At 45.2% G+C, this 123,450-nt stretch overlaps 1 protein-coding gene and 1 pseudogene across 2 annotated transcripts; one reads left to right on the top strand and one right to left on the bottom strand.

The window, feature by feature from the left end:
• Nucleotides 1-4,097: 4,097 nt before the first annotated feature.
• Nucleotides 4,098-62,530, bottom strand: LOC310789151 (protein NLRC3-like; the record flags this gene model as incomplete). The annotated part of the gene is made up of 9 exons (XM_083650740.1): nt 62,424-62,530; nt 58,236-58,334; nt 53,242-53,340; nt 32,472-32,757; nt 26,954-27,165; nt 25,365-26,866; nt 25,094-25,267; nt 13,513-13,686; nt 4,098-4,395 (listed from the first exon to the last, which is right to left on the bottom strand). The coding sequence occupies exons 2-9, from the start codon at nt 58,308-58,310 to the stop codon at nt 4,098-4,100; spliced, it is 2,820 nt and encodes a 939-aa protein (XP_083506866.1). The 5' UTR covers nt 58,311-58,334; nt 62,424-62,530.
• A 13,246-nt stretch (nt 62,531-75,776) lies between these two features.
• LOC310789149 (protein Niban 2 pseudogene) lies at nt 75,777-77,064 on the top strand (annotated as a pseudogene). The gene has a single exon. The product of its transcript is annotated as a protein Niban 2 pseudogene (transcript).
• Nucleotides 77,065-123,450: the final 46,386 nt, after the last annotated feature.

The raw sequence follows: 123,450 nt of genomic DNA, 5'->3' as shown, positions 1-123,450 counted from the left end.
GGAAGGGAGGGAGGGGCAGGGCGCTCGCGCCGCGGGCCGGGCTAGGCTTGGCAAAGTTGGCATCACCATGGTAACAAGTCCTTACTGACGTCACTAGAACTATGGTTCTCGCACAAAATCGGCATAAATCCATGTCATCTCGTCTACGAGAGTTCATGGGCGGGAGGGGGGGTTCATGGGGGTAACATTAAAACACTTTCACATATTTATTTGAAGCTTAGCCCATGTTTAATATGACCATCCAAGATTGTAACAACATATATATGATACAAAATTAAGAAATGCATAATATGGCCCCTTTAAACTCGGTAGTGTGCTTAGGGGGACCTGACGGAGTTCAGTGCCACATTTCGTGCAATTCTGTATAGTGCCACCTACTGGCAAACACAAAAAGCGGTTTATATCGAGAACCGTTTGTCCGATCGACTTCAAACTTGGGGAGTGCACTTAGGGTGGCCTGATGGAGTGCAATGCCGAATTGCGTGCAATTCTGTATAGCGCCACCTACTGGCAAAACACAAAAAGCAGTTTATATCGAGAATCCTTTGTCCAATCGACTTCAAACTTGGGGAGTGCACTTAGAGGGACCTGATTGATTGCAGTGCTGAATTGCGTGCAATTCAGCATAGCGCCACCTAGTGGCAAACACAAAAAGTGGTTTATCTCGAAAACCATTCGTCGGATTGACTTTAAACTCGGTAGTGTGCTTAGGGGGACCTGACGGAGTTCAGTGCCACATTTAGTGCAATTCTGTATAGTGCCACCTACTGGCAAACACAAAAAGCGGTTTATATCGAGAACCGTTTGTCCGATCGACTTCAAACTTGGGGAGTGCACTTAGGGTGGCCTGATGGAGTGCAGCGCCAAATTTTGTGTAATTTCACACACACACACACACACACACTGTGCAGTTGCCGGCAGGACGTAGCACATGGGAGGATCACGTATCCCCACCAGCGAGTCCTCGCCAAAGATCAAAGTTCAGATTTACACTCAAGGAGCTATGGGAGAATCTGCACTGCTTACTGGGGGGAGTGGGTTTCCTGCTCGCGGTGTAAGGCTTTGGTGCCAAGTGGACAGCCAGCGTCTCATCCATCGGAGGAGGGTTAGCTAGCCCTGCAGCCTCCACATCCTCTGAGTCATGGAAATGGGTAAAAGGCAGCTACAGTGGAGTCTTAGGGACCGCGCAGGACCGTATGGGCTCATACACAAAGTCTTAGGGACTGCGCAGGACCGTATGGGCTCATACACAAAGTCTTAGGGACCGCGCAGGACCGTATGGGCTCATACACAAAGTCTTAGGGACCGTGCAGGACCGTATGGGCTCATACACAAAGTCTTAGGGACCGCGCAGGACCGTATTTGCTCATACACAAAGTCTTAGGGACTGTGCAGGACCATATGGGCTCATACACAAAGTCTTAGGGACCGTGCAGGACCGTATGGGCTCATACGCAAAGTCTTAGGGACCGTGCAGGACTGTATGGGCTCATACACAAAGTCTTAGGGACCGTGCAGGACCATATGGGCTCATACACAAAGTCTTAGGGACCATGCAGGACCGTATGGGCTCATACACAAAGTCTTAGGGACCGCGCAGGACCGTATGGGCTCATACACAAAGTGTTAGGGACTGTGCAGGACCGTATGGGCTCATACACAAAGTCTTAGGGACCGCGCAGGACCGTATGGGCTCATACACAAAGTCTTAGGGACCATGCAGGACCATATGGGCTCATTTAAAAAGTCTTAGGGACCGTGCAGGACTGTATGGGCTCATACACAAAGTCTTAGGGACCGCGCAGGACCGTATGGGCTCATACAAAAAGTCTTAGGGACCGCGCAGGACCATATGGGCTCATACACAAAGTATTAGGGACCGCGCAGGACCGTATGGGCTCATACACAAAGTCTTAGGGACCGCGCAGGACCGTATGGGCTCATACACAAAGTCTTAGGGACCACGCAGGACCGTATGGGCTCCTACACAAAGTCTTAGGGACCGCGCAGGACCGTATGGGCTCATACACAAAGTCTTAGGGACCGTGCAGGACCGTATGGGCTCATACACAAATTCTTAGGGACCGTGCAGGACCGTATGGGCTCATACACAAAGTCTTAGGGACCGCGCAGGACCGTATGGGCTCATACACAAAGTCTTAGGGACCGTGCAGGACCGTATGGGCTCATACACAAAGTCTTAGGGACCGTGCAGGACCGTTTGGGCTCATACACAAAGTCTTAGGGACCGTGCAGGACCATATGGGCTCATACACAAAGTCTTAGGGACCGTGCAGGACCGTATGGGCTCATACAAAAAGTCTTAGGGACCGTGCAGGACCGTATGGGCTCATACACAAAGTCTTAGGGACCGTACAGGACCATATGGGCTCATACACAAAGTCTTAGGGACCGTGCAGGACCGTATGGGCTCATACACAAAGTCTTAGGGACCGTGCAGGACCGTATGGGCTCATATACAAAGTCTTAGGGACCGTGCAGGACTGTATGGGCTCATACACAAAGTCTTAGGGACCGTGCAGGACCGTATGGGCTCATACGCAAAGTCTTAGGGACCGTGCAGGACTGTATGGGCTCATACACAAATTCTTAGGGACCGTGCAGGACCGTATGGGCTCATACACAAAGTCTTAGGGACCGTGCAGGACCGTATGGGCTCATACACAAAATCTTAGGGACCGTGCAGGACCGTATGGGCTCATACACAAAGTCTTAGGGACCATGCAGGACTGTATGGGCTCATACACAAAGTCTTAGGGACCGTGCAGGACCGTATGGGCTCATACACAAAGTCTTAGGGACCATGCAGGACTGTATGGGCTCATACACAAAGTCTTAGGGACAGTGCAGGACTGTATGGGCTCATACACAAAGTCTTAGCGACCGTGCAGGACCGTACCGTATGGGCTCATACACAAAGTCTTAGGGACCGTGCAGGACTGTATGGGCTCATACACAAAGTCTTAGGGACCCTGCAGGACTGTATGGGCTCATACACAAAGTCTTAGGGACCGTGCAGGACCGTATGGGCTCATACACAAAGTCTTAGGGACCGTGCAGGACTGTATGGGCTCATAGACAAAGTCTTAGGGACCGTGCAGGACTGTATGGGCTCATACACAAAGTCGGGGGAAGACAGGTGATTTGTCTCAACGCTGCAGGAGAAAATAATTTCCTGCCAGCCGGATGTGCTGTTGGAGAGGAGGTGGAGCCTGTTGGTGAGGAGGTGGAGCCTGTTGGAGAGGAGGTGGGGCCGGACACAACACTTTTAGGCACTCTTGCCGCGCGGCGGCACAGGTCAATCATGGCTGGGGTGGTACTGTCGGTCTCGGTCGGAAAATCTCCATCACAGAGGACCTGGGAAGGCTCATTTTCATCTCCTCTGCCTCTGACAGGCTGCCCAGAGCAGCCAGTAAAAGCTCGTCTTCAGACAGTAGCTATAGGCTACATTGTCGATGGAGACGGGGAAGACGACTGAGTCCTGCTCCATAGCCAGAGAGGATATTATCCATTTGACTACCCCATGGCTGTCCCTCACTGAAGTCTCTGCTTTCGGGCTCAAGCTCCATGGAGGACACAATGGCTTCAGACAGCATAGGGTCTCTGAGCGTGGCTGAACTTCCCAGCACCTTTGACAGGAAAGCCACACATCTTTCCAGTGTTGTCGTCCAGAGGCGGAGTACACACAGGTCTCGGGATTAGCAAGTGGAGCTTTAGCATGCAGCATGCTGAGACCCCAGGCAGGCGTCATGGGTATCTGTCTCGGAGAGGTACACTTATTATTCAGTTTCACAGATATGCTGGAGGGGGTTTTATATTTATTTTTCAGGAGCCATGCCGCTGCAAGTTAGCCTGCTAAACCATGTTAGCTTGCTAAACAGGTGCACCTTAACTGGGCTATACAGAGTAAGCAGCTATTTAGCGAACTAAACATGCATTGTGTAGAGAGCATTGCTAACGATGCTTGAGCAGGGTAGCTCACCTCCAATCAGACTGAAGCAGTTACATCAAGGATATATATATGAAAAATGAATATCAAGTTATATCAAGGATCCTATGAGAGGTTATTTGTCAGGTTATGCTGTTGGAGTATGGGGCAGTGCAGAGGCTGAAGACTGGCGTCCTGGGACCAGGGAGGTGCTGAGCACATTGGAAGAGGAAGAGCGGCTCTCCTGCTCAATATTCTTCCAGGAGGCAATGGCCAGCTGGCCAGCTGCTCCACCATGCTGCAAGCTGTCCTGGTCCTCGAGAGGCACCCCAGCATGGAACTCTTGAAAGTGCTCCCAGTCTTTGACCCAACCAAGGTGGCTGGTGGCAGGAACAATATCAGTGAGGTCATCCCAGTTCTCAGCCAGGAGGAATGGCAGTGCTACACTACATTCACATGGACAAATCAGATGCAGATTAAGTCAGTGCTGCTGAGTGGTGGGCTGCGATGAAGGAGAGGATGCCAACTTTGCAATTTTCTTACACCTCCCTGCTACCTCAGTGGATGTTGAGAGGCTGTTCTCCATTATACCAAGCTTCTCACTCACAGGAGCCTGACAGAAAATAATGTCAAGATGCCGTTCATTACCAAATTCACCAGCACCCAGTAGCACTGAGATCCACCCATCGCCCCCCAACACACACACACACGCACGCACGCACGCACGCACGCACGCACGCACACACACACACACACACACACACACACACACACACACACACACACACACACACACACACACACACACACACAGTTTTCCTGTTATTATTTATGTTTGTACATGAATATTAGATAATTTATGTATGCAACTTTATTGTATTTATACTTTAAAGAGAGTTTATTAAATAATATTGATTGAATAATATTCTCACAATATTCCCATGTTGATTTAACATATTTTAAGTGGCCAGAATTGCTCAAACACATTTTTTATGCTATAATATGGTTGTTGTACACCTAAATCAGCAAAAAAAAATCAATCCGCAGAATTCCGCAGATTTAAAGAAAAAATAAGAAATAAGAAAAAATTTCCCTACTAGTGCAATTTGAGAAGAGGCTAATACGAATAATCCCTAACCCAATTTTTTTGATTTTGTTTTAGTTTTTTTTCCGGTTTGCACGTGATCAAACCGGTTTGGGCTCGTACACCGAACCGAACCGGTAAAACCGGAAATCGACCCATGCCTATCACCCAGAGCACTATATCACCCTTAACCTGAGCAGAGCTCAGAGCTCAGTTTGTGCACAGCTGAGATGTGGTATCCTGATTGTAGACTTCAGTACCTGTTTACTGAAAAAGTGTTCCAGGTAGCTCAGTTTGTGTTAAATGCCTACCAACAGCGTAGGATGGTATTTTATGTTTGAGGTGTTAAAATTGTGTTACCGTCTGACGTGTTTAGAGATATATCATATTCTGTTCTTTATTTTTTATGGCTCCTGTATGCTATTAATGTAGTGAATTGTAAGACCACTAGGGTTTAATATTTTTCCCGAAAATGAGGCATACTGGGAAACAGGAAATTAAGCCGTCTTTTCCGGGAATCCCGGGAAATTGATAGTTTTTTTTTATGCATCAAGGAGAAATATACCTATTCGTTCCCAACCTGACCTAATGTATTATTTGGTGGCAACCATTTTTCTTAGAGAGTTGTGGAAACTACCGTGGAAGGAATGCAGCCGTAAACGCATCGATCAGCCCGTTTTAACATTCTTTTACGCACACATCAACATGCTGCCTGGCACCATGTCCTTTTGAATTTGTGCTCTGGCTCTCGTCTTCCAGTCGTGCCCAGCCATAATCCCCTTTTCCGTTTATCAGTTCATTTCCACCCCCCATTGCCCAACCTGGGGCAACGAACCGAGGACGCGGGCTGGGCTGTAATGATTGCAGTTTTCACTGCTGGCAAAGTTTGCATGGTGCTGGAGCAGGCCATCGTGCGTGACGTAGGCTACTGTATTAACGGTCATGGCACAATCCCCTCAAGCAGGTCAGAAGTGTAGGCTATATCGTAGGAAAAGGAAAGAAACATTGTGCGCTTTGTGTTTATTAAGGCTATAGGTGCAATAAGGTTTCAGTGTGTTCCACCAGTACTGAAACCAGTGCACAAATGTGCTATAGCCAAAATACGCCGAAATAAAATCTGAAATTAATTCCACTCTCCAAAGGATATGAATTTTCAAATTACTGGCTGTAGCATTGTTGGAGAAGCTAGTATTTAATCTTAAAATCTGCCTTGCGATACCTCGTTACTTGGCGCTATATAAATATACAATTGATTGTTGGTTGATTGATTCACTTTGATGTCTCCGAAATTCCCATAGCCTACATCTTGATCATTTAATGACTTACAATGCTTATAGTAGCCTAAATATATTACATGTTCTTTTAAAATGGCTATATATTTTAAGAAAGTAAACTGTAGGCATATTTCTAAATATATTCCTATTCCAATATGTTCTGCATGTAAAAATACATCAACATTCTTTCCCGGTTTCCCGTCATTAATTTCCCGGGAAACGGGAAATGGGTTGGATGGCATTTCCCGGGAATCCCGTTTCCTGGGATTAAACCCTATGGGCACCTTTGCTGCATGACACCGTGGAAAATAAAACTCACTAACTAACTAACACAGACAGTGAATAGTGAATGGAGGAGATGGCTTCCCCTGCAGTTTTCTACGCAGTATTTGTGAAACAAAATCACTGAAGTGAAAGTTCTGTCACAAAACTATATTGTTAATGCCTTGCATTGCCACAATGTCTCCCCCTCTCTCCCTCAGTCTCTCTCTCCCTCTCTCTCTCCCTCAGTCTCTCCCCCCTCTCTCTCTCCCTCAGTCTCTCTCCCCCCTCTCTCCCTCAGTCTCTCTCCCCCTCTCTCTCTCCCTCAGTCTCTCTCCCCCTCTCTCTCCCTCTCCTCTCTCTCCCCCTCTCTCCCTCTCCTCTCTCTCCCTCAGTCTCTCTCCCTCAGTCTCTCCCCCTCTCTCTCTCCCCCTCTCTCTCCCTCTCCTCTCTCTCCCTCTCTCTCTCTCCCTCAGTCTCTCCCCCCTCTCTCTCCCTCTCCTCTATCTCCCTCAGTCTCTCCCCCCTCTCTCTCCCTCTCCTCTATCTCCCTCAGTCTCTCTCTCCCTCTCTTTCTCTCCCTCAGTCTCTCCCCCTCTCCTCTCCTCCTCTCCCTCTCCCCTCTCTCTCCCTCTCGCTCAGTCTCTCTTGTGAGTTTGTGTGTGTGAGTGAATCTATGACATCAATAATGATGTCGTCAGTGGATTTATGACATCACTGATGATGTCATCAGTGGGATTTATAGGACAGACAGAGAAACAAACAGAGCCTTAGCTTCCATTATATACTGATGATGATGATGATGATGAACCATATTGTGATATTTATGGAGAACAATCCTTATTATCCTTATTGATTTCAACCTTATCGTCCAGCTCTATTTTTGGTGTCGCCCTTCCTGGACAAAAATGCACCAGCCGCCACTGGGGCAATGCATGCAGTACAGCATAGAACACCTGTTCTATGTTTGTCAGTCCTGCATGTGTCTGACAAGATGGCATGAGCGTGGGTCTGACAAGATGACATGAGCGTGGGTCTGACAAGATGACATGAACATGGGTCTGACAAGATGACATGAGCGTGTGTCTGACAAGATGACATGAACATGGGTCTGACAAGATGACATGAGCGTTGGTCTGACAAGATGACATGAGCATGGGTCTGACAAGATGACATGAGCATGGGTCTGACAAGATGACATGAGCGTGTGTCTGACAAGATGACATGAGCATGGGTCTGACAAGATGACATGAGCGTGTGTCTGACAAGATGACATGAGCGTGTGTCTGACAAGATGACATGAGCGTGGGTCTGACAAGATGACATGAGCGTGGGTCTGACAAGATGACATGAGCATGTGTCTGACAAGATGACATGAGCGTGGGTCTGACAAGATGACATGAACATGGGTCTGACAAGATGACATGAGCATGGGTCTGACAAGATGACATGAGCATGGGTCTGACAAGATGACATGATCGTGCGTCTGACAAGATGACATGAGCGTGGGTCTGACAAGATGACATGAGCGTGGGTCTGACAAGATGACATGAGCATGAGCGTGGGTCTGACAAGATGACATGAGCGTGGGTCTGACAAGATGACATGAGCGTGCATCTGACAAGATGACATGAGCGTGGTGAGTCTGACAAGATGACATGAGCGTGTGTGTCTGACAAGATGACATGAGCATGTGTCTGACAAGATGACATGAACGTGTGTCTGACAAGATGACATGAGCATGGGTCTGACAAGATGACATGAGCGTGTGTCTGACAAGATGACATGAGCATGGGTCTGACAAGATGACATGAGCGTGTGTCTGACAAGATGACATGAGCATGGGTCTGACAAGATGACATGAGCGTGGGTCTGACAAGATGACATGAGCGTGGGTCTGACAAGATGACATGAGCGTGTGTCTGACAAGATGACATGAGCGTGGGTCTGACAAGATGACATGAGCGTGGGTCTGACAAGATGACATGAGCGTGGGTCTGACAAGATGACATGAGTGTGGGTCTGACAAGATGACATGAGCGTGTGTGTCTGACAAGATGACATGAGCATGTGTCTGACAAGATGACGTGAGCATGTGTCTGACAAGATGACATGAGCATGGGTCTGACAAGATGACATGAGCGTGTGTCTGACAAGATGACATGAGCATGGGTCTGACAAGATGACATGAGCATGGGTCTGACAAGATGACATGAGCGTGGGTCTGACAAGATGACATGAACATGGGTCTGACAAGATGACATGAGCGTGCGTCTGACAAGATGACATGAGCGTGGGTCTGACAAGATGACATGAGCGTGGGTCTTACAAGATGACATGAGCATGAGCGTGGGTCTGACAAGATGACATGAGCGTGGGTCTGACAAGATGACATGAGCGTGCATCTGACAAGATGACATGAGCGTGGTGAGTCTGACAAGATGACATGAGCGTGTGTGTCTGACAAGATGACATGAGCATGTGTCTGACAAGATGACATGAGCATGGGTCTGACAAGATGACATGAGCGTGTGTCTGACAAGATGACATGAGCGTGTGTCTGACAAGATGACATGAGCATGTGTCTGACAAGATGACATGAACGTGTGTCTGACAAGATGACATGAGCATGGGTCTGACAAGATGACATGAGCGTGTGTCTGACAAGATGACATGAACGTGTGTCTGACAAGATGACATGAGCATGGGTCTGACAAGATGACATGAGCATGTGTCTGACAAGATGACATGAGCGTGGGTCTGACAAGATGACATGAGCATGGGTCTGACAAGATGACATGAGCGTGTGTCTGACAAGATGACATGAGCATGGGTCTGACAAGATGACATGAGTGTGGGTCTGACAAGATGACATGAGCGTGTGTGTCTGACAAGATGACATGAGCATGTGTCTAGTAAGATGACATGAGCGTGGGTCTGACAAGATGACATGAACGTGGGTCTGACAAGATGACATGAGCATGTGTCTAGTAAGATGACATGAGCGTGGGTCTGACAAGATGATATGAGCGTGTGTCTGACAAGATGACATGAGCATGTGTCTGACAAGATGACATGAGCGTGGGTCTGACAAGATGATATGAGCGTGGGTCTGACAAGATGACATGAGTGTGGGTCTGACAAGATGACATGAACATGGGTCTGACAATATGACATGAACATGTGTCTAGTAAGATGACATGAGCGTGGGTCTGACAAGCTGACATGAACGTGGGTCTGACAAGATGACATGAGCGTGGGCCTGACAAGATGACATGAGCGTGGGTCTGACAAGATGACATGAGCATGTGTCTGACAAGATGACATGAGCGTGGGTCTGTTCAGACAGCCACATGGAGCTGGTGGACACTTGGCTCTATAGGAGCTAGGCTTCACTGTCTACTCAGTAGGTCTTGAATGAATATGTCACATGCTGCTGTGTAGAGGGACTTTCCATCTCAATTGTTAACTCATTGAGTGCCAGCCACTTTTGGAGAACGGATGCTCCCAGTGCCAGAGTTTTCAGAGCGTTTTCAGTGATTTCTCGAGGCCCACAGAATATTGTGTGATATTACTATGTAAACACCGAACACGCACAAGAACGAGCTGGCTCTATTGTATCATCAGCAAAAAAAAGTTTATTGATACCATTTTCCGTTCTTTAGTTATGAGCCGGAGAAGATAGGTTGTTTTCAGCGTTTTCAGGCTTTTCAAATTATTAGCTGAGATAATCCGCCTTTTGTGAAATGCAGCATTTCAAGCACATTCACTGAGTCTGAAGATAATATTTTCTGATGTAGTGACGTAGTTGTTGTGTGATGCCCTGCGTGCACCACCCCCCTCCCCCCCTCCCCCCGTAAACTCCTCCCCACACTGCACACAGCCTCACGCAACCATTATATTTTCGGAGTGCTGCGTTTGTGTGCTGCTGTCGGCTCTCAGCGCCACAGCAGGGAAGAGCCAACCCGGATTGCTGAATGGTTTGGCGTCAGGGGCTGCTTTCCTGGCTGCTAATCGGGTGGAGAAACTATACAGACAGACAGACAGACAGACAGGGACAGAGGGGCTCAGTTGTGAGCGCGGATTGACTCCTGTTCGGAGCCAATGTCAGCTCCCGCGACAGAGCAAATGGCTCTGGGAGCATGCATCGGTTTGTCTTTGATCCACGGCTTTTAGGCTGTTTCTCGGACCTGTCTCTAATCTGGACTGCACCGAGCAAGCACTGTCGCCACCTAATGAGTCCGTAAAATAGGTTATACACCTTCAATACCTACAATAATTGGACAGGAGATGCAGGGGGCTTTGATCGATGCCCCACCGTCAAAAAACGCATTGGACGTCTTTCGACGTCCATGGCACTCTACGTCACTATTTAATTGGACGTCCTTCGACGTCCATGGCACTCAATGAGTTAAATGTGTGTTTTGTTTTATGAATCAACCTAAATACACACTTACATCTCCTCCCATCTGGTTTCAACCTCTGGACTCCACCATGGTCCACTCTGTGGGAATAAACAAAGTCAGAGCAGCAGATTAGCTTTGATGATGAAACATGAACATTATGCTTTCATCTTTAAGTCCATAAGTGTCCTTAGCGTATAAGATTGATAATCAATAGCTGTCCTACAAATATTATCTATCAATGTATCTTCTGATTTCTTTAGTCGGCTAAAACTTGACTAAATAAAAACAGGATGATGTCGACTAAATATGATAAAAACTAATAAGGACATTTGACACAGGACTCAGACTAAGACTAAATTAAAGTTGCCCCAGCTCTATTGGGTTAGACTCCCCTCCGACTCCCCCAGTGTTAAAAAACAACAACTTATGTTGTGAAACACAACAGCCAGCCCCCTGACTCCCCCACTGTAAGAAAGGGGGGGAAACTTTGTAACAAAATGTATTTGTTTTAAAACACAAAATAGACCAATTGGTGTAAAAATAAGCAACTTTCTGAGCAGCCAATAAGGCTCTATGTCCATATAGCTTCTTTATCTGGCAGTTAAACGCTGGAAGTACGCTGGGGAGCGGTGATCTCAGCGCACAATATGCAAGGAAGCAGTCTGAAAGTAACGTTAGCTTGTGCGGTAGCTAGCTTGATAGCTGACAGCTAACATTAGCTAACAACACACATATGGTGATTTAGTGCATCACTCCTTTCTGTCTCTGTTGTGATAGTTTCTTCTTATGACTAGTTGCCAGAAAAGGATCACCCCACACCAGCGTCTTTCTGAAAAGTTCAGATATTTTCAGCGGAAACGCTGGGAGCCGGCGCACAAAACCCCCGCAGTGCTCTGAGAATAGACACTGGTTGCAGCACACTCTCTTTAGATGGCCGTAGGCGCCCACATACGCTCTCTCCTCATTGGAAACAACTGAAAAAAGATGCTGGAGTTGAGGAAAATAAGCTATATGGACACACCGCCTATAGTTTCCTTGGAAAAGAGTTGGCTACACTGCAGCCCAGCTATATACCAACTAGGTTTTACCTAGATATTTGAACTAGATTAAGTTTTATGAACTGTGTGAACCCCACCACCCCCCTCCACTTACATACCCCCCCTCCCACACACACACACACACACACACACACACACACACCCACACCCGCCCCCAAAAACTGGGTTAGTGTATTACACTATTGTAACCCTACCCTATGTCAAAATTCCATGAAACCTATGGCTGATACATACATCATGTCATGTTACATCTTACACTGTTTAACATTGACTGAAATATAAGGTAAAACATCTATATTACTTCTATATTTTGTCAGTTTTTTTCAATCAGAGGAAATTAAAACAGAGCAAACGACATGTTGTAAGCTTAATTTTGATGCATGGGTTACAGATGTTTGAAAGAAATCTAGCTGCCACACCAGGCTTTCAGAATAATTGATTTGGGTACATCTACTCTCATCCTTCTACAGTATGTAATGTTGCCTCTCCATACCTGAGAGAGTCCAGTCTGCAGTGTGGATCCTCCAGCCTAGCAGAGAGCAGCTTCACTGAGGCTCCTGGATGATTGTAACTCAGGTCCAGCTCTCGTAGATGGGAGGGGTTGGAGCTCAGAGCTGAGGCCAGAGAAGCACAGCCTTCCTCTGAGAGCAGACAGAGTGACAGTCTGCACACACACACACACACACACACACACACACACACACACACACACACACACACACACACACGCACACACACACACATGCCCACACACACACACACACACACGCATGCACACACACACGCACGCACGCACGCACGCACGCATGCACACACACACACACACACACACACACACACACACACACACACACACACACACACACAAGCAAAACGGTAAATCCCTCAAAGTTGACTGGCTGATCCACATTGTGGTTTCATTTGGTCCAGTTTGAGTTGGTTCTCCACTCATTTTGTGACAGAATATCAGAAGTCATTTCTGGTATTTTATGTGTCACACTGAGGCACCAAGGAGAGGAAAGAATGAAATGTCCTCATGGAAAGTAATTCACATAGACTAGGTAGTCTTGGTAAATATTGGATTCACAATTGGTTTTAAAATGACATGAACAGAGATAATACTCCACATATGTGTTAATGTGAGCTGTACATCATCCTGCTTACTACACAGCTACTAACTTAATAAATCAAAATGTAACTAGGAGAGGCACTCCCATTGTTAATTTGATTATTAAAGCAACAGCATTTACTGGACTTCTTTCTGCAGATTGATATGACCCACGGCCTCCGGACTCTGTGATCAGAACTGTCTGTTATACATAGCAATGGTCTGATACACAGAAATAACAGACTGTAGAATGCAGTGATCGACCAATCAGAATCAAGCATTCAACAAAGCCGTGTGATAATTGCTGATAGTAATATGTATGTAAAGCAGGATTTAAATGGTCGTCTGTTGAACACGAAGAGGAATACTCACCTGAGAGTCTCCAGTCTACAGTGTGCACTCTCCAGTCCAGCAGAGATCAGCTTCACACCTGCATCTTTCAGGATGTTGTCACTCAGATCCAGCTCTCTCAGATGGGAGGGGTTGGACTTCAGAGCTGAGGCCAGAGCTTCACAGCTTCTCTCTGACAGCTGACAGCCACTCAGCCTGAAGAAGAATTAATGAGAGAGATATACAAGTTTGAAAATGTATATATATGAGTGTGTATATATATACTGTATATATTAGGGCAGAGAGAGAGAGACAGTGAGAGAGAGAGAGAGAAAGAGAGGGGGGAGAGAGCAGGCATGCAGCTGGTCTTGGCTGCACACACTGTGGCTCGAGAGATGTGGAGGATAGCACAGTTAACTTCCCAGAGTGCAGCCTGAGAGATGTGTATTCCCAGTAACTAGTAGCAATAATAACAATACCAATGGCCAAATACTTACCCATACTAATGATAATAGTTAATGATATTAGTTACTACCCATGCAACAGTGCATCTTTGCACAAAGCTCTCAAGTGTTGTTAACTGGCACAAGAAAATGTCAGGTTTCAGGTACCTCGGTTTAAGGAATATTATTTAATATTATTTATTTATTTAATATATTGAATCTACCCAGTTTTGTATGAACCTAGCTTGTTTTGATTCAACCTGACAACATAGAGTCAAAAGGGCCTTTCTGTGTGGAGTTTGCATGTTCTCCCCGTGCCCCCTGGGGGTTTCCTGCATATAAGAACCCCACACCAAAAACATGCAATATCCTGGTCGCTGAAGTGGTGCCTCCTCTGGTCGTTATGGGCGCCTGTTCGGAGTGGGGGGGACTCGTTGGAATAGCGTGATCGTCCCACGTGCTATGTCCTACCGGCGAAGCTTCCCCTGTCAGGTGAAAAGAAGCGGCTGGCTACTGCCCATGTCTCAGAGGAAGCATGGAGCTAGTTTCGGCTCTCCCCAGATCGGCAGAGGGTGGAGCAGTAACCAGGATAAATAAATTGGAAAAAATGCACTAATGGGGGATATATAAAACTGACAAGATAGAGAGAACATTCATTCATTTATATTTTATATAACTAGTGCAGTCAGGGCTGGTGACTTAGCATTTTCAGAAGGAGCACGTGTGCCCCTAAGTTGAAAAAACTAGGAGCACAAAAATAATTTTAGGGGCATGATAAAAAATTTATTAAATAATGCGTTTCTCCTTAATAAAGATAGAAAATTAAGATTCATGTCACATTTCTTATCATTTGCATGAGGTAGGACGATCTCACTCAAAAACATCTAAAAATAAGTGTTCCAGGTTACTGGACAGAGCTTTTCTTTTTTGTCTAAATACAATGAATATAAAACAATTAATTCCAGTAGGCTATATCCCACAGCTATCATGCATTTACTTTTCCAAAAGAAAAAAGGTGCAACAGAACAGGGGCTCCAGATGGAAAGTAGCCTATGGCTAAATCTGTTACAAAGCATCTCTTCCCCTATGGGGTTTAATGTTTTTTTGTATATGTCCCTGCCAAATAAACTAATAAAATAAAATAAATAAACATCAAAATGTTATCCATGGACAAGGAGTTTATAGCCTATAGGTCTGGAGAGGAGGGTGAGGTCCGCCCACTTGTCTGCAGCCAGGTTGGGTCTGGAGCCCAGACCTTCGAAGCCATGCCCACTCTACAGTTGTGGATTTGGCTGTTCTTGAGTAGATGAGGAAATGAGTTTGAGTTGACTCAGTTTAAATATCAGAGTTTACACACTGAGTCTGTTTTTTTAATCCGCCATCTGAAAAAAAAAATCATCGCGCACAGAAAATCTTGCACACTGGTCCAATGCGTTTTAATATTATGTTCGTCGTTCTATTCGCAATACGAAACAAATAGTCCTCTCCTGTATCCACGTTACAACGTGACTGACATACTGTAGCAGCAGCAGCTGATCTGCAGCAGGCAGTGGTGATATGGACTGCAGCTGGTAGTACCTTCACTTCGCCAAGCCGGCTGTGTTGCGCTGTGGCCGGGGAGAGAGAGGGGCCGGTGAGGTGAAGCGAGCCGCTCAGAGTGGACTCGTCGAGTGGGACTCGGCAACGTACCCTGCCCCTCCGCGGCTTATTCTCGACTTGCATGTGTGACAAACTGTAAAATTTCCACAATGAGGAGGACATGCTGGCGTGTGTTTCCTTTTGGCTGCTTGGGGTGCGCGCACGTCACGTGAATGCGTGCAGCTGCAGGTAATTGACCCAAAAAAGGGGAAAGCCGACCGGCGCACAGGATCGGCTATGTGGACTCCCTCTCTCTCTAGTTTCGTTTCCGCTGAGATCACGTGCTTTTTTTCACCAGTCACCATTGGTTCAAGTGAACTCGGACACAGGCTCTCAACTTTAATGCCGGTCTGATTTTTAACGCTCTGAAAAAATAAATATATATATTGACGGTCGAATTCTGTACTCGCACACCCCCAAAAGGCATTTTACAATTCGCACTGTTCTATTTTTAGTCGCATATGCGAGTAAAACGGGCGCAGTCACCAGCCCTGAGTGCAGTGCCTGTTCCCCCCCATTCTCCACCCCATGGGCGCTCCCCCCCACACTGCACTCCATCAGGTCCCCCTAAGCGCACAGTTTGAAGTCGATCCACCAAACGCTTCTCGAGATCCGCGAAGGACAGACAGACAGTCCTAGATAAGATAGTGCAGTGCCCGTTCCCCAGTTCAAAGTCGATCGGAAGGACAGAGATACGTGAAAACTGTGATCATAGGCATTGTGACATTATCATCATCATCATCATCATCATCATAAATAAAAGAGAGCATAAATCATAAAATCATAAATTACAGACAGCAGCTGTCTGTAATTTTTGTCCCGGAAGTGATGTCATAGGCATTGTGACATCATCAGTGATGTCATAAGAGCAATATAATTATAAATGATTTAAAAGGGAGCAAGTGGGTCTGTTTGTTTAAATGTTGTCCCACTGATGATGTCACAATGTCTATGACATCATCAGTTGTCATCAGTGACATCATTACTGACCAAAATCATCTTATGACATGATTGATGATGTCATAGACACTGATGATGTCATAGGCAGCAATTGCACACACGCACACACACACACGCACGCACGCACACACACACACACACACACACACACACACACACACACACACAAGCAAAACGGTAAATCCCTCAAAGTTGACTAGCTGATCCACATTGTGGTTTCATTTGGTCCAGTTTGAGTTAGTTCTCCACTCACTTTGTGAGAGAATATCAGAAGTCATTTCTGGTATTTTATGTGTCAACACTGAGGCACCAAGGAGAGGAAAGAATGAAATGTCCTCATAGAAAGTATTTCACATAGACTAGGAAGTCTTGGTAAATATTGGATTCACAATTGGTTTTAAAATGACATGAACAGAGATAATACTCCACATATGTGTTTATGTGAGCTGTACATCATCCAGCTTATTACACGGCTACTTACTTAATAAATCAAAATGCATCTAGGAGAGGCACTCCCATTGTTAAGTTGATTATTAAAGCAACAGCATTTACTGGACTTCTTTTTGCAGATTCATATGACCCACGGCCTCCGGAGTCTGTGATCAGAACTGTCTGTTATACATAGTAATGGTCTGATATACAGAAATAACAGACTGTAGAATGCCGTGATCGACCAATCAGAATCGAGCATTCAACAAAGCCGTGTAATAATTGCTATAGTAACGTGTATGTAAAGCAGGATTTAAATGGTCGTCTGTTGAACACAAAGAGGAATACTGACCTGAGAGTCTTCAGTCTACAGTGTGGACTCCCCAGTCCAGCAGAGATCAGCTTCACACGTGCATCTTTCAGGATGTTGTCACTCAAGTCCAGCTCTCTTAGACTGGAGGACTGGGAGCTGAGCACTGAGGCCAGAGCTTCACAGCTTCTCTCTGACAGCTGACAGCCACTCAGCCTGCATGAGAATTAGTGATGGAGACAAACAACTTTAAAATATTTTCCATTTAGCACTCATAAATGATAAACCGATTTTTGTGTTTGCCAGTATAGGTAGTGCTATGCCAAATAGCATTAAATTAGGCACTGCACTCTGTCAGGTTCCCAGCAGTGCAATCCCCAAGTTTGAAGTCAATCGGAACAACGGTTCTTGAGATAAACTACTTTATGTCTTGCCAGTAGGTGGCGCTATGCCAAATTGCACAAGATTTCAGCACTGCACTCCATCAGGTCCCCCTAAGTGCACTCTTACCAGAATGACTCAATGCAGCTCATTGTCTATTGCTGTCATTCAATTATCATTAACCATTTATTTAGTCATCTGTTGTTTGCCTAACATTATGTAATGATTAGTGGTCATGATTGTGAACGAGCAGCGTCCGAACAACTTTCTCTCTATCTCTCCCAAAATGACCTCCTGGACCCTCTGCAGTCCGGTTTCAAGGCTTCTCACTCCACTGAGACAGCTCTTCTTGCTGTCACAGAGGCCCTTCACACTGCTAAGGCCTCATCCAGCAATGATATTGCTGTCTCAAGCCAGCAATATCATTATAAACTTATACTTGACCTAATTTAATAATATGGCATCAGTCGACCCAGTAGCTTAGATACAAAATCTAATAGCTGGTGAATAAACTTAGTCCTGAACTGCTGAGCGGGCAATCACAAGCCAGCAGTATCAGTATAAACTTAGACTTGACCTAATTTAGTTTTGTTTGTTGTAGGTCATGATTAAGGTCCGCTAAACAGGGCTGAATCATTGACAGTGGTGTTAGGTGGTACTTAGACCTGAATTAGCAGTATAGTATTAGTCATCCTAAAAAATAAAAAAAATCCTAATAAATTTTGTTTTGACCTAATTTTATTGTTGTCTATAGAGTTAGTTCCACCTCTGCGCAGATTCCCCCGCTCTCTTCTCTCTCTCCCCCTCAGGTGTCCTTCATTGGCCTGACGTACACCCCCGCCGCTGCAGCCCTAGGTCCGGCCGTCATCGCCCTAGCCACCTGTCGTCACTCTAGGCCATCTACCCACTACTCCTTCTACTGTCTGACACCCCGGGCTCATCACCATCACCGACCCCTATCCTCATCATCCTGGTCACCTGCCTGCCTAAGGGAAGGGGGGGGCGCCCCCCCAGCCCCCCCCCCCCCCGCCGCCTCATCATCACCTCCAACTCCTATCCTCCCCTCCTCTTAATCATCACCTCCGACTCCTATCCTCCCCTCCCCTCCTCTTAATCCATGTCACCAACGCGGACTCATGGATTCCTCAGATCATCCTCATGGAACTCCCAATCTTGTTACCCCTTTTTTCACCTAGCTAATTAACTAGTATTCTCTAAACCTACGAACACTTAAAGACTACATTTTCTATTTCTTTTTGGACTCTACTTTTTAGATTTTCAACTCCCTTCCCTGATCTTAGGATAATTTAAAAACTACATTTTTATATCCCTTCTGTTGGACTCTTTTTTACATTTTCAATTTTCTGTTCTCTTGTAAATTTTATTTCCATAATAAACCATTCACAGAGTTTCATTATCGGAAACTCTGTGCATGGTTTAGCCCGGCATCTCTCGGCCTGTCTCGGAGGGGAGTCCCCGGATGGGGGTCCATTGCTGTGGCCTGGGTGGGCCCGTCCCCCGCGTGGCCTGCTCTCACGCTCTCGGTCACTATGCTGGTGGCTGGGGGCTGGGGGGGCGGGTCGCGTGGGGGCTGGGTCCGCCCGGGCCGCAGCAATGGGCCCCTATAGCACAACGACCTCACAAGGTTCCTCCTCAGCCAAGTCACTGGGGCAATCCATGTGGCGATCCATGTGTGGATTGCCACCATATGGTGGACAGGTTTTCTTGCGTTCACTGGGGGTGAGGGGGCGCCGCTGTGTCCCGGCCTGGCCTTCCCTCCCACGCCTTATGCGGGCGGGGGCCGGGTCGGGGGGCATCGGTGCTCTTCATCACTGGTCGAGGGCTGCCGGTTGGTTTAGAACAGCTTAGGTAGGCGATAGATTAGCTACAGCCTAAGGCTGACCTGTTATAGTGTTCAGGCTAAAATCAGACTAGAGCAGAGTAGGATAGGCCAGATTAGGCTGTAGATTAGCTAGATACTATGTCCCAGTTAGCTCTGGTTAATGCTTAGAGTAGTCAGTTGTCTGATCTTCTCCCCCCCCCTCTCTCTTTCCCCCTTCCCCCGCTTCTTCCCTTCTTCCCCCCTCCTGTTCTCCTCTCTTTCCATGCTCTTTCCTCCCCCACATCCCACCGCCCCCCCCTCCCTTCTCCTGCTCTCTCCTCCTTCTCCCCCCCTCTGCTCCTTCTCCTCTTCTCCCCTCTCTGTCCTCTCCCCTCTCTCACATTCCCGCTGCTCTCCTTCCCCTGCACCCTCCCACCTCTCCTTCTCTGTTCTCTCCTCCTATCTGCCCTCTCCTCCCTCTCACATTCCCCCTGCTCTCCCTCCCCTGCACCCTCCCACCTCTCCTTCTCTGTTCTCTCCTCCTCCACATTTCCCATTTCTCCCCACCCTCGCCCTAATCTGGGCCCGTATCCTACTCCCTCCCCTCCCCCAACCCTAGACCCTACCTCTACCCTGGCTTCCCCTCTCCTGCTCTCTCCTCTTGCTCCTTCCCCACCTCCTATACCCTCCAACATCTCCCATTCCCTCCCCACCCCATCACTCTCTCACACTCCCCCTGCTCTTCCCCCTTCTCCTGCTCTCTCCTCTGCTCTCTCTTCATTTCTATATTTTCTATATTATCAATTGTTCAAATGTTATCTTTATTCTGTATATTCTTGTTACTGTGTGTTAGCTAGAATCAGCTAGACATACTTTCTGTGAAGCCCTCTGAGACATGCTTGTGAATTAGGGCTATATAAATAAACTTGACTTGACTTGACTTGACTCTGTTCTTGTCCTCCTTGACCTGTCTGCTGCCTTCGATACAGTCAACCACCAAATCCTTCTTTCCACTCTGTCTGACCTAGGCATTTCAGGTTCTGCACTCTCCTGGTTTGCTTCCTACCTCTCGAACCGCTCATACCAGGTCTCATGGAGAGGGTCCCTCTCCAGATCCTGTCCTCTTACCACCGGTGTCCCCCAGGGCTCAGTCCTGGGCCCCTTACTTTTCCTTCTCTATATCAGATCTCTTGCCTATGTGATCTCTTCTCATGGCTTTTCTTATCACTGCTATGCTGACGACACCCAGCTTTTCCTTTCCTTTCCCCCCTCAGACACTCAAATCGAGGCTCGCATCTCTGCATGCCTCAAAGACATTGTCGACTGGATGTCTGCCCACCACCTCAAGCTCAACCTTGGTAAGACAGAGCTACTCTTCCTCCCAGGAAAAGACTGCCCTCTCGCAGATCTCTCCATCTCCATTAACAACACCACTGTACTTCCCTCCCAAACAGCTAAGAACCTTGGGGTGATCCTTGACAACCAGCTGTCTTGCTCAGCCAACATAGCTGCTACAGCACGCTCCTGTAGGTTCTCTCTCTACAACATCCGCAAAATCCGTCCCTTTCTCACAAGAGAAGCGACTCAACTCCTGGTCCAGTCTCTTGTCTCCTCCCGCCTGGACTACTGCAACGTGCTCCTGGCCGGCCTACCTGCCACCGACATCCGACCGCTTCAGCTCATTCAGAACGCTGCAGCCCGTCTCGTATTCAACCAACCCAAATTCTCTCACGTCACTCCCCTCTTTCAGGAGCTCCACTGGCTTCCCATCTCGGCCCGCATCAAATTCAAGACACTGGTACTGGCCTACCGGGCAGTACACCAGTCAGCTCCCCTGTACCTGCAATCTATGGTCAGGTTCCAAACCTCTCAGCGCTCCCTTCGCTCCTCCACCAGTGCAGGTCGCCTCGCCCCTCCTTCGCTACGGGGGCTCAAAAGTCGCTCATCCCGATCTCGACTCTTCTCGTCCCTGGCACCTCAATGGTGGAACGAGCTTCCACCTTCGGTCAGGACGGCTGAATCACTGCCGATCTTTCGGAAAAGACTAAAGACGCACCTTTTCAGGCTCCATCTGGGCCCTTCTTGATCTAACTTCGTTCTCTCTCTTTCACCCAAAAAAAAAAAAAAAAAAAAAAAAAAAACTAACCTTAACTTGTACCACTAACCTAAACTTGTACCACTGTTCCTTCAGAAGTTGTAGTTATCACAGACTGTGCTCCATAGTAGATTGCTCTATTGCTGACAAAAATGTGTTATTGTAAGTCGCTTTGGATAAAAGCGTCTGCCAAATGACGTAATGTAATGTAATGTAATGTAATGTGAACGTTCACGTTACTGTGATTAGTGACATAGCCCACAGTGTGCTGTGAAACGATGACCTCACTGTGCAGTGAAAATCACTGAGCAGCACCCAACGTGGTAACACTTTATAATAACTATACACTATAAAGCATTAATAAACCATTAGTAAATACATAATTCATCATGGATTCATCATTTATAAAGCATTATTCATACATCACTAAGCATTAGTAACAGTTATAAACATTTTATTCCTGATTAATAACCTAATCTCTAATCTGTTTAATGATTGTATTCTCATACTTTGTAAATGATAGATTCACCATTTATAAATACGTATTATTGCCATTCCCAAGTTCGTTAAAGCGATATCTCAAGAACGGCTTGATGGAATTTCTGCCAATTTGGCTCAAACGTCGACTTGGGCGCAAGGATGAACGGATTACATTTTGGTGATCAAAGGTCAAGGTCACTGTGACCTCTCGAATGCCATTTTCAAGCTTCTTAAAGCAATATCTCAGGAATGCCTTGATGGAGTTTCTTTGAATTTGCCTCAAACGTCCACTTGGACTCAAGGATGAACTGATTACATTTTGGTAGTCAAAGTTCAAGGTCACTGTGACCTCACACACCCAATTTCCAAGGTCTGTAACAACATCTCAGGAGCTCCTTGACGGAATTTCTTCCAATTTGCCTCAAATGGCGATTTGGACTCAAGAATGAACTAATGGAGGAGGCATAAGTCCGCGTTGCATTCGTTCTAGTTTGTTATGTCATGCTGTTATTAGGGGTGCACCGATGGATCGGCACGCAATCTGTATTGGCCGATTTTGACCTCAAATATGTGATCTGCTGCTGCAGATATTTCTTTATTGTCGCCGATTGCATAGCCGATCATGCTGCACGTGAGAAACATGAGGCAGCCCATTTTCATGTCTTCAATGTCTATCGTTTAACTTTCATATTGTGCTCTAACGTTTATCATTGTGTTGCAAAGCACACGCCTTGCTTTCGTCAGTGTACTCACCTCCACACACACCACACCAGACTGTCAACACACCCCTTGCGTCTTTGAATCACACAAATCAGCTAGTGATTAGAGCAGACTCAGCAGAGAGAAGTTACCTCCAGTCCTCCTGCCTACCGAGGCATTTGCATGCTGTTAAGTCCGTGTGTATTACAGTCCCAGATTGACACGGTGGTAGTCGGGGTAGTGCACGTGCACACACAGACAATTTCCACATCTAGCGAGCGCTCGCAAGCATTGATGTTCCCGCGGGCACTTTGAAGGAAGCGAAAGTGTGCTGCTGAGTATGTGTGCGCTCCGTTCAGACAGACTTTCTTCCTTTCTTTGGACAGTTGAACATGTTCTAATCCCTTTCTTCCATGTGTGCGTATATGACCAACCAGTAAGTCATTATTATGTTAATATTCCTGTATTGCATTCCCTTTTGGTTTTAGATCGATCTACCTGCAATCATTGCAATAACGTTTTAGGCGTGCACTTAGTGCGGTTTGATTGTCTGTTGCGCTAATTAATGCCACTACTCAGATGGAGTTTAGCTCGTGTGTAGCTTGTGATTCTGTTGTTTCTCCCGTCATGTAACCCTGTCACCATTATGTAGATCGCACTCATATGCTGCTAATTATAACACTGTAACTCGGCCTCGATGGGCGGGTCCTTTTGATGTTCGTTCGATGCGGATCCCAATGTATGACGGTTATTGTGCATAACCCCGGTTCTATGAGTGGGAGCTCTTTGTCTTTAGTCATGGTTCAAGACTGGTGTTTAAGAGTAACTGACTTACAGTTTACCTAATTATCATTTCTATATTATTAGTTGTTAATTATCACTATAATTGGCCTATATAACAGCAAGCTTGGTTACTGACCTGTTTGTATATTTTATTGCCTCCTTTTTCCAGACCACACACAATCCTACTATTCCTGTCATAATGCTGTAAAGAGCCTATACTGCTGTACTGTACTGAAGAGAACTGACAACTAAACGGTTGAACTCCCATCTGTCTCCTGCCTCGTGTTTTTACGAACACCCCAGGGCGAGCACTATCCGTCCTATTCCTGAATCAGCCATATTCAGAACCCCCTATTCTTCACCGTGTTTGATCCATATTTGCGTGTATCCTCCTAACGTTAATAGCTCCGGTTAGCTTTAGCCGCTTTAGCTTAATCGATAAAATAGTTAACTTGGGTCGAAGTTATTTTCCTTGTGTAACAGGGAAATCCCGGAAAATGGAGTATTTTTGTTGAGTGAACTGAACTGCATTGAACTGGTAACATGGAAATCCCGAAGTGGAATGATTTTTGTTCTTTTATAAACTGAACTGAGGGAACTGGACTACTACTAGCCATTTAGTTCAACACAGTCTTGTGCTCCAATTATCTCACACACACAAAAATCATGTTGGCGGTTTCCTTTAGCCTACAAAATATAAAATATTGATGTAGAAAAAAAAGAAAATGTGCTGCACTTTCAATTTGATGCATGAAATGTAGGCCTATATGTAAAATGGAAACTGCTATAGCTGCTTACAAAATAAATAAATAAATATATATCGGTGATCGATAATCGGTAATCGGTGATCGGTCGATGATCGGTTGGGCAGATATTTCTCATAAATGATCGGCAATCGGTGATCGGTGGCAAAAAACGTGATCGGTGCACCCCTAGCTGTTATGTTATGTCTTGTCATGTCTGTCAGGAGTATTTGTTCCTCACCTGTGAGCTTTTAAGGTGTTGGGTAGGCTGTGAAAATGAATTGTCCTTCTGAGATAAATAAAGTAATCTGAATCTGAATCTGAATCCAAGGAGAGGAAACAATGAAATGTCCTCATGGAAAGTAATTCACATATCATGGAAAGTAATTCACATATCATGGAAAGTAATTCACATAGACTAGGAAGTCTTGGTAAATATTGGATTCACAATTGGTTTTAAAATTACATGAACAGAGATAATCCTCTACATGATATGTGTTTATGTGAGCTGTACATCATCCAGCTTATTACACGGTTACTAACTAAAGAAATCAAAATGCATCTAGGAGAGGCACTCCCATTGTTAATTTGATTATTAAAGCAACAGCATTTACTGGACTTCTTTCTGCAGATTGAATGACCCACGGCCTCCGGAGTCTGTGATCAGAATTGTCTGTTATAAGCAATGGTCTGATACACAGAAATAACAGACTGTAGAATGCCGTGATCGACCAATCAGAATCAAGCATTCAACAAAGCCGTGTGATAATTGCTGATAGTAACGTGTATGTAAAGCAGGATTTAAATGGTTGTCTGTTGAACACGAAGAGGAATACTCACCTGAGAGTCTCCAGACTACAGTGTGGACTCTCCAGTCCAGCAGAGACCAGCTTCACACCTGCATCTTTCAGGATGTTGTCACTCAGGTCCAGCTCTCTCAGACTGGAGGACTGGGAGCTGAGCACTGAGGCCAGAGCTTCACAGCTTCTCTCTGACAGCTGACAGCCACTCAGCCTGAAGAAGAATTGGTGAGAGAGATATACAACACATTTGAAAATGTATATATATTTTATTTAATATATTTGATCTACCCAGTTACGTATGAACCTACAGAGCTTTATTGGAGGCTTTGACCACTGGCAGCAGCCTCAGAAGAGCCTCCTCTGAAGCAGAGTATTTCTTCAGGTCAAACTCGTCCAGCTCTTCTTCTGATGACAGTAAGATGAAGACCAGAGCTGACCACTGAGCAGGGGAGATTTTGACTCTAGAGAGGCTTCCTGATCTCAGGTACTGTTGGATCTCCTCCACTAGAGAATGGTCATTCAGCTCATTCAGACAGTGGAACAGATTGATGTTTGTCTCTGCAGAGGGATTCTTCTTGATCTTCTTCTTGATGTACTGGACTGTTTCCTGATTGGTCTGTGAGCTGTTTCCTGTCTGTGGCAGCAGGCCTCGTAGGAGAGTCTGATTGGTCTCCAGTGAAAGGCCCAGGAGGAAGCGGAGGAACAAGTCCAGATGTCCATTTGGACTCAGTAAGGCCTTGTCCACAGCACTCTGGTAGAGATATTTTACTGCTGATCTGTCTCTCAATAGCCTAGACAACCTGGAGGCTCCTGACAGTGGATTGACACCAGTGTTGATGAATGAGACCATGACATGAACAGCAGCCAGAAACTCTTGAATGCTCAGATGGACAAAGCAGAAGAACTGGTTCTGGTGCAGCCCCCACTCCTCTCTAAAGATCTGTGTGAACACTCCAGAGTACACTGAGGCTGCTCTGATATCAATACCACACTGTTTCAGGTCTTCTTCATAGAAGATCAGGTGGCCTTTCTCCAGCTGTTCAAAAGCCAGTTTTCCCAGAGTGAGAATCATGTCCCTGTTCTGTGTCCAGTGCGGATCTGTCTCAGTTCCCCCATGATACTTGGTGTTCTGCAATTTGGACTGAACCAGCAGGAAGTGGCTGTACATCGCAGTCAGGGTCTTGGGCAGGTTTTCTGTGTCACAGGTTTTCAACAGATGCTTCAGGACTTTAGCAGTGATCAAGCAGAACACTGGGATGTGGCACATGTTGTGGAGGCTCCGTGAATTCTTGATGTGGGAGATGATTCTGCTGGCCTGCTCCTCATATCTGAAACTCTTCCTGAAGTACTCCTCTTTCTGTGGGTCAGTGAAGCCTCTCACCTCTGTCACTATGTCAATGCACCCAGAAGGGATCTGATTGGCTGCTGCAGGTCGTGTGGTTATCCAGATGTGAGCAAGGGGAAGCAGATTCCCCTTGATGAGGTTTGTCAGCAACACATCCACTGAGGTCGACTCTGTAACATCATCCAGGAACTTGTTGTTGTTGAAGTTTAGAGGAAGTCGACACTCATCCAGACCATCAAAGATGAACATAACTGGGAATTTGTCAAACCTGCAGATTCCTGCATTTTTGGTCTCAGGAAAGAAGTGGTGAAGAAGTTTCACCAAGCTGAACTGTTCCTCTTTCATCAGATTCAACTCTCGGAAAGTGATTGGAAATATGAATTGCATATCCTGGTTGGCTTTGTCTTCAGCCCAGTCCAGAGTGAGCTTCTGTGTTAAGACTGTTTTCCCAATGCCAGCCACTCCCTTTGTCAGCACTGTTCTGGCTGGTTTATCTCTTCCAGGTAAAGGTTTAAAGATGTCTTCACTTTTGATTTTGTTTTCTGGGCTCACTGGTTTCCTGGATGCCATTTCAATCTTCCTGAATTCATGTTCATTGTCGGCCTCTCCAATCTCTTCCTCTGTGAGGAAGAGCTCTGTGAAGATCTCTGTGAAGATCTCATTCAGAAGTATCAACTTTTCTGAGTTTGTGATTCCCTGAAACAAACGCTGAAAGTTCTTCTTCAAGTTGGATTTGTGTTTACTCCTGCACTCGGCAAGCGTCTCTGAATGAACAGACAACAATGAGAGAATGGTATAGTTGTAAGAGCCAAACACAAGTGTATTGTGAATTATTTTTCAGTTAATTTTGTATTTGGGTAATTATTTTTGGCTAAGAAACTCAGTTTGAGAAGTATATAATAATTTACCATTTAAGTAATACTGTTTATCCTACATTTATGTTCTAGTTGCTTATTATTAGAAATATCTAGTGGTTACTGCGCATGTGCATTATGGGTGAAAAACGTGCTAGAAGTTCAGTGTGAAAGAAGATGCTGTCTAATGTGGAACGACACAACTTTTTGACCGTGTCGTGACCATTGTGATATTCTAGGCTGAACAATTGATAATATTGGATTATCTTTTGGAATACTCCATTTTGTCCATTTTGTGGGATTATCTTGTATTGGACAAGGTTTTTGCCAATAAATCGACATGATGCACCATCTACTTAGTCCATGGGCCAGACCAGATATCGGTACCATCTGGGTGGGCACAACTTTACCTATACTAAATTGTTTATAGGGTCAATATAAGTAAATTAATATATGATAGCCTTTCTACAGGACTAGATTTTCATATTTATTGGACATTTTCTTATTTTCCCCTATTTAGTCCATGGGCCAAACACAAAAATTGCACATATCGGTACCACTCAAGTGGACAAATTCTAATCATGATTTTTGAACAGGTATTTATCCATAGATGATATTTTGGTATGATAGCCTTTGCAGAATGGCAGCTTTGTCACAGTTATCGGCTCATGAAGTTAGCCAGCCCCTACAATAAATTTGATTCTAGGTGCTGATGCATAACCTATTTGGGGCTCAGGACCTTTAACCATGTTTCTATGAGAATATGTTTGACAACATTTTAAAGGGTAGCTTCTTAGCTTTCATTTGAGCTCAGTTGTGAGTCTGTCTGACAAATAAAGAGCTCACATGCATGTCAGTGACATTCATTTTTCCACAGTTTCCACCTAAATTATAGTCTTTATTTCAGCACTGTGGCATCTAGGAACATCACAGACACAAACAACAAACACTGGAATACTCATAGGACTATAAGGATTCAGAAAAGGTATAATGAACCCATACTATCCCATTGTGAGGGGTGAATTTGGCCCTTTGAATTTGGTAGAAGAATGCCTTCTCGAGGGAAATGGGCCAGAACCCAAAATGTAAGATATCGGTACCATCCGGGTGGACAAATTCTACTTGTGATCTTTTTTAAATTCCTATTCATCCGTAGATTATGTTTTTATATGATAGACCTTGATGACCATGGTAGCTTATTAGTGCTTAACCAACCCTCTTAAATGATGGACTTATGGGAATTATGGGAAATCATCTTTCTTTCATTATATCCTCTCCCTGGCGTGTCTGGACTACTGACTGTTAATATTACATGTCTAGATATAGGCATGCTATCCTATGATACTATACATACCATACCATACTATACTATACTAGATAGATAGATATGCTATACTTAATTGTCTACGAAATTGGCACATTTCCCAGTCAAAAAGAGGGTAAATTGGCACGCTTTTCAGTCAAAAATTGTTTTATTTGTGTTACGGTATATGTACAGCTATATTCAAAATGTTTCCAGTCTTTCAACACAATATTAGGACAATCTACCCTTCCTGAGACCATGTCATCCACTAGGGCAACACCATCATCATCATTCACATCTGAGTCTGTCAGCTGTGCAGCAAGCTTTTCTTCACTGTGTTGGTTGGCACATGTTTGTAGTTTGCACAGGTTTGTGCATTTCAGACCGTTATTGAGACATGTGCACTCTCGTGGTTTGCACGACCTCACACACTTGCAGGAGAGCAACTGCAAGACGGCACCTGGTGCTGGGGAACCGTGCATCCACTGGATTTCCCTAATGTTGTCAAACATGTTCTCACAGAACATGAGTAAAGGTCCTGAAAATCTGCATAGAAAAGGGTATGCATCAGCGCCTAGAATCCAATTTATTGTAAGGGCTGGCTAACTTCATGAGCTGATAACTGTGACAAAGCTACCATTCTGCAAAGGCTATCATACTAAAATAGCATCTATGGATATATACCTGTTCAAAAATCATGATTAGAATTTGCCCACTTGAGTGGTACCGATATGTGAAATTTTGGGGTTTGGCCCATGGCCTAACTGAATGATCCCTGGATCTGTGAGTAGTCTGCTGTAGCCAAGGATGGCAATTGAATGCAAACAAGGATGAAGCAAATATACATATGGATGGACACGCGTAAAAGACAAGTTTTTCACTATGCAGCAATAAGAAGTGGCATAAAACGACAGTTGGAAAAATAGTTGGCCACTATATTAACACGTTCACTGCCAACGACGTAAGAACACGTTTTCAGAATCCAGCTGTTGACTGCCAACGACGTAAGAACACGTCGTCAGAATCGATTTTTTTTTTTGACGGTGGGATGTGCATCTAACCCTTTTACATCTCTTATATAGGTATTGGACGTGTACAACGTGTACAACCCATTCCACCGACCCACTAAGTGGTGACAGTGCTTTCCTGACTAGAGGAAGGCAAGCAAAAAGCAGTGTGACTGAAGCCATTCTCATGAAGGTGGATTGGCGAAGGCGCTTTCGTTTTCGCGCTGATTGCTGGCGGTGCGGGATTGCAGATTTGCATAGTGGATTGCGGGTGGGACACACTTTGAAACACGCAGCATAAATATGACCAGAATCGCAAAAGCTTTATCAAAACTCTCAACCAAAACTCCAAGAAGCGAGCGAGTCCAACCAGACTTCCTCAAAGAGCGGCCGCCAGCAGACAGGAGCAGCAGCAAAGCAGTGAGACTGGTGACGCGAGGTTACAGCAGCAGCAGAAACGAGCTTGTGACATGCCCGCTGCCTTGCCTTGCAAAATAGCACCAAATTGGAAACAGCCATAAAAGGCTTTTAGAATGGGATTTTCAACCCATTCTTTTTTGTTTCTTTTTCGCTCTAATTTAGAGTAATTTAATTTCTATTCAGAAATTTATTTGAGAGGTCGAGAGTATGAGAAAGTGCATTTGCACAGGTAGGAAAGTGCTTGTGACACGGCGCTGCAGCCAAGAAGAACGCCCACGGAGGGAGGAGTTGAGCAGAGGGGAGTTTCCTGCTGTTATGGAGGAAATTACTGTTCAAAACTATTGTTTAGGTCTTACTGATGCCAAAAATGAATGGTTAAAGTGACTGTTCTATCGAATTTCACAAAAAGCCGTTTATCTCTGAATATTTTTTCTGACGCTGAAACCATGCTGTATTCAACTGCTAATGCTTACATAACTACTAACTCTACAAACTAACTCTTTTAGACAGAGAAAGCACACATTCTATTAGTTCTTTTTAGATGATTGGTGTTCACGAAGTCCTAACAGAAAAGAATCCTCGGCTCTTGTAAAATGAGCCTAGAATCCTCAAAAAAAAAACTGGCAGAACTTACCTACAGCATTGAAAAAAGGCTGGCAGTCAATGTGTTAAGGCAAAAAGTTCCGTTCAAAGTGCGGATGGATGATGCAATACTGCCCAACAGCCTTGTGCCCCACCCATGGTAAATGAATGGACGCAAGTGAATGGACAATTCTACTGTTTGCTGAACAAGAAATATGGATGCCTGTCACTAATTTTGCCCCTCAACATAAGAAAAAAGTGTTAGACTGCTAGAAACCAAAGTGAAAAGTATGTTTCTGCTTTCAACTTCGCTGGGCTCATTATCTGGCAAATGGCGGAGAAGGAGAAACAGGATTTGACGCCTGAAGGTGACAGTACTGAAAGTGACCACGGGACGGCAGCAGAGATGGAAGAAAAAAAGGACTTGACGTCTGAAGATGACATTACTCAAATGGACCAAAGGAGGGCAGTCACGTACACAGAAAAAGGGCTTGAAGCAAAGCTGCATCACTTTATACAGGCCAGGAGAAGTAAGCTAGCACAGTTGACTGGAAGAGTGAAGGAGATTAACCATCCCAAGGAAGATGATAGGGATGCACCGATTGCGATTTTGTTGGCCGATTCCGATTTCCAATTTTTGAATAGTCTGACTTGCCGATACGGATTTTTGCCGATTCCGATTTTTTTTCTAAGAACAATAATTGGCGGGTTATTTTTTTACTTTGCTTTAATAGAAAATTAACATTCATGTCACATTTCTTATCATTTGCATGAGGTAGGACGGTCTCACTCAAAAACATCTCAAAATAAAAGTGTTCCAGGTTACTGGACAGAGCTTTTCTTTTTTGTGTAAATACAATGAATATAAAACAATTAATTCCAGTATATCCCACAGCTATCATGCATTTACGTTTCCAAAAGAAAAAAGGTGCAACATGCATCTGAGAAGTGATTATTTTGATAAATGGTGTGGTCATATTTTATACTGTGTAACGTTGGAGTGCATATTTGTTTACGTTTTGTGGTACGTCAGGTATTCTCAGTTGCTCATGCGTCGACCGGCTGATTCCTCATATGTGATATCGTTATCGTTCTGATTGGTATGCGGAGCTGGTAAGAGAAACGATGTTATAAATAATATTGTTACCTGTGTGTTGGTCCCATTAACGTGTTCGGGTATGTGTCTTATACACTCGATGCCATTACCATGTCGTTAATGTTGCTGTTGTCTGTGTATTTGTGTCTTTACAGTCGATTACCTGCTGGCAACCGAACTGATTACTGTACACAGTGTAGCTTAGCATAGCATGTATGAATGAATGTGTGAATAAACAGTAAAAGACAGTATCGAGTTTTGCTTGGAGTAATACACCGTCACCAGTCAAGAACGCACCCCGTGCGGAGGGAGTTTATTGTGTTAAAGTAGTTAGTGCAGTAAAAACCGTACAAATACCAATGGCCAAAAACGTACCCATACTAATGATAATAGCTAATGATAATAGCTACTCCCCATGCAACAGTGCATCTTTGCACAAAACTCTCAAGTGTTGTTAACTGGCACAAGAAAATGTCAGGTTTCAGGTAACTCGGTTTAAGGTAGATTTACAACAGATAAAAAAAGTTGTGCGATTAATTTCAACACAGTTAATCGTGATTAACTGTGATTAACTGTGGACTCACACTCTATATACATTGTTGGCACAAAGTGTTTTTAAATAATTTTGACACATATGTCATATCTTAGAAATCATTTTATGTGATGCATGCTTGCATAAAACGACAGTTGGAAAAATAGTTGGCCACTATATTAAGTCAAAAAGTTCCGTTCAAAGTGCGGATGGATGATGCAATACTGTGATGCATGCTTGCATAAAGTCCCATTTTATAATTGTCCTATTACTTACCTTTGGGTCCTGAACTGGTGTTTAATAATCGTTGCAGGAGATCATTCTTGAGGATCTTCCTCAGAATCTCTTTGGTCACCTCCAGAGTGTATTCGCTGTAGGTCTGGAACATGTGATCTACTGTGTCCAGCCTGTCTGCCTTCTCCAGGCGGCTCTTTGGGATGGCTGGGAAGTCTTCCAGGATGCCAGTCTGCTGCAGGAACCACTTGAACCTCTTGAACTCGTCATCTCCCAAATCATCCAAAGTTCCCAAGAGCAGCTCTACGGGCGTCGCCATCGTTGCTCCCTGATGAGAAGACATTAGGATTAGTTGACCATACTATTGATCCTGTAACTGTGAGCTTGCAGATAATAGCGCCCTCATCTGACTGGCAGTTCTCACTTTTGAATGGCTCCGGTTCCAGGAAGTCATTTCCCCATTCATTCGTTTCAGAACTTTCTTATAAAGTTTTAATCCTGGAACCAAGCCAACCAGCTAAGATATGAATCATGACTATGAAACAACAACAACAAAAAAAGGGGGGGGGGATGGCAAATGTTTTATTTTTATTGTTTCCCTTTTTTAGTTTTATTTTATTTTTCTTCTTCTTTATTGTGTGGCTCATAATACTGTCAATTAGTGGCGTAAAATTAATTTCCGGTTTATACTGCAGTGCTTATATCATTCCCCCACAGAGGTGCTAAATCGAGTCGAGTCGCGTAGTCATAATAATAATAAGTAATAATCATGATAGTAATAATATAATAAGAATCTCTGTGTGTGAGTGAGCAAATTCTGTTGGGCCACAGCTATGCCATTTTACGTGCGACGTGCAGAGCCGGATTTTTTAATTAGGGACGATTAATGTCTGAAAGTCCAAATGCCAAAAATGTCACAGGAAGGACAAAACCCTACATGCTCCCCTGTAAAACTGCTCAACGCCCCCGGGGGTGCTGTTGTTTTCCTATGGGCAGAGCGATGCTGCATATCGTTGGGCGGCACTGCTCTCCATGGGAAAACAATGGTACAGCAGCAGTGCTACACTTGGTGTCACAAAATAAAATAAATACACAGCGTTCAAATTTGCCACTGAGCGCTGCGCTCCAAGTTCAAATTATTTCAACTTTGACCTCGTTACCACTGACCTTTCATGAGTGCATGACACATGTGGAAGGAACCTGGGTCCAGAGATGGGAAGTAACAAAGTACCAAACTTCATTACTGTACTTAAGTAGATTTTTCGGGTATCTGTACTGCTGAGTATTTATTTTTCTGACAAGTTTTTACTTTTACTCCCTACATTTTAACGCAAGTATCTGTACTTTCTACTCCTTACATTTTCAAAACAAGCTTGTTACTTAAGTTTTAATGCACAACAACAACGATTAAAGAAAGACAGAGAAGAAACGGGGCAGAATGAATAGAGATAGCTCATTCCAGGCTCCGCCAATAGTATGGAATGGCACTCGTCCGGTCCCCTAAATGTCAGCTTGTGATTGGCTCTCTGTCAATGTTACGAAACTTCATTGGCTAGACAGTCTCCTAAGGGGGCATTGACATAACCTGGAAAAAAAGTGCACAGTCCACCCACCAGACCACATCATGTATCGATGTATCAGAACCACACACCAAACGTGACAACGCTGCCATAAGAGAGACGAGAGATGGACACTCGGTCGCGCTGATAAATTGCGTCTGTGAATAGTGATGTTAATGTCAGCCAGAGGAACCAGCAACATGAGCGATGCCGCTGAAAGTGAGGTTGAAGTTGTCAACACTGCAGACTCCAAAGAGCCAGAGGCTCTGCCAGTGTAGCTTTTTTTCCCAAATCTCTTGTTTACTTGGAGTAATAGTTGTCTGATCAGACAGAAACACAGGACAAGCAGGGTATAGTTACATCTTGTCTTGTGTTTTCAAAACTCAGTGTTTGTATGTGCTCCAGAGGCTTCAATAAAGTAGGAGACACCTTCTATCCAACAGTTAAACTTTTGTGATTAACGATTTGCATATTAATATATCCTGCAAATATGAATAAGGGAGGAATATGTCATTTTAAGGATTTTAATGGGATAATTTGACTGTTTTTGTGGAAAAACTACAGCACACATTATTAATCAAAGTAGAGTTTTAAGATGTATAAAAACACGTTTGTAGGGGATATTTTAAGTTCAATAGTCTTCAAATTATATTATTAATGTGAGGTTCAGTTAGCTTTGCACAGAAACATCCGGTAAAAATACTTTTTACTTTTACTCATTGAGTACATTTTATAGCCTGTACTTTTTTACTTTTACTTGAGTAAATAGTTGAATCAGTACTTCTACTTTTACCAGAGTCGTTTTTTTACACAAGTAACTGTGGGAGACCGGGGATAGTTGTAACATGGGTCAGTTGTAACACTTTCCATTCCTCCAATCAGGAGCAAGTTTTGAATCACCTGATTCACTCTGCACATGCTCAGTTTAGTCCTTAGTCCACATGTGAGGAAGTAGCAGCCTGTGGCAGATACAGCCAATTTTAGGAGGAAAAAACTAATTTTGAGGTAAGAAAGTATATTTTTTTACTTTTATTTATTTATTTGATAGCATTGCCTGCTTCATAGTTAAACTCATCAAACTTAACTCATGTTAACCCTGGAAGACCCACTGTTGTAATATTACACCATTTGTATTTGATCAAAAAAAGGGTATAAATAATTTGTTTTCTTGTTCTTTTTTCACCTAAACATCATCATTGGATCCTATTGCTTAGTCTTGCAATGCTATTGGCCAGGATATTTGCATATAAGTACCCCCCACAAAGCCAGGACACATCACAACTTCAAAATTGTTGACAGAGCAACAACTCTCTTTTTCACTGGACGGAATTCCTCACAAAAAAGTAAGTAAAATGCCTGTAATTTTTTTTGGGGTGATCATTAGAATGTCTAGAACATGTACATATGTTATTATTGTGAAACATATCCCCCAAATTAGAGCATGTTTGATAGAGGTTGCATTTTTACAACGTTGGGACAGTGTGGTGGTAGCAAATATCCATGTGGTACTGTTAGTTTATATACCTGGCTAAGTGGAGTCTTATAGTTTTCACAATACATTTATACAGTTATATGTGTATTTCCCCCACATTGCATACCTATATATATATATATATATATACAGTATATATATATATATATATATATATAACCCTTATATAACCCTGACCCTAACCCTAACCCCCCCCCCCCCCCCCCAAAAAAAAAAAAACTAACCTGAACTAAACTTGTACCACTGTTCCTTCAGAAGTTGTAGTTGTCATAGACTGTGTTGCATAGTTGATTGCTCTATTGCTGACAAAAATGTGTTATTGTAAGTCGCTTTGGATAAAAGCGTCTGCCAAATGACGTAATGTAATGTATATATATATATATATATATATATATGTAGGCTATATGTGCATTTTTACTTTAATTTCTAATTTCCAGTAATATTTGTAACCAATTGTACTCGAAGACAAATATACTGCATAAAATGTCATTGCTTACAATGTTTTAGTAATCACTTTCAACAGATCAGTTCCTACTTCTGTTTGTAATAATGTTTTAGTTGGTTTAAGTTAGTTCCTGGAGGATTCCATGTGGGGGTTGCCCACTTAGGACCATCATCATTTGCATCCCTTTAACAATGAAAATCAGAGTTGGCCAGACAGTATTGTGTGACCAGTGTATATTGTAATTAGGTTTCTTTAGTACATTTATTGTATGTATTGTTTTTCATTTTGTATTTTTCAATTCTTAAAATTATGGCCTACATTGATGTCATTATTCATAATGCTGTTCCAAGGCCAAATATTATTCATAATGTATACTGTTCTGAAGCCAAATAATAAACCATAACCATATAAATGAACCCTTAAGTTGTTTTACTGAAGTATATATACATTTGCCATGTTATTCTGACAATGAGTAAAAATGGCCTATAGGAAATGCTGCTACCCGTTTGACCCAACATTGTAATATTACATTTCCATAAAACCTTACAAAAACTTTTTTTTTTAAACACTATATTTTCTTCTCCAAAGTACTCCTACTGTAGAAAAGGGTCCATAATGGCCCACCATCAGGCCTGTTCTTGGGGCAATTGACGCCCACGAACCAACGCGCCAACGACGTAATGATGATGACACCGCCGTGACATCATCGATGATGATGTCAGAGTTCACCTGTGAGGTCATCAGCGATGTCAGACGGTCTAGGCTGACCGTGATGGCAGACGTGACTTTATGAGGTCACCGATGATGTCATACCTCCCCGGACGTTGTGACATCACCAACGATGTCATACACCAAATGTGGGGGGGTATATAACAAGGTACCTGATAACAAGGTACTTGATGTATACTGCTTCTGTTATGATATGTATTCTTGGTCCTATGTTCCCTTTCTGTATACGATGTATACTGCTTCTGCCTGATGTTCAATAAAGTCGCCTGAAAAGACATCTCTGTGGTTCTAACCGATCACTGCCCGTGAGCCCTCACCTAAGATCCAGCACACTTCACACTTCACACTTCACCCAAGGCAAGCACATAAGCTTCCTTACAAACTGGTCCTTCGAGCCGGATCCGAGGACTTGCGACGCTCAGAGATGGAACAGGAGTCAGGTGAGCTCGCTCTGGCCACGGCACCCCACCGACCAGAGGAGCAATTCCTTCCCGAGCAGTCCGGAACATCTGGATACACCACGAGTAGTAGTCAGAGGCCAGTCCCCCTACACTCCCAGACGATCCGATTTAGCCCAGACAAGGGCTGAGTCCGACCATAGGATCGCGCGCCAAAGGGACACCAACCGGGACATCATTGAATACTTCGAGGAATTCCAACGGATTCCAATGGGACCTACCAGTGCGGTAGGTCCCATCAAGTTGGCCACCAGTCAAGTCCGGACAGGTCAGGTCATGGAGGTTTGACCTATGACGACAAAGACGCCTATGTATCCTGCAGCCCCAGCGGGCGCAGGAGTCATCATCACTCTCACCATCATAGCGCTAGCCGGTCGTCTGGTCTCCGCAGTCACCATAGCGCATCGCGACACTCTAGCGCCAGCTCACGGTCAACCGTACGTGCCCACTCTCCCTCCTCAGCCCGAGCGGCAGCTTACCAGAAATTCCGCCAGGAAGCTGATGAGGAGTACAACCGGCTGACCGAGCGTTCCAGGGCCCAACGGGCCCAACGGGCCCAAGAACGGGCCCAAGTACGGGCCCGCACCGAGGCTCAGCAGATCCAGGCAGCGGCCCTCCAAGCTAGAGAGCGGACCACCCGCCGCCTGGATAGAAGCCGACGCCTGCGGCAAGCTGAGCTGGAGCTGGACGAGGCCCGGGTTCGTGCCCGTCTGCAAGCTGAGCAGAAGCACGTAGCGGCCCAGCCTCTGGCCCGTCTGCTTGCGGGGGACCCGGCAGTTCCACCTGTGCCAACCGCCTCCAAAGACCAGAGGCAGGCGTGCGTACCGGCCTCAGGGCTAGCACCCCGGAGGGCTCCACCCACCTCACCGGTGCCCGCACCCCGGCTCAACATTTCACCCGTGCCTCGCACCTCCCACGACCAGGTCAGCACGGCGGCTCCAGAGCCAACGACCCAAACTATGGAACCCCCTGTTCCACTGCCCAGACAAGGGCAATGGCCATTGCCAACGCCACCAACACCCGCACCCAGGACAGTCAGCCGGCCGGCGTCAATCATTCCCACAAGATAGCCGGACACAACACCTGAAACCCCCCCAGAGGGCGGGACCAGCCATCACGATTACCTATTCCCATTCACCTCCTGGCCATGCCCGGGCTCATGGAGACAACTCCAGCCAAGGCCCCTAGGGATGCCAAGAAGTTGTTGCGGTCAACATTACGCGGGGAAGGCCCCTTTCCGCACTCACCACCAGCCGTTGGGGTTGCGGACCCCCCTCCCTTCTTCTCAGCCCAGATCGCTGGCCAGAGACACCCCAACTCCACACAACCTCGGATCAGGGCGAGGAGTTGAGGAAGCCAAGTTACTGTGGCCTCAGGCCGGCTCCCCCCATGCCGGAGGAGTGTACGACCTTCGGCGCCCCCATCGAGGATCCCACACCGACGCTCCACGGGGTGGCCAACGAGGCACTAAGGGCCGAGGACTATAGTGAGGCCGAGGCTTCCCTCCAACGAGGGCAGACAAACTGCTTCCTCGCTGACCTTACGCCACTGAGTTTCCATAACTGGAAACTCAAGCCACCAGAGGCCCCTCACTACAGCAGTTGCACAGCTCCCGCGCTGACCTCACGCCGCTGAGTTTCCTCAACTGGAAACTCAAGCCACCAGAGGCCCCACACTACAGCAGTTGCTGGGTAGACCCCCAGCTCCTGCACACACTTTGGCCGATGGGGACAGTCACCAAACCTTTCCCTGGACTGGACAACAACGTGTAGACCCGTACCTACACCCGGCCGGTGGCCAAGCGGACCACAGCCCCCCTCACTGCCAGACTAATCAACCAAGCCCTGCCTATACCAGGTGGGACTGGAGGGCCATTCCGGCCATTTCTGGAAGAATACAGATTCCCCACAGGAATCTGAGGGCGGCTGTAGAAAAAGGTCCATAATGGCCCACCATCAGGCCTGTTCTTGGGGCAATTGACGCCCACGAACCAACACGCCAACGACGTAATGATGATGACACCGCCGTGACATGATGTCAGAGTTCACCTGTGAGGTCATCAGCGATGTCAGACGGTCTAGGCTGACCGTGATGGCAGACGTGACTTTATGAGGTCACCGATGATGTCATACCTCCCCGGACGTTGTGACATCACCAACGATGTCATACACCAAATCAAAACCAAACCTACCTGCCGTTGCGGTGGCTCGTCCTCCCACTCTTTCCAGGCCTGCAGCAGTGTCTCGGGTAGGACTGGGTCATCCCAGTCCCGTCTCCTTTTCCATAGGTGCTGTATGAGCAGGACAAGATGGATCCTCCTGAACTGATGGAGGGGCAGATTCCGCGGGCGGAATTTCTGCTGCAGGGCGGTGATGGGGTAAGTTTGCTCGCCTAGACCAAGGTTCGGTTCCGTAAAGGCTCTCTTGGTGCGATAGGTCTGCTCTGGGCAACTTGCCGGCGAGACGATGAGGGAGACGGCCGCCCTGTGAAGCATCTGGGGCTCCTGCCTCACCGTCCGCAAGGGCATGTCCTCTGGCTGGCCGGTAAGGGCCAGCTGCTGTGCTGCTGAGTGTAGGAGCACGGTCCACTCTGAGCCGTCGTCCCTTATGGCGTATGTGTCCAGCCTCTGGCCCCCAGAGGGAGCCGGGTGGCCTCTTCTTTCTGGGGGAACGGGCTGGGGGCCCGTTCTTGACTTCCTCTGCTCGGACTATATAACAAGGTGTTGTTCTGTTATGATATGTATTCTTGGTCCTATGTTCCCTTTCTGTATACGATGTATACTGCTTCTGCCTGATGTTCAATAAAGTCGCCTGAAAAGACATCTCTGTGGTTCTAACCGATCACTGCCCGTGAGCCCTTACCTAAGATCCAGCACACTTCACACTTCACACTTCACTCAAGGCAAGCACATAAGCTTCCTTACACCTACAACACCATCTGAAAGGTTGGATTTTTTTTGCAAGTAGAAATATATCCGGGTTTTGCAGGGTTAATTATGTGTCTATGTAGGTATTTTACATGCACATTGTTAGTGCTAATGTTTTAGCTGTTAGCTGTAAATTAAGCTCCAAGTGTCTGGGTCAGTTGTAACACGTGAAACAATCGTACAAACTACCCCAAGCAAATTTGTAATTGTATTTATGTTTTCTTTGAAATTCAGTATGACTCAGTCTTGGCAGAGAAAGACTGACTGTACAAAATAGTGACTCCGTGGACTTCAGCTCCCATGATCCTCCTCACCTCACATTTGCCCTTTCCCCTGATTCACTCACCCGTGCACACCTGCCAGCACTCCGGACTAATTACATTCAGCCACCTTGTCTGTATTTAAACCCTCAGTGTTAGTTACCCTTTGAGAGTGGTATCCTTGTTTGCTCCTTATCATGTGTGCGTAAATGACTTAAGTTTGTTGTATTGTGTTTGGTTAACCTCATCATGTTACCTGTTTATGTGTTTAGCTACTATGTTATGCTGTAGCAGTGCTGGATTAAGGTTATGTTTGTTTCTACTTTTGCCTTAAGTAATATCTTTCAGACACACTAAAGTTCAGTTGTTCAGTTTAAATGTTAGTGTAGAGCTAGTCTCGACGCCAGACCCATGAGAGTTCTTACGCTGATACACTACATTACTGCATGCTGCAGAGCACTCTCTGGGTCTGATACACTATGTTACTGCATGCTGCAGAGCTCTCTCTGGGTCTGATACACTACGTTACTGCATGCTGCAGAGCTCTCTCTGGGTCTGATACACTACGTTACTGCATGCTGCAGAGCTCTCTCTGGGTCTGGGACACTATGTTACTGCATGCTGCAGAGCACTCTCTGGGTCTGATACACTATGTTACTGCATGCTGCAGATCTCTCTCTGGGTCTGATACACTACGTTACTGCATGCTGCAGAGCTCTCTCTGGGTCTGATACACTACGTTACTGCATGCTGCAGATCTCTCTCTGGGTCTGGGACACTATGTTACTGCATGCTGCAGAGCTCTCTCTGGGTCTGGGACACTATGTTACTGCATGCTGCAGAGCTCTCTCTGGGTCTGATTCACTATGTTACTGCATGCTGCAGATCTCTCTGGGTCTGATACACTATGTTACTGCATGCTGCAGATCTCTCTCTGGGTCTGGGACACTATGTTACTGCATGCTGCAGAGCTCTCTCTGGGTCTGGGACACTATGTTACTGCATGCTGCAGAGCTCTCTCTGGGTCTGATACACTACGTTACTGCATGCTGCAGATCTCTCTCTGGGTCTGATACACTACGTTACTGCATGCTGCAGAGCTCTCTCTGGGTCTGGGACGCTTTCCCCCAGCCGGCTGGTAATGGGAGGGAACCGTTCACTTGGCCAGTCATATGCCAGGGATGGATACAGTCCTGCCCAATCAGCAATGACTTTACAGTTGACGCAAGGTCAACCCACCCACGGGGGGCACAGCCCATTTTTCTAACCACTCTCTCATTGCTGCTACGACCTGTCACTCATTCAATTTCACCCCTCTAGATGCGCCCCCAAACCCCAGCAGTGGCTGTGAAGTGATACAGACTCAGTAGTATGCGGAGCGCAGCAATTCAACGTAATATTTGAGTCTGGGGAGAGACTAGTGTAGAGCTGACTGACAGTACAAGACAATTAAGCACACTAATATTCAGTTCGTGCACATTTGTTAAATTGTATTATATAACAGTAGCTAACATACTTGAGACACACACACACACACACACACACACACACACACACACACACACACACACACACACACACAGACACACACACACCAGTTACTGTATGTTAAAAAGTAATGTAATTGTTAAATAAAAAGCTTTCAATATCTTAAGTTTTTGTTTTAATCCTTACTTCATAATGTTACATTTCACCCCAGGGTGTGTTACAACTAACCCAGACTATGGGGTGGATTGTAACATTTCACTCCTTGTGTTTGAGACTAAGCCATGCATTTTCTGTGTGTGTTGCAGAGGTAACAGCTACACTATGTGCAGACACATGTAATTAGTTTGTATAAAATGTTGAATGCACTGGCTTTAAAGAGCTCCAAGATACAGACAGAAATGTCCAAAATGTTACAACTATCCCCGGTCTCCCTTACTTTAGTACAGAATGTGGGTACTTTTCCCATCTCTGCCTGGGTCTACCATGTCTCTGTTCAAGCTACATACTAGTTAGCTGTAGGATCCGCCTCCTCCACCAGAGCAATTTAGAGAGAGAGTGGCGTCAGCGGAGGACCAAAATGTGTGACTCATTAGCCAATGAACAGCCAGGAAGGGGTCTCGCTCTACTTTTGAATGCTAAAATGCGTGACTCATTAACCAATGAACAGCCAGGAAGGGGTCTCGCTCTACTTTTGAATGCTAAATGTGTGACTCATTTGCCAATGAACAGCCAGGAAGGGGTCTCACTCTACTTTTGAATGCTAAAATGAAGCTGGTAATGTACAATTTGATTCTATACACGGCTCTGGCTGTGACTAGTCATCTGTTTACTGTGCTACACTCTGTTCACCAGTAGAGGGTGATATTTCTCATCTCATATGAAGCTCTGAGTGCTCAACACATTTTAGACCCAGTGTGTGAGAAACCCACAATGCTTCAGAAAGTTGCTCATTTCAACATCACTAGTGGTTTCCTGTCTTCACTTCCTGTATTTCTGTGAGCTGGTAAACAGGGCTGAAAGTCACACTTCCTCTTCTAGCACAGAAATCAGCAGAAACAATATACATAAAAAAGTATCCTGCACAAATAAACTTTGGAGGGATTGCTTTTTTTAAGCCCTGTTATTATTAAACCAACAAATGTAACATTCAAGTGAAATTATATCACTTAATTATAGCCTACTTATACTAAATTATAACATTGCAGAATTTTGGTGTTAGACTTGTTCAAACTGAAAGGTTTAATGGCATAAAGAGAGCAATACTGCATGTGAAAGTTTGATTTATCTAATCTAGCTTTAATATGGAAGTCTGTGTGTGTGTGTGTGTGTGTGTGTGTGTGTGTGTGTGTGTGTGTGTGTGTGTGTGTATGTGTGTGTGTGTGTGTGTGGGGGGGGGGGGTGCTGAAAAGTGAATGTGAATCATATTATCACATGTTGTAACATGCTGCATATCTGAGTGTAGAAACACCAGGAGAGCCTGTACTTTCCTTCAGATAGACCAACCAGCTCCATCACAAAGAACCATTTGAAAGGATTTTCTTTTTAGATGTTTAATATTAATATATTAATATATTTATTTATTCTAACTAGTCAGACCAGACATTTTTTTAATTAATGCAGTATTGAGCAAGATTGCATCAGCTTTGCAATGGCTACAATGTAATCACATGAGGGAAATCACACCGTACGTCCACTAAAAGTGTTTGTTTTTGCAACTGACAGGCTCAGATTGTTATTATAAAAGAGAGAGAGAAATTAAAGGCTTGTATTTACTTTGTTTACCCTCTCTCTGTCTGCTGTCCATCACATTGAGATAGAAGCTTCCGTTGCCGCTCTTCAGTTTGTAATGCGTATAATGTTAGTCCGGCTCAAATAAATACGGGCAGCCATCAAATTCAAATGCCTACAGGTGGTTTTAGACCTTTTTGGGTGGGCTCCAGCACCCCTAAATTTAATCTCAGCACCCCTAAGAAAATAGAGAATAAAAAACAGCGCACTGAGCACAGTCACTGTTCACGGGCTCCCCTTTGTTCCTTTCGTTACTATTTGTCCTTCATCATTTGCTGGACCACAGTAGACTAGTGCTGCTGAAACTGCCAAGCTGTAAGAGAGAGACGCACGTATTTACAAGTGTCACAGAAACATTTCAAAGCCACCTACCAAAGCAGAAGGGTTCATTGCTTCTCGGCGGCAGGGTTTGAATGCTCAATGCTGCTAATGTAATAAAAGTGCCTCTTTTTATCCAAATTCTGTGCCGGTGCCAAGATGGCCGCCGTGCTTTCTCTATCTGTTCTTCCATGTCCTTCTGACCAGAGGGGCGCTGTGGAGCGCTATTCAAGATTCAAGATTCAATACATTTATTGCCATATCGCAATAAATGTATTGATATTGTGTGCACAACCATTAAACACAGGGGAAAAACATTCAGGAACAGTACCCAGCAGTGTCGTATTCAGCACAAAGTGCATACAGTTTAAAGTGCTATAGGTAAAACTAGAGCCCGACCGATATATCGGTCCACCTATATTATTGGCCGATAACCGATATATCATATCGGCTGATATTGCAGATATTTTAATTTTTAATTTTTAAAGTTTTTTAATTTGATCATTTTTCTTAACTTAAGTTATATATATTTGTTCCGTTTGTGTTTTTATTTCTAGTTATTTATAATTGTTAAATTCCCAGTGAAGTTTACTGTTTCATTATATTGATGTCAATTTTTGGACAATAAAGTTTATTGATAAGCTGTAAAATATCCTGCCTACATTACAGATCACAAGTCATGTCAAGTCATATCTTTGTCAAGTGTTTGACATTTGAGGGATCATTGCAAAAAAAGTAATTTAATGTGCAAAATAATGTGTATAAATAATATAAGAATATCGGCCAATATATCGATATCGGAATTTTTGTACTCCCTAATATCGGCATCAGCCTCAAAAATCCAGTATCAGTCGGGCTGTAGGTAAAACGTAATGAATCAGTGCAAGTTCAGATGTCTTATGGCTTGGAGGTAGGTGCTATCTCTGAAGCGAGATGTTTTGCTCTTGATGCTTCTGTATCTCCTGCCTGATGGGAGGAGATTGAAGAGGTAGTGTGCGGATGAGACTTGTCTGCTATGATTTTATTAGCCTTCCTGATTATTCCTTGTGGAATAAAGTGATGACAGTTAGACAGACGATGCACGGCGTACTACTCTTTCCAGCTGGGTCTTGTCCTGAGTGGTTGTGTGACCAAACCAGACAAGCATGGAGAAAGTAAGAACACTCTCAATAGCAGACCTGTAGAAGTGGTTCATGGCTGCTTGACTGACCCTGAACTTTTTAAGCTGCCGCAGGAAGTAGAGATGACATTTGCTGATCATGAGACTGGTGTTGAGATCCCATGATATGGATTCATGGATGGTGGTCCCGAGGAACCAGAAGGAGGTGACCCTCTCTACCACTTCTCCATTGATAGAAAGAGGAAGAAGGAGGCTAGTGTGAGTATCCTTTCTAAAATCAACAACCAGCTCTTTGCTTTTTGAGATGTTAAGTATGATGGCTGGGCACAACAACACAAGACAGAATGATTGATTGGTACTCTATATTAAAGTTATTTATTAGCAGCATCGAGGTTTCAAACCTCGCCCCTGAGAAGCAATGAACCCTTCTGCTTTGGTCGGTGTTTTGAAATGTTTCTGTGACACTTGTAAATACGTCCGCCTCTCCTATTTCGACAGCTTGGCGGTTTCAGCAGGCAGCGCTATAGAGTCTATCGCTGGAGAAAGAACAGTGAGATGATGAAATCATATGTGGACAAGCAGTTATGAAAGGAGCAATGGCTCCCCTCAGTCTCTCTGCCTGTCAGCGCTTCACACACTACAGCAGCCCCTCCCCCTCCTTTCTTCTCACCACTTCCTCTGTGTTGAGAGCTGCGACTCCGGGCAGGCGGAGTCAACAACAGCAGTCAGCACATATAGAGAGACGCAGGAATGAGTCTGGAAAACATAGATGCTAACACTTCCGGGTTCTTCACTGTTTCTGTCTATAGGATTTTTGAATGGGTTTTTGGCGCGATGCTTCAAATGAGGTCTGTGGTTCACGCAAGCTTATTCAAACGCGAACCAGTGTTCAGCAGGATAATCTTCACACACTTCTTCTCCGTTTAATCGTTGTTGTCATGCATTAAAACTAAAGTAACAAGCTTGTTTTGGAAATGTAAGGAGTAGAAAGTACAGATACTTGTGTTAAAATGTAGGGACTAAAAGTAAAAACTCATCAGAAAAATAAATACTCAGTAAAGTAAAGATACCCGAAAAATCGACTTAAGTACAGTAACGAGGTATTTGTATTTTGTTACTTCCCATCTCTGAAGGGGGAAATGTATGGGGTTTTAGAATGGGGATTTCACTTAGCCTAAATCAGGGGTGTCCAAACTTTTTTGAATGGGGGCCAGATTAGATCATGTGAAAATGTCGGGAGGCCAGGTGCTTCTCGCATCATATGGGTTATAAAAAAAATTCATCAAAAATCAAATGTACTCTAAATATTTTGTTTACCATCTGAAAACATTAGTTCTGCATGTGCTGTTCCTACTTGGTGCTTGTAGAAACTGTATGATAGTGCTGTCATCGTTAGGTGAAGGGAGAAAATGCAAATTAGGCTTGCTTGATTAACCAATACTGTGTAGAGGGCCACATATAGTATATTTTGAGAGACAAGCCGAGGGCCACTTAAAATCTGTCCGCGGGCCACAATTGGCCCCAGGGCCGGACTTCAGACATGCCTGGCCTAAATGCATCAAATAAGGTCTGTGGCTAACAAAAGTTTATGGGCGTGGTCATTTGTGTTCAGCAATATAATGTTCACACACGTTTATGACTTTGAAAGATCAATGTGTGTTTTTTTAACACTGTTCAGTAAACATTTAACACTGTTCAGTAAACATTTCACACTGTTCAGTAAACATTTCACACTGTTCAGTAAACATTTAACACTGTTCAGTAAACATTTAACATTGTTCAGTACACATTTCAAATGCCATAAAAGTGGCCAACATGTATTAACGAAGAAGAAAATCCGGTAACCCTTTATTTTACAGGTACCCTAGTTAGATATTAACTATTTGTAATTACACATGAACACCAAATGTAATTACATAGTAATTACCAATAGTTAGAAATGATGTTCATATGTAGTTACATTGTAACAGGCCTGTAAAATGGAGTGAGTCTGTTCAACTGTAGTTCATATGTAGTTACATTGTAACGGACCTGTAAAGTGGAGTGAGTCTATTCAACTGTACTTCATATGTAGTTACATTGTAACGAATCTGTAAAGTGGAGTGAGTCTATTCAACTGTAGTTCATATGTAGTTACATGGTACCGGACCTGTAAAGTTGAGTGAGTCTATTCAACTGTAGTTCATATGTAGTTACATGGTAACAGACCTGTAAAGTGGAGTGAGTCTGTTCAACTGTAGTTCATATGTAGTTACATGGTACCGGACCTGTAAAGTGGAGTGAGTCTATTCAACTGTAGTTCATATGTAGTTACATGGTAACATACCTGTAAAATGGAGTGAGTCTATTCAACTGTAGTTCATATCGTCGCTGTCGGTCACTTTTTTCACTTTTTTACTTTTTCTCATAAATCAGTCCCACTAGGCACCCTTCACGACTCTGTGTGTGTTTTACAAATTTTAACCAATAGAAAAGCATTAAAACGATCTTGTGAGTAATTCTTGTAACGCCATTGGCCCTCAAACTGTCCATCAAACCTCGAAACTCCACCCCTGCCTCCTGTCTCCAGGCAGAGAATCACCAGCACAGAGACCGCAGGATTCGCAGCACCCAGGCTGGCACAGGTTTTTTTCGACTTCGTCTGAGGTAAATTGATCAATAAAATGTTTTCAAACTGCAACTCATTTAAACTATGCAGTGTACCTATCGTTATGTCTGATGGTAACACTATAAATCGAAGTGGTTGTTGATAGTGGGACAAAGGTTAGCGCGGCTAACATGTTGAATGCTAACGAGCAATGCTGTTTCTTGAGAGAAAAGCTGAATCATCGTCACAATAAACATGTAAACTATGCAGTCAGTCAGTGTACCTATCCTTATGTCTGATGGCAACATTGTGATTATAAATCGAAGTGGTTGGTTGTTGACAGTAATGCTAGAAAAGCTAGCTAATGTTACAAACGTTAGCGCTCCATGTTAGCTAGCTTTTTCTAGCCTGAGAAATGTTGAATCATCGTCATATCACTACGTTAGCTTCTAACATTAGATCAATCATTCGCTCAATCTTTACTTCATGAAAGGTGATAGAACAGTCACTTGAAATTCTGTTGAAACTGTGATCTGATAAATGTAGTCTCAACAGCAAAGAAATTGCTTTCTCTCTGAGGAGTCTAGATACAAGCTGGTCAAATTAATGTTATCATGTTAGCCTATTGTTCACTTGAGCTGTCGCTATTTAAGACTGTCATCATCAGATGTATGTAATTCATAATTACTCATCTAGTTAGCTAGATAACTTTTTGCTTCAACATGATGCTATAACCTGTTGATGCAAACTAATCTGTTATGACCCGGTTTGTTTGTTTTTGCACTAGAAATGTCTCTGTCCCTGGAAGAGATGTGCCAGCTGGTCAATGTCAAGTATACACAGGCAATAAGGGCAGTTAGTGTAGTTGCATCTGACAGCACGTCTGAAGAGGAAGTAGGCAGCCATCCCACAGGCTCAGAGGATGATGGGGCAGCAGTGGAGCAAGGAGAGAGAGAGGAGTTTGAAGCGGACACAGGTAGGGTGAATTGTGTTAATCAGGAATTTATATTACAATGGTAAATTAGTGGATACACATTTCACAGAAGACACACACTTAATCATGTTTTTGTTTTGTTTTTGTTCCCTCCCCCCTCCACAGCAGCTGTCACAGTGGATAATATGAGGGAAAACGTCTGGAGCAGCTCTGACAATTTAAACACCTTAAATTTTTTGATACATTTTAATAGGTGCAGAGTATCAGACGTATATTATCAGACTTTTAGTCTGATACTTTGTCTGATGCACTTAATGAAGGGATTTAATTGTCCGAGCTGCTCCAGATTTTCTCCTTTTGTTATTGATGCTACCTTCCTGTTTCTGTGATGCACTGGATAATACGAGGGATATTTTTTTTGTATGTCTTTTTCTGTTATTAGGTACAACATCAATGGAACAATGGATTTCAAGACCCAGCACTCAGACAACTGGACTCCACTGCCGAAACACCAGCTCCGACACACCCCCTCAGACATGCCGACAGTCACATCACTCTACACAGAGCGCCAGAAGATCAAGGAGCTGAAATACAGACACCTCCAAGAGCTCAAGGAGGTCATCCCAAAAGACTTCCACAGCTTTTACGACAACCTAAAACACTAGGTAGGTACTGCATGTACCCAAATACACAAAGTGATAGACTTGTTAATAAATTGTTGATTATTGATGAATTGTTGTGGATAGATAGAATAAGCTTACCTGAAATACCTGATATAGCTGTAAAAAAATGGAGCGGGGGAGTAACTTTCCCTCAGCTTAAAAACATGATATTAGACCTGAAATACTTTCCTGTGTATAAACTATGGTCGTTTGTCGTATTGTCTCTTTTCCCTCCATCTTTCTGTCTGCCCAGAGCACCGTCGCAGGGGGGAGGAGGTCGACGCTGCTCAAGGAGATTGGTGCAGAGGACGGCGCCAGCGCTATTTATTTTATTTATTTATATTTATATTTTGTATAATCAGACCAGGAGACCCAGTAAAAATGTCTGCGGGTACGGGGCCGGCATGTCTGTTATGTTTGTGAGAAAATGTAGCCTACTTGTGGGTATGGAAGTTAAAAATAGCGAGATCAGTTAAGGTGTGTGTGTGTGTGTGTGTGTGTGTGTGTGTGTGTGTGTGTGTGTGTGTGTGTGTGTGTGTGAGAGTTTATCTTCATATTTGTGTTTTGTAAGATTATAATTTTTTTGTATCAGTCTGGACTTCAGTCAGTGGGTGCGAGTACTTGCCTTGTTAGGCAACGCCTTCAGCCAATCCGTGTTACCAAATCAACTCAGAAGAACAGTGAAAGTCTTTTCTGGGGCATTACTCTTGTTCTTGTTTAATTGTTATTGAGTCTATTTCTGCAATTACTGCCCTTATGGCTGTTTACTCTACTAATGTTAACTTTACCACTTGTTGCTTAAGGAAATGACATTACGGTTTTGCCAGTGGCAGCACTGATTGGCCCGGTCATGCCCTCAACTACGACACAGTCACTGATTTGTCAGGTTACATTCTAATTTAATTTATTAATTTTAATTTAATTACTGATTCAAGACAGCAGGTGCCATTAAGCTGGCTGTAGCTGTGCTGGGTCTAGGACCTACAATAGGAGGTCTGATGGCTGTGGCAGGGGCAGCTGGGGTTTGTCTGTCTGCAGACATTATATGGACAGGCAGAGGGTATGCGGTAACACTTTGGGCAGCTGCAGGGGCTTATTTGTTATTTATGTGCCCACAGCAGGTTGTCAGGTTTTTGTGGCTCTGTGTGATGCCGTGATCCCTTGTGGACCTTATCTTAAGATGTTGCAGTTGTTGTGGTTAAAGATGAGGTTGGGTATAGTTGTAACTATAGGTTATATTTTACTTACAAAAAAATGTATACTGATTCTAAATTATTTGTATTTTTCTATTCATGGGGTTTGTTTGAATTAAACCTTGAATTACCCTAATCTCTTGCCTTCTCTTCCAATCTGTGCTAAAGTGACAAAAATCAATTAATCACAATACCTTTGAGTAACTAGTATTGTCAATAGTCTTGTATGTCTCCAGTAGGCATCAGTATCGAGCCAGCAACTGGAGGAAGCCACCAGTTTCCTGCTATACCTTTCAAAATAACACATTTGGACTGTTCTCCATTGTGTCTTCTGGCATTGGTTTGCTATGCAATGGCTTTCTTTACTCAAGAAACACTCAAGACTAATGTTTTTATTAATTTTGAGGCCTGCGACACAATGCTAGTGGAGAGGAGTGCAGACAAACCATCTAGTCAGCCAGTAGACTCAGTTCGCTAGTCAGCCAGTGCTGTATTCATTGGAACGTCAAATGTGTTTTATTTTGAAAGGTATAGCAGGAAAACGGTATGGTTTATTGGTAGTGAGCTTGAAAAAAACATTTTGCTGCTAGAATTTCTAAGATAAGAAAGTAAAACTTATGTTATAATAAAGAGAAAAATAAGTTTCCCAGCTTCATCACTGCATGTGGAAAAGTGGATTATTCAGATTACTCCATGGATTATTATTTCTACTTCTGGATTACATTTGAGGAGGCTTTGATGAGGTAGGCTGAGGCATCAACAACATGAGTTGATAACCTTATGCGATGCACAACGTTACTGCAGCTGGAATTAATGAATGACAAAAGCTCTAATATCCATATTTTCACAAAATTTGTCTTCCAAAATCCTGTAACTCCATTTGAGCTTTATTCACGTTTGGTGGGGTTTGATCAGGAAGGCAGGCAACTGTGAGTTGATGATAACGTAATTTGATGCCTTACTGCCATTTGAATCAATAAATGACAAAATCTCTAATATCCATATTTTTACTAAATGTGTCTTCCAAAATCCTGTAACTCCATTTAAGCTTCATTCGGGTAAAATATTAATAATGTAATGACACATGCAAGTAACTGACCTTATATGAAGACACTGTACCAACTTTGGCGACATGGTGTTCAGTTATTTTAAAAACACAGGGTTTTTTTCATCTCCTGAAAAGTTGTGGTTTTGGAGATACAAGGTTTCGGCACGACAGCAGCGATATGTAGTTACATTGTAACGGACCTGTAAAGTGTAGTGAGTCTATTCAACTGTAGTTCATATGTAGTTACATGGTAACGGACCTGTAAAGTGGAGTGAGTCAATTTAACTGTAGTTCATATGTAGTTACATGGTAACGGACCTGTAAAGTGGAGTGAGTCAATTTAACTGTAGTTCATATGTAGTTACATGGCACCGGACCTGTAAAGAAGCTCTGGCCTGGGACAGAGATTGCTAAAAGCAAGTGGTGGATTCAAACCACTGAACTTCATATTTGCAAAGCAGGCGGCTTTAACCACTCAGCCACGAGGGCTTTCCAATTTTCTTAGTGGAGTTTGGGAGGATAGCTGTATGTCAGTCAGATGTAGTTGCCACTTCCTAGCTTTGTTATTATAAGCATAGACTTGGGGGAAATGTTGTTACTTTGTTAGTTGTAGCTTAAAAGACAGGCAATATTGATTCATGTGAATGCATTTCTGCAGTGTGACTGTGCCAGCCCCCCCCCCCCCCCCCCCCCCCCCACATGAGCTGTAAATGGCTCATGGGACTATTTACACCACAATTCAGAAAATTATTAGAATGTATTTTTTTATTTAAATTTTTTAAATATAACTAAATGTTTCTAGAGCACAGTGCAAACAATTAATTTAGCAAATTGGGGGGAGTTCCCCCCTTATGCTTCACATCGGGGGGATTTATAGACTTGGGGGGGGGGGGTATAGACTTTAGGGAGAGATGATCCGGGGGTCTGGTGACCAAAGGGGTCTTTGAGGGGCTTCAACTGGGTCCCCAACAAATTGAGAAATTGGGAAATTGATGGGGAAATGACTCATTTACACTAAGCTAACAATTAGAATGTAGAAGAATGGCTATTTTGATTATAGTTTCACTGTTACCTCTATACCTACAATACTTTTATTATAATTTTTGTATGGGAATTCTGGACAAAATCATACCTACAACTAACAAAAGTATCAATATTTCCCCCCAAGTCTCTGTGTATAATAACAAAGCTATGAAGTGACAGCAACTACACTAGAAGTTCAGTGGTTCGAATCCACCACTGGGTTTTAGCAATCTCTGTCCCAGCCGGGAGCTTCTTTACAGGTCCGGTACCATGTAACTACATATGACCTACAGTTGAACAGTCTCACTCCACTTTACAGGTATGGTACCATGTAACTACATATGAACTACTGTTGAATAGACTCACTCCACTTTACAGGTCCGGTACCATGTAACTACATATGAACTACAGTTGAACAGACTCACTCCACTTTACAGGTCCGGTACCATGTAACTACATATGAACTACAGTTGAACAGTCTCACTCCACTTTAACAGGTCTGTTACAATGTAACTACATATGAACTACAGTTGAACAGACTCACTCCATTTTACAGGTCTGTTACAATGTAACTACATATGAACGTAATTTAGAACTATTGGTAATTACTGTGTAATTACATTTGGTGTTAACGCGTAATTACAAATAGTTCATATGTAACTAGGGTACCTGTAAAATAAAGGGTTACCGAAAATCCCTCTGAAGGTTAACATTTGTCTGAAATATCCGACTACCATTAAGCATGACTAGAATACAATCTGAAGAGATAAACATGAATGTACCTGTGGCAGAGGCTTGTTGGGACCAGTTACATCACCGATCTGTGTCTTAGGCAGCAGAAGTTGTGAGTCCTCCATGGTAGTAGCTGCATCGCCGTCTGTCTGTAAACACATATTAAGGACAATATCTTAGATTATGAAAATATAAGAAAGAAAATGCCAATTTGATGTAAACACTGCATAACACACAATTAGATTGATGAATTGTTCAGACAAAATCTCTAAGATGAGATGCATGCCAATATGCACAAGACTTCAAAGAGAAACTAGAATGACCGCACGGCGGATATATGCCTCTGCCAACAAGTGAGCAGTCAACATGCATGCCTGTCCAGACTTTGGTGTTTGAGCCAAATGTGAAGAAATGTCGTCATGGTGTTTTGAGATGTGAGGTCTCCCGACCATAGTTCAAGCAGAAGGCCACTCACGCGTAATCCGATCTCAACGTGGTCAAAAATCCTAGTATGACGTCTGCTATGACGTCAAACATGACGTCAGTTAATCCTCATATATATAGCAAGGGTTCTACGTCACCTCTCTCTCTCTGGCCGATCATAGCAGCAGCAGCCCACGGCAGTCCATCTCCCTTGAAGCCGGCCTCCGAAGCGTTGTTTTGCATACCCTGTTCCGGGTCGGCACGGAGCGCATTGGCCTTCCGAGACGGCCGGGCCGCAGGCGGCCAACGCGGGGCGCTCCACTGCGAGGGGCCGCCGACGCTGTCTCTCACGTCGTCAATCTTTCCTTGCCATCTCCATTCACGGAGCAAATCGGCTCAAGCAAAGCGGCCATTTCCCTCCAGCCAGGAGTCCGCCCCAAGTCAACAACAGACTTTCAGACTGACAATCAGTGACTAACATTTTCGTTCAGCAAGCAGCATGTCCAGGCGTCCAAGCATTCAGGCTTCCGCACCGCGATCATCGCGTCCCCAGGCTCTACCAAGGACGGAGTCGACGACCACAGCACACCAAGCATACCCCGGAGGACCAGCCACCCGCGGACGCGAAAGGACCCATGAGGAAAGTATCATTACTTCAGTATTTAAACGGGCAATCTACCAGTCCAGTAAAATTCAGACGTATTCCGTACAGAGGTCGAAATTATCGTACACATACAATAATTATCGTACGTCTGGCAACGCTGGCGGAAATCGCTTTCTGGCAAATGGCCAGCGGGAGTCACAACTTAATAATAATAATAATAATAATAATAATAATAATAATAATAATAATAATAATAATAATAACCACGCAAGGGGCCATTCTAACACCCCTGGCCCGTGGAGCTTGTCTGAGCATCAGCTAGAATGACTGCACAACTTTCAGACCGAACCCAGACGGCCCAGGGAAATGCTGATGTCTTTTCCGTGTCAAGCTACCCGGTCTTAATACACCACTTCCTGTGCTCAACGAATTTCAAAGTAAAATGCCTCTGGCATTTCTTCAGAAGCAGAATCAGAATTACTTACGTTACAGTAGCTCGCTCACAGAACACACAGCTTAAAATAAACAGTAGTAAATGCAATGCAAATGCAGTAGTAAGCAATAAGCAGAAAAAAACACAACATAGCATAGAATAACTAGTAAATGCGCTAGAAGCAAAAATAAGTGGAATGTAAGTAGCAAAAATACAAAATACGTCAGGCAAGTATACATTCCGTGTCAATTATCATTATTGCACCCTGGACCATATTAAATCGGCTTGCCCTATACGTTACACGTGGCTCAGCCAGGCACAGTTAACCTATCGGCTGGCTCAGTCTCAGGGAGACTGAGCGTCTCCGAGGTGCTCTTTTAAGAGAGGCATTAAATAGACCAATGGCCACAGGCAGGAATGATTCCCCGGGCCTCTCCGTACTGCATCTAGGTGGAATCAGTCTCTCACTGAACGTACTCCTGTGTTCGACTAGCACGCCGTGGAGTGGGTGCGAGTCATCGTTCATGGTGGAACGTAGCCTGGACAACGTTCTCTTCTCTGACACCGCAGTCAGAGAGCCCAGATCCAGCCCCAGGCCTTATGGATCAGTTGCTGAGTCGTTGGCATCCGCTGCCTTCAGCCTGCTGCCCCAGCACACAATAGCATACAGGAAGGCACTAGCCACTACCGACTCATAGAACATCCTCAGCATGGCCCGGCAGACGTTGAAGGACCTCAGCCGTCTCAGAAAGTAGAGACGGCTTTGCCCCTTCTTAACCATAAACAATACCAAAGCTAAAATAATTGATACAGTGTCACGCTAGTCAGGTAACAAGAGGCTGCGAACCCCATCGCTATATGTGGCCAACCATAACATATCACTGCGAGGTGCAACTAGCAGTCCATGGTGCACTTGCAAGGCGGTGAAACCATCGCTTTCTCACTTGTTTATTAACCAGTTTCTTTATATCTCATGCATTAAGCACTACATTTCAGCTGTTGCCGCCAGAGTGAGCCGTTCGCCCCATGGACCTTTCGGTCCGCCCAGAGTGCCCGAGAGGCCTTGGCACCCCAGCTTCAGCGCTTCTCCAAGCCGCTCGTCACCACATGACAAGATCCTGGTTCGTCCTGCACCCCAAGCGGACGCTCCAGAAGTGCAACCTCCCGACGAAGAACTTCTCCAGCCACTCCTTCAGGATCGGAGCGGCCACCTCAGCCGCCGTGCAAGGAGTGTCCTCCGCCTCCCTCCAGCAAACGGGCCGCCGGTCTTCATCAGCATTCTCCAGCCACATCCGCCCGGAGCGGGTGGCCATACCGGCGGCCCAAAGGACCCTCCTCCCTTCATCGGCAAGCATGGCAACAAACAGTGTCCCGGACGTCCGTGCCAAATAATGTCTCGTTGGTGGTGGCCCCCGAAAAGCACGGCGCCCAGTAAGGCGCAGTAAATCTCCCGGTTTTTGGGGGTAACCCCCTCCTCTGTCCCGGCCTGGCTCGAGGCCGCGTCCGTCCGTCGCGTCTCTCTCTCCCCCCGGGGAGAGGCTGCGTGGCGGCGGGCGCGCGTTGAACACCTCTGACTCTGGACGGCCGATCCGACCGGACGCTGCGGTCCCTCCCGGGGCACTCGTCCCCGTGGCCTGTCCCGACGTCTCCTGGAGCGGGAGCGGCGGGCTTGACACGGGGCGCCTCGGGCAGGGGCTGTCTGGTAACCGGACGCCATCCGACCTCGGAACCTGAAATTAAGTGCGGCACGGGGAGCGCTCCACTCCTCGTGTCGTGCGCCTCCGGGTGCCCGTTACTCGCTCTCCCCTTCCGGGGGAGGCGGGGGGCTTAATGCGCTTCCTCCCCGCTCCGTCGCACGAGTGCGGCTTGCGGGTGGAGTCGCCCGGGGGTCCCGTCGTCCTACAGCAACCCTATCTCTAGCATGAATTGATGAAGCAGTACCCAATCAAATATTCCTAACACCACACTTTCGCTGAGTAAATCTGGGCCTGCCCGGTAATCGAAGTCGTATCTTAATAGAGGGGAATACAGAGGTGGCAATCAGACGAAAGAACACGGATAGCCTATGGGAATGCAGGGGCAAAAATGCAGTCCAGCTGAGAGATCTAGACGGAAGCGAGGGGGTGCGATGGCTGCGGAGCCATCAAGGTGCTGGGAGGATCTGCATCACACGAGTGTTGTCCGGCTCTGCCTCTTAGTAGCAAACCAGAGCGGTGATCTGGCTTAGCCCTTGCCGACCCACGGAATCGAAGAAGGCACTGGGCGGGAGGGGGCTGACCGCCTCATTGTCTCTAACCGCTGCGGGGGTAGGCACGTCGGTGCCCTCGCCCAACTCATGTGTCCCTCTCCGGAGGGCGCTGGGAGGGCAGGGATTCTCAACGGTGCAGCTTCCCTCATCCACCTCGCTGCAAGCACTAACACAACAAGAGGAGATAGACAAAGAGTAGGGGGAAAGAGAGAGAGCCAGAGAAAGTCAGGGTCAGTCAGAAGGCCAAGTCAGGGGGCCAAAAAGGGGGGGGAAAGAGAGAGAGCCAGAGAAAGTCAGGGTCAGTCAGAAGGCCAAGTCAGGGGGCCAAGAAGGCCAAGTTAAAATGGTGAGGCGCCAAGGCGGCCAAGTAGGCCAAGCTGGGAAGCGCCAAGTCAGGTAAGGCGCCATGGCGGCCAGGAAGGCCAAGCCGGGAAGCACCTTAAGTCAGGTAAGGCGCCATGGCGGCCAGGAAGGCCAAGCCGGGAAGCGCCTTAAGTCAGGTAAGGCGCCATGGCGGCCAGGAAGGCCAAGCCGGGAAGCACCTTAAGTCAGGTAAGGCGCCATGGCGGCCAGGAAGGCCAAGCCGGGAAGCGCCTTAAGTCAGGTAAGGCGCCAATTTTTGGGGGAGGGAATAGAGGGAATAGAGAAAGAGAGAGCCGGAGAAAGTCAGGGTAGTCGCGCCAAGGCAGCCAAGTAGGCCAAGCCGGGAAGCGCCAAGCTAAACATCAACGTACCAAGATCGAAGGCCCGACCGAGTTGGGAGCGCCAGCCGCAAATAACGTAAGTCGCTAAAAAAGGTCGAAGGCCGGAAAAGTACAATCGCGAAGCGCCAAGGCGGCCAGGTAGGCCAAGCTGGGAAGCGCTATCGCGAGGTGCCCGACCGAGTTAGGAGCGCCAGCCGCAAATAGCCGTAAGTCGCAAAAAAGGTCGAAGGCAGGATAAGCACGTACCAAGTAAACATTAACGTATCAAGATCGAAGGCCCGACCGAGTTGGGAGCGCCAGCCGCAAATAGCTGTAAGTCGCTAAAAGGTCGAAGGCCAGAAAAGTACAATCAACTACTGGCGCCTGCAGATCTCAATTAACTTCCGGTAATCAGATCTTCCTTTTGGGGGATCTCCTAGCCTATGCAGGTGCCCTCCTCTTGCCTCAAGAGCAGCGCCACTGGCCAATGGAGTCAAGCGCCAAAGTATTTGCCATGCATGCCGATTGCTAAATAAAGTTTGTCTAATCCTACCAACTGGCCTCTCCTGATTGAAATAGCGTTACTGAGCTTGAAAATGGCATCCGTGATGTCACAGTGACCTTGACCTTTGACCACATAAACATGAATGTACCTGTGGCAGAGGCTTGTTGGGACCAGTTACATCACCGATCTGTGTCTTTAGCAGGAGAGGTTGTGAGTCCTCCATGGGATCAGCTGCATCGATGTCTGTCTGTAAACACATATTGACAAGGACAATATCTTAGATTATGAAAATATAAGAAACAAATGGCCAATTTGATGCACAAGACTTCTAATAGAGAAAACGTCAAATTCATAGTAAAATATGTTTTGCTGTCCAGGCCATGCTCTGTATGCATTCACACATTTTGAAACCAAAAACAGCCTTTGTGGGGACTGTGAGAGCAAAAGGACAACACACACACTCATTGTCAAAGTTACTTGTGGGGACTCGAATTTTCCACAAACTCCTTCTTCTACTCAAACACAGAGAAAAGGTTAGTTAAACACTGAGTGAAGGTGGGTTGTGGGGACGGCGTGAGTGTCCAGATTAGAGTGATTTGAAGATGATCTTGCTGAACACAAATGACCACGCCCATCAACTTTTGTTAACAATAGACCTTATTTGATGCATTTAAGCTAAGTCTCCATGTTAAATCCACATAGACCTTTCTGCTGACGAACCCAAGTGCTACTTCCAGACTCATTCCTGCAGTGCTCTTCTATAGATACTAGGCAGTAAAAAAGGTGAGACTTTTGAGATTAAAGTCAGAATTCTCAGATTAAAGTCAGAATTCTGCGGGGGGAAAGAAGCATACTGTGTGACATCACTGACAATGTCACTGATGATATTATCGATGGTGTACCGGAATTTGAAGGTCTGGGCTCCCTAGATTTTTGTGACATCAAAGTGGGTCACAAGCCAAAAAAGGTTGTGAACCCCTGGGGTACAGTAACATCTTCCATCATCATCACCAACACTGGAGCCCTGCAGGGCTGTGTGCTGTGCCCTTTCCTGTACATACTCTCCACCAACGACTGCACCAGCCCCTCACCCATCATCACATACATCAAATACTCTGACGACACGGCCATACTTGCACTCCTCAACAACAATAACTCTGTTACAGCCTACCAGCACTCCATATCACACAATGGTGCACAGATAAATGTGGTTCTAAAGTAAGTTCAGTCAGGAAAACTATAATATGCATTTTACACTTCCTTAGTTCACTACTTATTTCCCCACCCTTCAATCTACTCACAAGCTCAAAATAAGCTGTCAATTTCCGGGTTTCAATTGAATAATCAGCTGTTTGCCACCTAGTCTCTTTCAACCATAGTGTCACCTCACTGCTCACATCACCTCTCACCCCACACTCCTCCAGTGTAAGCCTATCATTGCTTCTCACCCCTAGTGTAAGCTAATCGCTTGGCAGCGGTCTCCTTAAGTATGTTTTTCTGTCTCATTCAGCCTCTCAACACCGCTGCTGTCAGTCTCACACCCTCCTCCTCCCCCTCTCCTCCCGGTCATCGCAGACCTATCAGATTCTTCAGTCGGAACAGTCTCATCATGAGTCTCAGAAGGAGATCACCAGCACCACCAGTATCTAGACTCCTCAGGGGGATATATCTGGATGCTGCTTTGGGCTGATGCAGCTCTCTCAAGATCTCCCTGCGGTGTCTAACCGCCACAGACTAATAACAATACCTTATTCTCATCATACTTTCTGTAATGCATCATTCACTTTATTGTAATAAATATTATTTTATTCATTCTTTGGTCTCAAGTCTCTCCTGATTGAACTACCTCCAGCTCAATCATTCAAGACAGAGGAAACGATCATCACAAACCCCAGCTCACACCATACACCCAACATGCATCAATAATGAAACTGTTGAACTGGTTAACTCCTTCAAATATCTCCGGCTCACCCTGGACAATAAACTCAGTTTTGATCAATACACCACTGACATCCAAAAACACAGCCAGCAAAGACTCTTTGCCATAAGCAAACTATATAAGAGCCTCTGTGGCTCCTCACCTTCTGTCACTACTGTATAAAAACATCATCCAACCCATCCTACTCTACTGCTCACCCTGCTTCTTCACCATGCTAACATCCACAACCCATCCTACTCTACTGCTCACCCTGCTTCTTCACCATGCTAACAGCCAAAAACAGGAACAAACTCATGCACATCACATATAATGCCTCAAAACTCATTGGACTCCCCACCAAACATCTCTCAGACCTCAATAACAAAGCCCTAACATGCAGAGCACTCACCATAGTGCAAAACCACACCCCCACAATCCACTCTTCTCACTCCGCCCATCTGGCTGCAGGTACAGGTCTGTGACCTGGCTGCAGGTACAGGTCTCTGACCTGGCTGCAGATACAGGTCTCTGACCTGGCTGCAGGTACAGGTCTCTGACCTGGCTGCAGGTATACAGGTCTCTGACCTGGCTGCAGATACAGGTCTCTGACCTGGCTGCAGGTACAGGTCTCTGACCTGGCTGCAGGTACAGGTCTCTGACCTGGCTGCAGATACAGGTCTCTGACCTGGCTGCAGGTACAGGTCTCTGACCTGGCTGCAGGTACAGGTCTCTGACCTGGAAACAGGCCTGTTTCAAAAATAGCTTTGTGCCATCATTGATGCACTGAACAAGACACATACACAGACACTAAATGTAGGTGTGTTACATGTTTGTATGTATGTATGTATGTATGTAATGTGTGTGTGTGTGTGTGTGTGTGTGTGTGTGTGTGTGTGTGTGTGTGTGTGTGTGTGTGTGTGTGTGTGTGCGTGCGTGCGTGTGTGTGTGTGTATGTATGTATATTAGGGATGGGCATTTCTAGCAAAAACACTATTCGAAATTCGCTGGCCAAATTCGAATTTAATTCGAAATTCGAAAATAAGAATAAAAATGTAAAAAAAATTAAAAATGTAATTTATTTATTTTATTTTTTTGTGAGTGAAATGTTGCATTGTCTCCCCTGATTCTAAGTCTACGGCTTTATTAATTAATATAAAAAGCTTCTGCTGTGGATTTTTAGCTCAAACAAGCATTGCACCACTGAAGTAAAGAACATGTTACATGACATTGACATTTTCGAAAATAAAAAACAGTTTTGACAATCATGAGTGGCTCATTAAATATTTAGTAGGCTCAGGTCTGAGTGCCAAAGGGGTGCCAAAGTCACCCCCTCTCCCTCTTCATGGGATTTCATCCGCCATTCATTTTTCCATAAACCTTGCTTAAAATGCTTATAAAAATTGTTTTACTTGCTCAAACCAAGCGATTTGACTATACTTAGAATCAGGGGAGACAATGCAACATTTCACTCAATTTTTTTTTTTTTTTTTTTTTTTTTTTTGAATTTTGAATTTTGAATTTCAATAATAAAAGTCGACCTTGATAATAACAACGATTATTCGAAAATTCGAAATTCGATGCCCATCCCTAATGTATATACGTACAGTATGTATGTATGTATGTATGTATGTATGTATGGATTTACATATTTATGTATTTATGTGAGGCTGTGAAAACAAATTTCCCTCAAGGTACAATAAAGCATTGTATTGTAATGCAGTATATGGGCATGTGGGAAAAGTGACTGCCAACTGAAGTGATCTTGGTCAATACTGCACCAATTTCAAAAATGTCTGTTCACATTACTTAGTTATCAATAAAAAGAGGGTCCTGGTTGAAAAATACAGAAATTCTTCTTTAAGCCTTTCAAACTAATAATGTCGAATTTAAGGGTTTTGTATCTCAATATCTAGCCTGGGAAAATTGTGATTTATTTATTTATTTATTTATTTATTTAATATATGTTTTATTTATTTCACTAAGAGTGGTTAAAATGTCTTTCAGCCAAATGTTTTGAAGTTAGCGCAGCCATTTCCTCTCTCTCTCTCTCTGTCTCTCTCTCTCCTCTCAAGAGAGAGGGGAAAATGGCCACGCTTCACCACCAAAGCCCCTTTAAAAAATATAGCATATCAACAGTACTACTCTCTGTAAAAACTCAACTCTAGAAACACCAGTTAAAAGTTGTCATATGTAGATAGTCTTCTTGACAATCAATATAATCCATTAAGATCAACTGTATTTCATAGGAACTTGACGTTTTGTCCGTTCAACTCTGCTCATTTTTCCAAATGGAGCAAAGCCAGCCTTCTCAAACTAAACTAACGTTTGACAATGTTATGCTGGGCAGACGTCTGCATTTGTGAAATTGTGAAACATGTCAATTTACGTTAACCTTAACATGAATTGAAACTCACTCACCTTGAATTCTTGTAACGTTACAAGTCACGATGTCTGTCTTTGAACTGCTTCAAAGTTGGAAATGTTTACTCCGTCCATTGGTATGGATAAACTGCACTGGCACAGGCTGTCAAAGTCAGAGAGAGCAGAAACCACAGTCTGTTTAGGTGACTTCCTCCTGTAGAGACTGCTCAGTGCTCACACGTGCCCACCTGGCGGCTCTTTTGTGCAATGCAGCTGCTGATGAAAAAGGGAGGGGGGAATTCACCCTAATTACTCCAGGAGGTCACGGCAGGACGCAGCAGGCCGCTGCACCACCGCAGCATCCATTCCTCATAGATAGTGTAACGTCTGTAGCACTCTGGCACTCCACAATCTGGCAGCACTAATAATACATGTCAAACACAACATCATAATGTCCTCATCAACATCATCTTAGAAAAGGTTCATTTTGGCCACAAAGTCACAAGATTGGAAATAGCACACTTAACCCTATCATTCAGATTTCCAAGTATCAAATACAATTGGAAAGACTTCATATAAATCCTATAAAATCATACAGTCATAGAGTCACACAACACAATTCCACATGGTTCTTGTATCAAATATGTGTAATATGTCCTGGATCCTTACCTGGTCAACTCACATCCAGGTCAACAGACTTTGTGTGTTCATCTGTCGAGAAACACGGACAGACTTCAGTCCTGCTGTGATCTGATCTGAGGCTGCTGCTGTCTGTGCCAGCATCATAACTTCACTGCCAACGTCTAGAAGTGTCAGTATCACTCTAGTCTAAACCAAGTCTGAGGCCAGAGAAAGTAGAGATCAGATCAGGAGGTGTGGCTTTAATGTGTCCAACAGTGCCATCTACAGTAAAATAAGAGTACTAACACAGAAACATAATTCATGGAGCTGGGCTAAGCACCACATTTCATTATCAAATATACTTTTATCAAATGAAATATGATATAATTATGATCATTATTTTAGTATCAAATACACTTTTATCAAATTAAATATATTATGATTATGATGACTATTTTAGGTGACTGAGTCAAACATGGTCAAAAGCTTCACACATGTCGTTCTTTTAGAGCAGTGGTTCCCAACCTGTGGTCCAAGACCCTCAAGGACTGATCACTTGGCTCAGTGGTTCTTGTGGGGGATCCTCTTGACGTGGTTTCTCCCATTTATTCCTAGTAAGGTTTTGGTGGGATTTTGGCAGGCTCTAAGGCTGGCGGTGCTGGGTACGCTATCTGTGAACAGTTATCTTGTTTAAACTTGACTTTGGAAGCTAGGGGACAGCATACGGAATGGACCACTAGATGATGGCAAAGAAAAAGAAGAAGAAGAAGAGTAGTGTCTGTTGTTCAAATGACGAAGTTGTCGGCGGAGAGGAAATGGCATCGCAGGATGAGTCAGCGATGTGCGAAATTCAAAATGAGGAGGATTCGTGGGAATTAAGAGAAAGAAAAGGAAGAGGTAGGATGAATGAAGTGATTCAAATGAGGAAATTAAAGGAGAATTTTGGTTTATTTGAACCTGGAGCCCTCTCCCCACATTAATTCTGATCTGCCGACTCACCCAGTGTTCTCCGTTGCGATTTTGAGCCTCCTAGGCGTTGTTTTGAGCTAAATAGTGTCCAAGCCAGTCCTTGAATGGCGCTGCATCGGGGCCAGATGGCAGCGTGCTGTTACTCCATGTAAATAGACAGTTTTCTTCCCGTTTTCTACCCATATCGTCATTATATGATCCCTAAAGAAACATCAGAATGCTAATCACCACCGGGCTGTTTCCAGTAGTGTTTACCAGGAATCTCATATCCTCATCCGTGGTCTGTGTTACCACCTCTCGTCAAGTCACGCGAGACTTTCCTGCCAGCTGGCCTGTGTGACTTGACGAGAGTTGGTGACACAGAAATGAAATGTTTCTAGAGCACAGTGCATACAATTTATTTAGCAAATTGGGGGGAGTTCCCCCGTTATGCTTCACATCGGGGGGATTTATAGACTGGGGGGGGTATAGACTTTGGGGAGAGATGATCCGGGGGTCTGGTGACCAAAGGGGTCTTTGAGGGACTTCGACTGGGTCCCCAACAAATTGAGAAATTGGGAAATTGATGGGGAAATTACTCATTTACAATAAGCTAACAATTAGAATGTAGAAGAATGGCTATTTTGATTATAGTTTCACTGTTACCTCTATACCTACAATACTTTTATTATAATTTTTGTATGGGAATTCTGGACAAAATCATACCTACAACTAACAAAAGTACCAATATTTCCCCCCAAGTCTCTGTGTATAATAACAAAGCTATGAAGTGACAGCAACTACATCTGACTGACATACAGTTATCCTCTCAAACTCCACCATGAAAGTTGGAATGCCCTCGTGGCTGAGTGGTTAAAGCCGCCTGCTTTGCAATCAGAAGTTCAGTGGTTCGAATCCACCACTGGGTTTTAGCAATCTCTGTACCAGCCTGGAGCTTCTTTACAGGTCCGGTACCATGTAACTACATATGAACTACAGTTGAACAGACTCACTCCACTTTACAGGTCCGGTAACATGTAACTACATATGAACTACAGCCGAACAGACTCACTCCACTTTACAGGTCCGGTACCATGTAACTACATATGAACTACAGTTGAACAGACTCACTCCACTTTATACGCTACACTAGCAAGATCAAAGTGAAAACATGTTCTAAACGCATCAGCTAGAAAAATATAGCCTATCCCTATATGATGAGATTAATTAGATTGGTGAAAGTTTGTCCAGAAAGATATCGTTTTCTCTCCCCTGCTGCAGGTAGGATGATGCACATAAATATAGCCTACATTATGTAAAGTCATTGCATAAATGTGTTTTTATTGTAAAACTGGCCAACTACAGGTAGGTGGCCAGCCGGCAGGAAAGTATCGCGGGACTTGACGAGACTTGGTGACCGAGATCACGAATGAGGTAATTTGATCCCTGGGAGACTCCAGGGAACAGCCCGGGAGGAAATATCAGTCTGGTGGTTGTTGCGGGATGAGATTATGATGATATGTGGCGAAAACGGGAATAAAACTGGCTATTTACATGCAGGAAAGACAGGCTGCCACTTGGCCCCCTCGGAGCTCCATTTTACGACTGGCTTGGACGCTATTGATCTCAAAACAACGCTAGGACGGCCAGAAACGCTGCGGAGATCACTGGGTGAGTCGTCAGATCATAATTAATGTGAGGAGAGGGGTCCAGGTAAAAAAAAAAACGAAATTCTCCTTTAATGAAAGTAAGATGGCGTTTTGCACTGGTAATATGGAATTACTGTGCGAAAAAAGGAAACAGCTAAGATCATCAAGGCCAAAATTGATTTTAAAAATAAAATGGAGAATAAATTCTCAACTGGGAATATAAGGCATGGGAAGGTCTGAACACATTAATGGGCAGACCCAGCAAAAAGAGCAACAGTCCTGTAAATAACAGCCAAACCTCTGTCAACGACTTGAACAACTATTACTGTAGATTGGACACTGTGGATGACAGTAAAGAATGTGATGAGATAATAATCTCCCTGCAGGAGAATCAATAGTTATCAAAGAGGAGGATGTTGCTCTAAGTCTTTCTAAACTAAAGACAAACAAAACCACTGGCCCTGACTGGTCTGAAAGCCAGTCTGCTTAAAGACTGTGCTTTTCAACTAAAGGGAGTATTCACAAAGCTGTTCCAAGTCCTCCTAGATATATGCACAGTGCCGAAATCATGGACATTTTCAATAATTAAGCCCGTGGCGAAAAAGCCGGGCGCAAGTATACCAAATGATTTCCGGCCCATAGCAATAACCTCCATACTGTGTAAAACTATGGAGAGAGTCCTGGCCAATCACTTGTCCACCACTGTGGCCAGTATGCTAGATCCACTGCAGTTCCACTGTGGCCAGTATGCTAGATCCACTGCAGTTCACATATAAGAGCGACAGAGGCACAGAAGATGCTGTGCTGACTCTGCTTAAGACAGTAACTAAACATCTCATGCATCCTAAAGGAGATGCTAGGATTTTATTTGTGGACGTCAGCTCAGCTTTTAATCAATGAAGATACATATCCTCCTCAAAAGGCTAGCCGATCTCAGTATCAACAAGGGGCTAATTCTCTGGATCAGAGATTGTCTTTCTTGCCGCCCAGAGAGGGTCTCTGTCATTTCAGACATGCTCGCTATCAGCACAGGCTGTCCACAAGGCTCTGTCTTTTCTCCCTTTTTATTTTCTCTTTTTACAAATGAATTTATGATTAATGAGAAACATTTCTGTTTGATTAAGTATGCTGACGACATGGCCTTAGTCGGCCTCCTGCAGAGGAAAGACCCCTCTGGTGAAGCTGCCTATCTGGCCCACACTAAGGCTCTTGAATCATGGTGTAGCATTAGGCAGCTGGAAATCAACGTGGCTAAAACTAAAGAACTAATCATGTGCACCAAACAAGATCTGGAAACAGAGCCAGTTTCACTTGATGGCCAACATGTTGAAACTGTGAATACATTCAAATATCTTGGTACAGTTGACTGTCAGCTGAGCTTCTCTGAAAACACAGAGTATGTTTTTAAGAAATGCTCACAGCGACTTTAGCTTCTGAGAAGACCCCATGGCTTCGGTGTCAGTCAGCAGATTTTAGAATTGGTGTACAAAACTCTCATTGAGAGTGTTTTCACTTTTCATTTTCCTGTTTGGTTTGGTCACCTAAACTGTAGATTTAGGAATAAACTTTCTAGGATTGTGTCAATGGCAAGCAAAGTAGTGGCCGGGTAAACCCCAAAAGCCCTTGACTCAACTCTTCACAGAAAGGAGGAGAAAGAAGATGAGGAGTATCTTCGCAGATAGCTCCCACCCTTTATTCAGCCAGTTTCAGCCTTTGAGCTCTGGGAGGCGCTATAGAGTCCCTCTGGCAACCAAAAATGTATTTAAGAAGTCCTTCATCCCAAGCGCCATTAGCATCTTTAAGTCCACAAAGTGACCAACAAGACTTTAACCACAGACATGAACTGTTTTAATGTGTGATTTAACCCTGTTTTGTGTACAGTATGCTTGTTTATAGTCCTGTCTCACTAATTGCCTTCTGGCCTCTTGTGTTGTTGTTTTTTGTGTTTGGTGAGCCAAAGACAATTTTCCACCTCGGTGGACAATAAAGTTATATTCTATTCTATTCTAATGTCCCAAGTATTCATTAAATATCATGGTTTTCATTACAACAAATCATTATTTTCATGTTTTCTTTGTTACTTAAAAAAAAAAGTTTTTGTGGTACTACATCAAGTTTCCACATGGCTCAAAAATGACCCATGTACTGTAGGCAAGTATGATTAAAAACAAGACAATGACAGACTTTAATCATATTTTTTGTTAAAATAAATATTTTAGCAATGATTTAGACCAAACATTATTTCATATTTCAAATAATTTTATTTGTCACATTGTCACACATAACAGTTTTACACATACTAATCTATAACCGATGACACTAAAATTGAACTATAGTGTACCTGCAATGTAACTGTAGTGTAATACTGAATGGTGGTGAATGTGACAACAAAAAAATCATCATCACTTCAAAATCACTTCAGTGCTTACATGCGTCACAAATGAAAACTGCATGTTTGTGTTCCTTACCCACAACTCGGCTGCTGCGTGGTCTCTTACCTGCTTATTGGCATGCGCAGCGCACACTTGCTCAACTTCACATCACTGATGACATCACTCACTGATGACATCACAATTGCTTGAGTGACCATCACTGATGACATCATGGATTGGTCGAGTGACATCACTCAGCACACAATTGTTCAACTTCACATCACTGATGACATCAGTGAGTGATGAGTGCCATCGTGGATGATGTCATAGACATTGTGACATCATCATTGCTGACCAAAATCATAAAAAATCTCACAATGTGGGACCAAAAATGTGATCAAAAACGCAGACGGAATCCACTTTGGCAATTGTATGTACTATACTATACTATACTATAGGGATCTCGTGCGCTACGCATGCCCGATTCCTTGGCTGGACCGCTGCGAGTCGTAGTAAAAATTAAAACGTAAAAAAATATGATTTGTGATGAAAAAACAATATCTTTCTTGAATATACATGTGATATTACATGATAAAATACATTCATTTCAAAGATATGGCAAAGAAACACGGAGCCTAGCATGAAATTACATAGGAAATGAATAGGTTGTGTATGAAAGGGGTAGTGATAAAATATGTTTTTAAGTAAGAAAGATCAAATGAATACCTGGAACCCAGAATAAGGATTTTTTTTTTTTAAAGATATGGAAAATGTAAACCCTGCTGGGTCATTTTTGACCCCAGTTGTGTATTAAAGGCTTAAGTACCGCGAAACGCGCATTTATTTCTATAGCGGGCGGTGATGGTCAGAAATCCAGCGGGAGCGGGCAGGTGTGGGATTATAAAAACAGTCGCCCACACCCCTCTATAACAGTAAAACAACATGTAAATACACAGAGGTAATCTCACAGGTCAAAACGGTCAACATTCATGGTTCATGAGAAACAAACCTTCGCTCTCTGTGCTAACTATGATAAAGATGTTTATTGGTGCATAGCCTACTAGAGATGCGCGCATTAAATTTTATGCCACCCTAATCCGTGTGTATGCATACCTTGTACTGCCATAAAGAGGATATTGGTGTGTACAGATGTATGCCAATGTATTCCAATAAATATCGTCATCATTCCGTTCAGTTGAATTAATTCAGAAATGTGTGACCAGAGAGAGAGGTTTGTTTCTCATTGACCACAAATGTTAACTTTTTTTCTTTTTTGTTACCTCTGTGTACTTAGGCCGTGTGTCTATCTAGCTTCTCCATAAGATAGTTGCCAGAAAAGGAGCACCCGACACCAGCGTCTTTCTGAAAAGTTAAAATATTTTCAGCTGCAGCGCTGGGAGCTGGTGCACAAAAACGGCAGAGCGCTCTGAAAATAGATGCTGGGCGCAGCGCACTTTCTCTAGACGTCCGTGTGCGCCCGCATACGCTCTCTCCTCATTGGAAACAACTGAAAAAAGATGCTGGAGCTGAGGAAAAGGTGTCCACCCGCTATGCCGACCACCCGCAATGCCGACCTTAGGTTTAGGCGTGGCGGGTGGAAGAGGTTAGGTTTGGGGTTAGGGTCTGGGGGAGGTTAGGTTTAGGTGTGAGGGGTGGGAGAGGTTAGGTTTAGGGTTAGGGTCTGGGGGAGGTTAGGTTTAGGCGTGGGGGCTGGGAGAGCTTAGCTCCAGCCGGCCCCCCGACACGCTGCACACCGCCTCGCTCAGCTGGTTCTGCTTGTGGGCTATCGGCATTGCGGCCTGTCGGCACATAGACGTGGCACCGAGGAAAATAAGCTAGATGGACACACAGCCTTACATGTTTTACTGTTTATAAGTCAACCCAGCATGACTAGAACTTTCATTAGAGCCTAATATGAAGGCTCTAGCTACAATGCGTTTGTAAAATTGACCTTTTGGAGCTGAAAATCAGTGGCCATCTATAATTTAATCCCACCGGTTACAATAGTGACCGTAAACAACCTTTTCAGTTATAAGGCTCAATTTTTTTTATTGAATGATGTATCAATGCATTTCCAGCAAATATTGAAAGAATAAAGGGTCTCAATGAAATATCTGCAGTGTCACATGTTTAGTGTAAATTGTCACATGACCAGAGCTGTTTACTTCCTGCTTGCACCAGGCGAAGAGCTTAGCTGCATTAAAACTCCCAAACAAAAGGTTATTAAAGTATGTTAACATAAAGATAATACAACCATTTTTGGCACACATACTATTGAATGTGTCTAGGGTTGATATATGCATTTGCAATTACTCAACTTTGTTCAGTGTGGTCATAGAATGAGTTAACATGTTGACAGCAAAAATAGTGACCGGTGGGATAACACAGTGCCTCTAGGTATATTGTGGAGTCTCGGTAACATACTGCTTGACAGGTGAGAGCGGGAGGACAACCAGCCACCACAGTGACGTCAGAGCCGGGGATTCCCGACAGAAACGGTGTCTAGGCCGCGTCATCGACAACAGGTACTTCCCCAATTTCATGTTGAATCAGTGGGACCGCTGACAGCCGGGCACGCTTAGGAGCAGAGCGCACGGCTGGAGCGGATCCCCCAATTAAGGGCCATAGAAAACCAGACACCGCTCTGAACCTCACTGTGTGGCCGGTTCTCCTCCAGAAGGAAGCTCCTTGCTGTCGGGCGGTAAGTACATTTCCCGATCCTCTCCCTAAACATTCGCATGTGATGATATTGCTGTTACCTGACCCAGACTCTCTCCTCTCATTCCCAGGCAAGGTATTGGAGCAATTAAAAGCGAGGAACTGAGGCCGGGCTACGTGGTGGGGAGAACACCCATACGGAGCCGCAGGCTAACCCTGGCCGAATAAGTTATATTTCCCGGATTTCCCCGAGAAGGGATGAACTTTCTTTGGTTGGTTGAATAAAACAACGCATATTGCGTTTAAAACCTGTTTTTGACTACTGGCTTGAATCAGAGTTCCCACAAGTGGTGGAGAATGCAGGCACTCTGATTCAACGCTAAACTCCTCACGCACCATGGAGCAGGCCCAGGCTCTGGTGACGCTGATCCAAAGCCAAACTGAACTGCAGCAGGCAGTAAAAGAACTAATAAAAAAAATAGAGAAAGACGACTCGACTGCAAGGGCCCCCGGAGATGTCCTAACAAAGCAAAGCCCAGACGATGATATCGAAGCCTACTTGGAGCTATTCGAGAGAACGGCGGTACGAGAGGGATGGCCTGCCGCACACTGGGGAGGCATCATTGCGCCTTTCCTCACGGGCCAGGCGCAGAGGGTCTGTCGGGACCTGTCCATGGGAGAGGCAAGGGATTTCGTGAAACTACGCACCGCCATCCTCGCCAGCTACGGCTACAGCCTCCCCGCTCGTGCTCAACGGTATCATGGCTGGCGATACACACCGGACCAGCCGCCCCGCTCCCAGGTAGCTGATCTACTGAGGCTCACACAGAGCTGGCTCACCTCCACGGGAGATCCCCCGTGGATAGAACGACTCGTAATTGACCGGTGCATCCGCTCCTTGCCGCCCGACGCCAGGAAATACGCTGCACAGGTGAGCCCCTCCTCCCTGAACGCCTTGGTAGCCTTGCTGGAAAATCACCAAGTCAGCACGGACATGATGCGATCCACCCTGAGTGAGCCACTTCGCAAGACAGCCCCCCCAGACAGACCCAGCCGGGACAGCCCCCGCCGACCGCCACCGGCCCGGCCCACGGCCCAGAGAGAGACGCGCAACACGGCTGACCGAGGGAGTCGACAGCTAAGGCGGTGCTACGTCTGCGGACAAGAAGACCACATGTCCTGGTCCTGCCCCGACAGAGATGTGTCCATGCCCTCCGCAGCAGGTGACGAACCCCGACCCTCCCTCCACACCGGAGGCTACCCCGTCCAGCAGGCGACCCTACCGGTCCGGGTGGGGCGCACCGACACCCATGCCCTCCTCGACTCCGGAAGCGTGGTGACCCTCGTCCGGGCCGACCTCGCGGGGGAGCTCTCGACAGAAACCATACCCGTGAGATGCGTCCACGGGGACGTAAAAAGCTATGCGGTCAGCTATATACGGGTCCAAACCCCAAAAGGCGAGGCCAGAGTCGCCGCAGGCGTGGTGCCCAATCTCCCGGTCCCGCTCCTGATAGGCACTGATTGCCCCCTATTCCTCCGATACTGGCGTTCCGGTCGGCGCCCGGAGAAGCCCCGACGGGACAAACCCCGGGGAAGACGGATGGCCCGGCAAAACGTTGCCTGCCCAGCCTTCAGGCCGGGATCCGAAGGACCGCAGTCCGACACATCGGCCGCCGAAGAAGGTCCCGCCGGGCCCGCTGAATATGAGACGCCGCCGCTCGAGGAGGACCCATTCGCGGAGTTTCCTCTCCCGGACGGACCCGAACCCCCGGCCCACGGAGAGTTCGCCTCGGCCCAATGGGCGGACCCGAATCTGGAAGCCAGCCGTCGAGCCGTCGCAGCCATTGATGGGAAGCGCTGTTCCGGGGTGAGGCAAACATTCCCACAATTTATTGTGAAACAGGGGTTGTTGTATAGATCCACCAAAACTCCGGGGGGGGAAGTCATGGAACAATTATTAGTGCCTAAAACCTATGTGTCCAGAGTGTTATATTTGGCCCACACTCATCAGTTGGGAGCACATCTAGGGGTTCAAAAAACCTATAACCGAGTGCTACGCCGGTTCTATTGGCCAGGCATAAAAAAAGCGATTGAGGATTTCTGTCGATGTTGTGGTGAGTGCCAGAAAACTGCTCCCCGGCCACTATACAGGAACCCCCTGATCCCTCTACCCATCATCGAGGTCCCGTTTTCCCGTCTCGCCATGGACATCGTGGGGCCGCTCCCGAAGTCAAGCAGAGGACACCGCTACATATTGGTAATAGTGGATTATGCTACTCGTTACCCTGAAGCAATACCGTTACGCACCGCTACGGCAAAAAATGTCGCTAAAGAACTATTCATGCTGTTTAGCCGGGTGGGAATCGCAGAGCAGGTGCTCACCGACCAAGGCTCATGCTTCATGTCCAGAGTAATGACAGACTTGTACAAATGGCTGAAAATAAAACGCATAAGAACTTCTGTTTATCACCCCCAGACAGATGGCCTAGTCGAGAGATTTAACCAAACCCTGAAAAAGATGCTGAAGAAACTGATCGATGTGGACGGGAAAGATTGGGACCAACTCATTCCCTATGGGCTGTTTGCCATACGAGAAGTGCCACAGGCATCCACTGGATACTCCCCGTTTGAACTGCTCTACGGCCGAAACCCCCGGGGTCTACTCGACTTGGCAAAGGAGGCGTGGGAAAGCCAGCCCTCCCCACTACGGAATGTCATCGAACATGTCGAGAGGCTACAAGAAAGAGCTAAAAAGGTATGGCCGCTGGTACGACGGCACATGGAGGAGGCACAAGCCGCCCAGACCCGCACCTATAATAGAGGAGCCAACCCCAGGCAGTTCCAGGTCGGGGAGAAGGTCCTTGTATTAGTGCCCAGCCATGACTGCAAATTCCTGGCCAAATGGCAGGGGCCGTTTGAAGTAGTCGAGAAGGTCGGGCCCGTGAACTACCGAGTCTGTCAGCCGGGACGGAGAAAAGGACTACAGCTCTACCACATAAACATTTGGAGCCGTGGCATGAAGCCGAGAGACACGCTCCCCTAGCCCTCCTCAACAGCGCCCCACACCGGGCTCCGACGACGGTCCCAGTGGACATCGGACAGGAGTTGGGACCCGAACAACTCCAAGATGTAAAGGAGCTCCTAGGACGGAGCCGGGACGTTTTCTCCGACCTGCCGGGCCGGACAAACGCCATACAACACGACATAGAAACGACGCCAGGAAAAGTGGTACGACAACGGCCCTACCGCATCCCCGAGGCCCGACGGGAAGCGATCCGAGAAGAGGTAAAGAAAATGCTTGAATTAGGAGTGATAGAGGAATCCCACAGCCCCTGGTCCAGCCCGATTGTAATAGTACCAAAGCCAGACGGGACACTTAGATTCTGTAATGACTTTAGAAAAGTGAATGAGATATCCACATTTGATGCATACCCGATGCCAAGGGTGGACGAGCTCATTGAGCGGCTGGGACCAGCTCGATTCGTCAGCACACTGGACCTCACCAAGGGGTATTGGCAGGTTCCCCTAACCAGACGGGCGAAACCAAAGACCGCATTCGCAACACCCGATGGCCTGTTTCAGTACCGCGTCCTCCCCTTTGGTGTACACGGCGCACCCGCCACCTTTCAGAGGCTGATGGACAGGGTCCTCCGGCCACATAGAGAGTATGCCGCAGCCTATTTGGATGATATCGTCATACACAGCAGCAACTGGGAAGACCACATGGAACAGCTGGAAGCGGTCCTGGGAGCCCTCCGCCGAGCCGGACTCACCGCCAACGCCAAGAAGTGTCGGTTGGCCTGGACGGAAACAAATTACTTGGGATACACCATAGGCCGGGGGTGCGTAAAACCACAAATCACGAAAGTGGAGAAAATAAGGAATTGGCCACGACCCGTAACGAAGAAACAAGTGAAGTCATTCCTGGGGCTGATTGCATACTATTTAAAGTTCGTAAAAAATTTCGCCACCATAGCAGCACCGTTATACGACTTAACGAAACAGAAGCTGCCACACCATGTCAGATGGACAGACGAAACCAACGCCGCCTTCGAGGCTCTAAAGGAGGCATTATGCCGAGAGCCGGTATTAATAGCCCCAGACTTCACAAAGCCATTCCTCCTCCACACGGACGCCTCCGGGACAGGAATAGGAGCAGTACTGGCACAGGTAATAGATGGAGATGAACACCCAGTGACCTTCATAAGCAGGAAGTTGTTGAAGCACGAAAGAAACTATTCAACGGTGGAAAAAGAATGCCTGGCGGTGAAATGGGCCATTCACTATCTCCGCTATTACCTCTGGGGCCGGGTGTTTACCCTCATCACGGACCACGCCCCCCTCAAATGGATGGCAACGAACAAAGATAAAAATGAAAGGGTAACGCGGTGGTTCTTAGAGTTGCAAAACTATAAATTCAAAGTGGAACACAGACCAGGGAGGGAGATACCACACGCAGATGCCATGTCACGACGGGATGAAGCAGAAGAAAAAGAAGCTCCCCGCACAGGCAGCGAGCTTAGGGGGAGGATGTGTGGAGTCTCGGTAACATACTGCTTGACAGGTGAGAGCGGGAGGACAACCAGCCACCACAGTGACGTCAGAGCCGGGGATTCCCGACAGAAACGGTGTCTAGGCCGCGTCATCGACAACAGGTACTTCCCCAATTTCATGTTGAATCAGTGGGACCGCTGACAGCCGGGCACGCTTAGGAGCAGAGCGCACGGCTGGAGCGGATCCCCCAATTAAGGGCCATAGAAAACCAGACACCGCTCTGAACCTCACTGTGTGGCCGGTTCTCCTCCAGAAGGAAGCTCCTTGCTGTCGGGCGGTAAGTACATTTCCCGATCCTCTCCCTAAACATTCGCATGTGATGATATTGCTGTTACCTGACCCAGACTCTCTCCTCTCATTCCCAGGCAAGGTATTGGAGCAATTAAAAGCGAGGAACTGAGGCCGGGCTACGTGGTGGGGAGAACACCCATACGGAGCCGCAGGCTAACCCTGGCCGAATAAGTTATATTTCCCGGATTTCCCCGAGAAGGGATGAACTTTCTTTGGTTGGTTGAATAAAACAACGCATATTGCGTTTAAAACCTGTTTTTGACTACTGGCTTGAATCAGAGTTCCCACAATATACATACTTATACACAACATTAGGGATGGGTCATGATTTTCAAATGTACGTCAGCCACGCCAACAATGGTTTGTCACAGGAGGACACGGTTCAGACCTTCACCAATGCAGTGTGACTCTACTGCCAGGCTCATGGGCACTACAGCACCTGGGACATGATATACCGTCTCAGATACTGTCTAACCTGGTGATGGAGGACCTCCTGCCCAAATTGAGGGAGCTCATCTCCCGTGACTCAAAGGCAAGATGCATGAGTGGCAGAGGAACTGGATGCTGATCAGTGATATGGTGTACAACCTGTTGCAGCACCAGGTCCATACCCAGCACAAGGCTATGCCGCAGCGGTGTGAGGCGGGACATCCCATGCTGCAGACCTCCATATGAACAGAGATGGACCAGATCATCACCACCAAGGAGCATGTCACCAACAAGATGTGAGCGGTGGTCCCACCCAAGGCAGAGAAGCTGCTGAAGGATCCAGCCCTACATCAGCTCCACCCTGGATGCCCTGATGGAGCCGACCAGCCAGGGCTTCTCCGACATCTACCATGCTTTCTTCAAGGAGCTGGTGGACATGAGCAAGAACATCTTCAACAAAGGCACAAAGGTGAATGTGGTGAGCCACATGGAGAAGATCAGTATGCTGGCCTTCCACCTGGTGAAGATGCAGAGCTGCTATGAGAACGTGAAGCAGCTGAGCCTGGAGGGTCTGCAGCAGAGGTTCGAAGTCTCCAGCCCCTCTGTGTTCATCCAGAGGGCAAAGCTCCTCATGAGAGAGCAAATGGATGATGCACTGTACACCTTTGAGTAGATAATTCACTAATGACTGGAGTCTCAGGGCACGGAGGGCTCTGTAAGACCATCCAGTGCAGAGCTGCCAGAACCGATTCATCAAGAAATGTGACTATGACAGCAACACGGTGAGGAAGCGTTTCTTCCACGAGGCTCTCCTCTCCTGCAGATCTTCATCCCATACATGCTGAGCAGCTCAGCCTGCACCTCACAGCTGCTGCATTTCCAGGAGCTGATATTTGAAGACTTCTCCCATTTCCTCCTGGTGAAGAACATTTTCAAGGAGGTGGTGCTTTTCCATCATGGTCATCATGATGACTGTGAAGGAGGCAGTGGTCCAGTGGAGACACAACCTGCACACTGTACAGGGACAGCATCGTCCTCACCAGCAGCGACTCCAATCTTCACCTTCTGGGCGAAAACACTTCCATCGACTGGGCCAGGAAGTACGGAGCCCAGGAGGAGGTGGACAGAGTCAGGGAGGTGGTGAGGGCGAGGAGTCCCAGAGGAGGAGGAGGATGAAGCAGGTGGTGTCCATGAGGAGGAGGAAGGGGAGGATGAGAACAGCCAAGCGCAACAAGCCAAGCCAGAGTGAGAACAGAACCAGCAGTCCCAAGACATCAGTCCCATCAGTGGGTGAATGTGCTATAAGAAGCACACTAGAGGAAGTAGATGATGCCCTGCAGGGAGAGGAAAGCCAGCGGCGGAGGGGAAACTCCCACCCACCAACCAGGAGGCACTGGCAGCTACAGAGGTGTTGCCGCCCGCCGCCACCGAAACAGAGCAGGGGCCTGTGTCCGCACCACAGAGTCCCCCATAGGTAATACTGGATTTCCCCCCACTGCTGCATGATGACAGCATGCAGCTTCCAGTCCCCCACTGGTGAGGAGGTGGTGGAGGAAGAGGAGGATGAATGGTACTCCCTAGTATCAAGGCTCCGCCCACTAGCACATAGGCTCCACCCTCTAGCACAGAGGCCCCACCCTCCAAGACAGCCCCCACACCCCCAAATGTATTAATAGCTGGGCTGGGATAAGAATTTTGATGCATGGGAGGAATATGTTAATTCAGTATACACATTACAGTAGATGCACTGTGTTATCCCACCGGTCACAATTGTTGCCGACCATAAAACTCAACTTTTCACCTACTTTTCCATGAAAAAAAATATATGATTATTTCAAAGGGTTATTAACACGTTCACTGCCAATGACAAGATATCTCGGCTTACAGAATCCAACCGTTGACTGCCAAAGACGAGATATCTCGGCTAATTTTTTTTTTTTTTTTGACGGTGGGACGTGGATCCAACCCTTTTACGTCTTTTATACAAATATTGGAGGTATTGAATGTGTATAATCTATTTTACCGACCCACTGAGTGGCGACATGTCTCTCCACAGTAGAAAGAGGCGAGCCAAAACTGGAGGGAAAAGCGCGAGGAAGCCGTTCTCATACAGTAAAATGGATGGCGAAAACGCTTTCACTTTCGCGCTGACGCACAGCGGTGGCAACGGTGGGGGGTTCCAAGAATAGACTGATGCACACTTTGAAACACGCACCATAAATAAGCCCAGAATCGCAAGAGCTTCATCAGAGCTCTCAACCGGACCGCCAAGAAACGAGCGAAACCCATCCAGCGAGCCCCATCCAGACTGCCAGGCAGCAGCCAGGGAGCAGCAACTCGTTTGTCACAGACCCGCTGCAGAGCCAAGGAGGGCGGAGGAGAACGCCCACGGAGGGAGGAGTTGGAAGCAGAGGGGGGTTTCCTGCTGTTATGGAGGAAATTACTGTTCAAAACTATTGTTTAGATGTCTGACGTCTTACTGATGCCAAAAATGAATGGTTAAAGTGACTGTTCTATCGAATTTCACAAAAAGCCGTTTATCTCAGAATAAATTTCCAGACACTGAAACCATGCTGTATTCAACTGCTAATGCTTACATAACTACTAACTCTACAAACTAACTCTTTTAGACAGAGAAAGCACACATTCTATTAGTTCTTTTGAGATATTGTGTGTTCACAAAATCTTAGCAGAAAAGAATCCTCGGGTCTTGAAAGATGAGCCAGAATCCTCAAAAAAAACCTCTGGCAGAACCTACCTACAGTAAAAAAAAAAACGGCTGGCAGTGAATGTGTTAAATGGGTTAAAGGTAGAAAATAAGTCAAATCATCACAACATAGATTATGAATTATTTGACCCAAACCATGTACTTTGCAGCATTGTAGGCCAAACCATTTCAAATGTATTTTCCACCATAGCCGATTGTAGCCATTTTGGATTTAGGGCTCTCAAAAAAGTTGGCCCCATTTTTGCGAAAGGCGCGTGGGCTAAATTTGTTTATTCACCTTCATAGATGACAAATCCACTGAGAAATTAACCTTTGCTCTCCACGATCACGGAATCATCATGGATGACCCAACTAACCAGTGGAAATCTGCCTGTTGCTGACCTGTAAAAACCAAGAATAATAAACAGAAATTAAGATTAGCTTTGTTTTAGCTTGACCTTGACCACCATGCAGTTTTGAGTTTTATCTTGGTAAAAAAAGAAAGAAAGCTCAATGGTTGTATAATGTTCTCAACCCATACTTCATGTTCATTCATAGTTGATGTTCATGTTCATTCATAGCATGTTCAGTAACAGAAAACAAAATCACCAAACTGATAGATGAGGTCTTTCTCCATCAGTAACAATAGTCGGGTTTCCATCCACCTGTTTTTACGCAAAATTTCAATGTGTGCATAAAAAAACAGAGTGGAAACGCTGCCTAATTCGCAAAAGCCTCGAAATTTTGCGAAACAGTTTTCACGCTTGAGGGAGGTGGAAAAGTCGGGTGTATCGATAAAAGGAAAATGCGAAACGTGCGGTGGAAACAGATGAAGCGATATTGTCTCTCCATTCAAAAACCAGGCAGTTTGCCTTGATCACTGCTTGCAAAACATGACATGCCGTGTAGCCTACACAATAGGGCTACACACGGTAAATAATGATAAATACGCAGCACAATACCTGCAGTGGTAAACAGAAGAAGACTGGGATATTAACTTTAAGGCGACTCACTTCTAGAATTTAATGAAATTATATTCACTTACTATCTGCTCCGTGGATTATAACGTTATGCTTGCCGAGTCGCACCTGGTAATCCAGAAATGGCGTTATGGTACCTTTGTCTACTTGTACTACCTTTTTTTTAATCGTTTTTTTTTTATTTTTATCGTTTTTTTTTTTTTATCGTTTTTTGTAGATCATCAAGAAACTTTAAATGAATAATGTTAGATGTGTTTAATAGAGCTGTATATCAGGTCTAGCAGCTGATCAGCAGCTCAGACAGCCTCAAACACGAGGTGATTGACAGCTCTATAATTCGCAAAATAGCAGTGGATGGAAACGCGCATTATTTTGCATTTTCTTTTGCCGACTTTCTGAAAATTCGATCAAAAGTTGCGATACATTTGGATGGAAACCCAGCTAGTAAGAACAATATTGCCTGCACCCCCCCCCCCCCCCCCCCCCCTTTCCCCACCTCCGCCCGTGACACATCGTGTTACGGGCCCCTGCTGACAGCTGATTGGTGGTGTTTTAGTGATACTGATGGATATAACAGCTGCATTACCACATGACAGCTCTTTGTTTTCACACCTTACAAACTGGGAGCTTTGGGAATGTCCATTACAGCAAAATGTCCTGACTTCCTTTTCAATGATCCTGTTTTTCCTGCTGTGATTTCAGTGGGACTTTAAAGGGAACAGCTCTCTAAAATCCTTTGCTAAGGTAATGGACGTTTGTGTGGAAGCTGAGCGATCCATCTGGAAGTGAGATGAGCTCCTTGGAGATCCTACTCTGTGCCCTGGGCTCCTGGCTCTTCACCCGGCCTGCCTCCAGCACTGGAACCAGCAAGCTTAGAATGCTCCAGCTCAACGTTCTCCTCTCTTCCTAGCTTCTGTCCCCTATTTGCCTGGTGAGACATGACAGCAGCCATCGCTGTTAATGGATGACATCTCTCTTCTAGCTAAAATATACAGTCTAACTACTTCATTTAACCCAATTCTCTAGTGAATAAAGATGTTCCGTACCTTGCAGTAGAAACCGAGGCCAGTGACGGTGGTGGCCAGCAACACCAGAGTCAGCAGCAGGACAACCTGTTTGATGCTGAGATCTGTTGGAGAGGCTGAAAAAGATTCACAATCATCACATCAGATCAGCTGACATCATGAGGACAACAGCTCCCATTAAAGATAAACTTCATTTAGCAAAAAAGAAACAAACAAACCAACAAACAAAAAACAGCAACAAACACCTTAAAATCATGAAGTGAATGTGAGTTTAACATCAATGTTTGATTCAGTTGTTAGAGAATATGTATTCTGATCCACTCTAAAGATTATATTGATGTTGTTGGACAAAAGCCACATATCTGCAGAAAGTCAGTTTTCAGGAGTAAAATAAATCTGTTTACATATCCCTGTTGGATTCAGCTTCAGATGCTCCTTCGGGGTACTTGAGACAGTGAGAGAGAGAGGCTGGCTCTCAGAGGAGAAGATATGAGAGAAAACATAGATCTGATAAAACCAGCTGTAGTTCCCTTGGGACACGTGGTCTGCAGCAGGAAACAGGAAGTGGGCAGAGTGATTAACAGCTGGCTGGGTGTGGTTGTGTGTTGTGTTGGAGGTGGTGGAGGTGAGGTGGAAGGAGCCTCTTGAGTACTGTGGCTGGATGGAGCAGCTGATGGTGAAGCTGGAGCCCCAGGACACTTGAAGCCCCTGTTGCTGGGCCTCGGAGACCCCATCCATGGAAGGAGAGAGGGAGATGATTGGCTGAAACAGCAGATCTGTGAACATAGAGGGAGATGATTGGCTGAACAGCAGATCTGTAAAGAGATTGATGATGACTGTTGGAGAAAAATATAAGTTAACATGACATCTGACACATTAATCAATAAGATATAGGCCAATTTGCATACACATAATTAATGCTATAAGTTAACGATGACATGACATACACATTATGACATGACTGCTCTGACCCATAGACCCATAGCACACTGACATCTCACCCAGCCCCATAGAGAGGACTTCTCCTTTTGCTTGCTGAGACCTTGTCCAGTGCATCAAGTTCCCAAACAACTGATACAGACAGGCAGCCCTGTAGGCTCCAAGTCAAGTCATCACCCCCTCCTCTCTGCCTTTTCCTCCTCCTTATGGTATAAAGCATATGTTACACTGTCGGCCATTGGCTGAATATTTGACTCTGTACATCGATCAGACATGTGTACATTGAGATTCTTGCCCTCTGTCAATATACATGTATTGCAGAGAATATATGGTATTAAATATACTTTTATGTTAAATCTTCCTGGACTCAAGGCTTCAATTCATTTGGTAGATAAGCTGTTATAAATAATCACATTTAGCGGATGTGTAGAATTTATTCTCTATCAATGACTTAAGAATACTGATATGATAATGCATCCTTCCTCAGTGAGAAACTGCTCCCAGTCCAGTCCAGCCCAGTCACCAGACCCAAATTTGGGGATTTATTTTTTACAAACCATGGATACATTCGAATCGCAACATTTCTGAACCGGAAATATGTTGCTTAACGTGTATGTGTATGTGTGTAACGGTATAGTGTAGACCTCTAGTGGTCGTGTAAATAACGACAGTCTGCTATTGAAATAGCACGGGGTGGTGGAGGGCGTAAACATTTGCATTTGACACCAGCCAGAGACCGGGGTTCGTGTCCCAGTGTGCACTAAAGTCTGCAATTCAACCATTCACATTTAACCCTAACCCAAACCATAACCTTAACCTTAACAAAGTTGTTTTGTTTTTGTTACCTTTATTTACACAGGAAGAGTCTCACTGAGAGCAATGCTCTCTTTTACAGGAGCGCCCTGTTCACATTCTCACACACACACACACACACACACACACACACACACACACACACACACACACACACACACACACACACACACACACACACACACACACACACACACACACACACACACACACACCTGAAAGCTGACCAGTACAACCACAGTCTGATCTTCTGGCCACTGAGCAGCTCCACTGGAGCAGTTGGGGTTAAGGGCCTTGCTCAAGGGCACCTCAGTGGTGGTAATGAGGTAATGAGGTAATGAAGGGGCAAGTGCTGCCTTTTCACTTTCCATCCCCACCCAGATTTATCCTGCCGGTCCTGGGGATTGAACCGACGACCTTCTGGTCACAAGCTCGCTTCTCTAACCATTGGGCCACCATTGCCCCAACTGCTTTAGTTGCCTAACCATGACCAAAGTTGTTTTATTTGGGTAATATTTTCTAATTAATGTCAGAAACACGGTGAGGATTTCAAATTACCCGATGCACAAACATTGAGATTCAACACATCCATGGTTTGCAGAAATGTAAAATCCATCCATCCATCTTCAACCACTTATCTGGGATCAGGTCGCGGAGGTCAGTTCCAGCAGGGGAGCGAAAAACTTCCCTTTTCCCTGGCCACATTAGCCAGCTCTGACTGGGGGATCCCGAGGTGTTCCCAGGTTGGCGTGGAGATATAATCTCTCCACCTAGCCCTCGGTCTGTCCCGTGGTCTCCTGGGGCCGGTTGCACCAACTGGTCTTACGACTGGTCTTAAGGTAAGTCGGTCATAACTTTACGACCTAACAGCTACGCCGGTTGCACCAACAGGGCTTAAGCCTTCTTCTCACTAAGACCGGGCATAATTATTACACCTAGCAGAGCAGGCGTAAGGTGCAGTATAGATGGTTTTCACCTGTGTGTTGCGCAATAGCTACAACCCCCCAGCACTCTGGCTGTATTCAGACCCGAGTTATAAACTGGAAACCGGAGTACGTTATAAATGTTCTAAATATAGTCACGTTATAAATAACTAACCAACGCTGGGGGTCCATATGGAAACAGTGTTACTCGAAATGGTTAAAAGTTAAATCAATTTGGTCATTCAGTGGCGTTTTACTGCCATGTAAAGTAACTAACGTTAGCCGCTAGCATTAGCTACATTAGCCGACTACCCATCAGCGGAGTGTCATTTGACGTCAGCATACTCTTCTAAACAGGTTGCGTGCCGCATTCCAATGGGCATTCCCGTGCTTTCACATGGACGCGCATCGCTACGACCGGCGTAGTTAAGACCAGACATACAGTAAGCCCTGTTGGTGCAACAGCCGTTAGTCCACTCTAAAGACGTCTTAACTAAGACCGACGTAGGAGTTACGACCAGGCATAGTTAAGACCAGTTGGTGCAACCGGCCCCTGGAGTCCCTGGGAACACCTCCTTAGGAAGGCGACCTGCTGAGAACCATGGCCTCAGATTTAGAGGTGCTGATCCTCATCCCAGCCACTTCACACTCGGCTGCAAACCCGATCCAGTGAGTGCTGAAGGTCCCAGACCGATGATGCAAAGTGTCAAATTGTTTTAAAATTAACGTTGGAAACGGCAACATTTTCCAATTAACCGATGCACAAATTTTGAGATTCAACGGGTTTGCAGAAATGTTAAATGCCAACATTTTATTGTGGCGACTGGGTTGGTTCTCATCTTTTTTTGTCAAAGTGATGGACGCTGATGGTTGAAAGGCGACAGGAGTTTTCTGATAGCAGCCACCGTACAAGACAGATAACTGCTACATTCATATGTGATACAGAGGAGTCAGAGACCAGCCTGTCACTGTGGAAGCAGCTGAGGATGTGATGTTACTGTTTAGTATTACCTGAGCAGATCAGCTCCAGGCTGGAAGAGCTATTATGTGAACCCCTGTTTACTACACACTCCCTCACTGCAGATTCAGATCCATCACAGTGAGGTTGGATACCCCATACAGATCTTTCTGAGGAATCATCTCTCCTTGCTGTTGAAACAACAGAGCCACAGTCCAGCTGTCTACACACTACAGCTGCTGCCTTCAGGCGCCAGTACTTGTCATCCACTGGTTTCCAGCCTCCATATTGTTTCATCTCCAGTCCACCAGCACAGCGGCTGGCTCCTCCCACCAACCTGACATCAGCAGGCTCTGAACAGAGACAAGAGAGTCATTAGTAAAAATATGTAAAGTCACTTTGATGGGAACAGAAATCAAGCCAAATCCAAGCTGCAGCTCCTCTTCTACCTGAGCAGGTGAGTCCAACAGCTTTGCCAGGTGAGCAGCTGTTTCTAGCTGAGCCTGAGCTTCCACAGTCCAGGAGAACAGATTCATTGCCTTCACACTGGAACTCTTTGGTCCACATTGGAGCCTCCACTTCTCCATAAAGCGCAGCCTGGAGGACTGAAGGAGCCCCACAGCCAAGCTCTCTACAGACCACCTCTGCATCCTGCTGGTCAAAGTCAGCTTCACACACTGAGGACCACGACTGGTTAGACTTCACCTCCAGTCTGCCTGAGCATAGACTAGTCCCATTCACCAGCCTCACAGACTCTGGAGAGAGAGAGAGGGTTACTTGAGTACCCTGACCTGGGCTATTCATTTTTTAGTCTAGTTTTTTTTAATACTGAATGTTGGTGAAATTATCTCTGTCTTTAACCTGGTGGCACAGGAAAAGAACATTTGAAAACATACAGAAATATCCATTGTAATAGGTGAGCACATCAATAAACCATGTGTCATATAGGTAGAAATTACATTTTTAATGACACAAGGGTTTTCTGGTCCCCCCTGCTTGTCTAAACAGGTTGAAAACTGCTGCGCTTAATATTGTTTCGCCCGCGACTCCTTATATTTTTCTGTATGCGGCCCACAACCGAAAAAATTTGGCCGCCCCTGGAGATGCATTCAAATAAATGTTATCATGTAAACTTCAGTTTTGGGCAAAGAAATAGTTTGCAAAGCATGATAAATGTGTGTTTTCACAACAATATAACATTTATATTACAGAGGGAATTATGACCTGTTCAACTTCCTAACAGCTTGTTGTAATACATAATTAAAACTATGAATGCCACCATTTTTTTTTATCAAAGCAAATATTAAAATTAAAATACAACCATTAATTTCCTAATAATTTGAATTGTGGACCCACTCAATTACACATACTTTCACACTTTAGTGTGAAAACGAAATACTTAATAAAACATAAAGAAAACAGTTTCTTTGAAATTTGGCACATTTGACAGACCTAGCACTAAATTATTATTTATTTCCTTTATTGGTGAAAAAAGTGTCGCTGCTGCTGTGCTGATATTATTTTACTATTTGAATGTCATGTTGAACAGCATTCCTTTTCAAATGAATGCCCAGTAGTGTTAATTGCAGGCGAGTTTAATCATTCTGTTCAGAAATCAAACAGTCACAGACTCACAACTGCAATAAAAGCACCAGTTCTGTTAAGAATTGATTGTCGTCTAGTCTTTGCAGCAATCGATAGTGGTATCGATAAGGACCCGGATCATTGAGCAGACTCGAGAATTGTATCAATATCAATAAAAATTAACAATCCCCATCCAGACTCCTGCGCCACACCCTAGTTGATGTCATTGATGGTGTTACCTGAGCATGTGATCTGCTGTCTCCAAAATGAATCGTCATAGTCTGTTGGTAGACACTCCCTCAGTGTAGACCCAGACTGGAGACAGGAAGACTTGATTCTCCATATAGATCTTGCGGAAGAATCCTCTCTCCTTTCTGTTGAAACAGCAGAACCACAGTCCAGCTGTCTACACACTACAGCTGCTGACTTCAGATGCCAGTAAGAGTCCACATCCACTGGTTTCCAGTCTCCATGTTGTTTCATCGCCAGTCCACCAGCACAGCGGCTAGCTCCTCCCACCAGCCTGACATCATCAGGCTCTGAAAAGAGACAATAGAGTAAAAATAAGTAAAGTCACTGTGATTAGAACATGAATGAAGCCAAATCCAAGGTGCAGCTCGTCTACCTGAGCAGGTGAGTCCAACAGCTTTGCCAGGTGAGCAGGTGTTTCTAACTGAGCCTGAGCTTCCACAGTCCAGGAGAACGGACTCAGTGCCTTCACACTGGAACTCTTTGGTCCACATTGGAGCCTCCACTTCTCCATAGAGCGCCCCCTGGATGGCTGAAGGAGCCCCACATCCAAGCTCCCGACAGACCACCTCTGCATCCTGCTGATCAAAGTCAGCTTCACACACTGAGGACCACGAGTGGTTCGACTGCACCTCCAGTCTGCCAGAGCATAGACTAGTCCCATTCACCAGCCTTACAGACTCTGGATAGAGAGAGAGAGAGAGAGAGAGAGAGAGAGAGAGAGAGAGAGAGAGAAAAAACATGGAGGGTGTAAAGACTAGACCAGGAGACAGAGAATGAACCACATTTCAGGGTTCAGTTGAGTTTAGGAGGAGGTAGTGAGTTTGTGTGTGTGTGTGTGTGTGTGTGTGTGTGTGTGGGGGGGGGGGGGTGTTTTGTTGGTGAGGCCCTTGGCGGAAGGGGTTTCCGGGCCTTGTTGGTGAGGCTGATGGCGGTTGGGAAGAAGCTGGTCTTGTGGCGGGTGGTCCTGGTCAGACCTCAGTCTCTTGCCGTGGGGGAGTGTCTTAAAGGGTTTGTGGCCAGGGTGGGAGGGGTCAGCCATGATCTTGCGAGACCGCTTCAGTGTCCTGGCTGCATGCAGGTCCTGGAGGGATGGCAGGTTGCATCCGATTATCCTCTCAGCGCAGCGGATGATGCGCTGAAGTCTGTTGATGTCTTTTTGAGTGGCAGCAGCATACCATGATGGAGGAGGTGAGGATGGACTCACCGATGGAGGTGTAGAGGGAGGGCTACCCGGCGCTGAGGCTGGAAGACATTGGCCCATCCAGTGATGGAAGTTTCTTAAGCCCGGCTGCATTCGTCTGGCTAGCTACCGTCTGGCCGAACAATATCCTCGTTGCCTCTGTGGGGATCCGGAGGAATATTAGACCCTAGTCCCGTGGGACCAGCCATGTGTCAAGGCAGCGACCCCGCTATCCTGTAGGTGCGGTGTAGTATGACAACATAGCGAACACCGCTGCATTATCCCATGGAGCGCACCGGAGGTGCTAGTCTGTGAACCCACCGTGATAGCTGATATGTCCGCTCCGTTAGTCTGAACTTCGGGGTACAGGTCATATGGCCAGGTTCTTGAGGGCTTGGCGTGAAACCATCCCAAACACCCGAAAGGAGGCTCTGTGTTTTTCCGGGTTGGATAACGTCCACCATATCGTGTGTGTTGTTGATTCAACCACTCGATAGAAACTCCAGGCCAAGAGGCTAAAGTTGTTACTTTATCTGGGAAATAGGCACCAATCCTGGGAAAGGTTTTCCTATTGATCCCGGCTGGAGGTCCACCATAATGTGAATGATGAACTTTCAGACACGATAATTTGAACGATTGATGTTTTAACGTCACTCGTTCCAAAAGTAAAACTATCGATAAGGACAGGTTTTACTCTTGCCTTTTTTTTCAAAACAATAAGGGGTAAGGATCCCCTTATCGCAGGCCTATTCAACTCGTGGCCCGGGGGCCAAATCCGGCCGGCCAATTAAGTCCGACCGGCCCGCGGACCAGTTCTGAGAAAAACGTCCTCTTTCTCTCCCCTCTCTCTCTGTCTCGCCTCGCTCTCTTCTGTCTCTGCCCCCCCTCCTCTCTTTCTCTCTCTGTCTCCTGAGGACACAGAGGCTTCATCAGCAGATAACAATCAAGTCCTGTTTCCGTTTTTCATCTGTGGATTGATTTGGATGTGTAACTATTTGTTAATTTTTGTTTCTGAAAATAAAATAGAATTACAAAACAAAATCAAAACATGGACCATGAGGCTATGATTAGGCCACTTTTGCAATGTACTCAAATCTAAAATTTTAAGTTGAATAGTGAATAGCCCATCGATTCGTTCCAACTCCAAAAAGGTATGGGTTGGCGCTCAAAGTTTTCCGCTACGAAAGCAGTCCACTTCAAAACCCTCCTCCCATAGTGGTCAGGGAGCCAACCGCGGAGGAAATTCCTTCTCTCGTGAGAAAATAGGTGTAGTAAAGCTGAAAACACTCATTAGCTTCTGGTGGGGTCAATGGAGCCCCCTAAAGTCAGTTAAACTACGATAGAGCATGGAGCAGCGATAAATCATGTCCTCTCGGTGTAACACGCAGGCGTGGCCTGCTCTGACTGTAGTGTGAAAGGGAGAAAGTTATTTCTTGTTTGTAGCAGGCCCGTAGCCAGGGTTTGAGAAATACCGAGGTCATTTTAGCGCGGCATGGGGTGCCCAGGGGGGGCTGTGCCCCCCCGGATATTTTTTTTTGTCCATTTTAAAGTAAAATGCTTCAATCTGGTGCACTTTGAGAGCAAAATTAAGAGGCTAGATCTATAAAGAACTACAGAGTCTGTAGGACTCTAACATGATGTCTGTAGTACAGACATCACGTTAGATTAATATCCTCTTTACTGTGCTGTTGCTTTAAAATGATACAAAAATAAATGTCTCCCCATATAATATAATTTATATTCTGCATACAGGTCACATGGCAGAATACTGCTCAATTAAATACAATGGCCCATCTACACAAACATCACTTACAGGGGAGTTACTTACCCATTCACTTCAATAGAACTGTCCCCAAAGTCTAGCCCAAATCTAGCCTCAATGCAAAATTTGAATGTTGTGAGTTATCTCTCTTCCTTCTATAGCACACAGAGAGGAAGCAAATTGTTGCATTTCTGATCAACTGTCACATTAAAACATCAATGACAGATTATAGATCTGGGGGCCGGGCTATTTTTCTTTAAAAAAAAACGAGGTCATGACCTCGGTGTGCTCAATGGTAGCTACGGGCCTGGTTTGTAGATTCCTTGTGTGCTGTGTTTTCCTCCCACCTGTAGCCTATGTTCCCTTGTTAGTCTGCCCCATTACCTGAATTCTCCCCACCAATCAGTTCTCCCGTTTTGCCCTCTGTGTTCCTGCCTCCCCAGCTGTCCCTCATGTTTCATTATATTGTCTCAGTCTGTGTGTAGTCCTTGTCGAGTCATTGTCTTTCTGTCTCTGGTATGCAGTGACGTTGGAAGTAGGGCCCCCCCTAAGGCAGTAGTCTGGGCACCTTCCACCCCGCTTTTTGTCATGGGGGCGTAAACCCCGGACCCAGAATTAACACCGGATGGCAATGCGCCTAACAACGTCTTTGTTGCCGTTAGCTTGACGCGGTGATGTTACCTAAACTAGAGTCTGATCAAAACAAAGCTAGCGTTACATAAAACAAAACGTTTATGCAATATGGCATCTCCGCCACCACCGCCTGACACACCGGTCAAAACGGTGAAAGAGGATTCTGATACTTGGGTCAAATTGTCAAGTTAACGTGAAAGTTGACGAGCTAGAAACGCTGCCATCCGGTCTAGGGCGGGCTCTAGGCGGGAACCAGTAGGGTGACAAAATCAATTGTGGGCGGGAGCCAGGCTCTTTCTCGCCGAGAAGAGCCTGGTGACGCGAGGTTACTAAGGCAGAGAGCACTGGACCTCGTGGGTTGATGTAGTTTCATGTCAACAGTTCACAGCTTGTTAAGGGACTGTCTGGGACAACAAGAAACTTTCATTTCCAGTGAAAATTGTATCGCCAGAATTTACTAAAGTAGCGCGCGTCAATTAACGCGCAAATGCGCAGAAATAAGGGCCAAACTTGCGGCAACGTGATGGACAAAAGAAGCGCAAATGTCTCCAGTAGAGCAGGAAATGTTGGTGCAGAGAGAAAAGCTCAAACAGCTGCTGGAAGAGATATTTCACCCGCGCGTAAAAAGAAGGTGAGCACACCTCTGCACGGAGATGATATTACGCATGTGATGGAAATCTATTGATTATCAATCGCACAGGGTATGCGAGCATACAGGCAGTCTGCATACCTGTAGCTTATTCAGTGCGCATTTTCTGCTGTCAATGAATGAATGACACGTAAATGATGTATTTTTATACCAGTTAAAACATGATTGCAATAATGCAATATAATGTGTTTATGATGTGTAGCTGCTGGCACTGCTGATAATGGAGCCGGTTCTAGTTGCCATTCTGTGCGTAAAACGAGTGTGGAAAAAAAGAGAGGAGAATCTCTGTTTATTGAATAAACTACAGCGCAGTGGGAGCCAGCACTCCTAGGTTTTGGTTGGCTTTAATAGCTCGTTTAGCTCAAATGCTAATGTAGTAATGTTGACAATGGAGTTCATAGGAGCGGCGCAAGGCTCTGGCATGGACTTCTAATGGGTAGCCTAACTACTAGGTTTAACTGTTGGGTTTCTCTTTGTTATGGAGTCTTGTCAGTGATTTACATCTATAGAGCAGTCTAGCCTATGTCACGTTGGAAAATGCAGTCTGTGTGTCTGACTAGGGGCAGTTCATTCATTCATACTGTGAGCTGCTGTGCTTTAGTTGATAGCTATTTCTTGTTTTATCCTTATTGATATGTAAGCTGCTACCTTGTGTTGATTTGTTAGTGGCTGACAAATCCTAATTTCAGTGTTTTGTGTGTGTGTGTGTGTGTGTGTGAGAGAGAGAGAGAGAGAGAGAGAGAGAGAAATTCAATGAATAGACAATAACACTGGTGTGTTTAAAATGAGATATTCCTCCAAATATGGCTAAAAAAGATCCAAACATGCAAAAAAAGGCAAATCTTTCTGCGGCGGCCGCTACAGGGGTCCAACCCCGATTTGTGTGAGTGGCTTACCATTGATCTTCAAGTAAAGACTTTTGTTGCACCTAAAGCCTTGCCTGCTGCCTCTGTTCTGCATTTGGGTCCACACACCTGTACGACCTGACACTCGGATCAAGAAGAGATCAATCTTAAGTGCCACGCCCCCTGCTTTGGCATATATAGGGGCACCACCCCATGCCTGGCACAGTGGGCACACCCTTCTTTTACCCACCCCATTGTGTTCACAAATGGTGTATAGATAATTGTCTTCTAGGTCATCTTGCGAGGGCAAGATATCCCAGTTGCGAGGTCCTCCAAACCTTGGTATAAAACTTTACAGTTCAGTCCAATGTAAACCATTGACTGTCACTGTGATAGTGTAAGGAAGAGACTTGAAGCATTGCTGTCATAGCTAATGTCATTGAAGGTGTTACCTGAGCAGGTGATCTGTAGGCCGTCGTAAGAGGAAGTGCCAGGGCGTGTTTCTACACACTCCCTCAGTGTAGACCCAGACTGAAGACAGGAAGAACTGATCCACCATACACGTAAACGATCATCATGGCCCTTTCTTCTGTCTGTGGAAACAGCAGAACCACAGTCCAGCTGTCTACACACTACAGCTGCTGACTTCAGCTTCCAGTCCTGGGCATCCACTGGTCTCCAGTCTCCATGTTGTTTCATCTCCAGTCGACCAGCACAGCGACTGGCTCCTCCCATCAACCTGATATCATCAGGCTCTGGACAGACACAAGAGAGAGATTAGTAAAATGAGTAAATTCACTGCGATTAGAACAGAAATTAAGCCAAATCCAAGCTGCAGCTCCTCTCCTACCTGAGCAGGTGAGTTCAACAGCTTTGCCAGATGAGCAGGTGTCTCTAGCTGAGCCTGAGCTTCCACAGTCAAGGAGAACAGATTCATTGCCTTCACACTGGAACTCTTTGGTCCACATTGGAGCCTCCGCTTCTCCATAGAGCGCCGCCTGGAGGACTGAAGGAGCCCCGCAGCCAAGCTCCCTACAGACCACCTCTGCATCCTGCTGGTCAAAGTCAGCTTCACACACTGAGGACCACGAGTGGTTCGACTGCACCTCCAGTCTGCCTGAGCACAGACTAGTTCCATCCACCAGCCTTACAGACTCTGGCGAAAGAGAAAGAGTGAGAGTCACAGTTTTGCTATAGAGGAATGCCTCAGAAAAGACATGGAGGCCGTAAACACTGTAGCTCAGGAGACACAGAAGATTAACAGCATTTCCTTATGGGGGCTCCAAGTACCAAGAGATAGTTTTTATGTGATGTGATTTTTACTGTGCATGGTTTGTACCAAACAAACATGTTCCATTACTTCTGGAGAATCTGATTTGTAGGCCGGGGCTAGATTTGGATTAGATTTGGATTTGATTTCACTTTATTGTTGGACAATACAAAAACAAACAACAGTGCAACAAAAGTGCATGTATGACATCAGATGTTATAAGAATACATTCATTACAAGAATGGGAAAAACAAAGGTGTCTGCAGTGCCTCAGAGTTTAGTCCCTACATAGAACCCAGTGCCTCAGAGTATAGTCCCTACATAGAACCCAGTGCCTCAGAGTATAGTCCCTACCTAGAACCCAGACTAGCAGTTGACCCACGATTTTTGAGTACATATTGAATACTACAGATGTAGTCTATCTGTGCACTCCAGGATAGAGCCTCGTCCACATAGATGCCTACATATCTATAAGCAGATATGTTTAATTGCTCAATTAGTGTGTTTTGGACAGTAACTGGAGGAGGATACTCACTCTCTGTCAGACCAAAAATAATGTATGTTGTCTTTTTTGCATTGATGACAGACTGGGGAACAAAAGAGTTTCGTAGTCTGTTCAGCCAAGCCTGTGGAACTCTAAATCTTCTGTTTGATGGCAGAAGCTGATATTCCTCATATATAATATGAGCTAGGTCAGTAATATTGCTTGCCAAAGACAACATTCTTTTAGTGTGCGCCATGTGAAAATTTGGCTCAAGCAGTTGACCCACGATTTTTGAGTACATATTGAATACTACAGATGTAGTCTATCTGTGCACTCCAGGATAGAGCCTCGTCCACATAGATGCCTACATATCTATAAGCAGATACTTGCTCAATTAGTGTGTTTTGGACAGTAACTGGAGGAGGATACTCACTCTCTGTCAGACCAAAAATAATTTATGTTGTCTTCTTTGCATTGATGATAAGCGTATTGTCTCCGCACCACTGGACTAATCGTCTGTATAATCCTGATGGATACTGAGGTCATATTTAGTGCCCAACAAAGACAACAGTGTGGGGTCATCTGAGAACTTGAGTATAAATGTGTTTGTAGCTGCAGTTCTACAGTCATCTGTGTAGATTGTGAAGAGAAATGGTGAACGTACGCTTCCCTGTGGTGATCCTATGTTAGTGAGAATGGGAGTGGGAAAGGTCTGGTTGACTTGAACTACCTGGACTCTATTTGTGAGAAATGAGTGGTACCAATGGATCAAATGAGGATTAACCTCCATTTGCACCATCTTTGCAGCAAAAGCAAATTTGGAATTAAACTGAGAAAAAGAGAGGAAGAACGAAAAACCGTCAAACAGGCAGTAGCTAACACAGACAGACAGGCAGACAGAGAAGGTCGTGTTGCAATATTGATCTAGATTCAGTTGTCATTTGTTGAAAGGATAATACAAGAATATTTTTCCTGTCTCCATTATCTCCCATGAAATGTCTAAATCATCAGATGTTTTTCCACAGTTGGAAGCTCCTACTGTCTGTTCTTCTACTGAAGGTTTGAAATCATAGACTCCTGTTGTTTTTCAAAATGGATCGAAAAGCTCAGAGACAAACTGCTGTCTTAACTAACAATACATTATTACGTTAACAGCTCCACTATAGCAGTTGGGGGAGGTGCTTTGCAGATGGGCACCTCAGTAAAAGAAGGGGATTTAAACCATTACATTTCCAGTTCAATGTAAACCGCTAACTGTCACTGTGACAGAGGAGGAGGCTGGAAACATTACTGTCATAGTCATTGTCATTGATGGTGTTACCTGAGCAGGTGATCTGCAGGCTGGAAGATGAAGAGTCAGACCCTGTGTATGCACACTCCCTCAGTGTAGACCCAGACTCAAGACAGGCAGAAACAATAGTCCATGTAAAGGGATAACCCTTCCTAATCCTCATTTCGGTTGAAACAGCAGAGCCACAGTCCAACAGTCCACATACTACATCTGATGAAATCAGGTTCCAGTACCCGTTACCCACTGGTCTCCAATCTCCATGTTGTTTCACCTCCAGTTCACCAGCACAGATGCTGGCTCCTCCCACCAACCTGAGAGGCTCTGAACAGAGACAAGAGAGCCATTAGTAAAAGAAGTAAACTCACTTTGATTAGAACAGAAATGAAGCTAAAGTTTTAGCAAGCTTTATCTCATCTTCTACCTGAGCAGGTGAGTCCAACAGCGTTGCCAGGTGAGCAGGTGTTTGTAGCGGAGTCTGAGCTTTCACAGTCCATGAGAACAGACTCATCGCCTTCACACTCAAACTCTTTGGTCCACATTGGAGTGTCCACTTCTTCGTACAACAGGATGGCTGAAGCAGCCCCACAGCCAAGCTCCCTACAGACCACCTCTGCATCTTGCTGGTCAAATAAGTCAGCTTCACACACTGAGGACCACGACTGGTTAGACTTCACCTCCAATCTGCCTGAGCACAGACTAGGCCCATTTACCAGCCTCACAGACTCTAGAGAGACAGAAGAAAGGAGAGACCATTCTTTCCCTTTAAAAATACATGAATTATAAATCATTCCAAAAGTCAACAGCACCTTATACAAATGTATCATTCAGTCGATAACAATACATATAAAAACCTATTAACCTAATGTCGAGCCATGTGACGCTCGGCCCCACCAGTGAAATAAACAAAGGAACTGTTTTAGGAAAGGTTTCCTGCGTTCCTGCTGATGGAGATAGACATTTTTGCTTCTCCTTTTATCAAATTAATTAGCTGACACTTTGACATGCATGTCTGACCCTTTGTAACCTCTCTTCCAAAAATATTTCTCACCACATCACACCGATCTGAGCGCACCATAATCTCCGTGCTGCGCAACGCAGTTCAGATGATTTCCTTTTGGATATATCATTACGCACGGACGTGTCACGCCAGGACACCAAATTCTGCTGATGAAATTGAGTATTAGCAGATCAGCAGTTCAGTGAGGAAATCAACTATAATTCACTGAGAAACTGTGAATTGAGAAAACGTGTTCGACAATTGACATTGTAGCCTACTTGCAATAGGCTATTCACCTTCACCTATCCCATAACTCGGACGGGTCATTGGCACCACAGACGATCTGTCAACAAGCTCTCTCCATCTCTCTCTGTCCTCAGCACGAGTGAGTCCACTCTAAATCCTCCCATCTTTTATCTTGTCTCCGTTTCCCCGCTGCAAACATTATATTTCCCAGTCAAAAAAATTGCATCAAATCACAGATGTTTTTAACAGGTAGGCTATATGATGTGATGTTATTGTGATATAGGCCTATCCAAATTATGCATGGAGAGAATTACGGCATATTGTATGCCTCGCATAAACTGTATTACAGTGATTGCGAGATGGAAATCTGATTGTTTGATTGATGTAACGCCCAGGCATTGCCTGGCCACACCTGTGAATAATTCTGGTGCTTAAGACCACCCAAATCCAGTTTGCGCTGGCATTTTGGGGCTGCAGATGATTTGGCACGGCTCCAATTAGCCGTGAACGTTTCCACATCCCCGCCGATAATTGCATGGTAAGCAAACTCAGGGACCTGGGACTAAACACAGCGATGTGCGACTGGATCCTGGACTTCCTGACAGACCGCCGCCAGGTGGTGAGGGTGGGCAACCTCACCTCCTCCCCGCTGACCATCAGCATAGGAGCACCCCAGGGGTGCGTCTCCAGCCCCTTCTGGTACGACCTCTACACCCACGACTGCGTGGCGACTCAAACTTCAAACACCATCGTGAAGTTTGCAGACGACACAGCAGTCGTGGGGCTGATCTCGGGGGGCGACGAGACGGCCTACAGAGAGGAGGTGAGGGTCCTGGAACAATGGTGCCAGGACAACCACCTCTCTCTGAACGTCTCCAAGACCAAGGAGATCATTGTGGACTACAGGAGAGGGGGGGGCACACACCCCCCAATCACCATCAACGGCACAGTGGTGGAAAGGGTGGACAGCTTCAAGTACCTGGGAGTCAACATCCACCAGGACCTGACCTGGGCCGGCCACACCGCCACTGTTGTCAAAAAGGCCCAACAGCGAATACACGGACTCAGGCGCCTGAAGAAGTTTGGGCTAAGGAAAGAAATCCTCAGGGACTTCTACAGAGGCACCATTGAAAGCCTGCTGACTGGCTGCTTCACCGCCTGGTACGGGAACTGTACCACCATGGACCGCAGGGCGCTACGGAGGGTGAGGCGCGCGGCCCAGCACGTAACAGGAGACGAGTTGCCAGAACTGCACGAACTGTATAACCAGCGGTGCCTCAGGAGGTCCCTGAAGATCATCAAAGACACAAACCATCCCCACAACAGCCTGTTCTCCCTGCTACCCTCAGGGAGGAGATACAGGGTCCCAAAAACACGCACAAATCGCTTGAGGAACAGTTTCTTCCCGCAGGCCACGAGACTCCTAAATATGCACAAATAGTGCAGTAGTCGTACCGCAGTACCGTACTGCAGCTACTACTATTACGGATGCCTAACGTTTAATTGTAAATTTAAGTGTATGTTTAATAAGGTGCCTAACGTTTAATTGTAAATTTAAGTGTATGTTTAATAAGGTACATGCTATTTGCACATGTATGTATAAAACGTCGAATTTGGAACGTCTGAACACGTCTAACGTATGCACATGACATGTGCACCTATGTGCAATGAATATGCCACTGTCGTATAAGCCACCGACTTGTCTTATTGCTTATAAGATGCCTATTTCTTATTGCCTTATTGCTGTCTTATTGCTTATTGATGCCTATTTCTTATTGCCTATTACTTATTGCTTGTTGCCTATTTGTACTATGTCGTAAACGGAGTCCACTGCACAAGAATTTCACACGTGGTACTTGTACCATGGAGTGACAATAAAAATCTTGAATCTTGAATCTTGAAATCTTGAATCTTGAATCTTGAATCATCCCCACCATATTTCGGGACTGTTTTAACTTAGAAAACAGGGAGGTCACGTCTACCCAGACAATTATATCATTTGTAAACAGTTACGTTTCTGTATAAATCATTACAATAATACTCCTGTGAGGTGGGGATGCATTTAGCGGCGGCCAGGTGGGGGTGCAAAACTCGGCATAACACCTGGACACTTGCGCGTGGCGGACTGCTATCGTTAAGGCACGCAAACAGGTGCGAAAGCGCAAATAGGGGATATCGCCTGTACCAAGATAGGGCCCTTTGACTTGTACACTAATACACTTGCACCATGTGGTATGGATCATCTAAATAGGGCCCATCGACTCCCATTGTTTTCCAACATCTATCTATATATAAACATTTTGGCAATGTGGGCTCTGTTCTCTGTTTCAATTTTTGTGCCAGCCACAGCTATGCCATTTTACGTGCAATCGGGCTGAAACTTTCAGGGGGTGTAAAGAGCACCTGTGTGGGTGACCTGACAGAGTTTTTGTGCCCTAATTACCTAATGACATCAGTGATGTCATCAATGATGTCATACATCACTGATGATGTCATCAGTGATGTAATACATTGCCATTGTGACATACGAGAGAGACTGAGGGAGAGGGAGAGAGAGGAGAGGGAGAGAGAGAGGTGGGAGAGAAGGAGACATCGCACGCGCACCAATAGGGCGGGCGAGGCCACGCAGCGGGCAAGCCTAGGAATCGAGTGCCTACATTCAAAAGCTCAGAGACAAACTGCTGCCTTGACTGATGTAATACATTGTTATGATACCAGCTCCACTATAGCTGGGGATTTGAAGCAGTGAGCTTCCAGCGACAAGCCCATTTCTCTTCACTTTAGGATGCCACATTGTCCTGGATAACTTTACCATTTAATGTAAACTACTGACAGTCACTGGGACAGAGGAAGAGACTGGAAACATTACCGTCATAGTTGATGTAATTTGATGGTGTTACCTGAGCAGGTGATCTGCAGTCTGGAATAGGAAGAACCAAACTGAGTTACTAGACACTCCCTCAGTGTAGTAGACCCAGACTCAAGACACTGAGAATAGATCTCCCATACAGGTATAATAAGTGGACCCTGTCTGCTATCTGTTGAAACAGCAGAGCCACAGTCCAGCTGTCTACACACTAAAGCTGCTGACTTCAGGTTCCAGCTATAGTCCTCGAGACCCACGGGTCTCCAGTCTCCATGCCGTTTCATCTCCAGTTCACCAGCACAGCGGCTGGCTCCCCCCACCAACCTGACATCAACCGCTGAATAGAGACAAGAGAGTCATTAGTAAAATAATTAAAGGTATACTATGCAACTATTTCATAAAAAATGTGATATGCACTCATGCAACAGTTTTCCCTCTAAATCATCACTTCTCACTACACCCATTAGAATTGTGTGGTGGGTGTTCAGGTGCAGAGAAGCTGCCCCCTGTGTGTACTTTCGTGCTTTGACGTTTTGCTGTGTTCTGTTTGTATGGTCGAGCGAGGCTGACAATAATTTGATAGTTCCACAGCGGTTCTGATATAAAAACACAAATAAATACACACATACCTCCAAACCATTGACGTTTGACCGCCAAACAGCTCGCAAAATGCTCTGGGAAGGATCCGCATTTCCTTGTTTTAGTGTGCTGACTGCATTAGGGATGGTCATCAATTATTATTATTATTATTATTATTATTATTATTATTATTATTATTATATTTTTTTGCAGACTAGGTTTGGGTGGAATCCTTTCCTCCTCTCCCCTCTCCATTGCACAGCCGACTAATGTGAGGTGGAGCTTCGTATTAGTCTCTAGTTTTCTGGGTGGGCGGGGCCCTTTGTGCCAACAACACAGTTTTTAACATGGGGAATTCACACCGTCATGCGCCGGTGTCGGATGTTTTCAATAATTTAATAATTTATATATATCTACTGTTCATACATGCTTATGACATATTGACATCCTACTATACGTCCATGACATGGATGTATAGACTCTAAATCAGGGGCACTCAATTAACTCATTAAGTGCCATAGACGACCTAACTCGTCTTACATAATCCAGCGCTTAAGTGCCAAGGACGGACTAACTCGTCTTACATAAAGATTTTTTTTTTTTGACGGTGGGACATCAATCAACCCCTTTTACATCTTCGAGATAACTATTTGGAGCAAGAGCATGTGTGTAATCTATTTTACCGACCACTAAGTGGCGACAGAGACCGAGAGAAGTCACAGCCACGGGACCCAAAAGCCACAAAAGCAGCCGCCTCCCGCGGAAATGGCTTGGCGATTTTACAGTCAGAAGCCCGGACACACACACACAGAACGGACAGAGATCCCTTCCCCCCAGAGCCGCGCAGCAACGCGCGAACACACACACACACACACACACACACACACACACACACACACACACACACACACACACACACACACACACCGCGGAAGCAAGCCATTCAAGGAAATGGCGACGCGATTTTACAGTAATCCATTTCAGACTCGTCTTGCCCGACAGGCAGACAGGCAGGCAGGCAGCAGCAACGCGCTTCTGACACGCCCGCTGTTAGAGCCAGGAGGAAGGAGGAGAAGACACACGGAGGGAGGAGTTTGAATGAGAGGGGTGTTTCCTGTTGTTATGGAGGAAATTACTGTTCAAAACTATTGTTTAGAATGTCTGACGGTCTTACTGATGCCAAAAATGAATGGTTAAAGTGACTGTTTCACAAAAAGCCATTTATCTCTGAATAAATTTCCAGACGCTGAAACCATGCTGTACTCAACGGCTAATATCTACATAACTACTAACTCTGCAAACTAACTCTTTTAGACAGAGAAAGCACACATTCTATTAGTTATTTTTAGATGATTGATGTTCATGAATTCTTAACAGAAAAGAATCCTCGGCTGTTCTAAAATGAGCCAGAATCGTCAAAAACACCCCTGGCACAACTTACCTACAGGAATGAAAACATGGCTGGCATTCAATGTGTTAAAATTCAAAGAGGTCCAGTTAGAGAGAAATGTCCTCAAGCAAAGGTCTGGAACATTGTAACGTAGCTTGCGCTATGATTCAGTGCCATTGAACTCAATGATTGAAGTAGCCTAACGGTATGTCTGTATGTAGTGAACAACTGACTGTTAAATCAAAATAAACATGAACAATGCTTATTTACAGTTTTCATATTTAACTGGATTAATTATATATAACTATACTTAAATGGTGATGGTTTCCAGCCGCAACATTTATCAATGAGTGCTTCTTACTGGCGAGGTACGAACGCTTAAATGTCACGCGAGACGCTTCATACACTGTGGTTCTGCACTCCATAATAAATGTGTGATTAACTCATGTGTGATTAACTCTCTCCTACCTGAGCAAGTGAGTCCAACAGCTTTGCCAGATGAGCAGGTGTTTCTAGCTGAGCCCGAGGTTCTACAGTCCATGAGAACAGACTCACTACCTTCACACTGGAACTCTTTGGTCCACATTGCAGCCTCCGCTTTTCCATAGAGCGCCACCTGGAGAACTGAAGGAGCCCCACAGTCAAGCTCCCGACAGACCACCTCTGCATCCTGCTGGTCAAAGTCGGCTTCACAAACGGAGGACCATGACTGGTTAAACTTCACCTCCAGTCTGCCTGAGCACAGTCTAGTCCCATCCACCAGCCTCACAGACTCTGAAGAGAGAGAGAGAGAGAGAGAGAGAGAGAGAGAGAGAGACAGAGTTAAATTGAACTAGAAATACCGCATTGCGTTTACCTTGAAGACCACTTCACAGTGGTGTGGCCAGTCAGCCTTACCCCCCTGGAGAGAGGGATTTGGAGAGGGTTTGTTTGAAGTAGCCAGGCTAGGAAAGCAGCTTGGTGTGTGTTTGGACCGTGCCGGTCTGTGGAGTGGCCTTGGTGGCTGTCGTTGGTGTGTGCAGCTACTTTCACAACAATACAGACGCAGGTCGGTTCTTTAGAACGGGCGCTTTTATTTATTTTTGCCCGCCCTGAGGACATTGTTTTTGTCCAAGAAGGCATTCAACTGGTGTAACTTGTTGTGCTTCTTCAGGGTGTCTCCCTTCTGGAGTTTGATCTTCTGGATGTCTTCAGCGAAGGCTTCTTCTTGCACCAGCTTGATAATGAAGATCTCTGCCTCTCTTCTTTCTTCAATGCTGGTTGCTTCGTTTGTTCTTGGTTGAAGTCCCTTGAATTCTCTGACAAATATCTTGAGCCTGGCGACAGCTCTCACTGCTCTGGAGCAGTCAGAAAACTTAGTGAAACAGTTCACTGTTGACTTCACTTCCTTCATTTTGACTGTGTGAACATGGGCTTTGCGAAGCTCAGGGTCAGTGTTTTCTACTTCTCCCACCATTTCCTCTTCACGTGGAAGATTATGTTGCCAAAGAAAGTTGGGTCCTTTCAACCAGTTAGACTCTTTCAGCTGAATTGCACTCAGCCCCCTGGAGGCGTGGTCGGCTGGGTTATCATCTGCAGTGTGATCTGTGAAATCGGATTCGAGAGCTTTGATTACATCTGCTGGATTGATCTCTTTGACTTGAGTTTTGCACACGAAGTGTACTTCTCTCTTTAGCTCAACTGATGGCTGTGAAGCAGGTGTCACTTGTTGCACTATGATTCTGTGACTGGTTCCTATTTCATCGCTCTAGTCACTTGCTGGATTCGAACAGGCGACGATGCTCCAGCTGAGATCTGTTTGCTGTGCATATGGATGACTTTCTTCACTGGACAGAATCTCTTTCGGAAGAAGGGCTTGTTGACAATTATAGCCGATAATATACATAAGACCTACCTCACAATCCAATGGAGGTGGAATCTTGTCTGCCAATTGTTCCAGATGTCCTCGTCCTCGTCATGTCTTTTTGCTCTTTGAATAATGAATCCTGAAAGCGTTACACATATGTCAACTCTGCGCCCCACGTCTTGCTCAGGAGTTTGCATTCGACGCAACTCTTCGTAAATGTCCTTTACATCAGAACAGGTGCTCTCCATGTTCTTAATCAGTTCCTTCAATTCATCCTCGGAGGCTTTATCTTTCAATATCGCCTTGCCTATTTTTACATGAGACCTCCATTTGTCGTAGATGATTCTATACCGACGTTGTACGCTCTTCAGGGTTTTTTCTTGAAGTTCTCTTCCCTTTTCTGTGAGCGTTCATTTCTTTTGCTTCTTCGTAGCCTCTCCGTTTCTTCTGCAGATTCAGTGAGTGTCGCTTTAGATTGAGCAGGTGAGTCGGCAGTTGGATGGCTAGTCTCAATGTTTTTGTCAGCCATTGTGAGATAACTTGAATAGCTATAAAATATGTGTAGCTGTAGAGCTTAAATTATATTGGGCAAAGCGTAAGCTATAAGGTTTAAATATGAGTAGTGAAGGAGGCTGTTGTCATGACCCGGCTCGTGATCCATGACAAAAAGGGAGACACACAGCATTGCAAGTATAAATAAGAGTTTTATTACTCCAAAATCAACCAAAATGTGCAACAAAGAGTCAAAATGTACTATGGAGTGTGTAAGTCAGTGATATCAGTGTGTCAGCTGTTGGATGAGTGGAATGTAGTGAGTGCAAAGTGTTGTAAAGTGCAAACTAAGAACTAAAGAACTAAACAAAACATGGTGCTGGCATGGAGAGGGAGAGAGACAGACTGTCTGTCAGCCAGCTTTAAAGGCTCCTGAGGACTGATCAGGTGCACCCAGTTGCCCTGATTAGCTCCACCACTACTGGACCTGCAGGTAATTGACAAGGGGAAACACACACACATACAGCAGGCCCTGCAAGGCAGAGGGCCGTCACACCCCCCCCCCCCCCCCCCCATAGAAGCGGGGTCCCAACCCCGGAACCAGAATCCATAACTCAAATAAGAATTCAATCGTCACACTGTTAACTGTATGAATTCCTTTAGAAATTGTGAAGTCTATGTGGGGAGTTTAACTTGTGAATATAGGCTTCAAAACTGCATCAAGTTAACTGTATCAGCATTTAAACTTATATGGACTTTAAATTGACTTCAGTTTCAAAACAAAAAATAGATTAGAATAGAAATTATCTTGGGGCAAAATATTCAAGTATCAACCTTAATTGCGGAAGCAATATGCTTAGAAATGCATTTTTCACATGTTTTCACATCACTGGAATTACCCTTTAAATTTGTTTAAGTTCCCCTTTTGCTTGGTTAATTTTCAGAAAACACACAAAAAATATGTACAATATTAATTTCACCTTGATAATGTGCCTTTTTTTTTACCTTTACCAAACGTATTCACTTGCTTTAAATTGGTGTTTAACCCTTACTTAAAATGGTGGAATGTTCCTTTAAACCTTATGACATGTAACAACCATGGACAACGGCACATTAGATTTATCCCCAAACCTGTAGGCTAAGCACAAGGTTAATAGACTCGAGTCCTTAATTGCAATTTCCAGGTTAAACCACTTCTCCTACCACTTTAACTTGAAGCTTGTGGTTGAGAATGAGCACTTCTTGGCTTTGGCATGGAAAGTTGCCTTTTCAACACAACAGCCTAATCCCCGTTGCGTGCAGTCGGTATGCCAACAAGGTACGTGGGCTGCTTGTTTGATGTGCTGGATCCTTGTCATGTGCGTCGTTACCCGCTGTGGTCTTGGTCTTCTCTCCTACCCGTGTTGATCAGTCGAGTTCTCACTGTAGCTCCTGATATCTTCTAACGCCTTTACACACATGTGAGGCACACACTCTGATCCACATTCACATACAGTGTACTAAGAAGGCTAATAATAGATATATAGGCACAACTATGATTTGCCGTGATTGGCTGCTGAGCTTGGGAAGGCATCTTGTGCTGATTGTGCCATGCATCATGCACAGCTTTAACGCAAGACAGTAACACATTTCGAGGCGTGTCCAAGTCCATTTTCCTAATTTAATGGCCTAATTCTCCCCCTCGCACCGGGTGCACAGCACTAATAGAGAGCCGCAGGAATGAGTCCGGAAAACATGGAAGCTAACACTTCCGGGTTCTTCACTGTTTCTGCCTATGTGGGATTTTTGAATGGGTTTTTGGCACGATGCTTCAAAATGAGGTCTGTGGTTAACGCAAGCTTATTCAAACGCGAACCAGTGTTCAGCAGGATAATCTTCACACATGAGGACCACTTTTATGAGTTTTGAAGCTTTTACATGCCATTAAAGCGGACGCCAACAGACTCAACAAACTGATCCGTAAGGCCAGGGACATTGTGGCGCTGGAGCTGAGCTCTCTGACAGTGGTGTCGGAGAAGAGAACGCTGTGTTATGCTATGTTGTGTTATGTGGATATTTCATGCCTGCATGAGTGCGAGCAACTGCAACTTGTCCCAATTTCCCCCCAGGGATCATTCAAGTCTTTCTGATTCTGATTCTGATTCTGAAAAGGGCGGCTAGCTAGCAAACGGCAGGGGGCGGCTTTAGCTCAGGAGGTAGAGCGGGTCGGCCAATGACGCAAGGGTTGGCGGCTCGATCCCCGCTCCCTCCCAGCTGCCGTCGCTGTGTCCCTGGGCAAGACACCCAACCCCAAATTGCTCCCGATGGTGTGTAGGCAGGCACCCTGCCTGGCGGTGTATGAATGGGTGAATGTAGACTACCTACTGATTGTAAAGCGCTTTGGATAAAAGCGCTATATAAATGCAGACCATTTACCATTTACCAAACGGCTAAATGAGACTACACTGTTGAGTCGACGACGGGGATATTATACGTCAATATCGTCATCAGTTCAAAGGACGAACACGGAAATTCTCTTTCCCTCACCTGGTTCAGCCCGGGGTAATCAGTGCACAGCACCGCACACATCAACAACACTAGGTTGAATTTGGCTGTGGTGACGTGACGTGGAAGCCTATGCGACACTGTGTGTAGTTCTGGAATAGCTCAGCATGAGCTTTTTACTTCTAGGGCATTTACGCTTCAAAGCTCATTAAAGTGGTCCTCATGTGTGAAGATTATCTCGCTGAACACAGGTTCGCGTTTGAATAAGCTTGCATTGCCCACAGACCTTATTTGAAGCATCGCACCAAAAACCCATTCAAAAATCCCATAGGCAGAAACAGTGAAGAACCCGGAAGTCCAGGACTTTCGCATTCCGACTACAAAAATACATCATCCCTGTGGTACTCTATAGGCTGTGTTAAAGTACCAGAATTATTCAGACGTGTGTTCTGGGCATAACATGAACTCAACCAATCAGAGTGTCATCCCCAATTCCCATTAAGAGCAGATGTGCTTGGAATTTGACACAGTGCTACTTGCCAGCTTTTGTCTGGACTAATGCTTGCCAAGCAAATAACAGACCAGAGCGCATCAAAATAATATAGCTTATATGGAAAAATAATAATAATAAAAAAAAAAATAACACTTCATCTTTGGGAGAGAGACGAATCAGCATGTTTGTGTGACTTACATGTATATATATTTTTTTAATGAATAACAATTGAGTTGTGAGTTGAGTTGATGGTGTTACCTGAGCAGGTGATCTGCAGGCTGGAAGAGGAAGAGTCAGACTTTGTTGATACACACTCCCTCAGTGTAGACCCAGACTGGAGACAGGAAGACCAGATCCACCAGACAGATCTTGATGAGGAATCCTCTCTCCTTTCTGTTGAAACAGCAGAGCCACAGTCCAGCTGTCTGCACACTACAGCTGCTCTCTTCAGGTTCCATAGTCCAGTTTCAGAGTCTAAGTCATCTACTGGTTTCCAGTCTCCATGTTGTTTTATCTCCAGTCCACCAGCACAGCGGCTAGCTCCTCCCACCAACCTGACATCAGGCTCTGAACAGAAACAAGAGTCATTAGTAAAAGAAGTAAACTCATTTTGATTAGAACGGAAATGAAGCCAAATCCAAGCTGCAGCTCCTCTTCTACCTGAGCAGGTGAGTCCAATAGCTTTGCCAGGTGAGCAGGTGTTTCTAGCTGAGCCTGAGCTTCCACAGTCCAGGAGAACGGACTCAGTGCCTTCACACTGGAACTCTTTGGTCCACATTGGCTCCTCCACTTTGCCATAGAGTGCCCCCTGGAGGACTGAAGGAGCCCCGCAGCCAAGCTCCCTACAGACCACCTCTGCATCCTGCTGGTCAAAGTCAGCTTCACACACTGAGGTCCAGGACTGGTTAGACTTCACCTCCAGTCTGCCTGAGCACAGACTAGTCCCATCCACCAACCTTACAGACTCTGGAGAGAGAGAGGGAGGGGCAAAGAGAGAAAGTTACAAAGAAAATGTTACAAATATTGGTCAGTCATAGAATAATCAAATTCCAGATGTTTTCCGCTTCTCCAATACTACAGACCTGCTATCTATTTTTAGGCTATATTTTCATGTGTATCCAGCTGCAATGCACAAAAATATTAGTGGCAGTTCCTGTTAACTACTAATTCTACACAGAATTGAACCGATGTCTCCAGCTACTGATGAACAAAAACAAGGACTTTGCCACCACTTCTGCACTATGATTTACCGAGACATGGGTGTATGAATCAACACCAGACAATGTCCTGCTGGACCAACGCTTGCTGGTAAAAATGTTTTATTCTACACGTATATTTTATTTAATTTTTATTTTTAAATGTTTTCTGAAAATCATGTAAAAAAACAGTTACGCTTCAAAAGTGATAAAAGTGGTCCTTGTTTGTGAAGATTATCCTGCTGAACACAAATTACCACTCCCATAAACTTTTAACCACAGACCATATTTCATGCATTTAGCTAAAATCCCCATTCTAAAAGCCCACAGCCTTTTCCCCTGAGGAACCAAAGTGCTACTTCCGGACTCATTCCTGCGGTGCCCTATTAAGATTTTACTATTAAGATTTGAAACCAGAGATTGAGACAATAAACTCATTAGGAAAGTGTTTACTGAGGTAATAAATCAAGTGAGAAGTAGGGTCATTTTTCCATTCACTTCTATACAATCACACTTCTTTTTGTATAAATGGGTGAGTTATATAAAAATTCATCAACCGTACAGTTGTTATGAATGCAAATATTAGCTATACAGACCAAAACCATTTTTTGAACCAGGCTGTAAACATGTTAATTTCTGCTATAAAGTTGGGCATTTTAACATGGGGGTGTATGGGCAGTTAATCTCGCTGGCCAGCCTCCCCTCTCTTCCGTAAGAGGAGTCTGGCTGCACGGAAATAGGCTACTGGTATAAACCCTCCCCTGCTACCGCTGCTCCCCATTGGAGCGACTGTTTCAGTCGCTGCCGGATTTCCGCTCCCCGCTTATTACAAGCTCTGTCATTGGCTCCGACCATGTCAATCAGAGCGGCTTCCACTCCCTCCTCCCTGTGTGTCGCTGTAAATAGCGCCCTGCTGCCTCAGTGAAAACAACAAGGCTAACTAGCTAGCAAGCTAATAGCAGAAACCTACAAGCTGAAAATGGCAAGTTGGATTGTTGGAAACAATTTTCCAAGGGCACTGCCGCTAAGGGTTGGAATTGGGGGGTTAGATCACCATATGATCCCCGAGCGCGGCACTGCTGCCGCTCACCGCTCCCCCAGGGGATGGGTCAAATGCGGAGAACAAATTTCGCACACTCAGGTAGTGACAATCAGTGGGACTTTACCTTTACCTTTACTTTGCTAAGTGCCACCCATCGCAATTCCACAATGGAGACCAGCACCACCAGACTCCTCTCACGGAAGGGAGGGGAGGCTGGCCAGTGAGACTAATGGGCCTTTGCAGCCAGCCCCGTGTGGCCATTCGAGGAACTGCAGTTTTTGGCAGGTCTGCATTGGCTTCGTTTTTCAGCCCCAGGGGTTTCTGCTTAGCCATTATCAACAGCTGATGGCTGTAGCAGACTACTTGGATTGAATACATGGTATGTCCAAAACCTTCAATGTCAAAGGACTGAACTTCATTGATATTCAGTGGAGAAGTACAGTAAAACAATTTAAAAAATTCATCTATCTCTCTATCTATCTATCTATCTATCTATCTATCTATCTATCTATCTATCTATCTATCTATTTATTTATATATCTATATATCTATCTATCTCTATCTATCTATAGCCGTTTTCCCACATGCGCTTTTTACCGCTAAATGACCGGAACGTGGTCTAATGCCTAAATGTGTGAAAGTTGTTTTCCGGTATAAGCGCGACCCACCGTCATCGCAGACATTTCACCAGTTTCGAGCCAGTCAGAAGAGCGGTATGCGCGATAAGGGACACAAGTGTGAAACGTGTCAAGTCATTTGCCGGTCCTTCTCTCATGGGCGAGGTGTACACACGTTGCTTAATGTTCCAGTGGGCATCATCTAATCATTCGCGCACATTAAAGCAAACTGGCGAAATGATCTTGTGATAATAAGAGCGGTATGTCAGCTTCATGTGTGGGTGTGCTGATTTCCCCCTCTCCCCTCTCTGCTGCCTGCTCGCTCTCTGGCCAGTCCTTCAGTCCTCCTCCTTCAGTCAGCAGCCCGACAGGGACACAGACAGCTCTGAGAGTCTTGCAAGCCGCCCAACGCTTGTTGAGAAAGCAAATGCACAAAGCGAAATGTGGAAGTATTTTGCTTACGTTGCCGACAGCGAAGGCAAGCCCGGACACATCAAACGAAGCCAGTCTGTAAAAAGTGCTTCAACGCGACGCAGGTGAACGGATAAACATCGAACCAGCCAGGCTATTTCTCTGAGACAGTGATCCCAACTTCTTCAAATATTTCAGTTCAAAGACTGGTTAGCGAATGTGAATGATACAACATACATGCCCTCTTAAGTCAAACGAGTGTGATTTATTGTGTGACAAGCAAACTTATTTCACCATCGGAGTTTTGCCGACACGTCACTCCCCACCCGCTCTGCAGTGCCGCCCCGCCCCCCAACATACAGGCAATTTCGCTGCTATATTCCCACATGCGAGCGCCCAGGTGTGAAGGGAAATTCCGGGAAATGTCCGATATTGACTTACAGGTAATTTTCCGGTACGCATGTGGGAAAACGGCTTATATATCACTCCCGGATGCATTCAACTCTGACACACTTCAATCCCAACTTCAACAGCATCCCAGATAACCAGCCACTCTCATTGCAGCCTCTGTTCTTCCATATCTCCCTCCAATCCACTCTGTTAGAATCCACAGCAAGATGGATGAGCTGTTGGATGCTGGACTTAAACTCACACCCTCGGTAGTTTCACTTGCCCGCCTCCCCTTCCTTCTGTGAGAGGCGTCGGGCAGCGCCGGTCTTCATTCTGGAATTGCGGGGGAAAATGCTCTGGTTGGTTTAACCAATCACACTCGTCTTGGGCGGCGCTTAGCGGCAGTGCCCTTGCAAAATAGTTTCCAAACTTTCCAACAATCCAAATCTTCGTCAAAACTTGCCATTTTCAGCATGTAGCAATGACCTAGCGTGTAGGTTTCTGCCGTTAGCTTGCTAGCTAGTTAGCTTTGTTGTTTTCACTGCGGCGGCAGGGGCCATTTACATCACACAGGGAGGAGAGAGCGGAAGCTGCTCTGATTGACATGGTCGGAGCCAATGACAGAGCTTGTACACGGGGAGCGGAAATGCCGACAGCGACGGAAACGGTCGCCTCCAATGGGAGAGCAGCTGTAGAGCAGGGGGAGGGCTTATGTCAGCAGCCCGTTTCCATGCAGCCAGACTCCTCTCACGGAAGGGAGGGGAGGCTGGCAAGCGAGACTACACCCTCGGTCCCTTCTGTGCACCATTCTAACCTGCCCTCAGGCCCACCCCACAAAGCCCCGCTCTTCAATTGTCCCCCCTTGTCCCCCTCGCCCGTGCCCCCCCTTCCCCTTCCCCTCCCAGACTTCCTCCCCCTCCTTGCCCCACTCAACCTTCATCCATCCTGGAGGCGCCAAGAGCACTGTGTCACCCCAGCATTTCAATGCGTGAAAGTGGATCGGTGTGGGGTGGTACACAGTACCATTAAAAGATTCGGTGCCGGTACTGTGTACCGGGAAGAGGGGACAGAGTGACATAGCAGCTGCCTGTCACTCAAAACCCACAGAAGCCACCACGATCGCACTTCCAACAAGGAAACACATCTGCTGACATTCTGTCAACATAAAAACAGTTCGTTTTCTTATGAATTATTCTAAATTCTACAAAAGCCTGCCTCGTTCCCAGCATGATGTCAGATCCATGGACATTGAATGGCATGGACAGTGCCTTTGGAGCACATGTTGTTGACTGTGCAGTAAGAAGCCTAAAGTCGACTTACCCTTTGTTTCTTAGTGTATGCCTTCATGAAACCATGTAAGTCCTTTCACATGTCATTTTAATGCACATAGTTTTCAGCAATGTTCATTATCTTTGTAATTATGGAGATACTGACATTTCAGATTTAAACACAAAGGCTTTATCCAAGCAATAATTCTCAGTCATTTACTTAGGTTACTATACATATTCACCTTCTAGACGGGTTCCAGAAGACAACATGCTTTTAAATGAGCCATTTGATAAAACTATTTATAAACCTATTAATAAAAATGCTTATAAATGAGCCATTTAAGAATACAACTGTTAATTGAATTGACAAATGAAAGGCTGATGAATTAATGCAGATGATTTGCAAAATGCCATTTAAATGCCAAGGACCACAATGGAAATAAGCCCTCTGGCTTTATTGTGTTTTATTCCTTTTGTTCAATATGATTATGTTGTGTTGTCGTTTACGATCCTGCATTTTATTGTTCAATAAAGTTATCAATCAATCAATCAATTTAAAATGTGCCTTTTTTAAATCCATTTTCATTTTCTTGCTCATTCATTTTCATCTTTGTCCTTTGCACAATTCATTTTCGACCTTACTTTACAATTGGACAACTGTTTTACTACAAGCACAAGTGTGCCACACTATACATACGTATTTTAATATAACTGATAGTAACTTGCACAATGAAAACATTTATTTACTATGGCTATATGTCGCATGTTTCTAATTTCTACACCATACAGGTGTTAAAAAAATATGCGTGTGTTCAGGAACGCATGAAGCTGGGGCGAGATGAGAACAATGATGCGATGAAGGTTGGGGTAGTAGTACCAGCAAGAACGTCAATCCATTTTCACCCCTGCTGCATTTCTCATACAGTATTATCAACACCAGAGAGGCAAACACGTGATGACCTATACAAAGACTACTACAAAGTCAGCCCTTCATGCAGAAGGGGCGGTGAAATGCAGAAATTGTGTGCTTGTAAACCGATAAAATGGAATTAATGTAATGTTGCTCAGGACATACATTTTCAATGTTTTAAAACGTTATCTCTGTGCTACAAAGTGATTATCTGTATCTCCAGGTTGTTTCACTATACAATCAATCAATTTCATATTTATATAGCGCCAAATCTCGAGTTATCTCAAGGCACTTTACAAACATCCCTACAGAGGATAATGGATGGAGAGCATAATTTCCGGTAAGGACATAAGTTTGTTAGCGGTCATTCTCCCCGCTGTTCTAGCAACGACCTTGCACAGAGAAGTCCCCAGACCATTGGTAAGCGGAGATCTCCAATTGACTGGCAATCTACTGTTGATGGTGTTACCTGAGCAGGTGATCTGCAGGTTGGAAGAGGAATGGAAAGACCTTGTTGATAAAGATTCCCTCAGTGTCGACCCAGACTGAAGACAGGAAGAACAGATCCCCCATACAAATCTTTCTGAGGAATCCTCTCTCCTTTCTGTTGAAACAACAGAGCCACAGTCCAGCCGTCTGCACGCTACAGCTGCTGACTTCAGGCTCCAGTCAGTGAACACGTCATCCACTGGTCTCCAGTCTCCATATTGTTTCATCTCCAGGCCACCAGCACAGCGGCTGGCTCCTCCCACCAACCTGACATCATCAGGCTCTGAACAGACACAAGAGAGACATTAGTAAAATGAGTAAATTCACTGTGATTAGAACAGAAAATCAAATCCAAGCTGCTGCTCCTCTCCGAACCTGAGCAGGTGAGTCCAACAGCTTTGCCAGATGAGCAGGTGTCTCTAGCTGAGCCTGAGCTTCCACAGTCCAGGAGAACAGACTCACTGCCCTCACACTGGAACTCTTCGGTCCACATTGGAGCCTCCACTTCTCCATAGAGTGCCCCCTGGAGGACCGAAGGAACCCCACAGCCAAGCTCCCTGCAGACCACCTGTGCATCGTGCTGGTCAAAGTCAGCTTCACACACTGAGGACCATGACTGGTTAGACTTCACCTCCAGTCTGCCTGAGCACAGACTAGTCCCATCCACCAACCTCACAGACTCTGGAGAGAGAAATATTTTTTGTAAGAGTCCTTCATTTAATAAATAGCAAGTTACAACAAACAAAATCATACATTCATTGGTCAGTAACAATATAATAGAATATTAAACTTCCAACAAAAAAAACAAGTACAAGCCTTCCTTCAACTCAGTTTTCATCTCTGAAGATAAGCTCATTAGACAAGACACAGCATATATTTAACCAGATCCTAGCACTATAATAATTAAATTCAATCCTTACTCCTTTAGCATCTTGATGAACAGATCTGATGCAGTCTAGTCAATTTAATTTTTCCAATTTTAATTTTGACATAAATTGCCAGTTCTGCTTGTCCTAAGATGAAGTTCAAGAGTTTTGACTGTATTTACAACCAAGAATAAAAGACTGTTTAGGAAAATGAGGAGGAAAAAACTATACATACAACTTAAAGGAAGGCTTTGCCATTTTTCAACCAGATTTGTTTCCTTACAATGTCAGCAGTATGAGCAGATGGGCAGCCTTTACCTTCCCTCAGTCTACCCTACAGGGAGAGCTCAAATGGTTCATTCTCAGTCAAAACTCTCAGAAAAACGTCACAATGGAGATGCCGGAAGCTCTGCCCGAGATGTGGAAGGTCTGCTCGAGGCTGTCGAGGCAACTTGTTATTGTTTATTTTTTAAGTATGTGCACATCCATAGAGAATCTCATCAGAGCGTTAACGAGCCTTAATTACTTGCAGCTGGCAGGGTGGGGGCGGAGTTTCTGCAGGCAAATGCAGGATAATTCTCCATGTGGAAAACATATAGAGAAGGTAAACACTGCCCATCTGCTTATCTATTACCGAGATTATAATAATATAAAGTGTGTTGTTCTACAACAGCATGAGTGAATACTGGATTCTGATTGGCTAGCAACAGTGGTAAATAGGCCAACAATCTACAGTTCGGCTCCAACCGCAGTATCACTCCGCTCCCTGATGAATGAAGAACGCCTGTGCTGACTCCGCCCACTGTTAGCCTGTCAGTCTACAAATCTCTAACAAGGAAATGTCCGATCTCTAACAAGGAAATGTCCGATTTCGTAGTAATGTTTGATTTACTGGGTGGATTGAGTTTTGAGCAGTGGTTAGATGAAGATGAAGGTGAAGTGAACAAAGAACGACATGGTGAAATTGGGGAGAGAGAACTGGCTGAGCTTGAGTTGTCACGAGTTCGGACTAGCGGGAGGTCGGACTAGCGCCCGGACCCCGAACCTGGGACTGTCAAACAAACAAACGCCCTCTGCCGTCACCAGATATCAACACACCACCACCAAAACGGGCTGCTTTAGATAACTGTTTAAATAACTGTACTTTTACAGGCAATGTATCAATAACTGTGAATCCCGTTAAGGAATAGGTTAGTTGTTTTTTGGCTCAAAGGCAACTAAATGTTTAATGCAATCATTGATCTTGTGTATGGAACTATATTCTGTGGCGGAAGGATAAATGTATTCTGAAACCAGTAATGATTGTAAATAAATGAATTGGATGTTACAATTGTGTATTTTTTATATTATTTGGTAGCTGTTGTAGAAAACAAATTTGTTAAATAATTGGCAACGCCTCCCTTTAAGTATCATTTTTAACAGAAGAAACAGAGGTGAAACCATTCATAAAAGCAATGGAACAGTTTCTCTCTGGACACAATAGGGACAGTTGTCCTTGACATTAGGGTTCAAAACAGACATAAAAGCACAAATTGTCTACCGGACGTTATTGTAAACAAACATTGTGATTCGGTTTATAATGATGGTGAGTTCTTACCCTGTAAATCTATCATCTTCTAGTACTGACTCATTTAAACAAACACACACACACATGTGTAGTGTGTACAGTATGTTGTCTTGGACCCCAGGAAGACTAGCTGTCATCTAGGCGGCAGCCAATCTGGGAACCCATCGGTTAAACAAAAAAATAAAAAAAAATTCTCTAACCTCCGGGGGCAGCAGCAGCCCCGTTTCAATGTGGTGCAACAGGAACTCAAGAGGTGCGGTCGGCAGCGGAAGAAAATCCCTTTCCGTTCCCTGCAAGCTCTGCCATTGGCTCCAACCGACCGGCTCTGCCCATTAATGCATTTCTTTTCTGCTCCCTGCGTGTCGCTCTCAAATCTGTCCGTCGCTATGAAACAACAATAACAACTCTAGCTCGTTGCTAGTAGCAAGTAGCAACTTGCTATACGCTGAAAATGGTAAGTGTTGACTACACACCACCGGTCACGTTCACTATTTTGATTGGGTAAAGTGCAGCATGCGTGCGAGCGCTGTTGCACCACTTTTGACGGAGCCTGCCGACAGATTTTCAATGCAAGTCGAAAGTCTGTCTCGAGAGATTAGGCGGCAGCTAATGGGGATCCTTTTTAATAAACAAATAATAAACAAATAAACACACACACACACACACACACACACACACAGATGGTGTTACCTGAGCAGGTGATCTGCAATCGGAGAGTGGAAGTGTCAGACCATGGCAGTACACACTCGCTCAGTGTAGACCGAGGCTGAACACATGAAGTATCGATCCTCCAGTTAGATCTTCGTGAGGAATACTCTCTCCTTTCTGTGTAAACAGCAGAGCCACAGTCCAGCTGTCTGCACACTACAGCTGCTGTCTTCAGATTCCAGCCAGAGCCCCAGTAGTCATTCACTGGTCTCCACTCTCCACTCTGTTCCATCTCCAGTTCATCTCCCTTGTGTTCCATCTCCAGTTCATCTACCTTGTGTTTCATCTCCAGTTCACCAGCACAGCGGTTGGCTCCTCCCACCAACCTGACACCATCAGCTGAACAAGAGTGTGATTAGTAAAATAATTTAAGTTAGGTCCATAACTATGGATCAATGACACCAAACGATGACCGTCGCCACAGCTTCACCTTGAACAATGCCATCCTTCTACCTATCTTTCAGACCATTATATCAGCAGAGTCATGTGACTGACCTACCTTAAGAGGCTGGACTCGTTCGTAGGGCCCTATTTTCACAAACGCACTACTTAGCGCTTGCGCAGCTTTTTACGCACAGCGCAACGCAATTTGGAGGCATGGCCAAGTGCTCTGCTATTCTCCGTGCAGCGCAAAATGCCTGTGCGCTCCGCGCTAAAGCAGTAAATGGCCATGCTTAAAGCAACAATTATTCACATGTGTGGCCATGTGCCAGCTGGGCTCATATCAATAAACCAATCAAAGTCACCTATCCCATCCCCTTTAAAAGCCAGCGTGGAGCAGGGCAGAGAGAGAGATGAGAGAGAGACAGACAACATGGCCAGCAGAATGAGAGCACAACGATTCACTGACCACGAGATGGACGTTCAGAGTCTCGGATGCGTGGTCCCTACAGCCACTGCAACGCCGGCTAAGTGGCTGCACGCGATATACACGCTATCAATCACAATAAAACTGTACCCACCTCCGAGATAATGTTGTTATCCAAGATGCAGGTGCCCTGGCACTCCCAAATACTGTGTACTTTCCAATACTGAGCCCTTTTTCACATGCCAGTGCCGAAGTTTTTAGGTGTATCAGTTATGCTCAGTGGTTGGGAGGGTGTAGTGCAACTTACAATTTTGAGCGTCGACTCCGCCATGTGAAAAAGTGCTCGGTATTGGAAAGTACGCACTATTTGGGAGTGCCAGGGCACTCCCAAATATCATCACATTGTGTGATGATGCCAAATTTTTCAAAACTGCACCCTGAAAACACACACACACACACACACACACACACACATACACAACACAACACAACACAACACAACACAACACAACACAACACAACACACAGTCTCTCTCACATCCATCATTAAATCAGAGTCCTACCTGAGCTGCACAGCAACATGAAGAGAATCAGTGTGGGATCCATATCCAGTCAGTCAGGAACCCTTCACTGCAATCCCTGTGGGTTAATGTGAGAAAAGTGGAGAAAGTTTCTTAGTGTATATACAAAATTCTGAGGGAGGGACTGAGAATAGATTTTAGGGAAAAGCAAACCAATTGAAAAGAGGCTATGCACTGTGAAGTGCAAGTTTAACAAAGGCCTTTCATTGCGTATTGACTATCTACAAACCCACCATAACCCTCAACAGTTTTGGTATGTAGTTAAGAAACTGGGCCCCAGAAAACCCAGGAATATAAAAATTAGAGAATGGCGAGTGTAGCTCTGTTCTAGGGGTGGTATTACAAAAGTGGGAAAATTATTTTACTGAATTGTTTTCTGGTTGTAAGCATTCTTTTGACAAAGCCTTTTTGATGGATATAATTTGTAGAAAAGTAATGGAAAATAATATCAATGCTGATTTAATCAGCTGTAATAAGTACTTGAACACAAACTTTTCTATGGATGAGGTAAAAAAAAATGCACTAGTTAAATGTCAATTTACCGGAATTGACAAAATCAATAATGAGGTGTTGAAGGCAGTTCAATGTTCTATTTGAGCTATTTCACTTTTGTTTTGATAGTGGCACCATTCTAGCCTAGTAAATGAGCCAGTCACGTGAACTCACATTTCATTTCGTTCTGCGGGACTGTCTGGCCTCAAGCCCTGGGAAGGATCTAAGCAGAAACTGCAAAGCGAAGAGCCAATCAGCGACTGCACTCAGTGCCCTAGTGACTGACCGCGCAAGTTGGCCAATCAGGAACGCCACTAGCACTGCACTAACAAAACATGAATGGCCGCCTCTTTGCCTGTCCACCTCGAGGAGTAATGTCAGCGTTTGTCTAGTTTAAACAGCCATGAAGTGCAGTTACTGCAAAAATGTACTCAATAACAACAATCAAACAAGTACAGGAGTATCGTCACAACCGCAGAGTTTCTCGGCGGAAAATAAGTTTTTGCCGTTCTCCTGAGTGGATTTGGGTTTGACTGGATCCAACACTGATTGGCTGAAGGAGTTGTCTGTCAAGGCAAGTACACCTGCCCAACCTCCGCCCACTGCAAAACACTGGGTGAAGGCTTCAGGCCAGACGGGAACGAAGAACGAAATGAAATGTGAGTTCACGTGACCGGCTCGTTTACCAGGCTAGCACCATTCCGGCTCAGTGGCACAAAAGTGTTATTCTCCGCATTCTGAATTACAGAAATGACCTCCTAGCTATAGGGGCATAAGTCTTCTTAGTTGTGTGTATAAACTGTACTCCTCAATTTTAAAATGTAGACTTACTGAGCATCTTGGGACTGGTGTGCTTGTGGATGAGCAAAACGGATTTAGAAAAGCTGGAGGCTGTATTGATCATATTTATGCAGTCACATCTATTGTACGTGCAAGAAATGAGGAAAACATTTCTTGATTTCATTTCTTTCCCTGTCTCTGCTTGCAAAGCGCAGCGCTCCCTGTGAGCTGCTAGAAAAATCTTCAGGTACGCAATATGCAGTGGCGGAGGGCACGCCCAGTGTGATGATGTCATATTTGGCACGCGCCCCTCACGCCTTCCCCGCGCCTGGCTTTCCAGAGTGACCATAAATAGGCATTTAGGCTTTCCATGTATGCTCATGGAAGGGCAAGGAGCTCCCAGAATCCGCTGCTGCTGCACTTCCTGCCATTCCATGAGCATACATGGAAAGCCTAAGGCAGGGAGCCTCCAGAACAGAGCCATACAGCCAAATATAACATGCAAATAAAAGCTTCATTCTTTTATATACTATATATATATATATATATATATATATATATATATATATATATATATATATATATATATACTGTATATATATATATAAATAAATAAATATATATATATATATACGGCTACGGATTAGCCTCCTGAAAAGCTGTGTAAAGATCGGCGCGGCCTGGGGTTCTTCAGGCTAGAGCGAGGTGCTCGCCGCAGGCGAATTACGTGCAGCGCACAGACCTTCTTGACGCATCCTCTTTGTCTATGGTGCGGCATAGTAGGATTGCCTTTTGGAAGGGGCTGGTGAGACGAAGGAGGAGCGCGGCCTGGATTCACCCACAGGGCCTTAGCCCTCCATGCACCGAAGGGTCTTTCAATGCTGCGGTGTAGCACTAAACTCTATTGCAGCGGATTGGGCATGATCAACCCTTCCGCGGGCAACGTTGCAGACAGAGTAGGAAGGCTGATCCGTGAGCGGCTGCTTCCGGGACGCGGGTCGGGGTCTTAATCGGCCTCGGCTGGGTCTACTGGGCGAGGGTGTATGATGTTCGATAGACCCGAAACACCTTACGACCCCAGTTAACATCACTGATGACGCGTCCCAGCCCATGCTGTAGTATGTATTTTGCATCGTACATGAATCCAAATCTCGTTCGTCCCGTTCAAGTCTCGTGAGAGTTTCCACACCGGCTGCTCTGAAGTTACCTGCGCATATATATATATATATATATATATATATATATATATATATATGAATCCAAATCTTGTTCGTCCCGTTCAAGTCTCGTGAGAGTTTCCACACCGGCTGCTCACCGGCTGCAGGAGCCATTCCCCCGCGACTATTGTCTTGTTCACAACAACTTGAAGATTTTGCGAAAAATGTCAGAATATTTGTCTGATTTCGAGGATATGGATGATGATTTTGAATACGATGGCCGCCCTTATCGATTTGAGCCAGAGTATACGCTTGAAGAGTTGGCCGAAATTGAAGAGCGGACGAGGAGAGAGAGAGAGGAACAGCACGATGAACAAGCCGCTGCACGGCCGAGAATAAATGGTGATTGGTGGTGTTCATGTGGACGCTGTAACCCTATGCCCACCGAGGAGGAATGCTTTACTTCCCAAATGGCACAGTGGATAAGTCGAGAGCCGTAGTTTGCGCCTTGTGTAAAACGGAATTAAAATATCACAGAAGTATCGAGTTTGAGGCGAGCGATCACCTAAAAGTAGCTAGCGGCCAGCTAGCAGCCAGCTAGTTTTAGCGCGAGACTCGTCACTCATTCTTCCTTCAGAGTCTCGGATGCGCGGATCCTCTAACCACTGGGAGGTCGGCTCCAATGGCTTCACGCGATATACACGTTATCAATACACAGTTTCCAATACCGAGCCATTATTCACATGGAAGTGCCAAAGTTTTTAGCTCAGATACAGCCTTCTTCGGCTGTGTCATTTTGGGTTTCGGCTGCGCCGCCGCCGGAAGTATCGGTTCTGGAGCGTTCTGGAGTGTTTACAATTATTGTGCATTTATTTTCTATTCAAGATGCATTTTGTAGACATTTTGTGACCTCCTGTCTACATTGCACTTCTATTGAATTGAAAATAAATCTAAAATTCAAGATCACAAAGTAAATTTCTTTGCATTCATTTGATTCCCAATCACGACACACTGGTAATAATGATTAATATCTAATTAAAAATGCTTTGCAATGCAAAATATAGCATTTTAAACATGCGATACAAAGATGCGATTAATCGCGATTAATTATAATTAATCGCACGATTAATCGCGATTAAAAAAATTAATCGTTTGACAGCCCTAATATATATATATATATATATATATATATATATATATATAGTATATATATATATAAATATAAATATAAATATATATATATTGTCTTGTTCACAACAACTTGAAGATTTTGCGAAAAATGTCAGAATATGTGTCTGATTTCGAGGATATGGATGATGATTTTGAATACGATGGCCGCCCTTATCGATTTGAGCCAGAGTAGACGCTTGAAGAGTTGGCCGAAATTGAAGAGCGGACGAGGAGAGAGAGAGAGGAACAGCAGGACGAACAAGCCGCTGCACGGCCGAGAATAAATGGTGATTGGTGGTGTTCATGTGGACGCTGTAACTCTCACGATTCACAGACCCCGTATGAGGAGACCAGAACAGCCCAGAGGTGCAAACAGCCTCACGTGTATTTATGGATCATATAATGAGGATATGGACCGCGGCGTGACAGAAAAAGTGTTATTTACAGAGCTTCTGTTATAGCCTGTTTCAGGAGCCTACTCTGAGCTAGAAAATCTTCTATGGGCATCCGAATGAAACCAAAGTTATTTGGGTGAGTAAAACATCTTATTTTAAGCTGGAAATAAGGTCTGGGGTGTAAAAAACCGGAATTCTCCTTTAACATGTATCACCATTGGATGCTAGACCTGCCCATGCACTGTCTATGTGACAGCTGAACCTGATATGAAAACTCTTTATCTGAGCCTTCTTCTACCATTTTTAAATGTCAAATTACACTGGATTGATGCATTATGCTGTTCAAAAATGTAAATTGTTTTCCTGCGGGAGGATGTCCTGTTCTGAACAACAACACCCCTGGCAATAGGTGCAAGGAATGGACAGTGACATGGACAGTGATACAAGAAAAACAGATGAGGTGGAGAGATGTGAACATGGGGGAGAGATGAGCCATGGCGATGATGTCACAGAAACAAGGGCAGCGGTGGTGATTCACAGCCAGGTAGATAAGTTCAGTGATGGGACTTTGACCAGTAATGACAACTGCAAGAGTAAGGGCAGCAGCCAAATCATCATAGAATCAGTGCAGCGGGACAGATGACCTGACAGAGCTGCAGGACACATGACAGATGACCTGAGAGAGCTGCAGGACACTTGGTGCAGATGACCTGAGAGAGCTGCAGGACACTTGGTGCAGATGACCTGAGAGAGCTGCAGGACACTTAGTGCAGATGACCTGAGAGAGCTGCAGGACACTTGGTGCAGATGACCTGAGAGAGCTGCAGGACACTTGGCAAATGACCTGACAGAGCTGCAGGACACTTGGTGCAGATGACCTGACAGAGCTGCAGGACACTTGGCAGATGACCTGAGAGAGCTGCAGGACACTTGGTGCAGATGACCTGAGAGAGCTGCAGGACACTTGGCAGATGACCTGAGAGAGCTGCAGGACACTTGGTGCAGATGACCTGACAGAGCTGCAGGACACTTGGCAGATGACCTGAGAGAGCTGCAGGACACTTGGTGCAGATGACCTGAGAGAGCTGCAGGACAGTTGTTGCAGATGACCTGAGAGAGCTGCAGGACACTTGGTGCAGATGACCTGAGAGAGCTGCAGGACACTTGACAGATGACCTGAGAGAGTTGCAGGACACTTGGTGCAGATGACCTGAGAGAGCTGCAGGACACTTGACAGATGACCTGAGAGAGCTGCAGGACACTTGTTGCAGATGACCTGACAGAGCAGGACACTTGGTGCAGATGACCAGAGAGAGTTGCAGGACACTTGACAGATGACCTGAGAGAGTTGCAGGACACTTGGTAGATGACCTGAGAGAGTTGCAGGACACTTGGTGCAGATGACCTGAGAGAGCTGCAGGACACTTGGCAGATGACCTGAGAGAGCTGCAGGACACTTGGTGCGGATGACCTGACAGAGCTGCAGGACACTTGGCAGATGACCTGAGAGAGCTGCAGGACACTTGGTGCAGATGACCTGAGAGAGCTGCAGGACACTTGTTGCAGATGACCTGAGGGAGCTGCAGGACACTTGGTGCAGATGACCTGAGAGAGCTGCAGGACACTTGACAGATGACCTGAGAGAGTTGCAGGACACTTGGTGCAGATGACCTGAGAGAGCTGCAGTTTTAGTTTAGTTTAGTTTAGTTTATTTGTTTAGCACAAATTTAGGTACAAATCTGTGCAAGGTGGGAACGAAGCCTTTGCAGGCTTGTACAGAGTTCCACACCTACTCATATTAATTTCGTGACATGCAGGCTAAACATTCAACAACAACAAAAAACACAGAAAAAGAAAAGCTACATGTTAAATCAGCAAAGCAGTGAAAACAAGGTCATTTGCATCTGGAGCAAAAGCAAGAAGGCTAAGAGGAGAACAAACTCTGTTCGAGAAAAGTTGTCAAAATCTGTCAGAGAAGGATGAGTACAGGGATCAGGAGGACAGTAGATGTTTCTTCAGGTGCTTTTTGAAAGCAGAATAAGAGGACATTGATCTTAGCGGTAGGCTTAATTCACTCCAAAGCTTAGGACCTCTAAAGGCGATGTTGAATTGGTGCCTTGAGGTCCGTGTGCGTGGTAAAAGTAGATTGTTATTGCTGTGTCTTGTTTGATATGAATGAATATTTGTGGTGGGAATGAACAAATATTGAAGGGTGACTGGAAGATCATGTTTCCTATATATAAACTTGTGTAGAAATAAACAGGTTTGATAAACATTCACTTTGTCAATGGGTAATATTTTATACTTTTTAAAGAGGGGTGCAGAGGGAGCGTATCTATTAGAATGAGATATAAACCTTAGATATTTCTTCTGTATGATGCATAATTTGTTGAGATATGTAGGATAGGTTGCCGCCCAAACAATGTTGCAGTAATTAATAAATGGAAACAGAAAACTATAATATAAGGTTAAATGAGCTGAGGAGTGAATTAAGGGACAGACCTTCCTCAAAATGCCAAGCATTTTTGCAGATCTTTTTGAGACAAGGTCAATATGGTAAGACCACTTCAACCCGCTATCTATAATAACCCCTAGAAATTTAGTATGCTGAACTAATGCAATTTCAGCATTATTGATAATAATTTGAGCTAGTTCTATAGGGTAATATTTATTTACATTACAAAAGATCATGAAGTTGCATTTCTTGACATTGAGGGTTAATTTATTCGATTGAAACCATTCCGCAACAGAAGATAGTTCCTCGTTGACAGTTCTAATTAAGGTGTTGAAGTCTTCATGAGAAGCTATAAGGTTTGTATCATCCGCAAATAATACTGGAAGGAGTTTGGAACATGTCATGGCCATATCATTGATATAAATTAAAAATAATAAAGGGCCCAGGATTGATCCCTGCGGAACACCAAACAAAATGTGTGATTTCTTGGAAGAGAAACCAGCCAGATGCACATATTGCTCTCTGTTGGTAAGATAGTTTCTAAACCATTGCAGGGCAGTATCCTCCACTCC

The sequence above is a fragment of the Poromitra crassiceps genome (assembly GCF_964638095.1).
Source record: "Poromitra crassiceps genome assembly, chromosome: 14".
Taxonomy (NCBI): Eukaryota; Metazoa; Chordata; class Actinopteri; order Beryciformes; family Melamphaidae; genus Poromitra; species Poromitra crassiceps.
Note: the sequence above shows the minus strand (reverse complement) of the source record. Positions and strands in the feature narration are given on the sequence as shown.